The sequence below is a fragment of the Medicago truncatula genome, chromosome 6 (genome assembly GCF_003473485.1).
Source record: "Medicago truncatula cultivar Jemalong A17 chromosome 6, MtrunA17r5.0-ANR, whole genome shotgun sequence".
NCBI classification, from domain to species: domain Eukaryota; kingdom Viridiplantae; phylum Streptophyta; class Magnoliopsida; order Fabales; family Fabaceae; genus Medicago; species Medicago truncatula.
In genome coordinates this window covers 8436856-8575017 of record NC_053047.1, presented here as the reverse complement: position 1 = coordinate 8575017, position 138162 = coordinate 8436856, and the positions used below count along the sequence as shown (strand labels likewise).

The window sequence follows — 138162 nt, the reverse complement described above, 5'->3', positions numbered from 1 at the left end:
CTTTCATCCAAGTAATCAAATTATCTTGATTCGAAGAAGTGACTAACTCGTGGAGACAAAAGGACCACACGTCCTTGGCACGCGTGCAGGAAAACAAAGCATGTAACATATCTTGACTACGTTGATTACAAATAGGACATAAGTTAGAAGATATAAGATTACAAAACAATAAAATAGATCTGAAATGAACATAGTCGCGTCACAATTGTCATAAGAAGAGCTTAATATTTGAAGGAGCACAAAGACGTGAAATCCAATTTCAACTTTCTTTCCCGAGGAACGAAGTGTGGACTCCCATTAACCACCAATAGCCTTTTGAAACAATCAGATGTGCAGTTGATCCAGACCCACACATCGTGAATGTCATTTTATCCTAACTAATCAAATAAATACCTTCGTTCTCTCATCCCTTCCACACAAATCTACATGCAACTTTATCAAAATAAACATTAAGCACAAATAGATTGAGTGTACCACTAAATTTACATCATATAAGAATATATATAGTTAGTAATAATAGTAGCAAGAATAACTTTTATTTAGGATACATAATTTATTGAATGAGGTAGTACTAATAATGTTTTTTTCTCAAAAGGAAGTAGTACTAATATATATTTTTTTTTTGAGAGGGAAGTAGTACTAATATTGAAAACTATGAACATTTTAATGACATGTGACAGGTGTAAGCACATACACGGTCCTATATGCGACAACTTGGTTGGATATTCTTTCCCAATTTCTCTTCGACAACTCATTTCTAGTTACCTAAAATAGAAAAAAAACACGTAGAAAATTCTTTAATAGAAATTTGACACGTAATTTTGCACGTTCGTTTTTGGTTGGACATCCTTTTGCACATTAAATCCAAGTCTATCCAAAATCAGTATTCATACTTAAATGATCCAACCAACAATAATAAATTATTTGATATATCTTTTTAATAAAATTTACTAACAATTAAGTGTTTTTTTGTTTATACATAAGGAGTACATTTTATTTTTGTTTACTAGTATGCACATACTACATTTAAATCATATATTGCAATTATGATTTTTGTTCCAATAAAAAATAAGATTTATAATTTGAAGATGTGATTGTTTAATTACACTTCCGTGATCAAACGGAAGTTTTGATTGAAGAACCTAACCCTATCTACAATGATCAAGGAGTCTTATTCTAGACCACACGTCACCTATTGAATCCAGTGCACCCCATTAATATAAAAGGCTAGCATGGTTCCACTTTTTATACATAACAAAAATGGCAGAATCTTCACACACTAAAAGCAGTCTTAGGTTAGCAAGCAAAATAGCCATTGTCACCGGAGGTGCCAGTGGCATCGGCAAAGAGACGGCGCATGTCTTTGCCGAACAAGGTGCACGTATGGTAGTAATCGCCGACATCCAAGATGAGTTGGGCAATGAAGTGGCTGCATCTATTGGCAGCCACAGGTGCACCTATGTTCATTGTGATGTAACGAACGAAGATCAAGTCAAAAATCTCGTTCAATCAACAGTCAATACTTATGGACAAGTAAATATTGGTTAAATATGTTTTTTTTTGCACAACATGTATTTTGAAATTTTCTTTTTCATCTTTATAAAAAATATTGTTTTTTAATTCTTCGAAATATCTTTGTTTAAGCAAACGATTCATGATATTTGTTTATAAAATTTTCAATGATTTTGTTATAGTTCATCTATAGGTATATAATATATTCTCTCAAACAAAAAAAAGGTATATAATATATTTTGTGATTTTTTATTTAAAAGCAATTTTTTTTTTCCACAACAGGTAGATATCATGTTTAGCAATGCTGGGATTGCAAGTCCATCTGATCAAACTGTGTTGGAATTTGATATTTCTCAAGCTGATCATTTGTTCTCAGTTAACGTTCGAGGAATGGCATTGTGCGTGAAACATGCGGCACGTGCGATGGTGGACGGGTGCGTGAGGGGTAGCATTGTGTGCACTGCTAGCGTTGCCGGTAGCAACGGTAGCATGAAGTTAACAGATTACGTAATGTCGAAGCACGCAATAATAGGGTTGATGCGTTCGGCTAGTAAGCAACTTGCAAAGCATGGAATAAGGGTGAATTGTGTCTCACCAAATGGATTAGCAACACCATTGACTATGAAATTGCTAGATGCGGGTGAAGAGACAGTTGATTTGATTTTTGGAGAATACAAGAGGTTGGAAGGAGTGGTTCTCAACACTAAACATGTGGCAGATGCTGTTTTGTTCTTGGTATCCAATGAATCTGACTTTGTAACTGGTCTTGATCTTCGTGTGGATGGTAGCTATCTTGATGGCAAATCTGAACTAGTATTTTAATTAAGAGTATTAAAAAGAGAGTATCCCTAACATTTCTCTTTAATTAAAATTTATATTTCTTTAATAAATAATTTATTGCTGCTGATTTTATTTGAAGGGTGAAAAATTCCTAACACTTCTTAGAGGTGTAAGTAGTGAGGTACATGAAATAAATGTAATAAATAAATGGAATCGGTGCTTTCCATGGAGAGTCATGTTTAATTATTTTAAATATAAGAGTTCAGATTTGAGTTCATTATGGATATTAAATGTAATTTTTTATATGTTACTAGCTATCAATAACCAATATTTGCAAAAGAAAAAATTTGCTATTGCCCTCAGGACAATGGTTAAGGAAGGTAAAAATAACATGTTTATATTGGTTTCAACAACATTTTAATTTTTAAAAAGTTAAATTTATCATTTTTCACAATTTCTCAATGCTATGTTTCTATTTTTATCTTCTTATTCAATGCCCCAAGAATAATGGTTAGCATTTTCCAATGCTATATTTCTATTGGTTAGCATTAACCAATAGTAAATTGAAATAAAAGTAAATTGTTTTTTCTAGTGCAGGTCAATTAAAACACAACCTATAAGCAAATCATTGGCAGCCATATATTATTACATGACCTCTTTATCATAATTGTATTTTTCTTTAGAGATTCCAAAAGTAGAGGCTCTAAATCTGGAATTCTGAAATCAAAAAATAGCTTACATAGATTGAGAACTCTAATTTCGGAGGCTCCAAATTAATGGATTATATCATACATATGGAACGGGTTAAGATGAACATAAACTTCGTGGAACTGTTTTGATAGACTTTGATTTCATGGTAGAATTGTATTGAAGTGAGAAGTATTAAGACAACTCAGCAAAAGACTTGAATAAAAAAAATCAAAAAATCAATTAGAGATTTATCTTAAAATTTTACCCAATTAGGTTTAGTAACTCATGATAATTAAAAACAAATTACAAAAGAAATAAAATAAACTTAAAAGAGAAGAAGGTCGAGGAGAGACTCTTCCCTTCATGCTTCTAACGATTGCCTTCCTCTTGAACCACTTTGTTCGGAATGAATATTTGTAAATGAGAAAGTTGTATTTATAGGGAATTTCGAATGGGTTTGGGCGGAAAAGTTAGGCATTTCTCCCATACCCACAACTGAAAACATAAAACATTTGTTTCCCACACTTAGGTTCGCATGCACACTACTGCGCTTGGAGGCACGCGCCTTGCTCATCAATGCAAAAACAATGTTTTTCATCACTATTTTGCACACTACAATCATGCGTGGAAGCTCCTTCCAATGCCTTTTTTGCCTTTTTTTTCCGTCTTTTTTTAGTGTTTTTGTTCCTTAAAACTTGTCTTGGGACTTGAAATAGAATTTCTCCACTTTCTAATGTCTTGAGAGGCCTCTCGAATCTTCATCCATTGATTTTCCAATTTTTCATGAGGTGATTTGGTTTGTCAGATCATATGATTTTATAGTGAATTACTTCAATAACACCTAAGAATTGCTTGGTTTTGGGGAACCTATAATTACATGACTCAATATGAAAACATTACAAAATATCTCATAAACCATAGACAATTGTTCTAGAACTCCTCTAATTTTGGTCACATATAACTAAAATGACTGAAAAGTATGTTGAAAATGTACGAGGACCTGTCATCACAACCCAACACTTAAATCGTTGCTTGTCCTCAAGTAAGAAAAGAAAGCAAATTTTAAATTTACATATTTTTTAGAGAAAAACTACCTTTCCAAAGAGGTTGCTTAGATCATCGCTTCGTCTCATTTCCAGACTTGACTAAACATGCTTAGAGAAGATAGTTCATGCTTTGAGCCACACTCTTTTCCAAGATACACGTATGCACCTCCTAAAGTCAGTTGGGCTGGTCACGACATTTTCTCATTCCAGTCGTCACGTGAATGTACCTTGCTATGAATTTGAAACAATTCTAAACGGACATTCAAAATCACAATCTTTACACATTATTGAGGTCTTTCAGGGTTATAACGTGACTAAAGTTAAGATAAGTTTTTTCTTTTTTTTTTGAGAAAGTAGGCTATAGATTTATTTGGAGTTAGATGCAGACCTTTATATTCCAACTAAACATTGAAGTATTACCAACCTTCCTTCCTTAAACCAAAACAAAAGGAATACTAGTAGAACTGTTTATTTATTTTTTTCTACTTATTTTTGAAGTGACCAATTTTTGTGGTTCTTGATTTTTTTTTTTTGTCCCCACCCATATTCTTTAGTTCACCTATTTTTTTTCAATAAACAAGTTCTACTGACACCTCGCCCCAAACTTGGAATGTTACTAATTCCAAAGAGTAACCCTAAACTTAGTTTCATATCATACTAAGTTATTAAAAAAATTCTATCTAGCTCTAAGAGAAATTAAATAGATGACATTAAAGTTCAAAACTTATGACATAATTCGTCACTTATCAACAACAAAAGAAATTATTGCATGGATGCTCAAAGGGGGTTATAAAGAGATATTAATAATAATAATAAGGGTGACTTGAAAAGGCTCAAGGTACCAACAAAAATAAATTGCCTCATCTGTAATATAATATGACTGATAGTATATAATGAACGACTGCAAATTCGAGAAACATAGCATTCACATGGAACACTCTAAATAGAAATAGTTATAGTAGAAGAGTGGAATATATTTGACTCAAAGTATCACCAGTTATGCTATATAGAAAGAGGTGGTGATTATGATGAGTATCTTCCACAAGCATCAATAGTTATCGTGCTCTTGAACTTCGAGGGTAAACTAACCTCTACCGTAGATGTTCTGAAACAATTTTTTGAGACAAACAATTTGAAATTTTGAATGAAAATGTTATATAGATTATGTAAAATTTAAAACTGAAAATAATAACGAGGAGTAGCAGCAATTAAAACAAGTAATTGGCAATTTTTGAAGAAGTAAAGCAAGTAATTGTTATTGAGAGTAACTCTTAAACTTATTGAAAAGGGAAATTGCAGAGAAAATAGACTAATGGGTTTCTTCCTATTCAGCACGTGTTTTACATCTCGAGCTTGAGGGACATGTCTATATTGTTTGTGGGAGCCTCAAACCTTCAAGCTCTTTGTCTTTATTCTACATAACGTGATCATAATCTTCAACTGTAAGGTTTTCTATTGCTTCAGCATGATCACTGATGTACATGCTCTGCTTCGAAACCTTGTAGACTAAAAATTCTTCCTTTGATCTAATGGCAATTTTTACTTGCTCCACATCTAGGCATGGCAATGGGGTGGGGCGGGGACTGGTTTTACCTTCTCCGTCTCCATACCCTACTCCCATGTACTTACCCGTTATCCTGCCCATACACAGCGGACATGAGAAATTGCATCTCATCCGTCCCCGACGGGTTCGGGTATCCCATCCCCGCATTGGATAATTTTTTTAAATAAAAATATAAGCATTTTTCAGCCCAGAGTGTAATGTTGTAATGCATTATCCAGTAAAGAGATGATGGGGATCGATAGCTATAATGATGAAGAAGAGGGAGGTCAAGAGTGTGAGATATGGACGAAGAAAATAGATAACTATGATAAGTGAATGTCGTCTGAAAGACCGAGACTCTGACTGTGTAAGTGAAATGATTTAGGGTTTAAGTTTCTATTTACGTAAATGGAGTAATAAGTTGATTTTTTGCATTCAGAACGGGTCTGGGTATGGGTTCGGGGTCGATATCTATATCCCTGTTACCTGTTCCGTACCCGTGTTTTGAAATTGGGGAAAACCCAAACCTAGTCAAAGCGGGGAAAATCCGTCAAATTAAGATTGGTTTGGGTGTGTACCGCGGGTATGAGTTTGGTTGCCATGCCTATCCACATCTATGATTGCTCTAGTTGTTGCGAGAAAAGTGCTTCCTAGAATCAATAGGAATTTTTCCATGCCTTCCATCTTCATAACTATTACTTCGATAGGAAACATGAATCCATCCACCTTGATCATCACATTTTCCACCACTCCTTAGGCAATTTTGCTTGTACCGTCTGCTAGGTTGACCTAACACAGGTTTGGCTTCAATCCATCGATCTTCTTAAAAAGTGAAAGTGACATCATATTTGTGTTGTCTCTTAGATCACATATCACTTCTCCTAAATAAAAATCCTATACGGCGACAGGGATGTTGACACAACTAGGGTCTTATATCTTCTTCAAAGAATTTTCCTTAAAAACAACACATTAATTCCTTGTAACTGCGACCAACTTTAGTCGCCTTCGTGCACTGAGTGATCATCACTTTTAGGCTCAGTACCCTTGATTATTGCTATTGTGGAGGTTAGCTAGCGTTGTTGCATTTGTAGGAGAAATTTGGATGATCTGCTCAACCATGGTTATTGTTAGTTTGTTTTAATTCAAGTTTAGTTTAGTGATAATCACAATCAGTGGTTAATCACATTCTGTTTTAGTTTGTTATGAAGTTTGTTACAAGTTTGTTAGAGGTTAGTAGATAAGATCTAGAGTTTGTTACATTGCTTGTGCTTCAAGAAACTTAGCTAGATATTGTATATAAGCTACCTCCTTTGTACATTTCTTATGTAGAATCAATAAAGATCAATTTCATTTTCATCATAACTTCTCTCTTCTCTCAATTCTCTCTCTAATTCACATAAACCTTAGAATAAGAAACTGCTTCTGAACTGCTTCTGAAGAGTGCTTCTGAACTAGCTTCTGAAGAGTGCTTCTGAACTGCTTCTGAACAAGCTTCCGCTTCTGATTTTCTGCGCTATCAAATTGGCATCAAGAGCCTTTGGTTTCGTTCTAAGGGGTAATCAAGATCTTCAATCACGCAATTTGTAGGAAGAAACGCTGAAGGAAACACCATGAATGGTAGCAGCAGTTTCAACACACATCTTCCAATTCTTGAAGCACGCAATTGGGAAAGATGGAGTGCAGTGATGAAGAATCTGTTTGGAGCACAAGATTTGCTTGAAATTGTGCAGAATGGTGTAGGTGAATTAGCTGCGAATGCCACTGAAGTGTAAAGGAACGCACACAAGGAATTGAAGAAGAAAGATTGCAAGGCTCTGTTCTTGATTCAACAAAGTCTTGATGAAGGAAACTTTGAAAGAATCTCAAAATCACTGAGTTCAAAGGAAGCATGGGACATTCTTTCAAAGTATCATGAAGGTGATGATAAAGTGAAATTGATTAAGCTTCAATCACTGAGAAGGAAATTTGAATTGATGCAAATGGAAGATGATTAGAAGATTTCTGAATACATCTCTAAACTCATTAATCTTGTGAATCAGATGAAGGCTTGTAGTGAAGCAATCACTGATCAACAGATAGTTGAAAAGATTATGAGGACCCTATCTTCAAGATTTGATTTCATTGTGGTGGCAATTCAGGAATCAAAAGATGTTAAGACATTGAAGATTGAGGAGCTGCAGAGTTCATTAGAAGCTCATGAATTGATGGTTTCAGAAAGAAGCAATGAAAGATCAATTCAACAAGCCCTGCAAGTTCAAACTATCAAGAAGGATGATTATGATAGGAAGAACTTCAAGAAAGGGAAGAAAAACTCTAAGGGAGGAAACTGGTCTAAAGGCAAGAACAATGGATCTGATAAAGGTGAATCTTCAAAGGAAGGAAATTCTAATCAAAAGAAGAAAGTTGATAAGAAGAAGATTCAGTGTTTCAAATGTGAGAAATTTGGACACTATGCCTCTGAATGTTGGTCTGGTAAAGGAAAGCAATCAAAAAATGATGAAGAGGAAGCCAAAATTGCACAAGATGATTCAGATTCTGAGTCATTATTCATGATGGTTACAACAACTAGTAATGAGAGCTGCAATTCAGAAAGTTGGTTCTTAGATACTGGTTGTTCTAATCACATGACAGGAAACAAGACATGGTTAAGAGAAGTGGATCCTGGAAGAAATACAAAGGTGAAGCTTGCAGATCATAGAGTCTTGGTTGTAGAAGGAATGGGGAATATTGCTATTGAAGGAAAGAATGGGAAAATGACAATAATTGAAGAAGTTCTCTATGTTCCTGGAATGCAGTGCAATTTGTTGAGTGTAGGTCAATTCATTCAGAAAGGATACTCAGTTACTATGAAGGACAACACCTTTAAGTTGTTTGATAATCATCAAAGGTTAGTTTTGAAAACTCCTCTTGCAAAGAATAGAACTTTTCAGACCAATATGAAAGCTGTAGAATTGAACTGTTTATCTGCTATGGTAAAAGATGAAGATAGCTGGTTATGGCACTATAGATTTGGTCATCTCAATTTTAGAGGTCTTAATCAATTGGTTGATAAAGAAATGATTCTGGGAGTGCCTAAAATTGAGATACCTAACACAGTTTGTGATACTTGCTTGTTGGGAAAGCAACCTAGAAGTGCATTCAGTTCAAGTTCAGCAAATAGATCAAAGGACCTGCTTAATGTTGTATATTCAGATGTGTGTGGTCCTTTAGAGGTTCCTTCATTAGGGGGAAACAAATATTTCATCAGTTTTGTTGATGAGTTTAGCAGAAAACTCTGGTTATATTTGATTAAGGCCAAAAGTGAAGCATTTGATGTGTTCCAGAAGTTTAAAATCTTAGTTGAAAAACAAAGTGGTAAATCCATTAAGATTTTAAGAACTGATGGTGGTGGTGAGTATACCTCAAAGGTGTTTGAGAAGTTTTGTGAAGACAATGGCATTGTGCATGAAGTCACTGCTCCTTATACTCCACAACACAATGGTTTGGCTGAAAGAAGGAATAGAAGCCTGATTGACATGACCAGAAGTATGCTAAAGATGAAGAAGATGCCTAATACATTTTGAGGAGAAGCAGTAAGAACTGCAGCAAACATCTTAAACAGATGCCCCACTAAGAAACTTAATCAAATTCCTGAAGAAATTTGGTTAGGATGCAAGCAGTCAGCAAAACACTTGAGAGTTTTTAGTTCATTGTCCTATATCATATCCCTGATGCAAAGAGAAGGAAGTTGGGGGACAAGAGTGAGCCTATGATACTGGTTGGCTATCATGAAACAGGTGCATACAGATTGTATCATCCTCTAAATCACTCTATAGTGATTAGTAGAGATGTAAAGATCTGTGAAAATGAAGCATGGGATTGGACTAAGAAAGAGAAGAGTTCCAGTCACACAATTCCCACAATAATTGAAGATGATGATCAAGTTGAACAAGTTCAACTTGATACTGAAGTTCAACCTGAAGTGCATGTTGAAGAGAATCAAGTCACTAGAACTTCAGTGAGACAAAGATTTACTTCAACTAGATTAGCTGGACATGAAGTCATTTCAGATAATATAGTTAATGAAGAAGGGGAATTTGTTCATTTTGCACTATTAGCAGATGCAGAACCAATCAATTATGAAGTAGCATTGAATGAAGATGTGTGGAAGAATGCTATGGTTGAGGAGTTGAACTCAATCAACAGAAACAACACATGGAAGTTGACTGAACTGCCTGCTAGTAAGAAACCAATAGATGTGAAGTGGGTTTTTAAATTGAAACTGAAGCCAAATGGTGAAGTAGCCAAGTACAAAGCAAGATTAGTGGCTAGGGGATTCATGCAGAAGGCTGGTATGGATTACTTTGAAGTATATGCTCCAGTTGCTAGATTGGAAACTGTGAGATTGATAGTTGCTATAGCTTGTGGAAGAAACTGGCCAATGCATCATTTGGATGTAAAATCAGCTTTTCTAAATGGTCCTTTAGATGAAGAAGTGTATGTGACACAACCACCAGGTTTCAAAATCAAAGGGAAAGAGGATATGGTGTACAGATTACACAAAGCTCTCTATGGACTGAAACAAGCACCAAGAGCTTGGAACAAGAGAATTGACAGCTTTCTTGTGAAGCAAGAATTTGTTAAATGCAAGTCTGAGTATGGTGTATATGTGAAGAAAGGAAGTGAAGGTAATCAACTACTCATCTATCTTTATGTTGATGATTTGATAGTGACTGGTAGTGATATGAATGAGATAGAAGCATTCAAATCACAGATGATGAGTGAGTTTGAAATGTCAGATTTAGGAAAATTGACATACTTTCTAGGCATGGAATTTACTGAAGTTGCAGAGGGATTGGTGATGCATCAAAAGAAGTATGCATCTGACATATTGAAGAGGTTCAATATGATGAGCTGCAATCCATCATCATCACCAGCTGAGACAAATGTAAAACTGGTGATGAATGAAGATGAAGAACCTGTGAATCCTACATTGTTCAAGCAAATTGTTGGTTCATTGAGGTATCTATGCAATAGTAGACCTGATATTGCATATGCAGTTGGCATAATCAGTAGATTCATGAGTGAACCAAGAGTATCTCACCTGCTAGCAGCCAAAAGAGTGATGAGATACATCAAAGGAACACTGCAGTATGGTATTCTATTTCCTAAATGTTTGAATGATAGTTCTATGGAACTGATGGCATATTCTGATGTTGATTGGTGTGGAGACAGACAAGATAGAAAGAGCACTTCAGGGTACCTATTCAAGTTTATGAATGCTCCAATTTCATGGTGTGCTAAGAAGTAACCAATTGTAGCATTGTCAACCTGTGAATCTGAGTATATTGCAGGGTGTATGGCAGCATGTCAGGCAATATGGCTTGAAAATATACTCAAGGAGATGGAGATAGAGGTTAGCAGACCTATAGAATTGCTCATAGACAACAAATCTGCTATAAGTTTAGCAAGAAATCCAGTTCTGCATGGAAGAAGCTAGCATATAGAAGCAAAGTTTCATTTTCTGAGGGAGCAAGTGAACAAGGGAGCACTACAGATTGTTCATTGTTCTACTGAGCTGCAGCTTGCAGACATATTCACTAAGGCATTGAAGGTTGACAGATTCATCAAGCTCAGAAGTTTGATTGGAATGAAGGAAGTGGAAACTTGAATTAAGGGAGGATGTTAGTTTGTTTTAATTCAAGTTTAGTTTAGTGATAATCACAATCAGTGGTTAATCACATTCTGTTTTAGTTTGTTATGAAGTTTGTTACAAGTTTGTTAGAGGTTAGTAGATAAGATCTAGAGTTTGTTACATTGCTTGTGCTTCAAGCAACTTAGCTAGATATTGTATATAAGCTACCTCCTTTGTACATTTCATATGTAGAATCAATAAAGATCAATTTCATTTTCATCATAACTTCTCTCTTCTCTCAATTCTCTCTCTAATTCACATAAACCTTAGAATAAGAAACTGCTTCTGAACTGCTTCTGAAGAGTGCTTATGAACTAGCTTCTGAAGAGTGCTTCTGAACTGCTTCTGAACAAGCTTCCGCTTCTGATTTTCTGCGCTATCAGTTATAAGTGTTGCTTGGTAAAGTTCCCATGTACTTTACTTGATTTTTGCCGAATTTTGAACCACCTCCTTTGCATCCAACCTTTTTACTAGAGTTTCTAGTTGAATGCTAAGAGTGTTTAACATGTTTTTAATCATTTGTAATGTTGTCTCATGTTAATGTGTTGTGTTCTCTATCGTTTGGTTTTCATTGTCAACATGTTTCTCGATGATTTAATCAAGTGGTTGGCTGTCCAAGTATGGTTTTAGTTAGTTATTTGTTCTTTTAAAGATGTTTAATTTAGGGTATGTTTGTTTCAAGTTATAATTCTAGATTCATGAGAATAAAATCATAAAAACATACATTCATATGTTTGTTACAAGTTTACTAAATTTTATTCCCGTATATAAAATGATTCCCGTATATAAAATGTTTCTGGCAATAGAAAATTTTTCCAAAAAAAAAATGATGAGAATAAAGTTTCCATGAAGATTGAGAATAAATTCAAATGTAATTACCTATTATAATCCCTATTTTTAAGGTTCCTTGAATTATTATAATGTTAACTAAACATTTTTTTTCTAAATATCTTAGAATAAAATTTACATGTGTATATTGCAAGTAATGTTAATTCTAGGAATAAATTTGATAAACTTAAAACAAACGTACCCTTAGTTTTGATTTTCTTTGCATTACTCATATTGGGGATTAAGCTTGTATTTCTTTTTCCAAAAGATTTCTAATTTTCTCTGAACATTTATTTTCTTTTATTAACAAATGAAAAGTAGAAAATTAAGTGTTTAAGACTGAATATATTGAATGCCGAGCATACAATATTTTTTTTTAATAAAAGAAAAATCTTAGGGTTGTATGTGTAAATTTCATGAACTGATTATCACTAAATATTGGCACCATTAAGAAACAACGTCAAAGAATACATGAATCTACTACAAAGAGAAGAAGAAAAGCAAATGATACGTAATTGGCCATTTCTAGTAATAATACCAAAACAAGAAAAAAAAAATCTTTGACATATATTTGCCACGTAATTTTGCACGTTTGTTTTTTACTTTTTGACATGAAATCGGTGCACCCACGTAATGATTCAACCGACAATGATTAATGTTATCTTTGGTTTGGCTGTGGTCCTGTCTGGATGTGTCAGGCCGACATCTCAATGAGTAATAGCGGTGAAAAAAGAGAAGTTCGAAAACCTAAGACTTCTACGCTATTAAGTGAAATGAAATATTAAACGTATATTAAGTGAAATGAGAAGTGAAAATTGATTGTACAGAAAAAAAGAGAAGTAAAAATTGATTTTAGCAATACTGAATTGATAATGTTTCTCTGAAATAGAATTGATTTTATCCTTTAAATTAATTCTATTTATATAAAATTATAGTTACACTCGAATTTATATAAAATTTTACAATAATATCATAATTGTCCTCTTCATGTAAATTTGTAAAAACCTTTATTTCATTATCATTCCGAACCCTCACCCCCTTTCATCAATAAATCACCATATATGTGTAACCAAAATCAAAGATTGAATCAACATCTTTTTCATTGATCTGTACTATATTCATAAAAGTCAGTGAATTTCATAAATTTCATTTTCTAAGAGTTTCTATTTGTTTATTATTTATTTTGGTATGAGATATGCCTCTGTTAACCGTAATTTGATTTTACGTAGTGAGAGGTTAATGTAAATTCAGTTTACGTGTGTATATAAGAGGTTTACGTAAAATGAGTTTACGTATGTATATGAGAGGTTAGTGTAAATTCAATTTACGTGTGTATATAAGAGGTTTACGTAAAATGAGTTTACGAATGTGTATGAGAGGTTAGTGTAAATTCAGTTTACGTATGTATATAAGAGGTTAATGTAAACTCAGTTACGAGAGGTTAATGTAAATTTAGTTTACGTATATATATAAGAGGTTAGTGTAAACTCAGTTTACGTAGTTAATGTAAATTAAGTTTACGTATGTAGATAAGATGTTAGTGTAAATTCAGTTTACGTAGTTAATGTAAATTTAGTTTACGTAGGTAGTTAAAGGATATATTAATTATTCGGAGGTGTAATTTAGATTTTTTGGAGTGTGAGCAGCATCGGTCTTAATACTCTGATTTTTCTAAAGTAACTTTTAATTTTAGAATCAATTTTTCACATTTAAAATTATTGTTAATTCACGTTTACATAGTGTATTCGAAGTTTAAACTTAAATAATTATACCTTCAATTCAATATTTGTTACAATCAATTTTTTCCACCGCAGAATCAAACATATTTGACATATTTGATAATTTTGTCATAAAAAAAAATATATTCTAGAATTTCTATTGATAAGTTTATAATAATAAAATTTCTAATTTTCTGGGTGTGTACATACATTTTATTTTTGTTTACAATTGTGTACCTACATTTAAATCATATATTGCGATTATGATTTTTGTTTCATCAAAAATAAGATTTTTTTAAAAGAATTTTTTATTTTTTTTAAATTCGATATCTAACCCAATAACTTGCGAGACCCATTAGTAAAATTTATAACATAAACATGTGATATTTACTTACATTTCCGTGTTCAAACGGAAGTTTTAATTAATGAATGTAATCCTACAATGATCAAGGAGTCTTATTTTAGACCACACATCACCTGTTAAATCTAGTGCACCCCATTAATATAAAAGACCAGCATAGTTCCACTTTTTATACATAACAAAAATGGCAGAATCTTCATTCACTAACAGCAATCTTAGGTTAGCAGGCAAAATAGCCATCGTCACCGGAGGTGCCAGCAGCATCGGCAAAGAGACGGCGCATGTCTTTGTGGAACAAGGTGCATGCATGGTGGTGATTGCCGACATCCAAGACGAGTTGTGTGATATTTTATTTAAACCCAATAACTTCATATTTCTTTTCCGCATATTATGTTTAGCAATGTTGGGATTGCAAGTCCATCTGACCAGACTATTTTGGAACTCGACATTTCTCAAGCTGACCATTTATTCTCAATTAATATCCGAGGAATGGCATTGTGCGTGAAACATGCAGCACGTTCGATGGTGGAGGGGTAGCATTGTATGCACGGCTAGTGTCGCTGGTAGCCACGGTGGAGTGAAGTTAACCGATTACGTAAAGTCGAAGCACGCAATATTATAGGCTTGATGCGTTCAGCTAGTGTGCAACTTGCAAAGCATGGAATAAGGGTGAATTTTGTATCACCAAATGGATTAGCAACACCATTGACATGTAAATTGCTAGATGCAGGTGCAGAGACAGAGACAAGTTGATCTAATTTATGGAGAATACAAGAGGTTGGTAGGAGTGGTTCTCACAACCAAACAAGTAGCAGATGCTGTGTTTGTCACTGGCCTTGATCTTCGTGTGGATGCATGGTAGCTATGTTTCTGGCAAATCTGAACTAGCATTTTAATTAAAATTTGTATTGCTTCCATCAATAATGTATTGCTATTGAATTATTTGTAGGATGAAAAATTCCTAAACTTCTAGTTGAAGGTATTAGAGATGTAAGGAGTGATGTACATGAAATAAATGTAATAAATAAATAGAAATAAATACAATATGTGCTTTTTATAGGGAGTCATTCATGTTTGATTATTTTTTCTTAATTATATTTTAAAAATAATAATATATTGCAATAATTTATTCCTAACATTTATTTTTTCAGAAATTAGTTTACTGGTCCAGTGCTTTGCTGTGATTTTTTTTTTTTTTTTATGATGGTTGGGATTTGAACCCCGAACCTTACATATATTATGTGCATAATCCATACCAACTGAGCTAAGCTCACGAGAACGCTTTGCTGTGATTTTAACATACATAAATTGAGTTCGAACATAAATCTTGTGTTTATTCCGTTAGTTTTATTCGGAGCTTTTGGAGCCCTTCTCATTTCAAAAAGTTATAAAATGATGATACTCATGAGGATTACTCTTTAGATAAAAACATTCATGAACGACAGTTAATTACTGTTTAACATCAAACGACATTTAATTGTCATTTGACATGTTTTATGGTATGTGTGCAACCGATAGATGTCTTAAGATCAATATTTGATACTCTTTATTTGACCATTTAAAGATTGATGTTTACCTCGTCAAAACTCAATTGTTTTTCATCCATTTTAAAAAGGATTTGTTAGAGTAATACACTTTTTTTTTTTTGTTACAAGAGTAATACACATTTTAAACATACGTATTTATTTATTTTTGACATTGATTTGAAATGAAATACCATATAATAAGGCTTCATAAGTATTGATTTATCTCACTTCTCGATGTTTGTTCTAGATCTCTTCTCAAGTTCCATACCCACACTCAATGAGGGAAAATATTTACATGAACACAATTTTTTCTACATATGATTTAAAAACATAAAATTATATCATTTAATTATCTAATATTTAATTCTTTTTTTCTTTTTATCTTTATTCTTATTTGAAAATACAAAAATCTCGTGTTTAAAAGTTGTTTTCACACATGAACTACTCCTCATTGAGAGACAATAAGGACGAATAATCATTTTAGTCTTTGGGTGTATAAATCGCTTTAGATTAGTCCATGGCTGAAGAAAACACAAAAAAAATCCCAACTTCAAAATTCGTTAATCATTGTAGATCCTAACATTAGTTTTGAACGTTAGGTCTACGGAAAAGCCGAGCTAACTTTTCTTTAATTGTTAAACCTACACAAATTAAATTCCAAACCCGATTAAGCATACACAAAATTACCAACTCAGTTTTTTTGTAAACTTAACGCCCAAAACTCACGTCAGAAACTACAACGACAACTAAATTTTGAAGTCAAAGTTTTTTTCTTCTTTTTCTTCCAAGACAAGGAACAGTCTCACAGCGAGGTAAGCATCCATGATCAAAATAGTTGTTTTCCCCTATAAGATATTGTGACATTATATGGACCTTAGCATTTTTATTTTGAATTCATTCATCCAAATGTAATGAACTTTGACAACACGGCGTGCTATATTAGACAAATTCTATGGTATATTTAATATATTTGAGTGTACCGATACACTCATTCTTTAAATTAATAGTTAAATGAGTTGTTTTTGAAGAAAAATATTGTTTTTTTATCACTTATAATTATAATAACTAAATCTTACTCATCAAAAGTGTCAGCGAAATAAAATTTATATTTTTTGAATTTTTATCACTCATGATTAAGAACATTGATTATTTTTTACGATAATATGTAAAAAAAATTACTATGATTCTTATAAACAATGAAATGATGTTTTTTCTTACGAAATGATATTCTATAAAATATAAATATTGAAAAATAGTTATTTCTTACATGAAAAATGATCGTTAATTTATAAAACCATGAAGTGAGAGTACCGGTACATCTCATTTTATGAGTGTACAACTGTAGAAGTTCCCGCTATATTATATTCCACGCGTAGCACATGCATGCACATGGAGAGCAAGAAAGCAACAAGAGATGTAATGTCCAAACACAAATTTCCAATATTTTTATGGCCCACTTTCCACTAACATCATTCATCACCTATAGATACAACTTTTATTTTTTCAATAGGTATAAATTTTATAAATAGCACAAGCTTAAAATCCATAGTACACTCTCTTTCCACCTTCTAATAATATTTAGTTTCAACTATATTTGCATCCAAACATGGCAGAAGCTCCATCTACAAACACCACTCTAAGATTATCTGGCAAAGTAGCCATAGTAACAGGAGGTGCTAGTGGCATAGGTGAAGCCACGGCGCGTGTCTTCGCGAACGAAGGCACGCGTGTGGTTGTGATTGCTGACATCCAAGATGAGCTTGGAAATCAAGTAGCTGCGTCCATAGGCAACCAAAGGTGCACCTACATCCATTGTGACGTGACAGATGAAGATCAAGTTAAAAATCTCGTTCAATCAACGGTCAATACTTATGGGCAGGTTCGTAGTATTTCCAATCCTATTTATCGGAATCTTTTTTTTTTGTTTTTTTTGTCAGGGAGCTAGTGGCTAGAATTCACCTTTTTTCAAGGTGAATAGGTGGGGTGTCCGGGGTTCGAAACTTGGCCCATGCATATAACAATGCATGTCCCTGCCAACTGAGCTATGCTCATGGGGATAAATATGAGAATCTCTACCAAATGAGAATATTAATCAAATGAAATTTTTAAAATGTTAATATTAAATTATCTACTGTAGTTAGTTGTGATCTCTATCAAACATGATGGTCTTATTTTGTTTCTATTTGAGTATGTAAGTGACAAAATAGAAATGAAATTTTGTTATTCTCACAACAGCTGGATATCATGTTCAGCAATGCTGGAATCATTAGTTCCACAGCTCAAACAATAATGGAACTTGATATGTCCCAACTTGACCGTTTATTTGCCGTCAATGTCCGTGGAATGTCGTTGTGTGTGAAACACGCGGCGCGTGCAATGGTAGAGGGTCACGTAAGGGGGAGCATAGTGTGTACAGGGAGTGTTGGCGGTAGCCGGGGAGGCTCGAGGTCAACGGATTACACGATGTCAAAGCATGCAGTATTGGGGCTAATGCGTGCGGCCAGCGTACAACTAGCCGCACACGGGATAAGAGTGAACTCTGTCTCGCCGAATGGGTTGGCAACACCTTTGACTTGTAAGTTGTTGGGAATGAGCAATGAGGAAGCACAAGAGAATTATAAAAATTATGCAAGGCTTGAGGGAGTGGTGCTCACACCTAAACATGTGGCAGATGCTGTATTGTTTTTAGTTTCTAATCAGGCTGAGTTTGTAACTGGTCTTGATCTTATTGTCGATGGTGGATTTGCCAAGGTATAAATAAATGTCTAAATAAATAAATTAAAAACAATAACAACATTAAAAGAGAATCCAATAGTTGTTGGTTTTATTTTAAGTATTAGGATTGTTTTCTATTTTGCACACACACAAAAAATAGATTATTCTTTAAATATTGTGAGGGTACTATGAAACAAATTGACTAAACTATGGGTACCATGAATCAAATAATTTATCCCAGAGCAATATTCATTTAAACACTAGTAGTATTAATTTTAAAACAAAATTTTGACATTTCTTGTATAAAAACTTGATATCCTACTACCAACTCAAAGATTAGTCATATAAATTACTTTAACAACTTAAACTGGTTGTCTGATATATTAGAGTCAATTTTAGTCTCATTTCTTTCCACAAAAGTTCACATGTGTATATATGTTTCTAGGGTTTTGCTAACCAATGTCCTAAAGACGATGATTAAGGATGTTAAAAATAGAAAATTTTCATTTAAAACAACAACTTTGACTTTTATAAAATCAAACATTCCACTTTTCATCAATTTCCAATGCATAATTTCTATATTAATCTCCTTAACCATTTTCCTTAGGACACTAAATAACATTTCTCATGTTTCTGTTAACTTTTTTTTGCTGACATGTCATTGATTAGATTCTTGATTAGTTTATAAATTTACCTATTTAACTTTAATCATTAATTTATCAATAACTTCAAATTAAACATTAAAATGTTAAGTTAAATATTTTTTTTAGGGATGTTAAGTTAAATATTAAATAGTTAAGTTATTAATTTTTTGGTCATAACATTATATACTTGTCATAAAAAATTTCTTTTTTTGATCTAAATCAAACATAATTTTTCTTAAACAAAAACCTTTTTCTTAAAATTTCTATTTAGCAAATCAAATCCACCTTAGTTTCATTTTCTCTATAAATAATTTTTCTTAAACAAAAACCTTAATGAAATTAAATCATGTTCATAAACATAAACATACTCAAGCCTTTTCCACTTCCTGTAAAGTCTATCAATTAAATTAGCATACATTCAAGTTATTTAGAAGTTCATGACCTTAAACCTTTTTAGCCAATTAAATTTCATCATAAAAATCGAATTCAATTAAGAGACATTCTAAAAACATCATCCAAAATGTAAGTCTATCAATTAACTTGTCCAGACGCCACATGTACACTAATTAGATATTAATAATGTTTTAATCTAATTTATTTTTTTAGTCTAATTACAGTTTTAGCCCCCCTATTTTATCTTATTTGCAATATTAGTCTCCCTATTTTCAAAGTCACTCATTTTCGGTCCATTTCTATGATTTATGTACAACAAATTGATGATTTGTCATTTTTTTAAATTATGTGGCACACCATAATTAATAACAAATTAATTACGCTAAGTATAAGGCAAAACCTTCTCTTCTTCTCGCCGCCAACCACCACCACGCTCCCACCAGGTTAGTTTCTATTTTAGATATTTTTTTTTGGTTGTAAAAGGGGTTTGTGGCATCTGGTTGTAAAAGTTTAGCCAAATCCAATTTTTTGTTGGTTCTTTGAACACTACAATTGTTGTCATTTTAGAATACATAAGCTAGCAAAACAGCTGTGGATTAGAGGAGAATAAATGAAATATATATATTTTTTTAAAAACATTTTTTGATGGCAGCCTAGTTGTAGTTTTTTATGATAGTTTAGGGACTATTTTGTTGTTTTTAATGATAATTAAGAGACTAAATTGAAGTATTTCAAAAACTGCCACAATGTACCGTTTCAAGTGGCGGTTATTGGAAGCCGCCGTAATAAAACCGTCCTAATTCACCTGTTATTTTGTAGTGCGTGAAGACATGTAAGGAACATATTTTTATCAACATTCATGAATTTTACACCAAATATGGCAAGACTTTGTTTATTTTGTTCTGATCAAATAGACTACCTGCATAGATTTTGGTTTCTTCTATTCATTTATTGAGTTTTAGTTCTTGATATAATGCCTCCACATTGATTGATCTATATACTCATTTCCACCAATTTCTACGATGCTTGGTTGTGGCTGTTTAATTGAAGTAAAGAATTTGCAAGGACATTTGTGTTCTGGACCGGTCAAAAGGACATTTGGCCCATATACTTAGGCCCAATACGATCTAAAGCCCAAACATCACGTTTGACAAAGTTACTTGCAACATCCCCCTTTCAGACAAGGAGGTGCACAGAGCGAAAGAGACTGGTTCAAACGAGTCACAACGTCTCTCTGTAGGTTCCCGCAATAAACTCTCTGGCGGTTACACTTTCCATGATTTCATAACTGCTAGAGTCAGGTGTGCCATTACAACGGCTCTGCAACCCTCCACCTCTATAAATAGGGGACTCACAGCAGTCCCCAAGGTAGAATCTCTTCCTCTAAACCCTCACTCTCTCTGATCTCTACTTACTTGAGCGTCGGAGTGCCTGCAGGTACACACCCCCCATCCGCTCAAAGAAGCATTTTGTTGCATTTCACCACCACTAAGACCACCACATTCAAAGCACCGACAGTCACCTTCTGATCAGGTACGATCAATTTGTATACTTTTTTTGAGGTATCTTATTGACCAAGAAGTAGTTGATTATGCTTCATTATCACATTGGAGAAATTGACAAAGCAATCAAATAGGAAACTTAGGAAATTTTGCACCAAGTTGAATTAGTAGTCTCATTAAATTTTTTTGTCATTAGAAGCACTACATATTGGTCATATGGTGTAGCTTTAGCTTAAAGAGTCATTAGAAGCACTAGATATTGATCATATGGTGTAGTTTTAGCTTAAATCTCTAAATCTTAGTGCATGTTTATTTTTCAGTTTGTCTAAACTTTAACTTGCAGCTTTCTTCTATGAACTTTAATGTGTGTCAATGATTTGAGATTTCAACATGTGGTTATCAATGCATGCTAAGAAAGTGTTTATCAGTTATTTCATGCTCTAAAGTTTTGTATTTTGTGCTTAGGTGTGTGTTGAATATTTTGTAGCTTCATGGAAAGGTCAAGGCACAGAGAAGCTTTGAAGCAGAAGGTTGATGAGAACATAAAAGTAATTTGACATTCACATGTTGATCTTGTTTTTTTAGTATACGTCGATATCGAAATTATACATTGAAGTTTCTATTAGAGATTTTTTTTTGTTTGTTAGTTTCTGCATAAAGTTAGTTAGTTTCCTATCAAGTTGTGAAGTGGTTACACTTAATTGCTATCAAGTTATTTTGCATTCTTTCAATATAGATGAAAACTGTTATATATAAGGTCTACAAACACCCTTGTACTGTCATAAATACATGGAGATTTTTAATAATACTAATAATTATCGGGGACACATTGAACCATATGGTTGTTTTTGCAAATCAATTCAAATAAGAGGTTTGTTAGTCTTTAACTTAGATTCTAGTGTTACTCGTTTTAGTTTTCATGTTTAACATCATCATAACGGGTATGCAGGTTTGTTTTGGTAACAATCAATTTAAAAATGTGTTCTTTGATATGTTCCACTATAAGTTCAATTTTTGTTAATCGCATCTTTGATATTTTAATTTTAAATGAAAATAGTTTCTGCAATGCAAACTTTTCATATAGTAGATTTTCGGTGATTAGATCTTAATTTCTTGTGCGGTGTACTTTGGGTCACTTAGGGAAAAAAAAGTTTCATTTTTCAATATTCTTGAATCTTGATTGAAATTTGTTGTTCACACATATCATAAGGCTGAAACACATGTAAAACATGAAAATGCCTGTTGGTTTGAACCAAATGTCGGTTTGATTTAATTATGGACAATTGTAAAAGATAATGTATTTTTCTTGTTTATGACTGAGTGCAAATGTTGTATGAGGTATATTGGCTTTGGAAATGCTCTGGTTTAATTACATGTAAAAACTGGCCGAAATTGACTTGGTTGAATTATTCATAACCCACAGTCTGCATAATTGATTTCCTCGGCAGTTAACTGCCGCTAGAACCAGCTGCAGTAAACTGCCGAGGAAAAAAGAAACCGGCGGTAGTTAACTACAGAGGGGCATTTTAGTCTTTTATATGTGTGTTACAGCCTTATGATATGTGTAAACAACAATACGAAGCAAGGATGTTGATTTCAGCCTTTATGATCAATACGTAGGTTTTTTTTATTTTTTATATAGATGAATGTTGATTTCAAAACCAAGGATTTTATGACACCATTACATGGTTATCAACCACAATTTTGTTATCGTGTCTGGCGGGTGAAGCAGATGTTTTGTCTTCATATGTGTCACTGAGAAGCAAAATGGACCTGTTTTGAAAGATAGGTTTGAAAGTGCACCGTAACCACTAAGTGACTATTTTAATATCAATCAGATGATTTTAATTAATCTAAAGGCTGAAAATTCATTCTCACATTCTCATATAAAATACCATTCTCACTAGATATATCCTATATATGTGTGTGTGTGTGTGTGTGTGTGTGTGTGTGTGTATCACTAATTTCAATACCAACCAATTAAGCATGGAGATCTCTGGATCTTAGTGCATGTTTATTTTCTATTTGATGAATCTTGAATGTGTGTCAAGGTCTAAACTTTAATTTGTAGCTTCCTTATATGAACTTTAATGTTGGAATCTACAAATTAAAGTTCACATAAGAGACATCTATGCTTTAAAAGAGTAAGTTATACAACAAATGTATAGAATAATAGGCTACCTCAACATGGTTACTATTGACAATGTTTTAAATGTTTTAGCATATCATATTAAAACATGCTTGTACGAATTTAAATAGAGTATTTATATTTCAAATAAGAGACTTCCCTATCCACCTTAATGTTTACCAATCTCAAAACATAAATAGGTCCTCTCAATTCAAAATTGCAACATAACACTTGCCGGTGAGAAGGAAAAAACCTAGAAAATTGTTTCTTTGCTTGATAAAGATGATAAGAGAAAAAGTTAGATATCAATTTTATTTAATTTTGTCACCTTCTTTTTGAAGGTAATGTACCTATAAAATAGTTTTGGGAAACATAACATTGACATCTTACGTTTCTACAATGAGATTTTTCATCGTAATTAAATTATTGTGTCCCTATTCAAAATTCTCATGAACAAAATTTGAGTTCATTTTTTAAAATGAAAATAAAAAAGTAGAGACAAGGGGGAAATAATGTAAACTCCTAATGAAATGATCAATTCAAATTGCAATCTTGAATTGAGAGAACCTATTTATTTTTTGGGATTGGTAAACATCAACGTGGACAGAATAGAAAAATTTCTGATTTGAAAAAATACTCCACCTAGATTCTTATGAGCATGATTTTATCTTGAATTGAAAAAACATTGTCTAACCATGTGGAGGTAGCCTATTATTCCAAGCATTTTATGTATAACTTTCCTTTTCAAAGAAAGAATGTCTCTTATGTGAACTTTAATGTATAGATTCCAACATCAAAGTTCATAGAAGGAAGCTACAAATTAAAGTTTAGATCTTGACACACATTCAAGATTTCCATGCTTAACTAATAAGTTAATCCTACACTCTATGACCAATACATAGGGCTTCTAATGATTCAAAAAAAAAAAAAAAAAACTAGAGTTCAACTGGTGCACAATTTCAATTTATCCAATGATATAATGAAGCATAATCAACTACTTCTAGGTTAATAAGATAACTGAAAAGTGGTTACTAATGTCCTTTCAAATTCTTCACTTCAATTAAACAACCATAAGCAAGCATCGTCCAACTTGGTAGAAATGAATATATAGATCAATCAAGCTTAATTTGGACGGATCTTAATTTGACCCTCCTTTGATAATTATACATTCATATTATTGTTAAAGGAAAAAATTCAGCTATGTGAAGAAGAAAAAAAAAAGATATTCGATTAATAATAGTTTCAAGCTTGCACTAAATGGTTGACAAACAAAAAAAAAAGTTACCTCTGGAAAAAGTTACAGCTAACTTATAGTCACACTCCACATGAAACCAAAGTCCACAAACTCTAGTTAAGATGACGAAATGGATGATTGTCCAAATTAGTGAATATCCTTAACTTGTTATAGATTGTTATTCTGAAATAAGGTTTGAACCGTTGTCTATGTCACTAATTTCAACACCAACAAAGATTCAAGAATATTAAAATATGAAGCTATTTTTCCCCAAGTGACCCAAATTACACCTTGTAAGAAATTAAAATCTAATCATCGGAAATCTAAATTAAGATCTAATTACCGAAAATCTACTATGAAAAGTTAGCATTGTAGAAACTATTTTCATTTGAAATTAAAACAACAAAGATGTAATTAACAAAAACCAAGCTGAAAGTGGACCATATCAAAGAGCACATTTTTAAATTGATAGTATACCAAATTAAACCTACATACCCGTTGTGATGATGTTAAACATGAAAATTAAAATGAGTAACACTAGAATCTAAGTTAAAGACAAACAAACATCTTATTTGAATGTATTTTCAAAAACTACAATATGGTTCAATGTGTCCCCGATAATTATTAAATCTTAGTATTAAAAATGTCCAACAAGAATGAGAATTAACCGATAAAAATGATGAAGGTCACAAATACAACATTGAATTTAATTGATACAGCAGTGTCTAACAATCTACCATAACTTGCAAGAGTACAACTAACTTATGAGAAACTTCAAATACCACTTCCACACAATAATAACTAACTTATTATCACACTCCACACTAAAACAATGTCGAGTAACTCTAATTAGTTACTACATATGATTAACTTGTTATATTTTTTTCCAAATCAAGAGTTCTGATCACTCACATTGTTTTAGAGTACCAAACGTAGATTTGTTTTTTTATTCATTTATTGAGTTTTAGTACTTGATATAGTTCACTCACATTGATTGATCTATATACTCATTTCCACCAAGTTGGATGATATTTTGTTGAGGCTTTTTAATTGAAGTAAAGAATTTGCAAGGACATGTGTATACTTGTTTTCAAATATCTTTTTGACCAAGAAACGGTTGATTATGTTTTATTATCACATTGGAGAAATTGACAATGCAGTCGAAAAAGAACTTAGGAAATTGTGGACCGGTGGAATTAGTAGTTTCTCAAATTAATTTTTCGTATCATTAGAAGCACTAGACATTGGTTATATGATGTAGTATTAACCTATTAGTTAAGCATGAAAATCTTTGGATCTTAGTGCATGTTTATTTTCCATTGGATGAATCTCGAACGTGTGTGAAAGTCTAAACTTTAATTTGTAGGCATCCTTCCGTGAACTTTAATGTGTGTCCAAGATTTGACATTTCAACATATATATGGTAATCAATACATGCAAACAAAGTGTCGATCAATTAGTGTATGCTCTAAATTATTGTATGTTGAGTTAAGCTTCATGAAAGGTCAAGACACAGATAAGCTTTTAAGCAAGAGGCTGATGAGATCATAAATGTAATTTGACATGCACATGTTGATCTTGTATTTTAATATATGTCGATATTGAAATTATACATTGAAGTTTCTAATAGAGATTTCTTTTTTGTTAGTTTCTGCCATGAAGTTAGTTAGTTTGCAATCAGGTTGTCAAGCAAAAATTCATGGCTCAACCTAACAAACAAAAGATATCTAATAGAAACTTCAATGTATAATTTCGATATTGACATATACTAAAAAAACAATATCAACATTTACATTTTTAAATTACCTTTAGGATCTCATCAACCTCTTGTTTCAAAGCATCGATGTGTCTTAGACCTTTAATGATGCTACAAAACTTTCAACACACATATAAACCCAAAATACAAAACTTTCAAGCATACACTAATTAATCAACATTTTCTTTACATGTATTGATAAGAACATATTGAAATCTCAAATAATTGACACAAATTAAAGTTTACAGAAGGTTGAAAGTTTAGAACATGACATACGTTCAAGATTCATCCAATGTATAATAAACATGCACTAAGATCCAGTGAATTCCATGCTTAATTAATAGGTTGATACTACACCATATAACCATGTTTAGTTCTTCTAATTATACAAAATAAAAACTAAAAGACTAGAAATTTTACTGGGTGCACAATTTCCTAAGTTTCTTCTTCGATTGCATTGCCAATTTCTAGAATGTGATCACCAAACATAATTAACCGATTCTCGATCAATAAAATACTTGAAAACAAGAATAGAAATGTCCTTTCAAATTCTTTAATTCAATTAAACAACCACAATCAAGCATCATCCAACTTGGTGGGAATTATGAGTATATATCAATCAATGTCAGCAAACTATATCAAGAACTAAAACTGTAGTAAATAAATAAAAGAAAGCAAGATCTATGTAGATACTCTATTTGATCAAAATTGACAAATTTTAATGCAATCTAAAATAATTCTAAGGTCATACTTAACCAGAGTTTTGTCTAGAACACCTAAGGAAACAAACAAAAAGTAAATTGGGTGAAAAGAAAGACAAACAAAAAAACTTGCAAGACAACTTTCAAGTCTCAATAATAGTGCATAGGCAATCAAGGATTGATAAGAAATGGTGTGACACGCATTTCACAATGGAGAAAAAATACTTTTAAATAGTCATTTCACGGTAAAGAAAAAGAATTATAAATAATTAACTATAAAAAATAAGACCAATCTTCTCTTTAAAAAATAAATCATTATATACATTAGAACTAAAATATACTCTAACAATCCATTTTCAACTTTCAAGTGTCACTATCACAGTGGACTTCTACCACCTTAAACCTCAAGACTCAACAACATGTATTTAGTGCGATTTCACAAACGCGGATTAAGGCAGACAAATACAAACAAAGAAAGGGTGAGTTTTGAAAACATGCAATCACAGTAAAATGATTGAGAGGAAAACACAAAGTTATCAAGTAAGCCCCATATTTTATCAAATCATATTTACAAAAAAAAAAAAAAAAAAAACTATTCTAACCATCAAAGTTTAAACTTCACCATATAATTCACCAAGTAGGAGATCCATAGTACTAACCCCCTAAATTCAGCCAGATCAATCTATCACAATTCAAACAATAACATGCATGCTCTATGTCGAGACTAGACTCTTTAACTTTATTTGATATCATTCTACTGTGAAGTATTTGATTAGGAGATCCATAGTACTATGCCACCGCATGGATGAAATGACAATTCAACATAACATGTTGGTCTTATCATCTCTGATAAGCCGGAGAGGGAAAATATATCAATTTAAAAATCAAATATCATACATTTCAACATATACTAAATGAAAATCAAGAACTTAACAAGAACGAGAACTAACCGGTAAAAATGATAGCTCTCGTATAGAAGAAGAAAAATGTGTGATCGATTTATCAATCTGATGACATTAGCTCTTCAAATCAAATCAAGTGTGAGAGACGATCACACACACACACACAAAATGGTGCTGCACAATTTTAAGATCTGGTAGGGCTCTCTCTATGACTGAATGGTATTTATATATACAAATGGGCTATGGGCTAATTAGGTTAAATGTTGACTAAATGCTAATATTAAGTTAATAATAAGAATTAATAATTTGGATTTATATAAAGATCAGTTGTTACAACATGAATTCGTTACAAAACAACAACTTTGAATTCATACTTATTGCAAACGGTTTTTCATAATTTAAAAAGAAAAAATCAAGTTCAATTGTTTATTGCATATCCTAGTTTCAGCAAGTTTGGTTTTGGTATTATATTAATGGACAATACTACACATTAATATGGTGACATAATTGGGGAACATAACGTTTTTTTTAAGAGAACTGCTATATGGTGCGACACATAGCAGCGACGAAACGCACGACGTCACCTCCCTCATGTGCACTCTCCATTTCTATTGCTCATTTATTTTTTTTTATTAAATTCAGTTATTTAAAATAAACAATTAAAAAGTGAAATATCAGTGCAAAAGAGAAAATAACACATTTGCTCTCATGATCACATATTCTGTATGAACTTTCTAGATTCTAATCGACATCTTGCAACTCATCTCTGCCGTTACTTCCACTGATCTTGCTGTATTCCTTGTTTTCATTGCTGCAATTGTTTGTCTTCCACTGATCACATTTTCCTTTTTTTAATTCAATTTTGTTTAATGTAATCTGATACATTAAACTGAGGGTTGCTTTTTTTTTTCTCATAGGAAAAAAAAATCAAATTGAATGGTATTAAAGGATGTAGTGGAAGACATGTATAAAGTATGATACAAGCCGGCCCTAGTTTTTTAGTAAGAAAAACTCCAACTTCTCTCTTAGTATCGGTAATGAAAAGGCTAGTTGTATTTTATTTCTTTAAAATTTATTTTAAGACAAAAACTACACAAGCAAAGGACAAGTTGTAATTTGACCAGCTCCTAGGACTGTTCCACAAGGGAGCCGGCCAGGTGAAATTTTTGATCGTAGCTCTTGATTACTTTACTAAGTGGATCGCTTATTTCCTTAGGAGTCTGAAGAAAGGAAGGGCGTGTTGGGCGGATCTGGAGATGAATCTGCTAAGTGCTATTAGCATTCCTTTTAACTTCATGATCCGCTCTTTGGTAGAGGGAGTCTCCTAAATCCAACAGAAATAGGAACGCGGAAAAGGAACAAGAAAACAACCGTTTTTAGGAACCAAGATCAAACATACCTCTTTACACTGGGAAAAAAGTTACAATAATGACCGTCAATTAACAGTGTTAGGCAAAGGGGGTCTCACACGTGATTTTTTTTTTTGTTTTGGTCAAGTGGCCTAGTGGTTAGAGCTCACACAATTTAATTGTGGAGAAGTGGGGTGTCCGGGGTTCGAACCCCGGCCCCTGCATATAACATGCAACATCCCTACCAATTGAGCTAAGCTCACGGGGATTCATCAAATAAATAAGGGAGGTTTGTGCATAGTGAAAAAATAGAGGGGATGTATCTTACTTTTGCATAAAGTTTAGGGGAGTTTGGTGTAATTTTCCCTTTTATTATTACTATTATTATTATTATTATTATTATTATTATTATTCCACTCATTGTCGTTTGCGTCAATCAACTCTCTAACCATCATGCCCTCCGTCCCCATCGGTATGTTGCTTGTCGCATATGCACTCCCTTCATTACTAATCCAAGGACCACGCCATGCTTATGATTTTTGAACCGTCTCCCAATCTCCATCTAAGGCCTCCTCTGACTATTACATGTGAAACATGGATACTACCCCATACAGAACTCGGGTTGTGACCCCATGTTAAAATATATATATTATTTCCTTTATTGTTATTCTATTTTAATAGTTGTTTATTTTTCATTATGTCACTCGAGAGATTAAAAAGTTGATTAGTTGTATTCTCAGTTATAGAGTAATTTCTACACCCCAGTTTTGAATCCACAAAATTCCCTCTTAAAAAATATCTAGTTTTGAAAACTCTTGCAAGTATAGTATCATGGTTGGTTTCTAACCTCCAACCTTGCTTCCCAAGCATTGTCAAATTGAACCCATACCTCTATATTTTATCCTCAACGTTAGCTTCTCCCACCTTAACAGTTGATACCTTTCGCGTTTTGTCTATTTGATCCCCACCAAAACAAATTCAACAACATTTGCATCTCCTCCCCTAAAGTTGTCGGAAGTAGAAAGAAACTCATAAAATAAGTTGGAATCAATTGAGAAACTGATTTAATTAGTACCTCTCTTCCTGCAATGGATAAATGTTTTCATGACCAATTTTGTATTCTCTCTTCCAAATGCGGTCTCGATGGTAAACCCAAATATTTTCCTGAGCCTATACTCTCTGAAACTTGTAAAATTCTCTTCACCATCTCCCTAGTCGTGTGATTCGTGTTCTTGGTAAAAAATATTTCTGATCATTTATGTAAATTTATTGTCTTCCCTGAGGCCCCTTCATATTTTATAAGAGCTTCTAATATAGTTTGTGCTTCTTTTTCATTTTCCCCACAAAATAGGAAACAGTTGTCAGCATATTATAAGTGTGTAAGGAGTGTCACTCTTCTCAGTTTTATTGTATCATTTCATTCTATAGTTATGTTATGTTCACTTATGGTCTATGTGTTTTGGGCATTGGAGAACCAAGTTCTACATAGATTAAAATAAGGTCTAACTAAAATTTATAAAGAGTGACACTCTTAATCACCAGCGGCCAATAAGTCCCTGTATTCACGAAGTCGAATTTTTTCTTTCGAAAAAACTATAAAACTGAGATTTGAAATATGCATGGTCCAATGTCGATCAAATGATCACCGATATAACCTATTGTGTGAATGTTGGGACTTTGTGATCGAATGGAATCCATTCTCAAGTTCAAAGGGGCTTTTCTCTTTTATCTTTCTCTCTATCACATCAGCAACATATCACATCTATCAAACTCTATATCTCTCCCTCAATGTGCAAATGGGTTTTGGGTGTCTACCAATTTTAGCAGTCCAAAGACAGACTAAATGAATAAATGTCAATATACATCAAAGTCACGATATAATTTTTAACTTTTACATTACATTAAGTTCATATGACCGAATATTAGATAGTGTTTTTTCCTTCTAGAAAGAATAACATACGCAAGAGCTTACATCACTTGTCACAAAGTTCTTAAAATAATAGTACATTATAGTGCAGCTCAATTGTTTTCCATAAAATATTCATGAAAGGCATTGCAATGCTATGCTTTTAAACATTCTTTGTCTTGTATAATTATTACGCTCCAATAGTTAATGAGAATCAATTAAAAACAAATTGTTTGGAAGTATCCGAATTTGAATTCTTTTTGAAATAATTTTTAATCAGATTTCACTTATCTTTCAATCGAATTCTAAATCACCAGAGTCTCTTTCCCTACAAATAGAAGAGTTAAAAACAAAACAAAAATGTTATAAAAGCATCTTTAGGAGATATCCATCTTACAAAAATACTTTGTTTTTCATCATCCATGTCAAATTCAATTACATGCATGGAGAAAAAGACATGCATTGCTATGGTTCCTTCACCTGGATTGAGCCATTTGATTCCACTAGTTGAGTTTGCTAAACTATTACTCCAAAATCACAATGAATACCATATCACATTCCTCATTCCCACACTTGGTCCACTAACTCCTTCCATGCAATCCATCTTGAACACTCTTCCACCAAACATGAACTTCATTGTTCTTCCCCAAGTCAACATTGAAGACCTTCCACATAATCTTGATCCTGCAACACAGATGAAACTCATAGTGAAACACTCTATTCCATTTCTTTATGAAGAAGTAAAATCACTCCTTTCAAAAACTCGCCTAGTTGCTTTAGTTTTCAGCATGTTTTCAACCGATGCACATGATGTTGCGAAACATTTCAACCTTTTATCATACCTTTTCTTTTCCTCAGGAGCTGTTTTATTCTCTTTATTTCTCACTATTCCAAACCTTGATGAAGCTGCATCAACTCAGTTCTTAGGATCAAGTTATGAAACAGTAAATATTCCTGGTTTTTCTATTCCTCTCCATATCAAAGAGCTTCCCGACCCGTTTATCTGTGAAAGATCAAGTGATGCCTACAAATCAATTCTTGATGTGTGTCAAAAATTATCATTGTTTGATGGTGTTATTATGAATACTTTCACTGATTTGGAACCGGAAGTCATAAGGGTTCTTCAAGATAGAGAGAAACCTAGTGTTTATCCGGTTGGACCTATGATTAGGAATGAGTCAAATAATGAAGCAAACATGTCAATGTGTTTAAGGTGGTTGGAAAATCAACAACCAAGTTCTGTTCTTTTTGTCTCTTTTGGAAGTGGTGGAACACTCTCTCAAGATCAACTCAACGAGTTAGCTTTTGGTCTAGAATTGAGTGGTCACAAATTCTTGTGGGTTGTGAGAGCTCCAAGTAAAAATTCTAGTTCTGCCTATTTTAGTGGACAAAACAATGATCCATTAGAGTATTTACCAAATGGTTTTTTGGAAAGAACAAAAGAAAATGGACTAGTAGTTGCATCATGGGCACCACAAGTTGAGATTCTTGGTCATGGATCAATTGGTGGGTTTTTAAGTCATTGTGGTTGGAGTTCAACTTTGGAGAGTGTGGTTAACGGCGTGCCGTTGATTGCATGGCCATTGTTTGCAGAGCAAAGGATGAATGCAAAATTACTCACTGATGTACTCAAAGTGGCAGTGAGGCCAAAGGTTGATGATGAAACTGGGATTATAAAACAAGAGGAAGTTGCCAAAGCTATAAAAAGAATCATGAAAGGAGATGAAAGCTTTGAAATTAGAAAGAAAATCAAAGAATTGAGTGTTGGTGCTGCTACTGTGCTAAGTGAGCATGGTTCTTCTAGGAAAGCACTTTCTTCTCTAGCCTTAAAGTGGCAACAATATACATGTTGAGTAGCTTTAAGAAATTATTAATAATGTACTCATCTAAATTACATTTTTCTTATTGTTTCTTTTATCATTTAAATATATTATTTAAGGTATTAAAGCTATGTAATAATTTCTTACTTATGTGAATTTGATGTCAAACATTTTCATTATTTTTTACTATTTTTATTTTTTCCTTGCAGCAAACCGTATCTATTTTTACTTAGTTATTTCGTCGTAGTTGGTGCAGTAAAAACGCGAGGGCATTGAAAAAATAACCAAAATTATCTTGCTTTTGATGAAAATAGTAGAAGGGATGCACAAAAACAAAACTCTCAAGCAACATGATGATAGAAGTGGAGTAATTCACTTGATTTTTTTTATTTTTTTATTTTTATGTTTTATACCTCATTTTTCTAAAATTGCCGTATTACACACCGGTACCCGTACCTATGCATCATAGATAGCTTATTACGCATATAAGAGATTTGGGGTCTGATCATAGTTAGGGAACAAACTATTTTGACTCAAATTCAAAATCTAGTTCATTGGATAATGGCTGCCTCACTTATAACCATTATATTGATCATCTCACCGATCAATGTGAGATTTCCATCAAACCCCCACACATAATATTGGACATTTACGAAAGACTCTTATACCATCTTAAAATTTGAACTTGATTTGACATAATATATTCAAGCTAAAAAGCTTATTTTTTAGGAGGATTCTCCCTACTTATAACCACCGGACCATTTGACTAGTCACCTCACATATTTCAAGAGTAAATGAAGATGGAATAAAGCAAAAGAATCAAACTTTACCATATTTAAAGGGGAGTAAAGAGAAATAAACAAAGTGAAAAAAGACGATTTGGTACTCTTGCAATATTATTGTATTGAGGAGACAATCCAAAGTATTTATAAATTACCTAACCTTGCAAAGCAGAGAGAAGCAGAATTTGCAACTAGACTTTTCCCATTGATTTATATACATGGATCACCTTCATTGAATTCATGTATAACAAATTTTTCTTTGCACATATGTACGTAACCAATTAATTCTTGTTTGTGAAATTTTCGGTTATTATGAATAAAAAAAAACAACGGCTGAATTGCATGTTCTTGTATTTACAGTTTCTAGTACACATATACAGAAGATTATTTCCCATGTAAATACATATATGTTTGCACATGCATTAGTACCTTTAATTTTTATGCCAATAATCTTGTTAAAAAAAACTATGCCTATAATTTTTTATATTGATGTTTGCCAACTTCCTAGGATCTCCATAGTTTATGATTTTATAATATACAAATTAATATTTTCTGTTTTAAGCCTTCTATTTGTAACATATTATAACTTATAAAATATTTGATATAGACGTGTGAGTATGGCATATATTGGGAGAAATATTTCTACATAGTGATTGAGTTTGAATAGCATATGTTAACAACTTTCATATGATGATTCACTCATCATTTGAAGTAGTTATTTTAATTTGTTATGTTATCATCTAAAGAGTAAATCTAATAAGAAGATAAACCAACAGTGAAACCAACATATGATGAACACAAAATAGATGGTGTGCATTAGGCTATTCTTCTGAACTCTAACTTTTTAGGGAAACTTGTTATTGCTTGATTGCCAAAATGCTCTGTGAGTAGCCCCATTTGTAGTTATTATGTGTTCCTTTAGTGGAGTTTCTTCAGAATTCCATAAATTTCTACATATGCACTGCTCACACATTACACTTCTAATTGTTCAACATCCACAACAAGAAAATATGTGATTTGCTACGACAATTTTCGTAGCTAATTTGTAGCTACTTAGTAGCTAATTTTGTAGCTAATATCTTTTATCACAACCTCCCCACTCATCACCTCACCCCTCATTCCTCAAAAATTAAACCATGAGATTGTCTCATCTTATTTCTTACGACCATTCTCAAAGCTCTACTCTGATCTATCTCACTCTCCCTCCATGGTCCTCTTCAAACCACCACCTCCGTTTTTCAAACTCATCCTGCTTCAACGTCCACTAGTCTAATGGGAGACACAAATAGAAACGTGATACCGGAGACAACCCAAAACACAAGATTCATTTACGACACTAGAGAATAGAGACGAATGAAGAAAAGGTCGACCAAATTTATTGAAATGCCTAAAATAAATTTTAGTGAGACCCTTTAAAATGTTTAAAATAAAGGAGCACAAGTAAAGCTACACTCAGTCTTGTACATAAAATAGTTTATAACATTATTGTGTGTTGCAACTTGAATAGATTCTCAATATACTAGTATAGTACATATAGAAGATTTATAATTGCATATTATGACAAAAGCATAGACTAAAATTATTAAGATAGCTTAAATTTAAAAGATCTGCTTAGAGTTAGCTGCCTCCTCTAAAGAAAAGTTTCTTCACAACTAAATTACCATTATGATTTCCTATAGTCACACCTTGATTTGAAAAACTATTTCATCCGATTTGCTTAGACCGTTCCATTTCTTCACCATTATTCTTAGACTCAAATTATATGCCTTCCCCTCTCCTGAAACTGCGTGTTCAAGTTTGATGCTTGCATTCATTCCCACGCTCTTCTCTAGAGCTGGAAATGAGTCGAGCTGAGTCAAACTTGCTTCAGCTCGGCTCGACTCGATAAAATTTAGTTCGGCTCGAAACTCAACTCAAATTCGTTACGAAATAATTTTTCAGTTCGAACTCGACTCGATTAAAGCTCACGAATAGCTCGGTTCAGCTCAATAGGTTCAGTTAAAAAAATCAATTGAACCCAAAAAAATAAATACTATATTAGCAAGGTGTTTGCTAAAACAAAAGACCCTTGTATTGGAAAAACAAAATGACACAACTTTCTTGGTTGTTATTAAACATACTTCTCTCTGGTTTGCAAGGTTAGATTTATAAGGGAAAATTTTAATTAGAGTATAAAATATTTTCACTGTCTCCTAAAAAATCTCCTAAAAAATATGTTTGCAAGCAAGTGTGATTCTTATGTATGTTGTCTTTTTCTTTAGCTTCCTCTTCATGTCTAATGTTTCTTGCTCTTTTAACTAAAATATGGCATCTTTATTATTTAAAATTTAAAACTAATTACTTCCGGGTTAATTTAATAAATTTCATTATAAAATATTTGTTTTTTGGACAAGATAAAATATTTGTTAATTTGTAAACTTAGACCCACTTTTATTATGAACATATATATTTATGTCACAATTACAAACATTAAACAACCCAAAAAAAAGGACAAAACGGTTTTGACAACCTTAAAAAAAAAAAAAAAAAAAAAAAAAAAAACAAGACAGTTTTGACAAAAAATCAGTTACAATTTTTTTAAATTACATAATTACCCTTCATTTAATAATGATTTATAATAGTAGTAGGTGGATACTTTTGTCCATATGCGCTAACTTGAACCTTCATGTTTTTTTTTTTTCTTCAAGGAACCTTCATATTTTTTTGTTGATCTAAGTTAGCAAACTATATATATATATATAATTACCCTTCATAATTACACTATATATATGACATGTCGTATATATGCTATACGATACCATAGTACATGGAAAGAATCAAAGCCACACTTAGGTCCAAACAAAAGTCTCCTAAGTTTTCAATCAAAGTTAATAAACAAACAATAAGGGACCACTATCCAATATCTTCAACAACCCACCAAAAAAACATGATATAACAAATCAAATATAAGAAGACAAATTTTGCTTGTACCTTGCTACTTTATTTCATTTTTATATTATATAAGATAAGATATATCCCAAAATAATAAGTTGGGCAGCTGAACTATATTTGGAGCCAAACATGGCAGAAGCTATGTCCAGAAACTCCTCTAATCTCAGGTTATCAGGCAAAATAGCCATCATCACAGGAGGTGCCAGTGGCATCGGTGAAGCCACGGCGCATGTCTTTGCTAACGAAGGCGCCAGCCATGTTGTGATTGCTGATATCCAAGATGAACTTGGCAATCAAGTAGCTACGTCCATCGGCAACCAAAGGTGCACCTACATCCACTGCGATGTAGCAGACGAAGATCAAGTCAAAAATCTCATTCAATCAACGGTTAATACTTATGGACAGGTTCAAATATTTCCTATCCTATATCTTTGAAGCGTGTCTAACTTTTTCTATTTTCAAAATTTTTCGCATTATTATGAGAAAATAAATATTATAAGAGAAATGAAATTATGTTATTCTCACACCAGGTAGATATAATGTTCACCAATGCCGGAATCTTTAGTCCAACCGATCAAACTGTGTTGAAACTCGACATGTCCCAACTAGACCGTTTATTCACAATCAATGTTCGAGGAATGGCATTGTGTGTGAAACATGCCGCACATGCTATGGTGGAGGGGCGCATTAGGGGGAGTATTGTGTGCACGGGGAGTGTTCACAGTAGTCATGGATTCCTGAGGTCAACGGATTACACGATGTCAAAGCACGCAGTATTAGGGCTAATGCGTGCAGCCAGTGTGCAACTGGCTGCACACGGAATAAGAGTGAACTGTGTCTCACCGAATGGACTAGCGACACCTTTGACTTGTAAATTATTAGGGGTGAGTAAGGAAAAGGCACAAGAGACTTATAAGGGATATGCAAGACTTGAAGGAGTGGTGCTCACACCTAAGCATGTGGCAGATGTTGTATTGTTTTTAGCTTCGAATGATGCTGAGTTTGTCACCGGCCTTGATCTTAGTGTCGACGGTGGATTTGCTTATGGAAAATAGTGTTTTATACAACAAAAAAATAATCAAGGGAATTATGCAACTTTATTTGATATGTTCATTTTTCTTGTGCCACACAAGCATGGACTAATATGAGCGAAAGTGAAAAAAAGATTCGATGATGAATTTGATTGAGATGCAGAAAATCATTCGCTTGTTGATGGTCGTTATACAACAATTAACTCTTCCCCAAATCTATAAATTGAAACTCTAATTTTTCAATCTCTAAATCTACAGTCCAAAATTTCAAAATTTCTTCCATTAACTATCAACCATTTCTTCCCTTCTTTTGTGTAGCTCGTTCCGTTGAATATAGTTTGAAGAAGCTTCCTTTACTCCTTCAACAGTATCTTTCTGACACTTGTTTTATAAATATTTTTCTTCTTCTGAAATAGTTATTTTCTATATTTATTTCTAATTTTTGACCTTCCATAAACCTTCTACCTTTTTCATGTTGTTACACAACGGCACAAGGGTTATAGTGAGAATCCTCACTTTTTAAAAGTTGGAAATAAACAAAACTGTATCCCTAAATCTTTATCTCAAAACCAACTGATACACATTAAAAAGATGAATAACATATGGATGAATGGTTTTGAGTAAGAATCAAGATAATCTTTTTTTCATAGATCAAAAAGAGGTATGCTGAAATCTCAAGAAAAGAATCAATGAAATTTTTCTTAAGAAAATAACGGAATAATTATGAGAGAATTGGAAAATCAATGAGTACATAGAACAGCGAAATGGAAAATAATATTGAGTATGAAAGAATTGTTACATCAATTAAATGAGTACATTAAGGCTTATATAGCCAATTAGACCAACTAACTCCTAACTAATGTAACTAGTTTTTACAACTCTAAAATACTTTCTTTCTCTTCTAAATTCCCATTGCAATTCTTTCTCTTCTAAATTTTCATGGTAAAAACTCTTTCTGTTACACCGTGAAACCGTCTCGTCTCGGGAGCCATTGCCCGCATCTAGAATTGTTGTCACCAGCTCCAAAACTTGGTGATTTTGTGAGGAGACCAAGCCAAACCAAAGTTTGTTTGACATGGATTTTGGTGAGTGATTGTGTTTGTTTTGAACCAAAAGCTTTGACTGTCATAATTTGAACATATTTTGCGAGTGTATAATTTTGATCGTCTTTTGAGCTTTAGACTATCTTTTGCTGATCTTCCAAATTTTGTGAGTCTACCGTTTTGAACCAATAAAAGGTTTTTAGGACTAAACAGCGATCCAAGTGGTGGAGTTGCTGCATTGGCCCTTACTTGTTCAATGGGTAAACGATCAAACCCCAAAATCGAAGCAAAAGAGTAAATGCATACATGACACAAAAAACCTCACATATTTGCATTCGCCCTGTCGCAAGTAATGGATCCTGAAATGAAAAAACAACATGTAGAAATGGTGCTTTGTGTGTTCCTAGAAACAAAGATAACAACATAAACTAAAAGAAAATTACAGACAAATTAAAGATGGTTTCCGGAAACTCCAGAAAAGCGTACCTCCTCGATGTTTTACCGAATCCACCCATGCCTAAGGATGTCGATCCACATAGTTGTGACTGATCTTCGACTGTCATTGCACGCATATGAGAGCCAAATAAACAAAAGTCCCTAAATGTCTTGAATCAGAGTTATGCAATCTTGTGTTCACATGGGAAATGTATAAATATAAGAGAATGAAGAAATTGGTTACAGCTCACTAAAGGACTAAGGAATCTTTCTTTGCATGTGTGGTCCTGGTGGGTTGCTTTCATGCATGTCTAGTGCCAGTCTTTTTCCATTAAGACAGCATAAATACAAGAATTTTTCTTTGAAGGAGATGTGGAAATGTAACACTAATTATCTTTGAGTGAAGTGTGAAAACTTTGAGAGAAAACTTACCATATAAACTAGGCTTAATTAATGATTTGGTCCCTTAAGTTATTTGTTGGTTACATTTTAGTCCTTTAACTATTCAACGTTACATTTTGGTCCCTTAAGTTATCTTCCGTCAACCAAATAAATCTCCATCGTCAAAACTGTTAACCCTTGTTTAATATTAACCATTTGATTTTTTTTAGAAATTACAACCATTAGATGATGAGTGTCTACTAATTCTAACGGTGCACCATCAACACCTATCTTTTTTTCACCTTTCTTCATCTTCATCCCATCTTCACCATCAACACCTATCGTTTGGGTCGGATTTTTTTAATTTTTTATTAATTTATTTTTCTGGTTTTTTTTTTTTCTAGGTATGTTTAAAATTTTATATGAATGTATGAAGATAAGGGTGAAGATGAAGAAGAGGAAGAGGGAAGAAGATGAAGAAAGTTGAAAAAACTTAGGTGTTGGTGGTGCACCATAAGATTTATTAGACATGCATTAACTAATGGTTGTAATTTCAAGAAAAAAATCAAACCGTTAATATTAATCAAATTAATGAGGTCTTTGGTGCACCACTTGCAATGTGTATCCACCTTAGACATTTTGTTAACGGTTCTAACGGTGGGGATTTATTTGGTTGACAGAAGATAACTTAAGGAACTAAAATGTAACGTTAATTACTTAAGGGACCAAAATGTAACCAACAAATAACTTAAGGGACTAAATCATTAATTAAGCCTATAAACTAATAAAGAGTAAGGATTATATATATAATATAGGCTTAATTACTTTTTTGGGCCCTTAACTTATTTTTTGGTTTCGTTTTGGTCCCTTAACTATTAAAAGTTTCGTTTTGGTCCCTTAACTTATTTTTGGTTTCGTTTTGGTCCCTTAACTATTAAAAGTTTCGTTTTGGTCCCTTAACTTATTTTTTGGTTTCATTTTGGTCCCTTAACTTATTTTTTGATTTCGTTTTGGTCCTTAACTCTAATACATTCATCCTAACATAAAAGACCAAAGTGGTTGACGGAGGAAGAGTTAAGGGACCAAAATGAAACCAAAAAATAAGTTAATGGACCAAAACGAAACTTTTAATAGTTAAGGGACCAAAACGAAACCAAAAATAAGTTAAGGGACCAAAACGAAACTTTTAATAGTTAAGGGACCAAAACGAAACCAAAAAATAAGTTAAGAGACCAAAAGAGTAATTAAGCCTATAATATATCTACTCTTGCTTATGTTATACCGTCGGATCTACAATTTAAACATAAGTTCTATTAAAACATTAAAACCAAACATACTGATACATCATCTAAGGGTCTGAAATTCAAATTCAACATGTTCATGTTTGTTATAGACGTTAACTTGAGTTCTGTTTTGCATCTAAGGAACATGATTTAAAGACTCTTGCATCATTTTTACTGATTAAAAAACCATAACAAACAATACTCAAAAGTCAGAAGCCAATATATCAGTGGAAGTTCATATGTAGTGTTAAAAAAGAATGTCACTACGGAGTCATGCAATTTTAATTTATAAGCTTTCAAATGAAAAGTTCACATCTCTTATAATATACAATATAGATCACAAATATGAATCCGTCTTGTTATAGTTAAAGGACTATGAGCCACTATTCTATGCTTTTAGCATACACTAAAGAGAAGCAAACTTTGGTAGCTACAAAAATCGCGACTTAAGTCCTAAAATCCAGGATTTTGCGACTTGATCTAGCTTCAACGACTCAAATCCACAGCAAAATCCCAAAACGTGGTAAAATCGCACAGAAGCGTGAAATCCGTTCAAAATCGGAGGATTTTAAAGGATTTTGACTATTTTTTTATACATGTCAACTTTTTACCCGGTTCGTCAAATGGTCCGATTTGTACTCATGACCCGGTTCTATAAATAACAAAAGGCCAAGTTTTTTCATTCTTTCACTTCACACCACACTTCGTCCTCACGGTTCATGTAGTTTGATTACTTGGCATCCAGACTCTGAGCTAATTTTATATGTATTTTGTGGACTTTGAATTTTGAGTCATTTATGATTATATGTGTCGCGTCATTTTTCGGAGATCAAGGCTATTTGATTAGCTTTTGACTCACTAATTATTTCACGACTGAACATTTAATTTTATTAAGAAAAGGGGAAAAAAGTTCAAACTACCCCTATTTGAAAAGATTTAGGGTTCGGGGGTTAGTTACATAAAGGGAAGGTATTAGCACCCTCTATGTCCGTAGTACTCTACAAGAACCTCTTGATTTTTATTTAATTAATGTGCTATAACTTGCTTGCTTTTTTTTGAAAAGAAGGAATTAAAGTAAAAAAAATAAATACCTAAATATCTACATTTTTTATTGATTTGGAAGGACATGGTCCTCTGCCTACGTACCCGTGAGGGATCAAAACCTCGTAGTTCGGGGTAAAAATTGACGTTTGATTGGTTGTGTGTTTTTTATTAGTTTTGAAAAAGGTTTTAAATTGAAAAAGCCAAGTGGCAAATAAGGATTGGTTTGTGTTTTTTATTAAAAGAAAGATGACTCAAAGTATAGTTAAATTGATTGATATTTGACTAAGAAAATAAAATAAAAAGGACGATCACTTGATTTAGGATCAAGGTTTATTATAAAAATATTTTTGTGATTTTTTGGTTATTTGCATGTTTTTGCGATTTTTGAATAAATATATAAACTAACGGAGCATAAAGAAAAAAAGCGCGGCTACCCTAATATAAAATCTATGACTATTACATAAAAAGCCTATTTACATTCTAAGGTCTGCAATAAAATTAAAATGCTAAAAAAATAAATAAATACGAAAAAGAATAAAAAAGGGTCCAAACACATGGTGGGGGTGCAGTAGTAAACAGGGGTATTGCAGGAAGCAGGAAAAAAGGAAACTGGGCCTAAGGGAACAAGGCTGGATTGGGCTTAAACCGGTTCGGTTCAAGCCTGGTTCGGCTCAGGAGAACCGAACCGGTTCAGGATCCTATATATATGTAGTGTTCCGGTTTTTCTTTCATTTTTACATCTCTTTCTCTCTCTTCCCTATTTCCTCTCAAAAACACTCTCTTCTCTCTCTTCCTACTCTTCTTCTCCGGCGGGAGGCTTGGGGGGCCGGTGGGATTCCGGCGCGGTGGCCGGCGAGCCATCGCGGCTGCGCCGCCGCGCCGGAGCTAAAAACTCCTTTTTTTTATTTTTTTTCTCTACACCTACTCTATTCTTCCTTCTGGTTCCGATTTTGTGTATGAAATTTTCAAAATAGGCACGGTTCAACCTAGATCTAAAAAGGGAAGAAATTTTTATACCTTTGGTTTTGATTCGATTTGGTTTCTTCCTGGCTGGTTCTGATTTTGTGTATGTGTGTGTGCTGTCGTGTGCGTGCCTATGGCTTCCTTTTCTGTGCCGTCGTGTTGTTTTCGGCGCGTGTGCGTGTGTGTTGTGCTGCGTTCTGCTGTGTGTAGCCGTGCCGGTTCTGTGCGATGTGTTTGTTGTGTTGTCGTGTTGCGGTTGCGCGCTTCTGTGGGTGTGCGCGTGTGTGTTGCCGTGCCGGTCTCTGCTTTTCTGTTGTTCTTTGTTTTTTCTTCGTGTTTTTCTTTGTTGTGCAGGTCTCTATTTATAGAGTGAGTTTGAGGCTAGGATTTGTTACTGATGAGCAACAAATCAGTAGCTTGTGGAGGAGAAAAAAGGAAATGCGTCTGTTTTTTACTGGATTTGTTTCGGATGAGGCATGAACTGGATTTGGATTGGGATGGAAAAGGAACAGAACGTGTATAAGGATTGAGATGAATTTGGACTATTTTGTTGGACTTATTTTGGACAATTTTGGGATTTTAATTAAAAAGAAAAAATTAAAAATAATAAAAGGATAATGTCTATATTTTTGGTTTTAAAAAGGATAAAAAGGAAAATTTAAAATGGGAATAAAAGAAATTTAATCTAAATTGGACTAAAATTAAAATTAGAGTTCTAAATTAAAAGATGGAAATAAATAATTAAAGACTGAGAGAAGAGGGCCCGATTCGGAACTTTATGAGGTATTTCAAAATACCTCCCTGCCGAATTTTTCACTGAAATGCGAGTCTGGTCCGAGTTCGGAGACGTGTGTCAGTGGGACCTTAGGTCAAAATTTGGGGTATGACAGATGCCCCTATTTAAGTTTCTTCGCTCAGAGATTCGAAGGTAAAATCTTTGACTCGACGAGCCGAAGAGACTTAAATACAAAAGTGCACCAATTTTGACCTAAGAGGTTTATGAATGCTCATGATTTAATTATGAATGCATGATGACAATGACGGCTCGACTGGAATGAAAAGACACTAGGATACCCAAATTCTTTGAAGAAAGGGATCCGACTTTACTGGGGAATCTGGTTTCACTGGGGAAAATGGTTGTTCCTCATTGTTTCGACATCTCGAAACAAAGTGCAATGGTTCAGACCTCAATGTCCATTTGTGGACTTGGTTTTGAAAATGGAAAAAAAGAAAGATACAAGCTTTTTGTTGGTTGAAATTGGCCACTTGTCACAGGTTGTTCGTTGGTTGGAACTGGTTGCTGAGCATAAAGATAAAAGATTGGCATGAGTTGTTCGTTTGTTGGAACTAGTTGCTCGGAAGGTAAAAGACATTGGCATAGGCTATTCGTTTGTTGGAATCGGTCGCTGGGTATAAAGATAAAAGATTGACATGAGTTGTTCGTTTGTTGGAACTAGTTGTTCGAAAGGAAAAAAAACTGGCATAGGCTATTCGTTTGTTGGAATCGGTCGCTTGAAAAGTTTGGATTGGTGACATCTCTAGAACAGCTACGCTGGGGATGATACCTGGAGTTTGAAGTTTGACATCGAGATCAACTAGTGTCATGACTAGTACGGCCTTCTGCCGGGGATGTTACTTCGAAACTAAATTTGAAATTGACATTGATTAGTGACATAACTAGCACGGCTTTACGCCGGGGATGAGACTTTTGAATTTTGAAATTGAAATTGACATTGATTAGTGGCATGACTTAGCACGGTTTTTCGCCGGGCATGACACCTTTGAAATTTGAAATTGACATTGATTAGTGACATAACTAGCACGGCTTTACGCCGGGGATGACACTTTTGAATTTGAAATTGAAATTGACATTGATTAGTGACATAACTAGCACGGCTTTACGCCGGGGATGACACTTTTGAATTTGAAATTTAAATTGACATTGATTAGTGACATAACTAGCACGGCTTTACGCCGGGGATGACACTTTTGAATTTGAAATTGAAATTGACGTTGATTTGTAGAAACTTGCGGCTTGACACAATGGTAAGCTTTGACTGATGCAATTATGTGTGAATTGATGTTATGCATATGTCGTGTACGCATAAACGTATGATTATGTGAAAATATTGGTGAATGCATGATTGTATGAATGTATGGATATATGAATGTACATGACACGTGAGTCGATGAACCGAGACAAGACAGGTAAGATGGGAGTTGGACCGACATTGCATTACAAACACTCGGCAACCTTCCTTGGAGATGATATTATTGTGAGCAAATCGAGCCGTTGATGGTGTAAGAACCTGGCACTAGGTAGCCACTGGTGCCTCCTGGGGGGTGAGCCCATTGTCGATGAAAGAAGTCTGGAAGAAGTCGCCATTTGTAAACCGGCACAGAGTGTCCTTCCATTGGTATGTTTCAGCAGTCATGCCTTTTGTTTTATTGAAAAATCCCTAATTTTGCCTGGACCGCCCTTTCGGGTTTTCAGTCCACCGGGAATATTTTTTTGTTTTGCCCCTAATTTTTGCCTGGACCGCCCTTTCGGGTTTTCAGTCCACCGGGAATATTTTTTTGTTTTGCCCCTAATTTTTGCCTGGACCGCCCTTTCGGGTTTTCAGTCCACCGGGACGCTCTCTGTTGCCTAAGTCACCTTTTCAGGTTTTCAACTTAGCGAGCTTCTTTGTATTATTATTTTTTTTGTATTTGTTTGTTCAGAGACTTTCCTTAGTGTCGAGCCACGCTTTTAGCAGGATCTAACCTCTCTTGAGTTGATATATGCCTCTTTTACTCCCGAGTGCCGAGCTGTATCTATTTGTTTATGCTTTTTATTATATAATGTTTTAGAAATCTGTTTCAAAATATTATCATCAATAAAAGAGGAAAAATTCGTGAAACAAAACAAATGGGAATCAAAAGAGGGGTAAAGGCTCAAAGTTTATTGATCGAATGACGCTATGCCAATGGCATGACTTCATGGAGTTCTTTACAAAGTTTGAAAAGTAATGGTAATTTAAAAGGGAAAGGTACGTTGAGTTTCATAACCCTATCGTTCTCTAGCAACTTTGAAATCCGTTATCTTGTGGCTCGAATGCTTTTGATATTAGGTATGCCCCAAGTGTATCTGTGTTCGACTGGATGCAGTTACTTTGTCTTCTTTTTTTTTTTTTTTTTTTTTTTTTTTTTTTTAAATCCTTAATTTTTGCATAGACTGCCCTTTCGGGTTTTCACTCTATCAGGATAATGATCTCTGTTTATTGTCTCTAATTTTTGCCTGGACCGCCCTTTCCGGGTTTTCAGTCCACCGAGACGCTCATTTTTGCCTAAGTCGCCCTTTTCGGGTTTTCGACTTACCGAGCTGTTCTTTTAAAATTTTTAGACAAAGTATTTCTTGACTGCATCTGTGTTCACAGGTCGTGGAAGTTCTTCACCGTCCATGGTTTGTAGAGTCATGGCACCACCTGAGAAGGCTCTTTTAACAACATATGGACCTTCATAATTAGGAGCCCACTTGCCTCGGGAGTCTGGTTGGAAAGAGAAAATCTTTTTGAGCACGAGATCACCTTCTTTAAGCTCACGGGGACGAACTTTCTTGTCAAAGGCCTGCTTCATCCTTTTTTGATATAATTGTCCGTGACATAGGGCTGTCATGCGCTTTTCTTCAATTAGATTCAACTGGTCGTATCTATTCTGAACCCATTCAGCTTCCGATAAGTCAGCCTCCAATAAGACTCTCAATGATGGAATTTCGACTTCTACAGGGAGTACTGCCTCCATGCCATATACCAGGGAAAAAGGAATTGCCCCTGTTGATGTGCGTACAGAAGTACGATATCCATGTAATGCAAAGGGAAGCATTTCATGCCAATCTTTATAAGTCACCACCATCTTCTGGACAATCCTCTTTATATTCTTGTTCGCAGCTTCGACAGCACCATTCATTTGAGGTCTGTAAGGTGAAGAGTTATGGTGCTCGATCTTGAAATCATCACACAATTCTTTCATCATCTTGTTGTTTAGATTTGTTCCGTTGTCGGTGATGATCCGGTTGGGGATGCCATAACGACAAATGATATGATTCTTGATAAATTTGACCACCACTTGTTTGGTCACATTAGCATACGATGCGGCCTCAACCCACTTAGTGAAGTAGTCAATAGCCACTAAGATAAAACGGTGTCCATTTGAAGCTTTGGGCTCAATCCTTCCGATCATGTCAATGCCCCACATAGAGAAAGGCCACGGAGAAGAAAGTAAATTGAGCGTAGTTGGCGGCACATGAATCTTGTCGGCGTATATCTGACACTTGTGACACTTTCTGGTATGCTTGTAGCAATCTGATTCCATTGTCATCCAGTAGTAGCCTGCTCGCAATATCTTTTTAGCCATTGTGTGCCCATTAGGATGAATTCCGAAGGATCCTTCGTGTATTTCATGTATCAATAAATCAGCTTCATATTTGTCTACACATCTGAGCAAGACCGTGTCAAAGTTTCTTTTGTACAAGATATCCCCATTCAGGAAGAAATTACTAGATAATCTTCTGAGAGTCTTCTTATCTTTGTTGGATGCTCCAGGAGGATACTCTCGAGTTTGGAGAAACACCTTAATATCATGGAACCAAGGTTTATCGTCGAAAACTGCTTCAGCGGCAAACACATAAGCGGGTCTATCAAGGAATTTGACACTGATTAGTGGCACGTCATTGTGATGATTCACCTTGATCATTGAAGACAAAGTAGCCAAGGCATCCGCCATCTGATTCTCATCCCGAGGAATATGATGTAATTCCACTTTGTTGAAGAAGGTCAATAAACGTCTTGCATAGTCTCGATAAGGTATTAATCCTGCGTGAAGAGTTTCCCATTTTCCTTTGATCTGGTTGATTACAAGAGCTGAATCTCCATATATTTCGATGTTCTTGATTCTCAGATCAATGGCTTCTTCAATACCCATGATGCAGGCTTCATATTCAGCGATGTTGTTCGTGCAGTCAAACCGGAGTCTTGCTGTGAAAGGGATGTGAGCACCTTTAGGAGTAAGGAGTACTGCCCCTATGCCGTTGCCGTATACATTGACAGCCCCATCAAATATCAAACCCCATACTGAATCTGGATCAGGACCTTCTCCGAATAGTGGCTCGTCACAATCTTTCATCTTTAGATACATAATTTCTTCATCAGGGAAGTCAAACTTGATAGGTCGGTAGTCTTCAAGTGGTTGGTGAGCCAAGTGATCAGCAAGAATACTGCCTTTAATTGCCTTCTGGGAACGGTACTCGATATCATATTCGGACAGTAGCATCTGCCACCGTGCAATCCTCCCTGTCAAAGCGGGCTTCTCAAATATGTACTTGATTGGATCCATTTTAGATACCAGCCAAGTAGTGTGATTGATCATATAATGACGGAGGCGTTTGGCAGCCCAGGCTAGAGCACAACATGTCTTCTCGAGCATGGAGTAGCGAGATTCACATTCAGTAAACTTCTTGCTTAAATAATAAATGGCGTGCTCTTTTCTTCCGGTTTCATCTTGTTGTCCGAGCACACAACCCATGGAATTTTCTAACACTGTTAGGTACATGATCAAAGATCTTCCTTCAACTGGAGGGATGAGAATCGGTGGTTCTAGCAAGTACTTCTTTATGCTGTCAAAAGCCTTCTGGCAATCTTCGGTCCACACAATACCTTGTTCTTTGCGGAGTAGTTTGAATATCGGCCCACAAGTTGCAGTCATATGGGAAATGAACCGGGAGATGTAATTTAGTCGTCCAAGAAAACCCCTTACTTCTTTTTCTGTTCTCGGAGCAGGCATCTCTCTGATGGCTTTAACTTTGTCAGGATCTACCTCGATGCCTTTCTGGCTGACGATGAAGCCTAGAAGCTTTCCGGATCTGACACCAAAAGTGCATTTGTTGGGATTTAGACGAAGTTTGTACTTCCTCAGGCGCTGGAACATCTTCTGTAGATACTTGACATGGTCTTCTTCAGTAATCGACTTGACTATCATATCATCCACATAGACCTCAATCTCTTTATGTATCATATCGTGGAAAAGAGTAGTCATACCCCTCTGATAAGTAGCTCCTGCATTGATTAAACCGAATGGCATTACTTTGTAACAGAAAGTGCCCCAAGGTGTAATAAATGATGTTTTCTCTCTATCTTCGGGTGCCATCTTGATTTGATTATAACCGGAGAATCCATCCATGAATGAGAAGACTTTAGACTTTGCAGTACTGTCAACCAACACGTCAATATGAGGTAAAGGAAAGTCGTCTTTCGGGCTAGCTTTGTTTAAATCACGGTAGTCAACACACATTCTGACCTTACCATCTTTCTCTGGAACAGGCACTATGTTAGCTAACCACTGGGGGTAATTTGATGTGATGAGGAAACCAGCGTCGATCTGCTTCTGTACCTCTTCTTTGATTTTGAGAGCCATGTCAGGACGTGTTCTTCTCAATTTTTGTTTGACTGGCGGACATTCAGGTTTCAAAGGTAGGTGATGTACCACAATATCAGTGTCTAGACCCGGCATATCTTGGTAGGACCAGGCAAACACATCAACATATTCTTTGAGGAGCTCTATCACTTGCTTTTTAACACTTGTTTCGAGCGATGCCCCAACCTTGATTTCTTTCTTGTCTTCTTTGGTGCCCAAATTAATCACTTCTAGTTCGTCCCCATAAGGCTGAATGGTCTTCTTCTCTTGTTCGAGTAGTCGAGAGATTTCGTCAGGGATCTCTTCATTCTCTTCTTCCTCCGCCTCATACACAGGGAACTCAAAGTTGGGAGAGATCATAGGGTTATGTTGTTCAACGGGTTCGTCGATTTCTAATCTGCACATGTGATGGATGATTTTTTTAGAAAAAAGATACATGCAGATTTTTTGAAAATTCATGTTGGGTTTTTTGTATTACCACTTTTCAGAAAAGCATAAAAGAAAATGAGGCAAAACATCGGGAAAAAAACGACATTTTTATTTTATTGATGATAATTTCTTGAAATAAAAAGCCCTAGATAAGTTCACTTTCGCTTGGGGCGGGGCGAAAGGATTTTTTTTGTTCGTTTTTTTTTTTGAAAAGAAAAGCATAAACTAGACAAATGCATTACTTGGACAAGTGAGCAACAAAAGGAACATCTACGGCAACCCAATTGTGGCTGGATACTCCTGGCGTTATAAAACCTCGTGGCACACTTTCAGGATCATCTTCAATGATTGCGTGGATAAAGCCCGAACTGTGGAAAGTGCCCTTCTTTGCTGTGGACAGACTAGTAGATGGGAAGAAACCCAAACCTTCTCGGTGCTTGTTTTCTGGAAGCTCTATTAGCTTTCCCCAGCTTGTGGACCCTCCTGCTTGTATGACCTTCTGAGCATCTTTCAGAGACGAGATAGAGGCTTCATTCTTCTTGGTATTCTTATCTTCTATAGTAAACCCTTGAAAAGGTGTCCCTTCGACATCGTCCGCCCCAATGAAAGAGAAAGATGACAAATGACTTACCAATAAAGCCTCTTCACCGTTTACAGTTACTAGCTTCCCATTCTTCACAAACTTCAGCTTTTGATGCAGCGTGGATGTGACAGCCCCTGCCTCGTGAATCCAGGGTCGACCCAGTAGGCAACTATACGAAGCTTGAATGTCCATGACTTGAAAATTAACTTGGAAAACTTGTGGCCCAACTGTGATGGGTAGAACCACCTCTCCAAGGACATCCTTCCTCGAGCCATCAAAAGCTTTCACCATTACCCCACTTCGTCTCAAAGGTGCGCCTTGGTAAGCGAGCTGGGTATAAGTTGTTTTGGACAACACATTCAAAGATGATCCAGTATCCACCAGCACATTTGACAAAGCATCAGTTTTACAGTTCACAGATATATGCAGCGCCCGATTATGGTTTCTTCCTTCTGCTGGGAGCTCTTCATCACTGAAACTCAAGTTGTTGCATGCAGTGATGTTCCCTACTATTCCGCCAAACTGACCCACCGTTACGTCATAATCCACAAAAGCTTGTTCTAAGACCTTCATTAATGCATCTTTATGGGCCTCAGAATTTAGTAATAAAGACATTATGGATATTTTGGATGGAGTCTGCATTAGTTGGTCAACAACCCTGTACTCGCTCTTCTTTATTAACTTGAGAATCTCATCGAACTCTGCACTTGTACCAGCCTCTTTGGGTTGATCCACTTCTTTGGCGACATCAGCATCTTTAGTCCGAACCTCCTTGTTTACTGTAGCATCAATCCTCCTTGGGAACACTATGGGGACAACGCGCCCATTTCTCAAAACTCTGCTGTCTTCAACAATATTATCCACACTGGACAGAGGCGGTATTGGAACCTCGCGACCCTCTTCAATCATGGTGGCATTGTATTTGTATGGAACGGCTTTTTCAGAAACATATGGCAGTGGACCTGGTAAGCAGATTACCAGAGGGGTGATGGTTGACTTTCGACTGTCATAAAATACCTCTAAAGGCCCTTCGGGAGTTATTACACACACATCATCACACTTCCTTTCGACCACAAGCTCTCCTCGGTCTAGAAGCCCTTGAATATCATTTCTTACTTTCTGACACCCTCCGGAATTCACAAGGCATATTTCACAGAGATCATGATTATGCTCAAAAAGGTCAATTTTGCATAACTTGGCATGTAACGGGACCAAGGGTGTCCTAATATGTTGAACATTCAGAATGGGACGAGTCTTTTGACAATCTTCGATCATGTTGACCGTTGCGGCACCATGATTTGGCAATGGGTTTGTTTGAATATTTGGCGCCGAGTCTGTGAAAGTTATTTTTCCGTCATTGATCAACCTCTGCACTGTGCTTTTAAAGGCATAACAAGTTTCAATGTTATGGCCACGGCCCCCTTCATGGAAGTCACAAGTTTGGTCAAGTCTATACCAAGAGGGTAGTTTTTCTGGGATAGGAGGAGCTGTTCTAGTTTGGACAAGGTTTTTCTTGAGTAAGCCGGGAAGTAATTCTGCATAGGTGACTGGTATTGGGTTAATCGGCATTCTTGGTGGTCGCGGTTGTTGTGGGCGTTGTTGATAAGGTTGTTGTTGGAAATTTTGTTGAGGGTATTGTTGGTATGGGAATTGTTGGTATGGTTGTTGTTGGTATGGTTGTTGTTGGAAATTTTGTTGTTGAGTATTTTGGGGTGAAGGATTTTGTGGGAGTTGAGGATATTGTGGTATTTGAGGATAGTTATTTGTTTGTTGAAAAGGGTGAGAGGTGGGTGTGATGGCAGCAATGTGTTGATAGGCTGGATAAGTTTGTTGAGGCCCTCCATGAGTCACCATACCGACTTCTTGTTCTTTCTTCCTCGGAAAATGGTTCCCGGTCTTCTTGGTCCCACTGGCAGGAGGTGTATTCTTTACTAAGCGTCCTTCTCGGACTCCTTCTTCTAACTGTACTCCCATACCAACCATCTCCGCGAAGCTCTTTGGTGTACTCCCAACCATCTTTTTGTAATAAAAATGATTTAGAGTTTTTAGGAAGAGCTTGGTCATCTCTTTCTCCTCAATTCGTGGGCTGACTTGGGCAGCGGTGTCTCTCCACCGTTGGGCGTACTCTTTGAACGTTTCTTTATCCCCCTGAGTCATGGCTTGGAGGTCACTTCGGTCCGGAGTCATGTCTACATTGTAACTGTACTGTTCCACAAAAGCTTCGCAAAGGTCACGGAAAGTTTGAACTCTTGTTTTGTCTAGGTTTGTGTACCACTTTGAAGCAGGGCCGGTCAAGCTTTCTTGGAAGTAGTAAATAAGAATCTGATCATCTTGGGCGTATGCAGGCATCCTTCTCACATACATTTTTAGATGTTCCTCAGGACAAGAACTCCCTTTGTATTTCTCGAAATCTGGAATCTTGAATTTTGTGAGGTACCTGCACACTTGGTACCAAACAGAGATCGTACGCAGTCTTCCCGAATTTCCCTTTTTCATGGAGAGCTTTCATGTCTCGGCGTAGTTCATCATACTTCTCTCGTAGGTCGCTTACCTCCCCGTAAGCCTCTGCATTCCCTGAATGAAAGATAGGCTCTTCAGCTTGCGGAATTGTATGCATCACAGGTACTGAGTAGGTCATGGTGGCGGGAGTGGCCCTCATGGCAGGTAGGGGTACTTGAGCCGTGTACTGGTGAGTGGGCATCTGAGCTTCACAAGTGATAGGACGAAATATCTCCCCAGCAGTGAAAGGTGGAAACCAAGGCGTGGAACGTTGCGGAGCGGACTGCGTTGGAGTGTCAGCACATAGTGTCCAAGAAGAAGATGCCTCGGCCTGAGTTCTGACAGGAGGAGGAGGTGGAGGTGCTTGTGATCGGGCCCGCGCCTCTGTTGGGGCCTGAGCTTGAGTTTGAGCTTGTGCCAATGCTTGCGCTTGTGCTTGAATCTGTGCTTGAGCTTGAGTCTGAGCTTCCGCCATTGTTTTTATTAATTCAGCCATCTCGTCCATCCTAGTCTGCATGGCTGTCATTTCTTCACGAAGTACCCGATTTTCCTGCTCAAGATAATCCATCTTCTTTTTTACGTTTGCCCGAGTGTAGTGAGTACGGGTTGACTTGTAGACGATACGTGGGGCCACCTTATGAAACGAGTTGACTCTTTTTCTGGAAAAGGAAATTTGTGTGAGACTTTGATTTGAGACTATGAAATGCAAGATGATGCATGATGTTTATGCAAAAATATAGACGTATTTTTTTATCGAAGGATTTATGGAAAGTATTTTTGTAAATATCATAGTTGAGAGTTCCATTTGAACAATTTACATACTACGAGATAATTCCCTTTCTAAACAACGAAGCCAAGGGATAAACTCTGTAAAAATAAAATAAGACAAATATCTAATCTTAAAGCTAAATAAAAATGAAAGAAAAAAAAACTGGGAACTCTCAGGCTCTTTGAAGTAGACTATTCATCAGAATCGGAATGTGCGTCTTTGAAGAACTCCCAACGCTCCCCTGCGCTGATAAATTGTGATAGCCTTGTGCTCTGAGCTCGAATCTGAACATTCTTTTTTACTATTTGTCGTCTCAACTTGTGAACCTCATGCTCTCGTTGTTCTATCTCACCACTCATAGTTTCCATCTTGAGCATAGCTTCATCATACTTCCTCTTCCAAGTAGCACCCACACATTCCGATTGGGCCAACTTCTCTTGACATTCCTCCACAGTTGCGGGGGCCAAGGGTAAAGCCGGCGCTGGGGTTGTTGAAGATAGGTACCTCGGCAAATGATATGGTAAGACCAGATCGGAAGCTCTATTGATGACCCATTGAGTGTAAGACCCCTGTAAAGAGTCTGATCTCCTCGCCAATTGGCTTCTATTGAGTGTGCGAATGGCATGCCATGCTTGGACAAATCTCCCTCTTTTGTTTGAGGGATCTTCATGGTTGAAGTAGAATTCACCCTGTAAGTAGATGTTGTCTGGCTTAGCTTCCATTGGGCATCCGAACTGACGTTTGGCAAGGATAGGATTATAGCTGATTCCTCCTTGCGTACCGAGAAGGGGTACATTTGAGTATTCTCCACAACTGACAACGATGTTCGTGAAGTTACAAGTGGCACGGTACCAAGTTATGTCGGATGGGGTAAGGGACATGATTCTTTTGGGCCAGGAGAGATTTTCTGGGTTGGCTTGAAAGGAGTGGGTCTGAGGTAAGTGAGAGGTAAACCATTTGTATAGTAAAGGTGCGCAACCAAGGATAGCTCCACGACCTACTTGGGTTCGATCGTGAATGGAATGATATATATCAGCTAACAATGTGGGGACTGGGTTCTTTGTGAGGAAAATTTGGATGGCATGGATGTCAACATAGTTGTCAATATTTGGGAACAATACTAGGCCATAGATGAGTAAAGCTAGGATAGAGTAAAAGGCCTCAACATTGTTTGTTTTGGAAAACTCGGAGGCTTGTTGGTAAAGAAATTTAGTAGGTAAGCTTGGGAGGTTCCCTTTTAGGGTAAGTTTTTCTTTTATGAGGGAGGTTTTGAGATGGAGGGCATTTGCAATAGTGGCGGCTTTGGGAAAAGGTTCTAAACCAGTAAAAGGTACCTTATCAAGTATGGGTAGGCCAATTAAGTGAGAATATTCTTCGAGGGTAGGCATAAGCTGGTAGTCGGGAAAAGTGAAACAGTGGTAAGCAGGGTCATAGAACTGGACCAAGGTCTCCAAGCACCCCTTCTCGATATTTGTCCAGAGGACACCAAGCAACTTCCCATGACGATCACAAAAGTTCTCCAAGTTAGTTACTTCAAATGCAAGCTTCCTTAAGTTCTCTAGATCCAATTTCCTGAATGTAAACTTCCTAGTATTTCTTCTTTCCATGCCTATGATATTTACAAAAACAAGTATAAGCCCTTCGATATTTTTTGATGAAAAAAGATAAAATTATGAATGAATGCATGTATGCATGATTATGCGTAGGTTAAGCTCATCATGTTGGAGTTTAAAGGTAATAACCCCCATTTGGTAAGGACTATGGTTTCATTTGTACCTGTATTACGGGTTCTACCAAGTTCCCAAAGTCATTAACCACTTCCGAATGTTATCAAGTTACAAGACTACTCTTGATCCAATAATATCCGTAGGAAAGTTTCATTTGAGTGTAGTATCGCGTATCAACTAATTCAAGATTACTCTTGATTAGCCACCGCACTACGTCCTAAAAAGGCTAAGATGGGTTAAGGGTAACTAAAGGTCCTCAACTTCGACGGTCACTTGAAAATATAATGCCAACACGACTATTCATGCCAACATAGTTACTTTCAAGATTCCTCCATTGAGTGGGGTTGTACCACATGAACCTAAACACGAGACTTGACTCTCGGAAAGGCACTTTGGTTATACCACCGTCCTATCTTATGTTTCTCTCAAGCCCGGGTGTAGGGCTTTATCTCACCACTCATATTTAAAAAGAAAGGAAGAAAGAGAGAAGGTAAAAGATATATACAATTATTTCCATCTTTATTTTTGTTTTTGTTTTAAGCAAGTTATAGCACAAAGAATTAAATAAAGCCAAGTTAGGCTCAACCCTCTTAGGGGGGGGTCCCCAGTGAAGTCGCCATTTCTGTCGCGTCATTTTTCGGAGATCAAGGCTATTTGATTAGCTTTTGACTCACTAATTATTTCACGACTGAACATTTAATTTTATTAAGAAAAGGGGAAAAAAGTTCAAACTACCCCTATTTGAAAAGATTTAGGGTTCGGGGGTTAGTTACATAAAGGGAAGGTATTAGCACCCTCTATGTCCGTAGTACTCTACAGGAACCTCTTGATTTTTATTTAATTAATGTGCTATAACTTGCTTGCTTTTTTTTGAAAAGAAGGAATTAAAGTAAAAAAAATAAATACCTAAATATCTACATTTTTTATTGATTTGGAAGGACATGGTCCTCTGCCTACGTACCCGTAAGGGATCAAAACCTCGTAGTTCGGGGTAAAAATTGACGTTTGATTGGTTGTGTGTTTTTTATTAGTTTTGAAAAAGGTTTTAAATTGAAAAAGCCAAGTGGCAAATAAGGATTGGTTTGTGTTTTTTATTAAAAGAAAGATGACTCAAAGTATAGTTAAATTGATTGATATTTGACTAAGAAAATAAAATAAAAAGGACGATCACTTGATTTAGGATCAAGGTTTATTATAAAAATATTTTTGTGATTTTTTGGTTATTTGCATGTTTTTGCGATTTTTGAATAAATATATAAACTAACGGAGCATAAAGAAAAAAAGCGCGGCTACCCTAATATAAAATCTATGACTATTACATAAAAAACCTATTTACATTCTAAGGTCTGCAATAAAATTAAAATGCTAAAAAAATAAATAAATACGAAAAAGAATAAAAAAGGGTCCAAACACATGGTGGGGGTGCAGTAGTAAACAGGGGTATTGCAGGAAGCAGGAAAAAAGGAAACTGGGCCTAAGGGAACAAGGCTGGATTGGGCTTAAACCGGTTCAGTTCAAGCCTGGTTCGGCTCAGGAGAACCGAACCGGTTCAGGATCCTATATATATGTAGTGTTCCGGTTTTTCTTTCATTTTTACATCTCTTTCTCTCTCTTCCCTATTTCCTCTCAAAAACACTCTCTTCTCTCTCTTCCTACTCTTCTTCTCCGGCGGGAGGCTTGGGGGGCCGGTGGGATTCCGGCGCGGTGGCCGGCGAGCCATCGCGGCTGCGCCGCCGCGCCGGAGCTAAAAACTCCTTTTTTTTATTTTTTTCTCTACACCTACTCTATTCTTCCTTCTGGTTCCAATTTTGTGTATGAAATTTTCAAAATAGGCACGGTTCAACCTAGATCTAAAAAGGGAAGAAATTTTTATACCTTTGGTTTTGATTCGATTTGGTTTCTTCCTGGCTGGTTCTGATTTTGTGTATGTGTGTGTGCTGTCGTGTGCGTGCCTATGGCTTCCTTTTCTGTGCCGTCGTGTTGTTTTCGGCGCGTGTGCGTGTGTGTTGTGCTGCGTTCTGCTGTGTGTAGCCGTGCCGGTTCTGTGCGATGTGTTTGTTGTGTTGTCGTGTTGCGGTTGCGCGCTTCTGTGGGTGTGCGCGTGTGTGTTGCCGTGCCGGTCTCTGCTTTTCTGTTGTTCTTTGTTTTTTCTTCGTGTTTTTCTTTGTTGTGCAGGTCTCTATTTATAGAGTGAGTTTGAGGCTAGGATTTGTTACTGATGAGCAACAAATCAGTAGCTTGTGGAGGAGAAAAAAGGAAATGCGTCTGTTTTTTACTGGATTTGTTTCGGATGAGGCATGAACTGGATTTGGATTGGGATGGAAAAGGAACAGAACGTGTATAAGGATTGAGATGAATTTGGACTATTTTGTTGGACTTATTTTGGACAATTTTGGGATTTTAATTAAAAAGAAAAAATTAAAAATAATAAAAGGATAATGTCTATATTTTTGGTTTTAAAAAGGATAAAAAGGAAAATTTAAAATGGGAATAAAAGAAATTTAATCTAAATTGGACTAAAATTAAAATTAGAGTTCTAAATTAAAAGATGGAAATAAATAATTAAAGACTGAGAGAAGAGGGCCCGATTCGGAACTTTATGAGGTATTTCAAAATACCTCCCTGCCGAATTTTTCACTGAAATGCGAGTCTGGTCCGAGTTCGGAGACGTGTGTCAGTGGGACCTTAGGTCAAAATTTGGGGTATGACAATATGCAATTTATAACATATATTAGTATTATTTTTGTTTGGGTATTATCCTTGATTTTGATTGCGATTTTGTGATTTATGATTTTGATGATTTTACAAAAGTCCTTGAGTAAAATCCTTCGATTTTAATTGCGATTTTGCTATTCCCTTTCAACCAGAAGCAAAATTCCGATTTTGACAGCCTTGGTAGCTAGCTTCATTACAAAAAGAAGGAAAGTGACATGCATTCCATCAATTTTGACTCGACATGCTACTTTTTGCATTATAGAGATCCGAAGTTGAGACCTACTTTTGATGACATCATAGCGTCGTTGAAACAGAAGTCAAGAAGTTGTTCTCAAGCGCATAAAGCAAGTGCTCATGCTCATGCTCAATCATCACGACCTGGTGTAGCATATATGTCTAATGTAATAAGTGAAAACTGACATTTACCAAGTGAAAACAGAAGAACAAAATGTGTAGAAATGTACCTCCTCGATGCTTTACCAGCATTATGATTATTGATATTGTTACACATACATCAATGTGCTTCATATAGACTTTGTATGCTAACTTGTTGGTGTTAGGAAACTAGGCACAATTTCCCCATAGTCAGATTAAGTGGAAGTGAAATAAATGCGGAATAATAAGACACAAAATTGTTAACGAAGTTCGGCCAATAATGCCTACTCTCCGGACTGCTGCAGATCTCTTTAATAAAAAGGGAAATATATGTGTTTACAAACACTCACAAACTTTCACTACCCACAACCCAATTACACCCAAGAATTTTCTCTAAAATTCTCACACTGAGTTTTTCTCTTACTCTCTATTGATGTAATTCACTCACTTGTGTTGTTGTTGTGTTTTTGCTTCTGATGCTTCTTCCTTCAAATGCACCTCTATTTATAGATGTAGTGAACCGTGAAAGTTGCAAAGCTATGCAATCCTTTCACACCAAAGTCATCTAACAAAAGTGTGAAACCTGTGTATGAATGTCATGCTTTCAAACTTAGCAAGCTATGCTTCTGCACCGAGCTATACCATAGGCTTACTATTTGAAAGAAAAATGCAACCTATAATAAATGCATGAGACTTTGTGTGACAATTTGCTTCAGCAAATTGCTTTGGCTGGTTATCCCACGTGCATGTGGGTCCTTACACAATGTTCACCAACAATCTCCCACTTGAAGATTGATTTCAATCGGTCTTCGCACCTGATCATGCAGCAGCCTTCTCCGGCCTCTTACTCTAGCAAACCAACTAAAGTTGAGCACAACTTCAGTTTGTCAATAGTCACCACCTTTGTTAACATATCTGCGGGATTCTTACTTCCTTGAATTTTAATCAATGTTAGAACCTCGTCCTCAAGTAGAGATCTAATGAAGTGATAACAAAGACCTATGTGCTTTGTTCTCGAATGAAATGCTGAATTCTTTGCCAGATGTATCGCACTCTGACTATCACTGTACAAAGCACTTTTCTCCTGCATGAATCCTAACTCTGTTAACAATCCTTGAAGCCATATCAATTCTTTGCTGGCTTCTGTTACTGCCACATACTCAGCCTCTGTAGTGGATAAAGCAACAATCTTTTGTATTCGCGACATCCAACTAACTGCTCCAGTACCAATAGTAAATATATATCCAGTTGTACTTCTTCGGTGATCAACCTCACCAGCAAAGTCTGCATCTACATAGCCTTCTACTTTTATCTCTCCTTTGCCAAAGTACAAACATTTCTCTGTGGTGCCTCTTAGATACCTCAAAATCCATTTAACCGCTTCCCAATGAGCTTTACCTGGATTTGACATAAACCTGCTAACAACTCCCACTGCATGGCCAATGTCTGGCCTTGTACAAACCATTGCATACATCAAACTTCCAATTGCTGAAGCATATGGAATCTTGGCCATGAGTTCTTTTTCTTCCTCCGTCTGAGGTGTGCTAACCAGTTTGGCATCGCCCATGTTGAATCTTTGCAAAACACGGTTGATGTACTCCGCTTGAGATAACTGCAAAACACCTTTTTGCTTATCTCTCGTGATTTGCATACCAAGGATTTTCTTTGCTGGACCTAAATCCTTCATATCAAATTATTTTGACAATTGAATCTTCAAGTTTTTGATCTCATCAATGTTTGAGCCTGCTACTAACATATCATCAACATAAAGTAGCAAAATGATATAACTAGACTTATATCTCTTGAAGAAGCAACAATGGTCGGCGTTACATTTCTGGAAACCTTCCTTGTGCATGAAGCTTTCAAACTTCATATACCATTGTCTTGGAGCTTGTTTTAGGCCATACAAGCTCTTCTTTAGCCTGCACACCATATTCTCTTTCCCTTCTTCTAAGAATCCTTCGGGTTGGTGCATGTATATTTCCTCCACTAAGTCTCCATGAAGAAATGCAGTCTTCACATCTAACTGCTCAAGATAGAGATTTTCACTGGCAACAATACTTAAGACAGACCTGATAGTATTGAGCTTCACCACTGGAGCAAAAATCTCAGTGTAGTCAATTCCTTCCTTTTGCTGGAATCCTTTGACCACTAGTCGGGCTTTGTATCTCTTTGAGCCATTATGGTCCTCCTTTACTCGATACACCCATTTGTTGTGAAGTGCCTTCTTTCCTATGGGTAACTTAGCTAGCTCCCATGTTTGATTGGAGATCAAAGACTTCATTTCCTCTTTCATCGCAAGCTCCCACTTACCAGCATCCGTGGTCTGACATGCTTCATCATAATCTTCAGGCTCTCCTCCATCAGTTAACAACATGTAGTCTATGTATCTCCTGTTTGGAGCATGAGGTCTAGAAGACCTTCTTAATACAGGAACTGGAGTAGGATGCACTAGTGTGTCAGACGGTTGTCTGATGCTTGATTCTGCCAATTCCCCTGATTGGGGACTCTTATCTGTGGGACTTCCTGGGACATCGTCCATCTCTACATAAACAGGCTCGCTCAATCCTGAGTCGTTGGTGGTTGTGTTATGTCTGTCTTTGTACATCACTCTTTCATTGAAGATCACATCTTTACTGCGGACCATCTTTTTGTTTTCATCATCCCAGAGGCGGTAGCCAAACTCATCCTCACCATAACTGATGAAAGTGCATTTCTTGGATTTGGGATCAAGTTTATTTCTACCTTGATCACTAATATGCACATATGCTACACAACCGAAAACTCTAAGATGTGAGAGTTTTACCTCTTTTCCACTCCATACCTCTTCTGGTATTTTATGCTCCAATGGCACCGATGGACCTCGGTTGATTAAGTAAGCTGATGTGTTGACTGCTTTTGCCCAGAAGTTCTTTGGTAAGCCTGACTGCACACGCAAGCTTCTGGCTCTCTCAGTCAATGTTCTATTCATACGCTCAACTACACCATTGTGTTGGGGAGTACCTGGCACAGTTCTTTCCATTCTGATCCCGTGCTCGTAGCAAAACTTCTTGAATTTGGTGTCTTCATATTCACCACCATTGTCGGTTCTGAGCTTTTTTATCTTCAAATCTGTCTCATTTTCCACCATGGCTTTCCATCTCTTGAAAGCTTCAAATACTTCAGACTTATGCTTCATAAAGTATACCCATACCTTTCTAGAGTGATCATCGATAAAAGTCACGAAGTAATGCTTCCCACCAATGGATGGGACAGTTGTTGGACCCCAAACATCAGAGTGAACAAGCTCGAGTTTCTCTTTCTTTGGGGTCCTTCCACTTGTCTGAAAGCTGACTCTCTTCTGCTTTCCAAGTATACAGTCTTTACATATGTCAATTTCGATTGAACGAAGACTTGGTAGTTTTCCTTTTGAGTGCATAACCTTCATCCCCTTTTCACTCATATGGCCTAGTCTCTTGTGCCATAGATTAGGATTTTCATTTGTTGCAACTGCAATCAAATGGCATGCTCCAGCTGTCTTGTAAAGAGTACCACTCTTTCTACCACGAGCTATTGTCATTGCACCTTTTGAAATCTTCCAATCATCACCGTGGAAGACTGTTGTGTAGCCTTCGTCAGCCAACTGGCCTACGGAGATTAAGTTTTTTGTGAGGTCGGGAATATGTCTGACATTTTTCAATTCCCATACAGACCCATTCAACTTAATCTTAACTTCACCTTTGCCCACAACCTTACAAGATTGTTCATTTCCAAGGTAAACTTTACCAAGGTTACCGGGGACATAATTCTTGAAGAATTCTTTCTGAGAACTAGCATGAAAAGACGCTCCAGAGTCTAACACCCAAGACTCTTCCTTGCTCTCCAAAGAGCATATCAACGCGTCACCTCCTCCTGAGGTGGAAGCAACATTTGCCTCATCTTTCTCCTCTTGATTCTTTGTTGGGAGCCTACACTGATTTTTGAAGTGTCCCGTCTTTCCACAATTCCAACACTCGATAGATTTCGAGTTGTGAGAACTACGATGATTTCTGGATTTGGATCGTCTGGCCTTTGATTTACCACGTCCATTTCCTCTGGTTGAATTTCTTCCTCTTGACTCTGTATGCAATACTGAAGAGGATGAAGATTCACCCAACTCTCTCCGTCGGATCTCTTCACTGAGAACTAGATCACGAACATCATCAAATTTCATCTTTTTGCTTCCCGATGAGCTACTCACAGCCGTGACAGTAGCGCTCCAACTATCTGGTAGGGAAGACAAAAGTATCAACGCTCGTACCTCATCGTCAAATTCGATACCAACTGAACTTAATTGGGTTGTGACAATATTAAGTTCATTGATATGTTGCGCCACTGACGCGCCTTCTGCCATCCGAAGCGTAAACAACCGCCTCATCAAATGAACTTTATTTGATGCTGAAGGCTTTTCGTACATGCTAGAAAGAGCCTTCATAAGACCAGCAGTGGTTTTCTCTTTTGCTATGTTAAAAGCAACAATTCGAGATAACAACAATCGCACAACACCAAGTGCTTGTCTATCGAGAAGGCTCCACTTGTCATCCTTCATCGAATCTGGTTTCTTTTCTGTGAGAGGTTGATGTAGCTTTTTCTGATACAAATAATCTTCGATCTGCATCTTCCAAAAGCCAAAGTCCGCACCATCGAACTTTTCAATTTTCACCTTTCCTTCGTCTGCAGCCATGACTTCCACTTGAATCTAACTTCCTTTGGATCTTCTTTGACAATTTTTGTGAACTAATGTGCTTTAGAACACCTCTGTGAACAAATTGGTAACGCTGACCAATATTTCACTATTCACGAAAATTACTATTCACGTGAATAGTACTTTTGCCAAAAATTAACAAGGATACCGAACCAGGTGCTCTGATACCAGTTGTTAGGAAACTAGGCACAATTTCCCCATAGTCAGATTAAGTGGAAGTGAAATAAATGCAGAATAATAAGACACAAAATTGTTAACGAAGTTCGGCCAATAATGCCTACTCTCCGGACTGCTGCAGATCTCTTTAATAAAAGGGAAATATATGTGTTTACAAACACTCACAAACTCTCACTACCCACAACCCAATTACACCCAAGAATTTTCTCTAAAATTCTCACACTGAGTTTTTCTCTTACTCTCTATTGATGTAATTCACTCACTTGTGTTGTTGTTGTGTTTTTGCTTCTGATGCTTCTTCCTTCAAATGCACCTCTATTTATAGATGTAGTGAACCGTGAAAGTTGCAAAGCTATGCAATCCTTTCACACCAAAGTCATCTAACAAAAGTGTGAAACCTGTGTATGAATGTCATGCTTTCAAACTTAGCAAGCTATGCTTCTGCACCGAGCTATACCATAGGCTTACTATTTGAAAGAAAAATGCAACCTATAATAAATGCATGAGACTTTGTGTGACAATTTGCTTCAGCAAATTGCTTTGGCTGGTTATCCCACGTGCATGTGGGTCCTTACACAATGTTCACCAACAGTTGGTTACCAGCATCGCCTTCTTGACATTCCAGATAATGCTCACTGTTTTACCGAATCCGCCCATCCCCAAGGATGTTGTTCCACATAGTTGTGGCCGATCTTCAACCGTCATTGCATGCATTTGGGAGCCAAAGTCAATAACAGTTCCTAAATGTCTTGAATCCCACATGATCTATATTAAAATAGAAGGAAGTCAAGGATTTGAACATATGGGAAATCAAGAAATAAACAAGAAATCAAAATAGTGTTTTGTTTGTGAGGAAGTGATTTTGACTAGAGCATAATTAGTGATGGTGAATTGGTGATGATGCAGATGAATGGGGAGGGAAGGGATCAGATTCTGGAAAGAAAAAAAAGAGATTGCAGAACAATTGAATTTTACGGTTACTAGCTTTGTAAACTAGAATTAGATTTGAGAAGAAAAAAAATTCCGTGTCCTTGTGTGTTTTCCTTCTAGTTGGTAGCGGTTCTTATCTTCTCACTAAGTATTTATGACTTACCCCTTCATCTTACATTTTTTTTTCCAGATTTACAAGTCAGTGAGTGTAAGTTTCTAGAATATTAAAGATCCAGCAATGTCACTCTTGGGTAGACTTCCGCTCCTTGATGAACTACTCTTTTGTATATGTATATCTTGAGTCATTGATGTATCTACAGCTACTTGTGTTTCTGAATACTTTGAAGTTCGGATGAATAACCTTAGATATGTAGTCTATCATAATAAATTACAGTTTCTTAGTGTACTGGCATTCTAAAGATATTTGCTTATGTTTTTGTCATGTATGGTTTGTTAGGCTGGCCAGGCTCTACTACAATTCATAGTTGAATATTTTATTCAAATTGAATTGTTAATTCCACATTGTTAAACTCTATTTTTTAAGAAGTTAAATTAACTCATCCAAATTCACACTAGATAGAATCGAACATGTGACTTTGAGGAGGAGCACACTCCCAAATCTCAAGGCAACACCATCAGACCAACCCAAATGGATTACATTGAATAACTCTTATCATTAGTACTTTGTGCACGACATCAAATAGTCATACTTTTTTTCACCCCCCCCCCCCCCCCGGTTACAATCATATTGGCAAAAAACCATGGAATAATGGTTTTATTAGTGCATACATGTTATGTGTTATGGATTTGGTTTATACGACCAATTTGAAGTGTCTGGGGTTCTCTTCAGACTTGTGGCGGTTAAATGTTTCTTCCATGGTGAAGAACCTTATTTTGCGAATGTGAAGAAGTTGTAATTCTATTTATGAAGATCTTGCTCATATTATTTTTGGGTACCCTTTTGCAATGTGAGTGTCGCAAATGGTAGTCATTTAGAGTGAGGTAAACTATGTTTTTCTTGTCACTAACTCAGCCATAGATACTATTTTTTATTTGTTACAAAATCTATCTCAGAAACATGTTCAATGTTTGGCAGCCATTTGTTGGAGTTTATGGAAGGAAAATAACCTTAAACTATGGAAGAACGAGAATGAACTTTGTGCCAACGTAGTTGCCAGAGCGTTTCACCGCATTGAAGACTTGTAGGGTGCTAATATCATTCACGGTGCGAGTGGCAATCATTAAACCACTCCGTATTTGCATACAAGGCTTTATGTGTCATCAAGCTCCTTGTCAACTGCAAGTCATGATGTACATTGGCAAAGTTGGCCCCTAGTCGTCTAAAGTGCAATATTGATGCTTCCTTTTCGCAGTTTATGAATCATACATGCATTGATATATGTATGCGTAACCATGAGAGTTTTTGTTCTAGCCAAAACCATGCGCGTCTCTCCTTTATGTTTTGTTCCCGTTGGTGAAGCTTTAGGTTTGTTTAATGTTATTATAGAGTGGTTACGTGACATGCAGATGGACATTGTCGAATTTGTGATGGATTCTAAAACAACCAATGCTTTTTCATTTGCAGTTCACAAACTCTCGGATGGAGTTCAAAAAGCGACAAACAAATACGGTAGCTCATGCTTTAGCTTCTTAAAAAACAAAATATAATTTCTGACAAAAATTCACCACGTAATTTCTCACATTTGTTTAAGTTTTTTTTTTCTTTAGATATAAGAGGGTCAATCTTCGGAAGAGAGAAACTAACGATAAACTAAGCGTGAAGAATAAACTCAACAGCATCAGCTAAATAAATAAAACTAACTTGAACAAGACATTACTCAATTAAAATTATAGTAAAACCATTATCACATGGCAAAATCGCCAAATGATATACACAAACTTATAAACACATATTCATGCTATCTTTTGTCCGATGTAGAACTCTTTAACACAATTCAAGATCCAATTTGTTCTCTAAAATTTGTACAATGACATGTTTGAATTCATGCACCTGAAGTCAGAATATGTCCAAGCCTCACAAACAATGTCCATATAATGTAAGATTTAGATTAAAAGGATATATTTTTCTCTTACGTAAAAAAACCGTATAGCCAATATCTATACATGGCGCTTTGTAATTAAGAAGTTGGCTTGAATTTAAAAAGTTGGCTCAAATTTTAATTGCATTAAAATTGAAAACTAACGTATACCAAACGTACGTCCCTGTAACTTAGTGTTTTGGGCTAATATTTAAGATCATTATGTCAAAAAAGATGGATTAATAGGTAATTGAAACTAAATAAATTAAAGATGGTAATATAGGCAAATGCATATGTGTGTTTTATGAATTTTATTTTGAACAAAAAACAAAATGAGATTCTTTCGATCAAATTGATAGAGTACATCATTCAACTTCGCTAAAAACATAAAGTTCAATCTACGAACAAATTAAACTCAACATTTAAATTAATAACATATAACGGTAAAATTCACACAAATAATATGATAAAATTAAAGTGATTGGAATACCCTTGCCTCCGGGTCTACAATGTTGACGCCCAAATCATTGATTGAATAGTTGATATAAAATGAACACCTCAATAAGACGACAAATCAAACAACGCCGCACAAGACAACGAATAACACAGCAACGCACCCAGACGACAAAATCACAAAGAAGAAAAAACATAAATTTATGAAGAAAAAAAATCACTTATTTAGATTGAAGTAGAGAGAAAAAGATGAAGACAAGTGATTTAAGATAAAAAAAAATAGTGAACAAAAGCCACCCCTCAATGAAGATAATGGAAGAGAAATTAAAGAGAAAAAACTAAACCTACTTGTTTAGATGGAGGAGTATGAGATGTTATTTAAACATCCAAAAATCAATAATATATTTGACATCGTATAAAAAATGATATTTAGTCCACAAATTCTAACTCTTAAAAAAAAAACAGTTTGAGTTAGAATTGCTAAAATTGTTAAATTAGACTATATGACCGAGGTTCGAACCCCGATTCCTCCACTTCGTCCATCTAAAATAACATGTAATCCGTATATTTATACGGTGTCGGACAACCTTTTAGTTGTTAACTTATCATTACTCTTTTATTTTTGCATAATTAATAAAAGTGTTGAAATAGTGTTGAAATAACATGTAATCCGTATATTTAAAAGGTTACTCCGTGTATTCATCGTGTTGAAATAGTGTTTGCATAATTAATACTAAAAAATTCTCAATTCCCATCTTGTAAAACAAGGTTTACACTTTACACTGCACAAATACACCACTTTGAATCAAATCTTTTACTCTCTTTTTATGATTTCTTTTAAAAGGTTAATTTACTTTGCCATTGTAATATATTCCCCATGTGTTAGTTATTCATATTTTTTATTGATATGATAAAGTTTATGCGAGTTGTGTTTGGGTTCATCACTGTTGAGCATGCGTCAAGTTTTAAGAACGTTTATATAAAAATATATAGATCCTCCATTAGAAAAGTTCATATGGCGACATCCAAAAACTTAATTTATGCAAGAGCGAGATATGTGTTCAACTATTTATCATCTGAATCAACTTTTATTCACATTAGTTATTTTATTTATTTATTGACCTTAGTTATTCATATTTTGTTTTATGTGCACCATGCTAAATATTTTATGTGATTTTTATTACTAAAGCACCCTGGACCAGCTAATAATGGGAGTTTTAATTATTGTAAGATTTGGTGTCTTGTTTAACAATTGGATGGTTGGTATTTCCTTGGGGCAAATCACATCTACATAAGGAAGATAATGAAATTGTTGAAATGATAGAATTAAAATCAAATTTTTCCAAGGAATAATTCAAGTTATCATATTCTTCCACCTGTTATTATTATCTGGATGATTGGTATAAGACAATAGACGTAAATAATTGAAACGTGCCTAAACAAAAGAGAGATCACATCGGTATTATTTATTTTGTTATTCAACTTTTATATAAGATTTTTGATTTGATATTTAATGGTCCTCTAGTTTCATAATCGATATGGTATTTGATTTGATATTTAACGGTCCTCTAGTTTCATAATCGATCATACCGATTGTGAAGTAGGTATTGAGCATTCCATGCTTTATTGATACACAAGGATTGAAAAAGATGAAGACAAGTGATTTAAGGTAAAAAAAAATACTCCTCCGTTCCTTATTATAAGAAAAAGTTGATTTTTTAAGTTCATTGTGTAAGTGATGTATCTAGTCTATATTTATAACAAGATACATTAATTATTCTATGAACTAAAAAAATCAATTGTTTTTTATAATAAAGACCGGATGGAGTAGTGAACAAAAGCACCCCTCAATGAAGATAATGGAAGAGAGAAATTAAAAAGAGAAAACTAAACCTACTTGTTTAGATGGAGGAGTATGAGATGTTATTTAAACATCCAAAAATCAATAATATATTTGACATCGTATATAAAATGATATTTAGTCGCCTGTTATGGCGAGGTGTGTGGGAGGTTGGAGGATGGGGGCCGGAGTTGTTCTTCTTGGTGGCGGGAGGTGGGGAGGATTAGGGATGGGGATGGTGGTGTTGGGGGGGATTGGTTTAAGGAATGTGTTAGTAAGAAGGTGGGGAATGGTATTGATACTCTTTTTTGGTTTGATACTTGGTTGGGGTCAATACCTTTGTGTGTTCGTTTTCGTAGGTTGTTTGAGCTTTTTGAAAATAAATATGTTACAGTGTCAGATATGTTTTCTCTTGGTGTTGAGGAGGGAGGTGAGGCGTGGCAGTGGAGGCGGAGTTGTTAGTGGAGTGTAGGGCTCTTCTGCTTGATGTTTCTTTGCTTGTTAATGTTTCAGATCAATGGTTGTGGCTCCCGGAACCCTCACAGGGTTACTCTGTTCGGGGGGCTTATTCTGTGTTGACTTCTAAAGATTTACCGATGGTGGACTCGGCAGCGGAGATGATTTGGCACTGACAGGTTCCTTTGAAGGTATCAGTCTTTGCTTGGCGCTTCTTCGTGATCGGTTGCCTACCAAATCGAATCTGATCTATAGAGGTGTAATTCCATCAGAAGCTGGTTTGTGTGTCTCCGGGTGCGGTGTTTTGGAATCAGCGCAACATTTGTTTCTCTCTTGTTCGTACTTTGCTTTACTTTGGTCGTTGGTTCGTGATTGGATTGGTTTTGTTGGAGTGGACACTAATGTTTTGTCTGATCATTTTGTTCAGTTTGTTCACTCAATAGGTGGAAGTAAGGCTTCTCAGTCTTTTCTCCAACTTATTTGGCTTCTCTATGCCTGGATCTTATGGACTGAACGTAACAATATGTGTTTCAATGATTCTATTACTCCTTTATCCAGGTTGCTTGATAAAGTAAAATATTTGTCTTTAGGTTGGTTGAAAGCTAGAAAAGCTTCTTTATTGTTTGGTACTTTTAGTTGGTGGTCAAACCCGTTACAATGTTTGGGTATTGGCTAACTTGGTTTTGCTGTTGTACAGAATATTGAAGTAGTCTTTGTGGCACGTCTTGTGCTATTGAGACTCTTGTTGTTAATATAATCCCATTTTTTATTGTTCAAAAAAAAATGATATTTAGTCCACAAATTCTAACTCAAACTTAAAAAAAAAAATAACAGTTTGAGTTAGAATTGCTAAAATTGTTAAATCAGACTAGATGATCGAGGTTCGAACCCCGATTTCTCCACTTATATGTGTGAGATTTCAATAATTATTATCACTTCGTCCATCTAAAATAACATGTAATTTGTATATTTATACGGTGTCGGACAACCTTTTAGTTGTTAACTTATCATTACTCTTTTATTTTTTGACAAATTTTACAATTTTATTTTGAAAAACTAATTTTGAATCTACACATTTTTTTGGTGTGGCAAATTATTTCAATCTACAACTTAAAGCTACAATGAAATGTTTCTTTTTATGTACTTGTAATCTATAATGAACATAATTTATCATCTAATTAAACTTCCGTGATTCAAACGAATGGTTGATTCATGAACGTGCACCCTATCTTCCTATTAAAAGGAACAAAACGTACACCCTATCAAAAATGTTAAAGAGGCCTTATTCTAAACCATCACGTCTCGTAGAAAATCTAATGCATCCCATGATTATAAAAGGCTAGGTATGGTTCCATTTTTTATACATTAAGAAAATGGCAGAAGCATCATCCACTAACAGCGGTCTTAGGTTAGCCGGCAAAGTAGCCATCGTCACCGGAGGTGCCAGCGGCATTGGCAAAGAGACGGCACATCTCTTTGCCGAACAAGGTGCACGCATGGTGGTGATTGCCGACATCCAAGACGAGTTGGGCAATCAAGTGGCTGCATCCATTGGCAGTCGCAAGTGCACCTACATTCATTGTGATATAGCAAATGAAGATCAAGTTAAAAATCTCGTTCAATCAACTGTCAATGCTTATGGACAGGTAAAAATTAACTAGGGCTAAATATATGGTTTGTTCCTATGTGTATTTTGAGATTTTATTTTTCGTCTCTATAAAAAAAATAGCACTTTTAAATTTTATGAAATTTATATTATACAAATGAATTATGTTATTAGGTTAATATTGTTTCAACGTTTGAATTTTTCATTCCTCAAAAAAACTTCAAATGTTTCAATGATTTTCTTACAGCTATGTATATTTAGCACATTATAAAGAGTTCATCCACAAAAATTTGAATTTTTTAACATGAGATGAATCAAATATAAATTATTTCAACTTCAAAAGTTCAAGATAAAAAATAATCATGATTTCTTTATTATAATGTGCTAAACACGCATACAAATAATCACTCAAAAATTTGTATAGACTTAACAACGAAAACTAAAATTACTGATAGTATAATTTTGTAGGGATTAAAAGTCGAAGAAGAAAAAAGAGAAAAAATAAAATAAAATTTATATAGACTTAACAGCATAAACTAAAATTACTTATAGTATAATTTTGTAGGGATATATTAAAGGTTGAAGACAAAAATAGAGAAAATAAAAAATAAAATTTTATAGGGACTAAAAACACATTTAACCATATTTACTATATAAGACTTTATTTATATTTTGTCAAAAAAAAAGACTTTATTTATAGTTTACACTATCAAAGAGTTTTTTAATGTAAAAACAATAAAAAGATAAATATGATTAAAATCATTAACTTTTTCTTTCTTTCCACAACAGATAGATATTATGTTTAGCAATGCTGGGATTGCAAGTCCATCTGATCAGACTATTTTGGAACTCGACATTTCTCAAGCCGACCATGTGTTTGCAGTTAACATTCGAGGAACGACATTGTGTGTGAAATACGCGGCACGTGCGATGGTGGAGGGGCGCGTGAGGGGTAGCATTGTGTGCACAGCGAGCGTATTGGGTAGCCAAGGTGTCTTGAGGTTAACCGATTACACAATATCGAAGCATGCAATAATAGGGTTGATGCGCTCAGCGAGTGTGCAACTTGCAAAATACGGGATAAGAGTGAATTGTGTCTCGCCAAATGGATTAGCAACACCATTGACTATGAAATTGTTAGGGGCAAGTGCTAAGACAGTCGAGTTGATTTATGAACAAAACAAGAGGTTGGAAGGAGTGGTTCTCAACACTAAACATGTTGCAGATGCTGTGTTGTTCTTGGTATCTAATGAATCTGACTTTGTCACTGGCCTTGATCTTCGTGTGGATGGCAGCTATGTTTATGGCAAATATGAACTATTATAAATAAGAAAAAAAATGTTTGTATTTCTATCGAATTTGTTTGAAGGATAAAAAAATTCCTCACACTTCTAGGCGGAGTGTTAGAGGTGTATGGAGTGATGTATATGAAATAAATGTAATAAATAAATAGCATAAATAAAAAATAAACTATATCATGGGCTTTGGACCCATTTATTTAATATAATCACCTATATTTTTTACTATATAATGAAGGTGCTTATATTACTTGACACTAAATAGAAGAAACAACCATCATTGTAGATAGTTTTAAGACTTAATTAAAATTAAAATGTGTCGTGCATGTTGCCTTTGGTTCAGTATAGGTATAAATTGATTTAAAATAAAGTAATTTATCTAAAATTGAATTGAATTTAAAGTTATTTATGTGATTTATGTATGACATTTAAATTCACCCAATTTGAGCTGAAAAGTTTATTTGTTAATTAAAAAAGTGAGATAAGTCTTGCATTATGGAAGAGGTTGTTTATACTATTTGATCAATAAATATAACCATTAAATTAAAAATAAAATCAATTCTATGATGCACAAGCGAGACAAATATTATATCATGCACAAACTAATTTGAATCAATAAATCTCAACATTAAATTAAATGATATATGATGTGACATATTGATCTAACCGTAAACAAGACACTTATATTTAGACTTGTCATTTTGTTTTTGCACGTTAGACAAAGTCTTAAATATTTTTTTTTTTTTTTGACCGAAGACAAAGTCTTAAATTAAATAGGAAGACAGTCATTGATTGAATGGTGAAAATTAAATATATGCATGTTGCAAAACTAATTTACTTATACACATTAGACAAAAAGTTTCTCTCTGCAACGAAACATTCTTCCACCAAAGGGAAAGATCGCAATATTCTGTTGGTAAAGATGATTGTTAGGTGGTCTTGGTTGTGAAGTGAGAACTGCGATTGAGCATCTTGAAATCAATTCATATGAAAATCATGTGATTTATTAACTTTGTCATCTCAGGAAAATAATCATTGTGACTTATTTGGGGTTGGCTTAGTGGTTGAGTTTGAATCTTAGAGTTTGCCCCTTTTAAGGTCTCAGCTTCGATTCCTTCTAGTATCAATTTCGATAGGTATATACATTTTTTTTTTAGAGATTCAATTCTTGAATCGGATATCGAGTTTAAAAAAAAAACAACCATTGTGATTATTTTTCAGGCTGCAGTTTCTGTTTCTATATACTAACAGCAAAGACCAGTCATATTCGAAATGTACCACGTGGAGAGAAACAAAGCAAAACGAGACAATAATTTGAAAACAAATATCCAAAGTTTTCAAATTAAAATATGCCCCACTTTCCACTATCATCACATCACCTACCATATATAAATCTTGGTCAACTTACAAAAGATACTAAGACAATTAGCAAAGAAATTCGATATAAGAAGACAAATTTTGCTACATATTACATCTTTATAAACTAATCACATTTTAATAGGTTGTACATTTAGATTCAACCATATTTGCACCAGAAAATGGCAGAAGCTCCATCCTCAAACACCAATCTAAGATTATCTGGCAAAGTAGCCATAGTGACAGGAGGTGCTAGTGGAATCGGCGAAGCCACGGCACGTGTCTTTGCTAACGAAGGCGTGCGCGTGGTTGTGATCGCGGACATCCAAGATGAGCTTGGAAATCAAGTAGCTGCATCCATTGGCATCCAAAGGTGCACTTACATCCATTGTGATGTGGCAGATGAAGATCAAGTCAAAAATCTCGTTCGATCAACGGTAGATACTTATGGACAGGTTCATAATATTTGTAATCCTATTTATTACTCTCTCTTTTTTTCTCTAATTATTTATTACTCTCTCTTGACTTGACTTCAAAATAATCAATTGAACACTAAATTAATAATTTTTTGATAAGAAATGTTAGTTTATGTTATATATGTTGGTATTTTTTCTTCATCAAAGTTTAAATCTAGATCTTAATTTAACTCCTTCAACTTTGTTAATCGTTAGCTCAAACCAATTGTTATCTAATGTCGGTTAATTTTGTTATCCTATACAACAGGTAGATATAATGTTCAGCAATGCTGGAATCGTTAGTCCCACAGATCAAACAGTAATGGAACTTGATATGTCCCAACTTGACCGTTTATTTGGCGTCAATGTTCGTGGGATGGCATTGTGTGTGAAACACGCGGCGCGTGCAATGGTGGAGGGTAGCGTGAGGGGGAGCATTGTGTGCACAGGAAGTGTTAGCGGTAGCGTAGGAAGCTCGAGGTCAACGGATTACACAATGTCAAAGCATGCAGTGTTGGGGCTAATGCGTGCGGCCAGTGTGCAACTGGCCACACACGGGATAAGAGTCAACTGTGTTTCGCCAAATGGACTAGCAACACCATTGACTTGTAAGTTGTCGGGGATGAGCGAAGAGAAAGCACAAGCGACTTACCAAAAATATGCAAGGCTTGAGGGAGTGGTGCTCACACCCAAACATGTGGCAGATGCTGTATTGTTTTTAGTTTCTGATCAGGCTGAGTTTATCACAGACCTTGATCTTAGGGTTGATGGTGGATTTGCATATGGAAAATAGTGATTTGTGCATGAAGATATAAAAAACCAAATAACATTTCATTTCAAATATATCAAAACAACAACAGTAAAGGGAATCAAATTTGTTATTGTATTGATATTGAGAACTTAAATTCTGCAAGTGTGAGAAGTATAAATAAAAAGAGATATAAAAGTATAGGTGTTCCAACCGGGTTGAGTTTAGTAGAAGACGTTAGACTCTCACAGTGACGAATCAATGTTTGGGAATCTGTACTTATTGTCTGATACGTCTTGAATATGATTGTTTTCATTTTTTACTGAGCCAATTGAAACATAGTTTGAAACTCAACTTAACAATTAATTCGTTGAATTTTGTTTCATGAACCAAGTGAGTTGAGTTTCAGTTATATATAGTTCGAACATTTTTCTTTCGAAAAGAAAAATCAAACATTTTTAATAATTTAACGTTATGATCGATTAACGGTGTAATAATCGGATCGGACAAAACCATCATATGTTGTATAAGCATGGAATAGCAGTGTAATAATAGGACTCACCCATGAAGGGAAAGAGTAGAGGAGCAAACAATAGGTACAGGCTGTTATGCTTGCTCAGTTTCTGGCTGGGGGGTGTGAAGCATATGTGAGTGAGGAACCACGGGTGATGTGCAAGGAAATAATTGATACAAAAATCTCAATTATCACAACTTGATGCTATGTCTCTATCATTCTAATCATTATAATTCTAATCACAACTGTATAAAAATATTAAGCAATTAAAGCAATAATAAATCATGACAATACTGTGAGTGAGGTCTCTCTTACTCATTATAATTTCAGTATAGAAAATTGACACCTCCTAAAAAAAAGCATAAAAAGAGAAATGCCAGAAATGCTTACCACCATTGACACTATAGAAATCATCAAATTAAGTATGGACCAACAAATTAATCAGAATTAAGGTCTATCAGATCAATTAAGTAGGAAGTTACATTTCAATCACTTTCATTTTTAATGTCAACAGTAATATATGAACTATAATAATTGAATAGACCCTGCATCTGGATATAAATCAATCTTCATTTTCATTTTCATGTATACAATAGAAGAAAACAAAAAAAGTTGAATACAACATAAATTAAATTATACTGTATAAATAAAAACCAAAAAAAATATACTAAGACAATTGGTACTACATCAACCTCAAAAACTTGTACGATTTATAAAGAAATTCGATATTTGTCACATAGTACATCTTTATAAACTAATCACATTTTAATAGGTTGTACATTTAGATTAAAGTATATTATTTGCACCAAAAAATGGCAGAAGCTCCATCCTCAAACACCAATCTAAGATTATCCGGCAAAATAGCCATCGTGACAGGAGGTGCTAGTGGCATCGGTGAAGCCACGGCACGTGTCTTTGCTAATGAAGGCGTGCGCGTGGTTGTGATCGCCGACATCCAAGATGAGCTTGGAAATCAAGTAGCTGCATCCATTGGCAGCCAAAGGTGCACTTACATCCACTGCGATGTCACAGATGAAGATCAAGTCAAAAACCTAGTTCAATCAACGGTTGATACTTATGGACAGGTTGATAATATTCGTAATCTTATTTATTACTCTCTCTTTTTTTTTTACTCTAATTATTTATTATTCTCTCTTGACTTCAAAATAATCAATTGAACACTAATTTATGTCGGTATTTTTCCTTCATCAGAGTTTGAATCTAGATCTTAATTTAACTCCTTTAACTTTGTTAATCGTTAGCTCAAACCAATTGTTTTGTAATGTTGGTTAATTCTGTTATCCTATGCAACAGGTAGATATAATGTTCAGCAATGCTGGAATCGCTAGTCCCACTGATCAAACAATCATGGAACTTGACATGTCCCAATTTGACCGTTTATTTGCGGTCAATGTTCAAGGAATGGCGTTGTGTGTGAAACATGCAGCACGTGCAATGGTGGAGGGTCGCATAAGGGGGAGTATCGTATGCACAGGGAGTGTTAGCTGTCGTCAAGGAGGCCCCAGGTCAACGGACTACACAATGTCAAAGCATGCAGTGTTGGGACTAATGCGTGCGGCTAGTGTGCAACTGGCCGCACATGGAATACGAGTCAACTGTGTTTCGCCGAGTGGACTGGCGACACCTTTGACTTGTAAGCTTTTGGGGATGAGCGAGGAGAAAACTCAAGAGACTTACCAAAAATATGCAAGGCTTGAGGGAGTGGTGCTCACACCCAAACATGTGGCAGATGCTGTATTGTTTTTAGTTTCTGATCAGGCTGAGTTTATTACAGGCCTTGATCTTAGGGTTGATGGTGGATTTGCATATGGAAAATAGTGATTTGTGCACTAAGCTATAATAAACCAAATAATAAATAACATTTCATTTCAAATATATCAAAACAGTATCAACAACAACAATAAAGGGAATCAAATTTGTTGTTGGATTGATTTTGAGAATTAATTGTTTTTCATATTTATCAACTGATAATGTAAGTTCTGCAAGTGTGAGAAGTATAAATAAAAAGATATTGAAAGCATAGGTGTTCCATCCAGGCTGATTTTAGCAGAAGACGTTAGACTCTTACATTATGACGAATCAATGTCTGAATTGTGTTTGGAAATCTAGATTTATTGTCTGATATGTCACGAATAGGATTGTTTTCATTTTTTGTTGTCGATTAACTTAGCCAAGTGGAACATATTTTGAAATTCTACTTGGTAATTAATTCGTTGAATTTTGTTTCATAAACCAAGTGAGTTGAGTTTCAGTTATATATAGTTCGTACATTTTTCTTTCCAAAAGAAAAATTAGACATTTTTAATAATATGACGTTATGATCGATTAACAGTGTAATAATCAATCAGACAAATCCATCATATGTTGCAGAACCATTGAAAAACTGGAAAATATTGATCAAATCCAAAGGTTGAGCATGTGTGAGTGAGGAACTAAGGATGATATGCAAGGAAATAATTGATACAGAAATCTCAATTATCACAACTTCATAGGTGAGCACTACCACATTAATTTAACACCTTAACTAAACTCCCCTATCATTCAAATCACAACTGTATAAGAATATTAAGCAATAATAAGCCACAAACATCAATTTCTCTTAGGAGACTTCCAAGTTCCATGAATGCCTACGCAACATGTCACATGGACACTTCAAATTAAAAAACATGTCATGTGTTTATGTGTTTGACACATGCCAGTATCTAACACCAACACGAATCAACATGAGCTACATTCAATCTCCTAATTTTGTATTTGAATTATTACCAATATCTTTGTGTCATTATGAGTGTCTTGTTCGTGTCTATATTAGTGTTTCATAACACAATAACAACTAATGTGAAAATAAAAAACAAAATGCATTAGATATTATAAGCCATAAGCTATGTAGCATATACACTTCAAATTAAAAGTGCCTTGTCGAACAAGTGTCTATGTGCTGGTATTGTGTCCGGTGTTTGTGTCTGTATCATTGCTTCATAGATGATAACACTACCTGCCTAAATACAACCAATTATCAAGAAGCACTTATCCTTGAAATTGAACTGCTGACAGAAAAAAATCTCACAACATTTATCATATTGATGATATAAAACATCTCTTCCGTTTATGTTTACATACTTTTCAAATTCATATAGCTTATGGTTCTTTACATAGGGATATTGATGTACACTATCATATTCATTTCAACCACTTTCGAGTCTTTGACTTTAAAGGAAAAAACCAAACAAACATTGCTTCAACACATTGCAGTAGAACTCAATGTTTTCCATCTACTGCAATTGCAGGACTTGTCTTCCTCCTCCTCTCTCTAAAGCTACGGCATGAAGTCAAACTCGGAATGCAAAACAGCGACGATTTAGGCTCTCTAACAGATGCACGATCCTCACTCGTGATTCTTTCACTACTGCAAGCAGAGTTAGCGCCCGAGCGATAAGGAGTTGAGTTTGAGGATTTAGGTAAAACATCTTGGATGGTTGGTTTCGCTTGTTTCTTTTCTTTAACATCATCATCTTGGTTGTCTTTTACACTGTCTTTGAAAAGCTCCAACAGTTTCTTTTTCTTATCTGGTGATGATTCGGATGGAGAAGGTGAAGTTCTGTTCCGAGAAGAGGCTTTGTTCACACCAGGTGTACCAAAAGCGTGGTGAATTGGAGTGTTACCGCGAGATGGTGTAAAGTCTGCAATACAAGAAATAAACAATATGATTAGAGTTTAATGCACAGTCTCATGCACTGTCGATGTATATCAGTTTTACAGTGCGATATTCAATAAGAGCCCGTCATTTTTTTCATATCATAACATCGATTTTAAAATTACAAAAGAGATGTGATGTGGCAAAACAGTAGATTTTCAATCAATGTCAGTGTGTTTATGCTGATTGTGTATATCCTAAATAAGCATACACCTACGTTGTAAATTAGTTTTACACTAATATTCAATAGGAGTCTTCCATTTTTCTGTCATAATATTGATTTTAGAAGACAGTTACACAGGATATGTGATTCAGCTAAAGAAAAGATTTTCATTGGAAGTCAGTGTAAACATACTTTATACTGTCAAGTTATATCCTTTAAAAATAAAATAAAATAATTATAAACACATCGTGTCAAGTTTTGCACATGCACCCAATTATGTTTCGGACGTAGGGTGTTTGTGCAGGTGTTTTACGAAACAATGTTATAATGTGAAAAGAAAGTAAAATATGATTTAATATCTGTAAAATATTTTACACTATCAAATTGTATAGTTATTAAACTCAAAAAAATATTTCTAATTTTTTCGAAAATGGGTGATGCCTTCCTCGTAAATTGACATTATGAAGAGGCTTGAGAATGATACAATGTCGGTACAGAAAACGGACAATATTATGTTTCATATACCGATGTTTTTCTTCAAATATTATCATCTATAAATTCTCTCTTACTCATTATAATTTCAGCATAGAAAATGGACAGTTGAACAAATTAGAATCCTCTGTTAAAAAAAAAGCATAAAGAGAGAAATGCTTACCACCATTGACACTATAGAAATCATCTTCACAATCTGAGTCTATCCAAGCTTTGGAATCAAAAAATGCTTCCTCTTTGCTACCTATACAGAGAAAAAAAATTCATTAGGGAAAAAATTACTAATCAAAATCAAAATTCAAAACAAACAAAAGGACAAAATTATCTCAATTATTTGTTTACGATACAAGTACAGTCCAACTAATTAATCAGAAATAAAGCTATAAGTACAGTACAACAAATTAATCAAAAGTAAAGCTGTCAGTACTCAGTATGGACCAACAAATTAATCAGAATTAAGGCCTATTAGTTCAGTCTCCGTGCTCAGTTGGCATGGACATGCATTGTTATATGCAGGGGCTGGGGTTCGAACCCAGACACCCCACTTATTCACCTTGAAAAACAGTTCAATTAAGTAGGAAGTTACATTTCAATCACTTTCATTTTAATGTCAACAGTAACATATGAACTGTAATAATTGAATAGACCCTGCATCTGGATATAATTCAATCTTCATTTTCATATTCATATATTCAATAAAAGAAAAGAAAAAAGGTAAATACAACATAAATTCAATTAAATAAATAAAGAAAAACCAATCTTCATATTCACATGTGCAATTAATAATTGCAAATTATTAAGAACATGAAACTGGTGAACCAACTACATCATATCAGCAAAGACATGTTCATTCCACATGATAAATTTCTACTTGCTTGGTATTATTGCCTTTTTTTGACAAAGTATTATAACCTAATCATAGGTGAATTAATATAACATAAATTAAATAAATCAACCATTTCAATACTAAAGAAAAGATGATCAACATAATAAAATATTCCTCACATAAAAGCAGAAACGGTACAATTTAATTGCATGTTCGGATTGAAAGTGAGTTTGACAGAATCACGATGAGTTTAGCCAAAACTAAACTTCATAGCTTCAACAAAATTATGGTGTTAGTGTAATTTCATCAAATTCATCGTCAATTCAAACATGCACATATAATAATATAAAACATCAATTTTCAAAAATAAATTAAAAATAAAAATACTCAGAGAAAGAATAAACTTCTTCAATTTTTATCAAGAGATTAATTAATAATTCCACATATTAAAAGACCCCACAAGAACAACTTAGATCAAAATTCAAATGAATTCTCCCAAAAACAATTATTTATTAAAAAAAACATTCTTTTATATAAAAAAACACCAATCAGAAAAAGTAACACTCAAACTTAGATCCCAGAAAAGGAAAAAAAACAACCTATGAAAGTGTTGCAACAAAAAAAACACAAAAACCTTAAAAGAACAAAACAACAACAAACAAAAGAACCATACCAAAATCATTGAAGTTGGTCGTTGACCTTGAAGGTGAAAATTTCAAGTCACCATTTTTAGGTTGTTCCTTAATGGGTGATGGTGGAATCACAAGTTTCTGAGTTTTGGAACCAAAAAATGCAACTTTTAGCTTCATGTTATTGTTTTCTTTGTTGTTGGTTTTTCTTTGAACTGAAGAACAAGAACCCATTAATCAAAAAGATGATAACTTTATGATCATCACAGTCACTTTGCTCTGTTTTTTCTCTTACTTCAAAGAGAGAGAAAGTGAAAGTAGAGAGAGAAAATTAAAGAATTGAGAAAAAGGGTGTGTGAGTTTTTGGAGTTATGCAAAAGAGTGTGTGAGAAAATTGAGGAATTGGAGAGAGAAAGAAGGAAAGTTTAAAGAGGATTGGTCTTGAAAAGGAAGCTATGTTATGTCAACAATGTTGTTTGTGATGAGGTGGTGACTATTGGATGCTACATATATACTCTTATTGGGTATGGATTTTAACTTCTGTGTGACGAGTGTTAAGGGACAATGAGTAGTTTGTTGGCATTATAGTTAAGGAGTGAGAGGGGTCATAAAATTTTCACCCAAAAAAGTAACAAATTGATGGTTTGATTTTATAATGCTTTCTGATTCAATAATCGACTAATTCGATGAACAATAATATCATTTATTAGTGAAGGTCCAATTGATGTATGGATTTATCCTTCACATGAGTTGTTGGTAGTTAAAAATTCGGACTTGATATCTACCGTGAAGAATACACATAGGTCTCAATCGTTCATCATCAGGCAAAGATTTAGGGGTTTGTAGTTGCATGTAGTTCTTTACATTAAGTGAGAAAAAAATAAGATCATAGTGTAGTATTGACTTTGATTGTTGATTTGAGATCGAACGATCAAATAACATAGTTACATGAGCTGAAACAATTTCAAATCAACCGTTGATCAAGTTCGAACAATGCGAATTGTGATGCAATTATAGTAGGATAGAAAATCCTATTCCAAAAATTTAAGTCATTTGATCTATCATAATATTGGTGGTAGAAAATTTAAGTTTGATATGTCAAAGAAATTGAAATTTGGAATAATACTTTTAAAAAGATAATTAAGTTGTCAATTTTGTGATCAATTACACTTTTTCTTTGTTGACTAATTGAAAATTTCTTTACTAATTTGGGCATATATGTCCTTTTATGTGTTTACTATATCATTTCAATTTTGTTTGTTGTGGAACTTTAATCCTTTTATATAACACAAAGAGAAGGGGGGGCCATAGGTGCGTGTAATGTGAATCATTTGGTTGAGAAAGTCTTGTATAGGCACAAGCATTTAGACACAAAATTTAGGCACACACATAAATCAAAAAAATTAAAAGATAAATAAAATAGTCACATCAATCAATATTATTTTAATCATTTTCTTTTTAAATTTTTTAAATTCTTGTGTGTATGTCTAAATATAAGGTGTTGGTCTTGTGACCAAGTAAAAGTTTCTTCATTTGGTTAGCACTTAGCATACTTTGCGTCCTTAATAATCTTGAATTATAAAAACATTAACGAAAGCTTCACCACTTTTTATTAATAAAAATTTGAATCACTTTTTATTCAAAAATCTTTTTTTAATAAAATTATTTGTTAAATGATAATATCTTTAGTAAATTTATAATAACTTATACCCAATTACGAAAAGTTATTTAAGGTAAAAAAAATCATGTAATAATTGATTGAAACCTCGAATGGTCAAAGTGTCCTTTGCAAATAAGAGTAAGTGAGTAATAAAAAGGCAAATTTGTCAAATAAATCAAGCTTAATCGTAATCAAAATTTGTCACCTAACTTTTGCTAGGGTCAGCCATTGCACTATTTTGACCAAATGACCCTAAGTTAAAAAAAACAAAAAAACAAAAACTTTAGGTTACTCCGTGTATTCATCGTGTAGAAATAGTGTTTGCATAATTAATACTAAAAAATTCTCAATTCCCATCTTGTAAAACAAGGTTTACACTTTACACTGCACAAATACACCACTTTGAATCAAATTTTTACTCTCTTTTTATGATTCCTTTTTAAAAGGTTAATTTACTTTGCCAGTGTAATATATTCCCCATGTGTTAGTTATTCATATTTTTTATTAATATGATAAAGTTTATGTGAGTTGGGTTTGAGTTCATCACGGTTGAACATGCGTCAAGTTTTAAGAACGTTTATATAAAAATATATGGATCCTCTATTAGAAAAGTTCACACGGCGACAACCAAAAACTTAATTTATGCAAGAGCGAGATATGTGTTCACTATTTATCATCTGAATCAACTTTTATTCACATTAGTTATTTTATTTATTTATTGACATTAGTTATTCATATTTTGTTTTATGTGCACTATGCTAAATATTTTATGTGATTTTTATTACTAAAGCACCCTGGACCAGCTAATAATTGGAGTTTAATTATTGTAATATTTGGTGTCTTGTTTAACAATTGGATGGTTGGTATTTCCATGGGGAAAATCACATCCACATAAGGAAAATAATGAAATTGTTGAAATGATAGAATTAAAATCAAAATTTTCCAAGGAATAATTCAAGCAATCATATTCTTCCACCTGTTATTAATATCTGGATGATTGGTATAAGACAATAGAGGTAAATAATTGAAACGTGCCTAAACAAAAGAGAGATCACATCGGTATTATTTATTTTGTTATTCAACTTTTATATAAGATTTTTGATTTGATATTTAATGGTCCTCTAGTTTCATAATCGATATGGCATTTGATTTGATATTTAATGGTCCTCTAGTTTCATAATCGATCATACCGATTGTGAAGTAGATATTGAGCATTCCATGCTTTATTGATACACAAGGGTGAAATTAGCCAAAATTTTAGAAGGGGTCAAATATATAGAAAAATTAAAAAAATAGTATAGGAGTAGTTAAACATAAATATTATTTTAATAATTTTTGTTATTGACAAAGTTTTTTTGTGTATTTACTATAAAGACTAAGTGACAAAATAAGATAAGTAAATTTATCTATCAAATAATAATGTGTTGTGAAAATACTAGAAGAAAAATTAATGTCAATGGAACTTCGTAATAATAAGAATATGAATCATTTGATGGGGAGTCACATGATGGGGAGGTGAAGGGGGGCTAGGAGGATGGATTTTTAGAAGAAGATGACATCAGTCTTAGGATGCATCAATCAACAGACCTAGGGATTGAAAAGGGTTGTCCTAGGCAAAAGTCAATGGATGGGACAGATGGACAAAAGGAAGGATCAGATGTGACCTTTTTAGGATCTCAACATAAAGGTATGGAGTGAGAGAAAGTTTTTTTGAATCAACAAGTGATTGAGAGACAAGTGGCAAAGCTAGATGGAGATCAGGTATTGAGGTTAAGGGGTGACGATAGGTGTATGCCTGACAGAGTTGTTAGAATGGGGGGAGAGGGGACTCACGCGCCTGTTAAGGAGATGGGTGAGATGCCAGTTGGATAGGGAGAAAATGTTAAATTAGGTATGTTGGAAGATGGACCGGGTGTAGGGGAAGCCCATTAGTCGGGTCAAAGGTCTGCCATCCAAATATTTCTTTGAACCAAGATTTAGAGGTTTTCGGTACGGGTGGCTTTATTCATAGAGTTCCCGTGTCTAATCTAATACATGAAGGTGGGGGTTTGGAGGACGTGCAGAGAGCTAACAGTCACATTCGTTTTGTGTCTGATGAGTCTGATTTTCATATTTTTGTGATTTTATAGAAGATTTTGATGATGATGAGAAGCTCATTAATCTTAAACAACAGTAACGAGCGAAGGTAAGTTATTGGAGGTGTTAGCGGAAGGCGAGTTATTGGAGGTGTTAGCAGCATATAAAGTTTATGCGATTCAGAAGAAAGCAGGGTTCTCTTTTACTATGGAGAATAGGTCAGTTTCAAATAAACTTGTGGTTTTGGAACATGTGGATGTGAAGAATAGAGTAACAAGGGAGAGAGTTAATGATGATCAATGATTGTATCGACTTTCAATGCTAGAGGTTTGGGCGGGAGAGTGAAGAAAAATAAAATCCGGAATTTGATTAGGCAAAATAAGGTGGAGTTTTTGGTAATTCAAGACACCAAGCTAGAGGTTATAACACCGCCCCTTTGTTATAATCTTTAGGGGAGTGAAGATTGTGTGTGGGCTTTTTGTCCGTCGATGGGAAATAGTAGGGGAGTTCTTCCCTTATGGAGTAAGTTGAGTGCTAATACTCTCTTTACTTTCCAAGGGGGAGGCTTTGTGGGTGTTTGTGTAGAGTGGGGAGTCTTGAAGAATATATGTATTTTGATAAATGTTTATGCTAAATGTGATTTGGCGGCCAAGAGGAGAGTGTGGGATAATATTGTGGAGGAATGAAGGATGAGAGGTGGAGGTGCTTGGTGTGTCTTAGGGGATTTTAATTTGGTTTTAAGAAGGGATGAAAGAAGAGGTGTTAATGAGGAGGTGTCTTTAACTCGTGTTTTAGAAATTCTCCTTTTTAATAATATTTTGGGGGAGACGGAGTTGGAAGATTCTAATGTTCTTGGCCGAAGGTGTACTTGGTATCATCCTAATGGGCGATCGGTGAGTCGTATAGATCGAGTCCTTCTATTGGAGTGGTCCCAATTGTGGGGAGAGACATCTCGTTGGTTCTTTCTAAAGATGTTCCAGATCATGTCCTTTATTGTTAAACGTGGGAGGTAGGAATTGGGGTCCAAAACCGCTCTATTTCATTAATTTTTGGCTTGAAAATTGGGAGTTTAAAGGGGTGGTGGAAGAGGCTTGGATAGGGAATAATGTGAGTGGTTGGATGAATTTTTTGTTGAAAGAAAAATTAAAAGGGCTCAAGATTAAGATGAAAGATTGGAATAAGGAGGTTTACAGGGGGATTGAAGAGAGGGTGGAGAAGTTGATGGAGGATATTAAGGGGCTTGATGTAAAGGGGGGGAAAGTGGGTTGAGTGACATGGAAATTCGAGGTCGTAAAGATAAGTTTTGTGAACTATGGAGGCTTCTTAAGGCTAAAGATGTGAAGGTGGTAAAATGGTCACGATCTAAATGGCTTAGGAAAGGGGATGCACATTCAAAAAAAAAATCCATAATTGTGTTAAATCAAGAGCTTTAAGAAACTCTTTAAAGGCTCGAAGGGTGAATGATGGGTGGCTTACATCACTGTTTGATGTCTGGAAGACGGTTGTGGAATTTTTTACTAATCACGTGGAAGCTAATACATGGGAGAGGCCTAAGTTGGATGAGGTTCCGTTTGATAGGTTTTCCAATGAGGAAAATGATGCCTTGATTGCACCTTTTTCTATGTTGGAAATTAAGGTTGTGGTTAGGGATAGTGATAGGAACAAAAGTTCGGAGCCGGATGGTTTTAATTTTTCTTTTGTGGAGTTTTGGTATTTATTAAGGATGAGGTGATGATTTTGTTCGATCAATTTCATGCTAATGAGATTATATCAAAAGGAATGTTGGTGTATTTTGTTGCATTGATATCGAAAGTTTCATCTCCAATGGCTATGAAGGATTACCGCTCTATTTCATTGCTAGGTAGTTTATACAAATTACTCGCCAAAGTTTTAACAAGGCGTTTGGCGGGAATTATGAATTCTATTATTTCACCAACTTAATTTGCGTTTCTTAAAGGAAGGAATTTAGTAGATGGAGTGTTAGTGGTGACTGTGTTGGTGGATTATGCAGAAAAAATGCAATGTTTAATTTTTAAGGTAGATTTCAAGAAAGCGTACGATTCAGTGAATTGGAGCTTCTTGGAGTATATGATGGGTAGAGTGGGGTTGTGTCCAAAATGCGTAGCTTGGATGAAAGCGCGTGTGTGTGTGGGGAAGTATGTCGATCCTTGCTAATGGAAGCCCAACGGAGGAGATTAATATTCAAAGAGGCCTTAAACAAGGAGATTCAAGAAACACCTTTCTTATTTTTGCTAGTTGGTGACAAGTCACCTTATGTTATTCTTAGCATTTTTTCAGTCATTTTTAGTAGGTTTTACCATAAAAACATAGGAGTATTAGATCAATTGTCTATGATTTTGGGACATTTTTATTGTTTTCTATATTTGAGTCTGTAATTATATTCTTCCCGAAACATAGCAATTTTAGGGTTCACAAAGAAATCAAGCAAATCAGTTAAAGCAAGACATTCGAAGATTTATGTGGTCCTTGGGAAGATGAAGAATGAAGATTCAAGAGGCCTCGGAAGACTTTACAGAGGGACAAATTATGTTCCCAAGTTCCAAGACATTTCACATTGAAAAAAACACCTCAAAAGGCAAAAACACAAGCATTTCAACATCAAAAAAGCACTAAAGAGCCCAGGCGCACCAGAAGGGGCGCTAGGCGCCCAGAAGTGAAGCAAAAGCGTACAGGTGCATACAGTGAAGACATGCAAGGCATATGCGCCTGGCGTATGGTCTGGGGCGCTAGGCGTCCAATGAGTTGTGAAAAAGTCACGTTTTGTGACTTTTTTGCCTTTAGAAGCCCATGTTTTTAGCCCAAGTCAGGTGGAAACTTTCCCTATGAATACCACATTCCCCATTCATCGTTCAGAACTATAACAATTCAAGTGGAAGGCGATTCTAAAATCTTCAGGAGGGGTTATATCTTCTCCTTATCTTTTCTAAGGTATGTTTTTATCTTTTTGTATTTTGTCTTAGTTATCATGTGTAGCAAGATATTTATAGGCTAGGGTTCGAAGATGAACATATATTTGTTTTGTTGGATAATTGTTTAATTTAATGTCATTTATTTTAGTATATTTTATGTTCGCTAGTAATTTTTATTAGGATTGGTTTATCCCGATGAAGTACAACCCTAGATTAGGTACTTTTGTGACAAGGCCTAATACTGATGCTTATATCTTGATATTTATATCTACATGTTGAGGAAGTAAGTAGTTAATAACTAGACAAAAGATGCTGAAAGCGAGTTGACCCTAGTAGTAAATACTTAGGAGGTGACCTTACTAATATTGAGTAAAATCTGCTAAACCTAGGATGTAACTAGTTTTTAATTAGGGAAACAAGTACCAAGGGAAGTGAATCTATCATAGCATCACCATTATCCTCGACCTCTTGGTAAGGTAGACACTGATAGGGTTGCTAGTTTGTAGAAATATCAAGGGGAGAAGGAGAGTGTGCTAAGAGTGTTCTAAGATTCATGGATGGGAAGACCTTCAGAAACATTGGTCTTCATTGCCTTCAGAAACCTAGGAACACCAATTTAAGTCTATGTTTCAATTACTTTTGAATAAGCAAGACCCCGCACGTAAGTGTAACGCCCTCTCTAATTATTTGATTATTTTAAATGAGTTTAGAATATACTTATATGATTTGTGTGATTTATATGATTTATATTGATGAGTGATATTTTGTTATGATATATGTTATATATTTATTAATATAATATATATGTTATTTGATTTAGAAATATATATATATGCTATTTGATTTAAAAATATAATATATGTTATTTGATTTAGGAATGTATATATGTCATTTGTTATAGAAATATATACACGATTTGTTGCAGAAATAAATGTGATTTGTTATAGAAATAAATGTTATTTATTGTAGAAATATGTATGATTTGTTGTAGAAATATATATATATATATATATGTTATAGAGATATAATTGTTATTTTATTATTGTTATAGAAATATTATATATATATATATATATATATATATATATATATATATGTATATATTAGAATAGAATATTAATATTTGGATTTAAGAGAAAAATAAGTAGGTTAAAGATTTATATAAATAGGAGAGACCTAGTTTAGAAAAACATAACGTACGTACGACTGCTTTTGGAGAAAAGGGAGAAAAAGTCAAGAGAAGAGGGAGAGACCTAGAGGGGCTGCGATTTCTGCAAATTAAGGTAAGGGTGAGACTAACTTTGCAATTCTATTAAGTATGTGAATCAATGGTTAGGTTTAACATGATGTAGGATGAGTTTTTGAGGAATTGAAAAGTAGGTTAAAATTGTAGAATTAATGAATGAACGGTGGAAACTTGTTAAAAAGATGTAGAAATTGTCCTTAGACCTTAGATAATGATTTAGATGAATTCTGGAATTGAAATTAAGCTTAGAACCTTGTTAGATGATGATTTTCGTGTAGAAAGTGCATCATGTCCGAGCCTCGATTCATCGCTCGCCACGGCGAGCTATGATCCTCGCCTCGCGAGTGATGATCTTCATCGCTCGCCACGCGAGCCCTTTCCCTTCGCCTCGCGAGTTCTTTTGGTATTGCTCGCCATTGCGAGCAACCTTACTCGCCATAGCGAGCTAAGGCAGAGAGCATGTTGGATTTTGTGTTTCGACCTTTTGAGTTGAACCTTAGATGCCTTTGAGTACCTTTAGGTGCCTACTATTGATTAGAGAATGATTTAGAACGAGATTGAACCTAGAACAACCTTAGTTGGAAAGTTGGCTTGTACTCGCCACGGCGAGCAGATGCTCTCGCCTCGCGAGCACTTCCAGAATTGAGTGTTTTTAGCGCATTGTGAGACTTGAGTTGCTTGGATTGGTTAGAAATGAACTTTAGGTACATAGTGGACCTATTAAAGATAATGATTGTGAATTGTGGAGCTATATTGAAATGCTAAGTGTTTATAATGTGATTTATTGATTGATTGCATTACTTGAATTATTATTGAATGATCAGGAAGTTGTTGAAAATGAATTGGTATTAAGCTGTTGATATAATCTGATTATGCTGCTATTGTTATTTAACTAAGTTACATGAGTTGTTGTTGATTATCATTTGATATTGTTATATCCTGAGATGTTTATGTGTCACCTATGTTGCTGTTGTTGGTTATGTGAAATATTTATATGCCTTATGTGGAAGATGTTTGATGTTTAAGTTGTTGATGCTTCACATTAATATTGTTATGTTGTGAATTGCAATTGATATATTGATATCTCTCTATTGTTGTGTGATTTGACTGTGCTACTGCTGTTATTTAACTAAGTGCATGATGTCTATATATATATATATATATATATATATATATATATATTATGAAATGATGACGTTTAGCTCCAAATTATTGGATGCATGATGATATGTTGATTACGATGATTACGGTGTTTTGTTGTTAAGAGTCCATGCATAGCATTTCATTGAGCTTTGTCCTCACCACGATTAGGAGCTTTGTCCTCCGCACGTTTTAGGAGCTTTGTCCTCCGCACGATAAAAGTATATTAATACTTATGATGACGATTGGTACCACATGCATATAAGTGTCTAAGTTGCATTGTCGCATATGTCGAGTCAAGGTCGTTGTTGATGAATTATCATCCATGAGTTGTTAAGTTGTCGATGAATTATCATCCATGAGTTTGTCGAGTTGTGTTCTACCCATGTGTTGTTAAAGAAGTACCTACGAAGATTATACGATGTGAATTATATGATGTTGACTAAAATATTGCTATGTTGTTTAACATGTTGATTATGATATTGTTACGTTGCTACGTTGTTAAGATATTGATTATGATATTGTTATGTTGCTATGTTGTTTAACATGTTGATTATGATACTGTTATGTTGCTATGTTGTTTAAGATAATGATTATGATATTGTTAAGTTGTTATGATGTTGTGTATAATTGTTACTATTAAGTGATGAATATGTTGTTCTATATATGATTAATATTATTAAATGAATATTATGTTATGTTATTGATGATGATCGAATGTTGTGATTACTTGCTAATTGTTTATCAAATATGCTATGATGTTTAAGATGATATTGTTTAAGATGTTTATGTTGAAGATTTATGATGTTGATTTTGGTGTTAGTATGTGTTGATTATATTTTCATAAGATGATGAATACGTTGTTGTTATATTAATACAAGAAGATGAATATGTTGTTGTTATATTATTATATTATGAAGAGATTGATGTATATATAATTATTATTATTATTAAGTGAATATCATGTTATGTTGTTGTTATATTATTATATTATGACGAGATGATGTATATATAATTATTATTATTATTAAGTGAATATCATGTTACGTTGTTGTTATATTATTATAAGAAGATGTTTATGTTATGATGTAGATAATTATTACTATTAATAAGAGATGATTATATTGTGTTGTTTTAAAGTTATTAGTGATGATGATTACATGATGATATCTATGAGTTGTTAAGTGTACTTGATGATGTTTATGTTAAATTGATAAGTTGTCTTTTATTAATGAATTGATAATGAGATGTTTGATGAATAATTATTATTATGAATTAATGATGTTGTTATGTTGTATATGAATTAGGATTAAGATGTTGTTATGCTATATATGAACTATGACTATGATATGATGATCTATGTTTGTTACGATTTGGTTAATATGTGTTAAATGATAATTAGAAGTTGGTTGAGTTATTAAGAATTATTACATGAAGAATTATTATTACTAATAGATGAAGTTATTTGTGTTGTTAAATATAATTATTGAATTATATGCTTGATATTATTGTTTTGTGAAATCTCACCCCTTCTGCTTGAAAATGTTGCTCTTCGTATGAGTAACTTGCAGGTATTAATGATTAGTAGGAGTGGTGGCTAAAGTGTCTTTAGGTGCTCTGATACGTAACGGGATGGGAATTTGTTATTGCTTTCAATTCCTTACGTATTGTTTCTGAAGAGTTATGACTATGTTTTTAGAATGGATTTTTATGACATAATTGTAAAGAGGCTTTAGTGCCAAAGACTGTTTTTAGTTATTAAAGAAATTCCGCTGCGAAGTATTAAAGATTTTGTTATTGAATTTTAAAGGATAAATAGTTATTTATTCAGTTTATGATTTTAAGAAAAGAAGTGTGGCATTCCGTTTTTGTTAATTACTCTGATTAAATAAATGAAATTTTCACGTTGGGAAAACGGGGTGTTACAGTAAGGATCACCGGCGATCAAAGGGTGCAGTTAGCCATTGGAGGGATATACCTAGATCAACCGAGATAGTATAGACCTTGCACGTAAGGATCACTAGCGATCAGCAGGTGAAGCTTGAAAACTGAATAGGTTAGAACATCGCAACGCCCTCATCACTTGTATTGTCTACTTAAGATAAATAAACGCGACATGAATGTTATTTAATTCCAACAAAATAAATAGGGGGATTCAAAAAGTCTAACTGCTGCTTACTTTTCTACAACCAAACAGGTAACTTGCTATGTTGCAAACAGATAAAAATTGCAATCTCTAACTCTTAACTCTTTTATTTTATATCGTGAAACTAAAATAAGTAATGTGAATTGTTTGGACAAAACGCAACCTTGTGGATACGATACTCTACTTATCACTTTCTTACTTCGTAAACGATTTGGTACACTTGCCTAATCCGACTATCAAGTTTTTTGCGTCGTTGTCGGGGATTGTTGATATTTCCAACTAAGCGATTCAAATCGCTTATTTGTCATTTCTTTTTACTGTCGTTATGAGCGGGGAATTCATCTATGCAACTCCAAGATGGGACGAACCCGATCCCTTCTATGAGTACGAGAAAGAAAGAATCACCTGGATGGCTGAAGCCTTTCAAGAAATTTTATCTGAGACTCAGTGGCACCTTGACCAATACGCTGAAACTGTCAGGAAAACAGGAGAGGAACAACTTTTTTGGATAAATGCTATTTCTAAGAAACTTGGTGAGGCTTAAGTGATTATTGACAGGAAAACTGAGGTTTTACAATGTGAAATTTCACAGGAAACAAACTCTAGCAATTCTTATCCATATTTTCTAGAGGCTTATAACACTATGACTAGGGAAAAAGAGCTCATCGGTGAAAGAGAAGGAGATTTATCCCAATGAGGATGAAACTCCTAAACTTGAAGAGATAGAGCAGGTAGTAATTGTCAAACTAGTCTTTGTTATGACAATTAATACCAGTCAACCTTCTAACCCTACTAATAATGGATATAGCATCAACACAACTAAGTTGAATGCAAAGGAAGCTAATAGCAACAATCTAGTAGGCAAGAGTACCGAGAAATACTATGATACCTATTTTTTCTTCAATATTAATAATCCAAATAGAAAAATTAAATTAGGTAAATTAGCACCAGGAAATCATAGGAAGAAAATTTAGCTTAAGTAGGGTCAAGCTAGTGACCTAAATCGAGCCCCTAAAGAAGAGAATTTTTCTCCAAAAAAAAAAAATCAAATCTGGCGTGTGGGCAAAATGTGCCGCGCGTGAATCCACGCGCCAAGCCCTTAGTGATGACTGGGAGGGAGAGTGTGGCTTCGGCCACACCACTTTTTAACCCTATTTTCTCCAATTTTAGCCCTTTGTTGAAAAGAGATCATTCTCTCTTGAGAAAAATCTCATTGAGGGAATTAAGGAAGCACTTGAGAAGAGGAATTGGTTGAAATTAAATGGGTTAGCAAAGGAGCGAAATTGTTCACTTGCCATTGAATTTTATTCGAATGCATACCAAAAGAGAAAGAAAAAAGATATGTTCAAGTCATATGTTCGTGGGAAAGATATTTGGTTCGATGAGAATACGATTAATGAGTTACTTGACACTCCAGCACCTCTTGCATACGGGGTAGAGACTAGAAGCTATATATGAAAATGTCAAGGATGTGGAAGATATGGGAATTTTGGAAGAGATCAAAGAGGAGCTTTGTGGAGATGGTGTTCCTTGGCTTAAGCAAATCAAAGGGTTGGTGCAAAGAAAGTTTAGTATGAAAGATATGAAGTTGATGGATAGAGCATGGGGTAGCTTTGTGGTACACACCATTGAAAGTTGTGGAAACTCTTCGGATTTCCGGTTTGTGAGAGCGGTCATAGTGAAAGCAATCATAAAGGATGATGAAATTAATATAGGAAGAATCATCACGGATGACATGAAAAGAATTGTGAATATTGGATTTGTTGAAAAGGGTCAAGTTTGATATGACATTATTTCCTGTTTCCACTTCGGGGAGTGGTTGAGTATGATATTATTGTCAAGCTAAGGACATAAAATAAGCGCTTGGTGGGAGGCCACCCACTTTTACTGCATTTATGTGATCGTCGTGACAGAGACGTTAAACATGCATTGGATGGAAGGCAACCTATCATTTTATTTTTCTGCAGATTTCTTTTATTTTTTCCTAAGATGAGGTGACCTCTCGGAGTGGTCTCAAATCTTAAAATGTATTGATCCTCAAGCATTATGAGAAACTTTGTTTCTTTGCATTAACATTTACAACTTTAATTTTTATGCTCAAATTTTGTTTTAGTCTTAGGAAGTCGATTCAAAGCATTTATAGTTGAGGCTAGTTTAAAGAGTATAAGGATATTTAAAAAAAAAAATGTTTTATAAAAGGGACAAAAAGTTGCATGCATAAAAAAATTTAGGGCCTAAAATAACAATAAAAATAAAGTAATAACTAAATTTAAAATATCACCATTCCGCTTCTTTGAAAAATAAAGTAACCATTTTGTAGGGATGAAAAAACCTATTAAAGCATATGATTTGATTTGCATACAATGTCATTATTAAACTTTTTTAGCATCCATCTTTTCAATTTTTAGCATATAAATATATTTGTGAAGATACCTTAGAAACTAATGTAACAAAGTGACATTATAGTATCTGTACATTGGACCCATGTTTAAAAATAATAACTTTACACTATGAATGCATAACAAGTCTCAAAATTCCCTCAAAAAGAAGTCTCAAAATATAAACACAACAATTGTGTGTCCTATTTATATAAAGGTTTATTTTAGCAACCAACATTTTTTCAATTGGACACAAAAACCCTTATTTTTGTTTTTTGAGCAAATTAAAATTAAAGGGCACAAATGTAATTTTAATTTAAAAGTTAGTTTTTTTTATTATACGAGAATTATGTCTCGCTCATTCTCTTTCTTCCTTCCCCGTCGTTATACCTCTTCTCTCACCACTTTCATTGAGTTTTGTTTCCGGCGTCTAATTAGAAGGGTGATTGTCTTTCTTCTCCTCTGCCATCCATTAGAAAAGCAAATATAGCTTGATTATTTCTATCTTTCTTTTGGTATTAGCACTCTGTTGCAATCAGCTAGTTAGAAAACATCACTCTTCTATACTCATCTGTTGTGGTCAACGCTCTTTTATACTTGAATTTTTACCAAAATTTCTGGTTTGAATTCATAAGTAAAACCACAGATTGTCACAGATGCTAAATTTGATTGGATTGTATGGATATATAGAAGAAAAATGAAAGGGCTCATTCATCTATTAACCGTGGTTATATTTGTTATTTCATTTATGTTGACATTGGACAGTTTTTTCTGGTTGTATCGATTGTATTGGATTTGGATTCAATTGAATTGGAATTGACAATCATGTGTCATGGAAGGAGGACAAAGAAGAGAAGGAAGAAAGAGAATGAGGGACCTTTGGATTTCACGGGAAGAAGAAAAAAGAAAAATTAAATGTCAAATTAAAATTACATTTGTGCCCTTTAGTTTTAATTTGCTCAAAAAACAAAAATAAAGGTTTTTGGGTCCAATTGAAAAGGTGTTGGTTGATAGAATAGACTTTCATAAAAATGAGTGAGTCTATTGTAGCAAACCCCATATATATACATCGGGTTAATAGTGTTAATAGGGTTAATAGTGTTTTACCCCCTGTAATATAGGTCATTTCCGGTTTTCCACCCTGTAAAATATTTTTTTGGGATTCCGTCCGTGTAATTTTACGAATTTTTGGTTTTAGACCTTCATGAAAATTTTTGCCCCCTGTAATTTGAGGAAATTTTGGTTTAACCCCCCCCCCCCCCCCCCCCCCCCTCCCGAAATTTGAGCAAATTTGGGTTTACCCCCGGTTAACTTGAGAAAATTTGGGTTTACCCCCCTGCCATATCATCGATTTTGTACAGTCAAAATTCATGAAGGACCAAAACCAAAAAACTTCAAATTACAAGGACGGAATCCAAAAAGGAAATTTTACAGGGGAAAAACCGAAAATGACCTATATTACAGGGGGGTAAAGCATTATTAACCCTATATATATATATATATATATATATATATATATTTATATTGATAAGCAAGGAGAAAAGACAAGTATCAAGAGGAAACATTGATATCCCAACAAGGTTGGCACCCTGAAAAAATCTTCATCCTATGCCGCCAAACTCTAAAAGATTTATTAAAAAAAGAGAAAAGTATATGCAAAAAGATGGGTGACTAGACCGAAATCCTCAGAAGACGAAGATAAAGAAAATAAAAAAAGGAACCACAGACTAAGAGAATATGTAATAAGGACCACATCGATCACAAAAGAAATCAAAGTGAAGATCCGGAGGTAACCTAGTCAACCAATAGAAAACCTATCAGCGTGCTCGAACACTCCAATAGAAAATATTCACTCATTGAGCATTTGGAGAGGAGTTACCCCTTGAGAGGGTTCAACATGGTGGATTAGAACACATAATCTTTGGTAAAACTTAAAAAGAACCTTTACCATCTCATTTAAGTGTTATTTGATCTTTGTCACGTAATTTATTGTTGACTTTTTGGTTTAAGTTTAAACATTTGTAATTAATAAAATAATTAAATAATATATTTTAAAAAGTATATAGATAAAATATAAACATAATTTTATACTAATTAAAGATATAAAAAAAATGTAAGCTTTGACCATATTAAAATTCCTACCAATTAAAAGATATGACCAAAAAATTTAAGATATGATCACATTCATAGCATAGAGGATAATAAAATAAATAAAAATATAATATTTGATGACAAGATTCATGATAACATTTATCTTTGTTAATTAATTTATTTTATATTTATGTACAATATTGATTGAAATTTTTATTTATTTAAAATTAGTAATTTTAAATTATCTTTTTGACTGAAATTATAAACTTTATTATTTTACTTTATTATATGTAATACACAAATTCTTATCTATTGAGACACCTCATCAACACGTGTCCTTTTCTCTATCAGAAAAAGATAACTTTAAACTCGTTATAAATATATAAGTTCATTCTCATCTTTGACACCATTTATAATGATAAATCCAATTTCTTCAAACCTTTAATTAATTATCTATTTGCACAAATTTTATCTTGCAACGAATTGTGAGATTGTTGCTTCACTAATTCCTTGTCATTTGTCTATGTCTTTAGGTAGATATAAAGCTTCTTTATTATCTATTATTCATAATTTCAATTTTTTTTTGTTTTTATTTATTCTCTTAATCATCAAAGCATTGCCATTTTGTCTCCCTGGATACCATGGGAGAAAAACTCCTGAATTTTAGCATCATTTTTATAAGGATGATACAATGGAAGTCATTAATGATGTCATATTTGTTCGTCTTCTTTGTTTTATTGGGTCGATTGTTCATTATGACAAAGATTAACAAGAATCTCAATACGAGTGTGATTTCTTTGATTAAATATGGATTGGTAAAGTTACTTATGACGGGGCATCGATGAATCAAGCATTGATAATAACTTTCGGTATATTGGAGAAGAAATGCTATCAATTTCAAATCATTGGTACTTCTTGAAGAAATGCTCTTGGTTAGTTGTGAAAGCATTGGAACTTTGCAACTTATTTAGAGCACAAAAAGAAAGAAAGATAACCAAAATCATCTTGAAAGGATCCACAATGTACCACTTCATAACAAAAGCAAAAATGCACCTTGGATGTTCATTCCATTTAACTATTTTCTTCTTGTATTTGTAACATCTTGATAAATAATTCAAATCTCATATATTATACTTCATCCGTTTCATAATACTTGTCTATTTTAGAGAATAATTTTGTTTCACAATACTTGTCACTTTCAAGTTTCAATGCAATATTAATTATTGTCTTATCAATAATACCCTTACATATTTATTGTAGAGAGATAAAAAAAATAGAATGAAATAATAAATGATTAAGGGTATTATAGAAAACACACACATAATATCATAAAAAATAACAAATTTTATTTCGTTTCTTGGTTACTGCAATTTCTTCAAAATGTACATGTATTTTAAAATAGAGGGAGTAGTTGTAAATTGAGCATTATTGTTGCTTTTATTGGTTAAATATGTTTGTATACCCTACAAATTATAGACCTTTAAGTATGTTATGTATTTTTCTTTAAAAAAAAGTATATTTTGTATTTCATTTTAACTGTTTAGTCACAAAAAAATTCATGCACATAGTTTGAGTCCCTCATTTATTGTAAAAATGTATTAATTAATTATTAAACTCCATTGATGTTTTGAACATTATTAAAAAAAAATCTACACAAAAAACAAGCTTAAAATTTGATTTCTATGTTCTGATTTTGTTTACTTTTATCTTGAACTTTTGATGTTTAAAAAATTCATGTTTAATTCATGTCATATTAAGAGATTATAAATATTAGTAAATGAAATTTTTATAATCTTCTAAACATTTTTACGAAAATTCATTCAAAAATTAAAGAGTGTAAGGTTAATTAAACAAATTTGACTTTAGAAGGAACATAAACCGCGTGCATAAAATTATTTTAGGACCTAGACGAAGAATAAAAATAAATTAGTAACTAAACGTTCGTGTAGGAAAACATTGGGTGGAAAAGATCTCCCTTAAAAAATTTAGCACCGAATTCGAACACAAGATCTTTGATAAAGCTTGAAAAGAACTCTTACAATCTCATTCTATGATCTTGGATTTATTTTTGGTCATGTAATTCATTGTTTACTTTTTTGCTTAAGTTTTTATATTTGTAATTAATAAAAAAAAACATAATTTTCGTAGGGGATAGACATGCATCAGTGTGGTGGAATATGATTTGTAGAGTGCGTGAAGGAGTAGGTGAGGGAGTTGGGAGGTGGTTTGACGAGAATGTTTATAGGGTGGTTGGCAACGGGAGGAATACCTTATTCTGGTATGACACTTGGATAGGGGATACTCCCTTGCGGTTACAGTTCCCTAGATTATTTGAGTTGGCAGTGGAGAAGGAGAGTAAGGTTGAGGAGATGAGGCGGTTGGGGTGGGACGGTAACGGAAGGGTGTGGGTATGGAGACGTCGTTTGTATGCTTGGGAGGAGGAGAGTGTGAGGGAGTGTGTTGCTCTTTTATGTAACATTATTTTGCAGGACACTGTTCATGACTCTTGGAGGTGGACGTTAGACCCGGTTCAAGGGTATTATGTGAAAGCAGCATACCGTTTTAACACAAGTGCCATAGCTGAAAGGTCTCAGGTTGATGATGTTTGGTCAAAGCATATTCCGTCAAAGGTGTCTTGATTGGGGTGGCGTCTCCTTCGCAATTGGCTTCCTACTAAAGATAATATGGTTCAACGGGGTATTCTTATTGCAACAGATGGCATGTGTGTGGCTGGTTGTAATGTCTCAGAAACGGCTACTCGTCTTTTTTTGCATTGTAATATTTTTGGTGCTTTGTGGTTTAATGTGCGGACTTGGTTGGGAATTTATTTGGTCTCTCCTGGTGAGCTTCGACATCACTTTATTCAGTTTACCAGGATGTCAGGTTTGCCAAGAACTTCTTATCTATTCTTAACAGTTATTTGATTTGCTGCTATTTGGGTGACTTGGAAGGAGTGGAATAATCGTGTGTTCCAAAACACGACAGCTACTTCATCTACCCTTCTTGAAAAAGTTAAGCAGCATTCATTTTTATGGTTGAAATCTAAACAGGCGTCATTAGCTTATTCTTATTATGACTGGTGGAAACATCCACTTTCTTGTATGCGTGTGTTCTTGTAATTTTGTTTCTTGGTTGGCCCTTCAAAGGGCAATCTGACACTGTAATTTTATAACTTTGGTGGTGTTTCTTTTTTGCGCATCTTGTGCGATTGAAAACACTTTTGAGAGTATATATATGATTTTGATTTGTTCAAAACAAATAAAAAAAAACATAATTAATATATTTTAAATTGATATATAGAATAAAATATATTACATAAATTTCAGCTTTAACCATATTAAAATTTCTACCAACTAAAAACATGACCTAAAACTTTATGATTTGATCACATACATAGCATAGAAGATAAAATAAATATATTATAATCGTTGATAACAATATTAATGAGAATATGTATTTATTGTTTATTAATTTTATTTTATATTTTTTACAATATTAATTGAAATAGTTTTTGTTAAAATTACTCATTTTAAATTCTCTTTTTGACTGAAATTTAAAACTTATTTATTTTACTTTATTATACACTACGTGCACGTCTTTCCGCTCTTTTTATTGCGTTAATGTTTAAAAATTATAAAAGGTAGTCCAAGACTTGTCCATATGTTGTAGGACTGTTCGAACAAGTTGACTCTCTATCTATGCATCTAAACTATCGGCAGGAACAAAATGTGCCTTCTCTACTGACTCCTCAAGCTGAGTGCTATGTACCTCGACGCTCTCTTGTTGAATGGCGGCAATCTGAAGATCCTTTTATGCGTGTTTTTTTTTTTGTCAGGTGGTCTATTGGCTAGAATTCACATTATAAGGTGAATAAGTAAGGTGTTCGGAGTTCGAACCCTGACCTCTGTATATAATAATGTATTGTCCTACCAACTGAGCTATGCTCACGGGACTTTTATACGTGTTACTCATGTTGTTTTTGGGGAGTCGCAACTTTAAACACCTTATATGATCTATGCCTTCTGGATTATCCCATGGCTTCCAAATAATCGGTGCATCATTAATCGCCTATCATTTATGTATGTTTTTATATACATATAATGCTTCTTTATTACCTGTTATCCCCAATTTCGAACAACGTTTTGTTTTTGTTTATTCTCTTAATTTTTTAAACCTTTGCCATTATGTCTCCCTGGATCCATTTCCATGAGAGAAAAACTGCAGAAAAATTGCATCATTGTTAAAGGGATGTTACTATGAAAGTCATTGATGATGTCATATTTTTTTCGATGTTATATTTGATCTATTGTTCGCTATGACAAAGGTTAAGAAAAATCTCAATGCAACTATGAAATATATAGTTGTGTTATTCTGGTCACCTCTTCCAACGGCATGTCATTATCGTGTTGTTCCTCTCTCTTAGTTGTGATATTTGTTGAATTTTGATGGGGCATTGATGACTCAAGCATCGATAATAACTTCTGGTAAATTGGAGAGGAAATGTAATCGATTACTCCCTCCGTTTTAGTTTAATTGATTCATTTATAAAAAAATATTGTCTCAAGAATCTTGATCCATTTCACTTTTCAATACAACATTAATTACTTTTTTCCAATTATAATTCTAATTAATAGTACTTTCACAAGTCTCAATTCAATATATTTACTTTACATTTATGATAAAGAAGAATGCACCAATACTTAAAAAAAAATACTCTACTATTTTTTTCTTCTCTTTCCTTTATACACTTTTTATAATCTGTGTAAAATGAAAAACTGGCTTTGTTAACCTGGGATGGAAGGAATAGTTTAAATCATTATTGAATTTGTGTATCCATGAATGCTTAATTAAAAGATAATCAAAATCATCTTGAAAAGGATCCACAATATATCACTTCATAACAAAATCAAACATGTACCTTAGATTTGCATTTCTTGTAATCATTATCTTCCTGTATTTGTAACCTCTAGGTAAATAGTTCATATGTCATAAAGGACTGTTGCAAATTGACCATTATTGTCACTTTTATTAATAATTTTTTTTAGTTAATTATGTTTTTAAACGCTACAAAATATAGCCCTTTTAAGTATATTCTTTATGTAATTCTTATTGCTTTTTTAGTCCAAAAAAATTTCCTACACATAGTTTTATTCCTCCTTTTATTTAAAAATGTATTCCTGAATTATTTCACTTCAATCATGTTTAGAACATTATAAAATACTTCACTTAAATAGGTATTCCTGATATCTTCTTGAATTTGTTTACTTTTTTTAAGCTAAAATTATGGGGAGCACAGGGGTCTTCTACTGCATCATCCAAATTATATGAATAGAAAGATAAACGTATAAAATAAGAGGAGGACATAAACCAAAACCCTTCAAAATGTAGAAAAAAGAAAGGCCATAATAGATAAAAAAAAAAAAAACGAACTAAAAGCAAGAGGGATCGTTGTCCCCTTAAAATTAGTGAGGCGAGCGGTTGGAAGCACCAATCTTAAATCATTTGCTAGCCTTAGTTAGTTCCTTTGACTTCTTCTTTTTTCTTGGAACCACCAACTAAAATTAATGATCAGCCAAATCATCGATCTCTTCATTCTAAGACATATTAGTTCAAGAATCACTCAAGAGATTTGCTTAATTTACTCTTATCTTAAACTTCATATGTTTAAAAAATTCATGGTTAATACATGCCATGTTAAAAGATTATAAATTTTATTAAATAAATTTTTTATAATCTTGTAAACTTTTTCACAAAATTTGATTAAAAAATTGAAGAGTGTAAGGATATTTTAAAGGGTTAAGCATAAATTAACTATTAAAATTTGAACTGAGCAGAGACTAATACCGAGTCCATATTATTTTTGTAAGGACTAAAACAACTATTAAAATAAAGTAAGGACTAAACTTAAAATGCCTCAATTTTATAGGGACTAAAAACATATTTAACCAAACAAAAAAAAGTCAGATGTGGCATCCATGTGTGCTTCATCATTTGCTCAATCAACAACAATTAACAGTGAAGACCTATTTTGCTAACAGGAAAAAAAACGTTGGGGATCAAAAATTTAATAAAATTTAAGTAGGAAAAAATGTTCAAAACGCGCCTATTTATAAGGACTAATAGTATATACAAATAGCTTTGTAGTATGAGTGTATAACAACTAGTCTCAAAATATAAACACAACAATTTTATTTCTTAATTATATTAAGATTGTAAATTTAATCCATACTTTGAATAAATGGATATAATTTTTTTTTATTTCAAATATAAATATTTTGTTTCAAAGAAATAAATGTTTTCTTTCAACTTTGTCTTCTAATTTTTTGGTGTGACCCAATATCTTCTTTGAGCAACGGAAAAAAAACTAATCGTTCGAGTGAGGTAGGAATGCATTGGGTGCCAACTATCTCCCTCAAGAGATTTGACAATATTGCATTCTGAACAATGGATTTAAACACATGATCTTTAATAAAACTTAAAAAAAACCTTTACTGTAACACCCCGTTTTCCCAACTTAAAAATTTCATAACAAATATCAGAGTATTCAACACATAACGGAATGCTACACTTCTTAAAAATCATAAATGAGATAATTAACTAATTATCTTTCCAAAAATCATAAACGTATTAATTCAAACTTAGCAGCGGATTTAATTCATTAACATAAGTAAGTCTTTGGCACACAGGCCTTATTAAAACATAAGCAATACGTAAAGGAATAGAAAATAGCCACAAAAGATCTCATCCCGTTACGTATCAGAGCATCCTAAGACTCAGTGAGGAATAAGTCACTCACGACAGCAACACCAGCAACCTACTAACGATCACCTGCAAGTTACTCATACGAAGAGTGTAACGCCCACTTTCGTTTAATCGTTATTTAATCGAGTTTAGGTGATTATATTATATTTATATAATATATGTATGATTTTGATATGTTTTGATAAATTGTGGTGATTTTGGTGATTTGATTGATGACGTGTTAGGTTCTGAGTTTTGGAGGAATTGATAAGATTAGAGAATTTATTTTATTGTTAAATAAAATAAAGATTTGAAAAATATTTAGTTGAGGGCTGTTTTGATATTTTAGATAGTTTTGGGGGAGAAAGTGAGATAAGATAAGTTATTAGAAAGAGGTATAAATAGGAGAAGACCTAATATTTTAGAAACTCATTGTACGTGAAAACTTTTGGAAAAGGGAGAAAAAGCTTAGAAGGGAGAAGAGCATAGAGAGAGCTGCGATTTCTTCATAACCAGGTAAGGGTGAGACTAGTAATTCAATAGCATTGATTGTTGTAATTCTGATGATTAGTTGACCAAGTTAGGATTGATTTAGAGAAGTTTTGGAATTAGGTCAAAGCCCTAAAAATTGATGATCAAACGGTAAAACTTGTTTAGATTGATGTAAGAACCGTCCTATAACCTTAGAACATGTTTAGGATGAATTCTGGAATCAAAATTAGGCTTTGAACCATGTTGTGTGAGGGATTTTTGAGAAAAACCCTAGTCTGCCCGTGCTTCTGTTCATCGCTCGCCACGGCGAGTGATGATCCTCGCCTCGCGAGTGATGAACTTCATCGCTCGCCACGCGAGCCCCTTTCCTTCGCCTCGCGAGTTGTTTGGTTCAACTCGCCATGGCGAGCAACCTTCCTCGCCTCGCGAGCTTAGGCAGAGTGCATGTCATATTTCGTGTTTCGACCTTTTTAGTTGAATCTTGTATGCCTTTGAGTACCTGAACTTACCTAGTATTGATTAGGAATGAATGTAGGATCAGAGGGAACCCAGAACAAGCTTAGTTTGTGAGTTGAGTGGTTCTCGCCATGGCGAGTAAGTACTCTCGCCTCGCGAGTACAACCAGGATGAACTTGATTATGTGTTTGTGCGATCTGTGTCGCACTTTTTGGTCCAGAGTGAACCCCTAATTGGTAATGAAACCTTATGATAACGTTTAATGCAGTCTGTAAAGCTATTGAGTTAAGTTGATATTATTTGAGCATGATTAAGGTATTATGCAATATGTAAGATATAATTGAAATGATTATGATTCTAGTAAATTGTTGTTGATATATTGATATCTCCTTGCTGTTATGTGACTTGACTATGCTGCTGCTGTTATTTAACTGAGTATGCAATGTTTATATATGAATATAATGAAAATGATGACGTTCTGCATCAAGTTATTGAATGCACATGATTACGATGATTATGATGTTTTGTTCATATGTGTCCATGCATAGCATATCATTGAGCTTAGTCCTCACCACGAAAATTAGGAGCTTTGTCCTCCGCACGTTTTATAGGAGCTTTGTCCTCCGCACGATTAAAGTATATTAATACTTATGATGACGATTGGTACCACATGCATATAAGGAGTCTAGGAGCATTGTCACATTGTCATGATTAAGATGCCTTGTTGATAATGAATGAATATGTGATTATGTGATAAGTGTTATTTGATTATGTTTCGTTGTTCATAATGAATTGGATATATGATTACGTGATAACTGTTTAGCATTTATGCAAAGTTAATAATGGAATGATTGATGTTAATTTATGATTCGCAATTACATTGATTAATGTTATTTTATTATGAAATCTCACCCCTTCTGCTTGAAAATGTTGCCCTTCGTATGGGTAACTTGCAGGTGATCGTGCTTAGTGTGCAGTTGCTTCGTGAGTTGGCCTTGCCTTCACTGTGTCGTCTAGGTCGCTCTGATACGTAACGGGATGGGGTTATATGCTATAACATGCTTCATTCTCTTACGTGGATAATATGTTATTTTTATTATGTTATGGAATATGAACTATTTTGATGGGGCCTACGTGCCAAACTGATTTATGATTTTTGAATTAAATATTCCGCTGCTATGTTAAAGATATTGTGAAGGTTAAATTATTATTTAACTGTTTTTGGATTACGTTTCTATGTGATATCCCGTTTATGGTTTTTACTCTGATAATTGTTTAAGAAATTTGTATATTGGGAAAACGGGGTGTTACAAAGAGCAACATTTCCAAGCAGAAGGGGTGAGATTTCACAAAACAATAATATTAAGCATATAATTCAGCAATTATATTAAATCAACATCAAATCATCTTAATATTCATTATAAATAGTAATATATCATTTAGCACTTCAATCATAGTTTGTATAAACAATTACAACTTCACAACTTATCAACATAAACATCCTTGACTCGACGATGCGACTCCAACTCGACTATGCAACTTAGACCTCTTATATGCATGTGGTACCAATACGGAGCATCAAGCCCCTATCGCTATTTGAGTATTATTATACTTCCGGAGCATCAAGCCCCAATCGCTATTTGCTAATGCATGGACTCGACTTCTTAAACGTCTTAATTCGACAACCTCTTATAATAGTCCAATAATTTGGAACATCAACATCTTCAACAACTTGGACCGACTCATGCAGCTTAGTTAGTTAATGATCAGCAACGTAGGCAGTATGCAAAACATCATGATATAATAATATCGCACGTAAGTAAACAACATCTCAAATAATCACATATAATTCAAGTAATGCATATACAATTATATCACATTATAAACAACATCAAATCATCATAAATCAGCTTCACAGATCATCATTAATATTATAATTAATATTCATAACTACCCTAAGGTTCAACTCTCAACAACTCATTAGACCCTTTATACAAGGTTATTTCTTTCCTAAAAAACATCTCTAGATGGTTAGGATAAAGTCCCTACACTTAGGAAGAAGTTTGGAAGCATTTGGAGTGAAGAAAATTGCATTTTTAGGGTTTCTTGGATGACAAAATCGTGGCACGTTGGTCTCCCATCGTGGCACGATTTTTCCAGATTCGACAGACGACTTCAGATTTTCAACCTTCACGTTTTCGCTCATAAAAACCAAACCGTTAACCCGTTTTCGATGCCGTTTTCGCCTAAACGCTCCTGACACTTAGCCCTATCATAATCTATAGAAAAATTCAAGTTTAAACCACCCAAAAATCGGTTTCCAAAACCTCACATAATCACTTATTTGCAAAACGTTTAGACACCGAATCTTCAAGCGAAAATTCCAGTTTTCATCAACCCAAACCCAAAACTGGTTCTAATCATTGTACTATGAACAATCTAAGGTATGAACACTATTTCTTCATTAATTCAACGGGTCTCCAACATCTAATCAACGAATTACAACCTCTAACCCTAATTTCCCAAATTCCCAAAACTACATGTTAAATCCAATTTCAGAATCATAGGCTTAAGAAGATTGAATGTTAGTCCCACCCTTACCTTATAGATGAAAATCGCAGCACTCCTAGGTCTTCTCCCTCCTCTCGGCTTTTTCTCCCTTTTCTCCAAAATTGATCGTACGTTATGTTTTTTCTAAATTAGGTTTCTCCTATTTATAACCCTTTTTTTTCTATTTTATCTTATTTCTCTTCCTCCCCCAAAACTCTCTAAAATCTCATAACAAACTCTCAACTCAATCTTATTTCTATTTTCAAATCTTAATCTATTAAATAACAACATAAGTCACTTAATAAATCACATAATCAAATAAATATATTTTAAACTCTTCTTAATAAATTTTAGACTCAATTAAATAATTAAATAAATCAAAACAGGCGTTACATTTACCATCTCATTCAAGTGTTATTTGGTCTTTGTCAAGTAATTAATAAAACAATTAAATAATATATTTTAATAAGCATATAGATAAAATATAAACATAATTTTATACTAATTAAAGATGTACCAAAAAGTTTATGCTTTGACCATATTAAAATTTATACCACTAAAAGATATGACCAAAAAATTTAAGATATGATCACATTCTTAGTATAGAGGATAAAATAAATAAAAATATAATATTAATGTACAATATTAATTGAAACTTTCTATTTATTTAAAATTAGTCATTTAAAATTATCTTTTAGACTGAAATTACAAACTTTATTATACATAATACACAAATTCTTATCTATTGAGACACCTCACCAACACGTATTCTTTTCTCTATCAAAAAAAAGATAACTTTAAACTCGTTATAAATATATGAGTTTATTCTCATCTTTGACATCACTTATAATGACAAATCCAATTTCTTCAAACCTTTAAAAATTGTGAGATTGTTGCTTCACTAATTCCGTGTCATTTGTCTATGTACATATAAAGCTTCTTTATTATCTATCATTCCTAATTTCAAACAATTTTTTTTGTTTTTGTTTCTTAATCATCTAAAGCATTGCCATTTTGTCTCGCGCTGGATCCATTGCCATGGGAGAAAAACTCCTGAATTTTTGCATCATTTTTACAGGGATGATACAATGGAAGTCATTAATGATGTCATATTTGTTCATCTTCTTTATTTTATTGGGTCTATTGTTCATTATGACAAAGATTAACAAAAATCTTAATACAAGTGTAATTTCTTTGATTAAATATAGGTTGTTAAAACTACTTATTATAAAATATGTGCTTGTAGTACTTGGGTCACCTTTTCCAACGACATCTCATTATTGTGTTGTTCCTCTCACTTTTGTGATATTTCTGCATATATGATAGGACATTGGTGAATCAAGCATTGGATCATCTTAGAGAGGAAATACCATCAATGAATGCTTATTTAGAGCACAAAACAAGAGCTCAAAAAGAAAGAAAGATAACCAAAATCATCTTGAAAGGATCCACAACGTACCTCTTCATAACAAAAGCAAAAATGTATCTTGGATGTTCATTCCGTTTAACTATTTTCTTCTTGTATTTGTAACATCTTGGTAAATAGTTCAAATCTCATATATTATAGTTGTAAATTGAGAATTAGTTTTCTTTTATTGATAATTTTATTGGTTAAATATGTTTTTATAACCTACAACATATAGCCCATTAAGTATGTTATGTATTTTTCTTAAAAAAAAAAAAAGTATATTATGTATTTTATTTTTATTCTTTTTAGTCACCAAAAAAATTCCTGCACGTAGTATAAATCCCTCAGTTATCGTAAAAATGTATTAATTAATTATTTAACTACATATATGTTTAGAACATTATAAAAAAAAATCTACACAAAAAACAAGCTTAAAATTTGATTTCTAATTGCTGATTTTGTATACTTTTATCTTAAACTTTTGAGATTTAAAAAATTCATGTTTAATTCATGTCATATTAAGAGATTACAATATTAGTAAATGAAATTTTATGATCTTCTAAACATTTTTACGAAAATTAATTAAAAAATTGAAGAGTGTAAGGTTAATTAAATAAATTTGACTTTAGAAGGAACATAAACCGCATGCATGAAAGTATTTTAGGACCTACAAGAAGAATAAAATAAAAATTAGTAACTAAACATTCGAGCCGGGTAGGAATGCATTAGGTAGAAACAATCTCCTTTAAAAATTTTAACAGCAAATTCAAACACATAATCTCTGATAAAGCTTAAAAAGAACTCTCACAATCTCATTCTATGCTCTTGGATTTTTTTTTTTCATGCAATTTATTATTTTTTACTTCTTGTATTAAGTTTTTTATTTGTAATTAATATATTTTCAATTGATATATAGAATAAAATATAGGCTTAATACATGCTTTGGTCCCTTAACTTAATTTTGAATTTCATTTTGGTCCCTTAACTTTAAACCGTCTCAATTTGGTCCCATAACTTTAGCTCCGTTTACCTAAGTGGTCCCTTCTTCCAAAATCATCTTTAACAAGAGCTCTAATTTTTATCCATTTGCACAAATTTGAGCTTGCAATAAATTGTAAAGTTGGTCCTTCATCGGTTCTCTATCATTTGTGTATGTCTATATGTACACGTAAAGCTTTGTTATCCTATGTTATTCAAACATTTTAAACAAAAATAAAGCTTTATGTACACATAAAATTTCAAACATTTTTGTATTCTCTTAACTTTGTGAACGATTATTTGTCAAAAAAAAAAAAATCTGAACGATTGCAATTTTGTCTCATTGGATCCATCGTAAAAAAAAGGCTTAATAGCAGTTTTGACCTATTAACTTTTCTAAAGTTGCGATTTTGATCCCCTAAAAAAAACTACAAAACCGTCCCCTAAGTTTTGCACCTCTGACAGTTTTGGCTCGGTCTACGCTGACGTGGCATCCTAATTGAGGTGCCACGTGTTTTTTTTTTTTTTTTGCCTTAGGGGGCCAAAACTGCAATAGTTGCATAATTTAAGAGACGGTTTTGTAATTTTTTCTTAGTGGATGAAAATCGCAACTTCGTGAAAGTTAGGAGACAAAAATTGTTATTAAGAAAAAAAGAAAAAAAAAAATTCTTAAATTTTTGCATCATTTTCAAATGGCTGATACTATAGAGGTCATTGATGATGTCATTTTTTTTCGGATTCTTTATTATATTTGGTCTATTGTTTTTTATGACGAAAATAAATCCCAAAGTGACTGTGATTTCTTATTCTACTAATACGGGTTGATAAAATTACTTGCTCAAAATAATTTAGTCATATATTATGAGGAACGCCTCTTCCAACGGGGTGTCATTAACATGTTGTAACTCTCTCATAATAATGATATTCGTTGAATTTTTACAAGGCATCGATGACTCGAACATCGATAATAATTATTACTACCTCCGTCCCTAATTATATGATAATTTTAAAAAAATGCTATCAATTAGTTTAAATCATTCTTAAATTCGTGTATTTGTGAAAACTTAATTAGAGCACAAAGAGAAAGACATGTCAGAAAAATTATCTTGAAAGGATCAATAATGTATCACTTCATAACAAAAACAAACACATAAATTGGATTTGCATCCTGTTTAACCATTTTTCTACATGTACTTGTAACCTCTAGGAAAAGAGTTCAAATCTTATAGAGGACAATTGTATATTAATAATTACTTGGGTTAAAATGTTTTTAGATCTACAAAATAGGGTCTTTTTAAGTCTATTATGTATTTAATTTTTATTGTTGTTTTAGTCTTTGAAAAATTTCTTGCACATAGTCTTAGTGACTCTTATTGGTAAAAATGTTTTCTTGAAGACACGTTTAGAACTTTATAAAAATTTCTATACAAAAAAACAAGCCTAAATATTTTGTTTACTTTTACCTTGAACTTCTTTGATGTTCACATTGATGGTTAAGTTCAGCCACTTGTGTATCTAACGAACCTCATCTTAGACCAAGTGCAATGGATAGTTGAATGGAAGCTTCAACATGTTGGAACCATTGTACGTGGGTATTGAAAGTGAGTGGAAAGATGATGTGGATGAATCCATTAAACTAGTTGAAGACTCTCTGATCAGGCCACGTGGCGCAAAGCGGTTGGGCGAAAATGGCGCGTGAGATGCACGCGCCCTGGGAACTGTGCACGCGGAGAGAGAAAGAGAAATGGATAAAGATAGGACATGTGGCGTGTTTCGATTGGCTGCTTGAATTTTTATCATCTTAATATTTTGGACTCAATTATTTCATTGAAAATATTGTTATTTTTTTTACCAAAATTCGTGATTTTTTTTTCTCTATAAATAGATACTTGGATCATTTGATTTGGACACAGAAAAAAAAAACCAAGTTTTTCACTCTCTTAATCTTATTATTAACTTTCTATTAGCTTTTCTTTTGAAGTTTTAGAAATTATTTAGTGAAATGGATCCCAATAACAATCAATTCAACGCCCAAAATTCTTCTGATTATCCATTTAGCTACCAAAATCCCAACAATTATCAACACCCAAATCAATTTCCCAGCCAACATCCTCAAAATCCAAATCAATTCCCCAACCAACATCCTCAAAACATGCCTAATTTTGGTTTTGCCTCAAATTTCAATCACCCATATTATAGATCTATGATGGGATATCCATCTCAAACACCCCCATTTAATGGTTATATGCCAATGGTGAATGGAAATTTTCAGAGTGTTGGTGAATATCCTGAATTCTCATCACAAATAAATCGTGGTGGAATGATAAGAGCTAATGAAGTCACTCCAATTTCAAAGGATACAACTCCTAAGAGCAAGAAAAACCAGCAACCATTATGGAACACTGAACAAAATTTGGTGCTAATTAGTGGGTGGATAAAATATGGAACATGCAGTGTTATCAGGAGAAACCAGACAAGTGAAGCATATTGGGGTAAAATTGCTGAGTATTGTAATGAGAATTGCTCATTCGATTCTCCGCGCGATGTAGTTGCATGCCGCAACCGTTTTAATTATATGAGCAAATTAATAAATAAATGGGTTGGTGCTTATGATGGCGCTAAGCATTTTCAAGGAAGCGGTTGGTCGGAAGATGATGTTTTGGCAAAAGCCCAGGAATTATATGCATGTGGGAAGAATGTTCAATTTACTTTAAAGAAAAAATGACACGCTCTCCGTGATCAACAACGTTATGGTAGTCAAGTAGGAGGAAATGTTGGCTCAGGAAATAGTGGATTTAAGAGATCTCACGAGGACTCTGTAGGATCTAGTGCTCGTCCAATGGGTAGGGAGGCAGCTAAAAAAGAAGGTAAAAAGAAAAGCAAGACCTTGGAGAAGGTGGAAAAGGAGTGGGTTCAATTCAAAGAATTAAAGGAGCAAGAGATTGAACAATTGAAAAAGTTAACCTTGGTGAAACAAAAGAAAAATAAGTTGATGCAAGAAAAGACTAAAGCTAAGAAAATGAAAATGTATCTAAAGTTAAGTTCCGAAGAGCATCTCGATGACCGGAAGAAAGAGCTGTTGGGAAAGTTGGAGCGTGAGCTGTTTGAAAATTAATTTTAATCAAATATTTGTTTGTATTCAGTCAAAATTATCAGTGTTGTCTAGTCCCAAGTGTCTAGTCCCAAGTGTTTACTTTAATAATTATCAGTGTTGTCTAATCCCCAGTGTTTGCTTTAATAATTGTCAGTGTTGTTTAGTCCCTAGTGTTTGCTTTACCAATTATCCGTGACTTTTATTTCAAACACTATTTGAAGGTCTTCCTCCATTCGTTGGAATGTGTGCCCACTGTTTAATAAAATCATATTATCCGTGACTTTAATAATTATCCTCACAGTTTGCTTTAATAATTATCAGTGTTCTCTAGTCCCCAGTGTTTGCTTTAATAATTATCAGTGTTGTCTAGTCCCCAGTGTTTGCTTTAGTAATTGTCAGTGTTGTCTAGTCCCCAGTGTTTGCTTTAATAATTGTCAGTGTTGTCTAGTCCCTAGTGTTTGCTTTACCAATTATCCGTGACTTTTATTTCACATACTATTTGAAGGTCTTCCTCCATTCAATGGAATGTGTGCCCAATTTTTAATAAAATTATATTATTCGTGACTTTAATAATTATCCCCACTGTTTACTTTAATACAATACAATAACTTATTTCGAATCCGTCTGGGTCCACCACACAAATCTCATTCATATATACTTCCAATATCACAAATCTCATTCATATCTACTTCCAATATCACAATGGATACTTTTGATATCGAAGCCTACAAACAAAAATGTGATATTGAAGACACTTATATCGTCAACCGATTTATTCAGCGTCGAAAAAAAATAGAGGAAGGTAGTGGATCTCATAGTAGAAAATATTTAAATAGAGATCATGCAGCGGCAAACCAAAGACTCATTGACGACTACTTTGCCAATGAGCCTACATATGACGATGCAATGTTTCGTCGTCGGTACCGGATGCAAAAGTACGTTTTCCTTCGAATCGTTGGAGACCTTTCAAGTAGTGATAACTACTTCACCCAGCGAGTTGATGCCGCCAACAAAGAAGGTATATCACCCTTAGCAAAATGTACCAAAGCAATGCGAATGTTAGCATATGGTTTAGCAGCAGATGCGGTCCATGAATACATCAAAATATGAGGTACTACAGCATTGGAGTGCTTACGTAGATTCTGTAAAGGAATCATACGATTGTATGAGCGAGTGTACCTGAGAGCACCAACCCAAGATTACCTTCAAAGAATACTACATGTTAGTGAAATGCGGGGGTTCCTAAGGATGATCGGGAGTATTGATTGCATGCATTGGGAGTGGAAAAATTGTCCTAAAACATGGGAAGGTCAATTTACCAGAGGGGGATAAGGGAACCACCTCAGTTATTCTTGAAGCAGTTGCATCTCATGATCTATGGATCTGACATGCTTTTTTTGGATGTCCAGGAACGTTGAACGATATCAATGTTCTAGACCGGTCACCGGTGTTTGATGATGTGGAACAGGGAAATGCTCCAAGGGTGAATTTCTTTGTGAATCAACGTCCCTATAGTATGGCATACTATCTAGCTGAGGGTATCTACCCTTCTTATCCAACTTTCGTCAAATCGATTAGACTTCCTCAAAGTGAACCTGGTAAGTTATTTGCAAAACATCAGGAGGCATGTCGGAAGGACATCGAACGTGCTTTTGGAGTGCTTCGAGCTCGATTTAAAATCATCAGTGAACCAGCTTGCTTGTGGGACATAGCCGATTTGGGTATCATCATGAGGTCATGCATCATATTACATAATATGATTGTTGAGGATGAACGAAATACATATGCTCAACGTTGGAAAGATTTTGAGCAATTTGAGGGAAGTGGATCTAGTACACCGCAGCCATACTCGACCGAGGTGTTACCCACTTTTGCAAATCATGTGCGTGCTAGATCCGAGTTGCGTGATCCAAATGTTCATCACGAATTGCAAGCAGATATTGTGAAGCGCATATGGACAAAGTTTGGAATGTTTCGTGATTGAAGATGATTTGTATCGTACTAAATAAATTACTTGTGTGTTGTGTGCTTGTTTGTTGTCTTACATTTTAAGCTATTTGTGTGTCGAGTGCTTAGTTTGTTGTATTGCATTTTAAGTTAAGAAAATAAAAATAAATTATTTAAATAAATTTTGTTTTTACAAAAAAAAAAAAATTGTTAAGTGTTTCTTTATTTTAATTTAATTATAATCGACAATTGTAATTTTATGTAATTATAAAAACAAAATTATAAAATTAAATAGGAATAAGAAATAAAAGGTGGTGGGGTAGAGTGTTGAATGAAAAAACCATTGGAGAGGTAAAAGTTGAATGGGTGTTGAATTAAGAGAGAGAAAATAATGTGGAGTGTTGAGAAAATGATACGGAGTGTTGAGAATTGATGTGGAGTTATGGAGGGAAACAACCGTTTCAGAAAATAACAATTCACATCTATTGCCAACGCAACATTCTGCCATGTAGGCACGTGCCAACTCATATGATAATTAGAGGTGGTTATAAGCTTTTACCGATAGTTAGATAATTAGGGCTAGCGTCCTCGTGAGCATAGCTCAACTGGTATAGACAATGCATAAAATATGCAAGGTTTGGAATTTGATCTATGGACATCACAAAAAATTAATAATGATTAGGACTAGCAAAAATATAGTCTACCTTTCGTTCTTAGATAAACATATGTGGTCTACTCGTGAACACAAACACATCAGACATGATATGGAGATCGATACATCGAAATCAATAATTTATAAAAGCAATATAAATTAGTGTAATCATAAGTGTTGGTGTTGTGTCAGTGTTGTACATCAACGTGTGTCCGACACCGCGATAAACCTAATCAAATTAGTGTATGTATTTCGTAGCTTTGTGATATCCCTTTGGTTTATGAAGAAAATGATTCTTGATAACCTAAAATTGTTAATGCAGAAATCAAATTTTTGATAATTTAGTGATGGATAATGTTTTAATATAACTTACTTGGATTAATAAAATGAATTAAATCTTGAATTCTCTCTCAACCTTTTTCTCAATAATAAATGCATTAAGCAGACCACTTTAATGTACCTAAGTAACTTCAAATCATAAAGTTTACACCGGTGACTAGTACACTTAATTTAGCATTCAAGTTCACTAAAGAAAGGTTGAGTATATGTGTCTCTTTCGCCGTTAATAACAATTTATTCCATCTTTCACCTTTCTTTGTCAACCCTTTAAATATTTCTTGCTTCATTATCTGTTCTATTATATTTTTTAATTTTAAATCATCATCTCACCCCTGTTAGATTTTTCTAATATTCAGAGATCGATGCATGGAAAATGGAGACACGTTTGTGGTTACAATATTTTTAGTTTTAGTGTGTCATGGAATAATTTCTAACTACAAAATGTCCTTATTTTAAATAAAAATGAAATTAGCATTAAAATTAACTAATGATTTGACTTTGATGACAATAATAATTGAGACGTCTAAAGAATTAAATATCATAATAACTAATTGATGGACAATGGTCGGCAAGTTTGTCCCAGTTGTGATATTTTTTGTGAGATTTTTTAGTCTCACATCACATGCAACATACCCTAATTATAAGATCCTTTTGAAAAAATAATTTGTCCATTTTTATAAGACTCTTTTGGTATTTTCAAGTACATTAATTATTTCTTTACCAACATATCCTTATTTATTTTGCATTTTTTTCTTCAATCAACAATAAATATTATATTGAAAATATAAATTAACTCTCTCTTAAGGATAAAATTGTAAAAACAATAGTAATTATATACAAATTTAATACTACAACCAACTTTCTTAATCTCCGCAATTTTGGCAAAAGGTTCATATATTTAGGGACGGAGGTAGTACTCTTTTTTTTAGTTGGGATTTGAACCTCGAACCTTGCATATATTATGTATTGTGTCTACCAGCTGAGCTAAGCTCACGAGGACACATACTCTATTGTAGTAGTATAATTAATTTCTTTCAAAAAGTATATAGATTCATTAGTACGTATAAGATGTATATAATTTCAATTTTATTCCTATTTAGATAACTTTATTTTCTAATAGTTTTTAGAACAATTTCAATGTCTATAGTGTAATTTTTTAATTTCTAGGGATTTATTTCATTTCTATTAAATAATTTTTCGTAAAGGGTATTTTAAATTATATATTTTCTATTATTTAATATAATTTTGTCTGATTCTTAATACAAGTTTGAAAAGACCATATCTTAATAAATTTATTTGTGCATGTTTTGGATGTTAAACTTTTGCACATACATCTAAGTACATCTCATACTATCTATATTGGTGGAGAGATTTAAGCATAAATGTTTTGCATTCATCAATTTATAAGATAATTTATAAACTTTATGGAGTGGGTGCTTGCAGTTCCACCTTGAAGACATAAAGTAAAACAAGGCATGGTGGGTGAATCATGAACACATGGGCTGAAGTTGGAGAGGGAACCTTGCCCATGAAATAGATGGAGTCTTGAGTGAATCGAACTCACCTCAAATATCTAGGTAATAGAATTTCGATTGCCAAATACTCACTAAATCTTCCAAATATACGCAAGCGCGCTTCAATGACTGTTGGATCGAAATCAGATTCTTCATATTTTGAAACAAAATTTTTTTCAACCGAAGTCTTGGCACAAGTTTAGTGTTGTGAGTTGTTTCTGGGTTTTTTTTTCTCCAATTTTACTCGAATCTTGTAACGCCGAATCCCTTACTATACTTGTTCTTCGCACGCCGGGCTCATCTTGCGCTTGATGTTTGTCATATTAGTTCAATTTTTGCCTAGTGTATATGAAAAATATTTTTTGAAAGATGTCAATCATTTCAATGAATCCTAAAAATATCTCGATTCATTGGTCTCCTTAATTGTGTTCATAAAATAACTTGATCTAATATTTTGTTTTACTAAAAACATAAATAAAGAATCAAAGAAAAAAATATCAAGTTGCTTGTATAAATAAGAAAATAAAAGCTAGATTTGTCCAAAAAAAGTATTACAGGGATTGTGAATAACTTGGTGTGTAGGCCACGATTTGTGTTGTTACCTAACCTTCCAACTTGTATGAAAGTTTGTTCAATTAAATTTGTGATGGTTCTCTTTAGGTTTGATGTCTCCTATTTGCAAGATAATTGTTCATCGGATTGTGTTGTTGAGCATGTGGAAGTGGGACATTTGAAGTTTCACTTCAAGTATATGGGACCAACTTAGGTATAAACAAAAAATGTGGGACAGTTCAGTATGGGTCCGTTTGTATTGTTGGCTCATTTGCGATATTTTAGATATTTTGAAAGTATGATTAATTTTGAAAAAAAGAGATGAGAATAGTTAAAGAGATTTTAGTCAACTTAGGGTTATCGAAATAGCCTCTCCAAAGTGAGAAAAAAGTTGATGTATTTGATGATTCGTTTAATCAAAGACAATAATTTTTGTTGATCCAAACATTATTGTATTTAGTATATGTTTCGGACTAGACAGAAGCCTATTTTGTTGGTCTAATATTAGTACTCCGTTAACCGAGAATCTATGTAGAGCATAACTCCAAAACGGACCTCAATGTATGTCTCACTGCATAGGAGCGTTCTTCATCACATTGTGGCCATTCAACTCATCTCTAACCGCTTCCCGCATTTTGTGTAAGGTTTCTAAAGGACGATTGCAACGTCTCCGACTATAAAAATGTGACTCTAGTTCAAGGTACGAAAATAATTTCACTACTTTTTCACACTTTCTTCCTCAATTAGGTTGAGAACAATCAACAAACAACTCACCTTGACATTTTTCATGACAAAAGGAAACAATATTTTTTGTCGGCTCAATTAGGTTAGAATTCAAATGAAGTTGAACTAACCAACAAACTTGTTGATTTACATTTCAACTTTGAAATGTCTAGTTTTATTCAACTTTTAAAACATTTATTTAACACCTTGTGCCCTATTAAGTTCAACGACGAATAACTTTTCATTAAAAATAACTTTATACTCCCTTTATTTTAAAATATAAGGAAAAATGGGTCAATATAAGTTAGTTAATGTATTTGATACAAATTTCAGACCAAATACATTAACATTTGTTGATCAATTTTTATTAATATTTTGAGACGGGTGAAGTACTTCCTTTGTTATTTGTCCAAATATTTTTAGGCTTTACAGTTTAAAGAAATTAATAATGTACTTAATGCAAGTAGGTAACTAATAAAAAAACGCATGAATAATTCACAAGTCATGTATAGTTGTCATAACTAAATTATAAGTAGTTAGAATGGCTTTTCCTCCTATTAAAGCTACAAAATACTTTGTTAAGTACAATAGCTTATATATTTATATTTGCCTTGCAAATGAAAAATATTTTGTAATGTTTTTAAAATGTAATTTTAGTTTTCTCGAAACATAGCAGGCAAAGATGTAACAAAAATTTTACTAATATATTTTATAAGTATATAGATAAAATATACACATAATTTTATACTAATTAAAGATGTAACAAAAAATTTAAGCTTTGACCATGTTAAATTTCTACCAATTAAAAAATATGACCAAAAACTTTGAGATATGATCACATTCTTAGTATAGAGGATAAAATAAAATAAAGATATAATGTTTGATGACAAGATCTATGAGAACATGCATTCATTTTTTATTAATTTATTTTATTTTTACGTACAATATTAATTGAAACTTTTTATTTATTTAAAATTAGTCATTTTAAATTATCTTTTTGACTGAAATTACAAACTTTATTATATATAATACACAAATTCTTATCTATTGAGACACCTCACCAATATGTATTATTTTCTCTATCAGAAAAAAGATAACTTTGAACTCGTTATAAATATATGAGTTTATTCTCATCTTTGACATCACTTATAATGACAAATCCAATTTCTTCAAACCTTTAAAAATTGTGAGAATGTTGCTTCACTAATTTCAAACAATTTTTTTTGTTTTTGTTTCTTAATCATCTAAAGCATTGCCATTTTGTCTCCCTGGATCCATTGCCATGGGAGAAAAACTCCTGAATTTTTGCATCATTTTTCCAGGGATGATACAATGGAAGTCATTAATGATGTCATGTTTGTTCGTCTTCTTTGTTTTATTGGGTCTATTGTTCATTATGATAAAGATTAACAAAAATTTTAATATGAGTGTAATTTCTTTGATTAAATATAGATTGTTAAAACTACTTATTATAAAATATGTGCTTGTAGTCCTTGGGTCACCTTTTCCAACGGCATCTCATTATTGTGTTGTTCCTCTCACTTTTGTGATATTTCCGCATATATGATAGGACATTGGTGAATCAAGCATTGGATCATCTTGGAGAGGAAATATCATCAATGAATGCTTATTTAGAGCACAAAACAAGAGCTCAAAGAGAAAGAAAGATAACCAAAATCATCTTGAAAGGATCCACAATGTCCCACTTCATAACAAAAGCAAAAATGTACCTTGGATATTCATTCTGTTTAACTATTTTCTTCTTGTATTTGTAACATCTTGGTAAATAGTTCAAATCTCATATATTATAGTTGTAAATTGAGCACTAGTGTTGCTTTTATTGATGATTTTCTTGATTAAATATGTTTTTACCCTACAAAATATAGCCAGTTAAGTATGTTATGTATTTTTCTTCAAAAAATAGTACATTATGTATTTTATTTTTATTCTATTTTGTCACTAAAAAAATTCCTGCACATAGTTTAAGTCCTTCATTTATTGTAAAAATGTATTAAATAATTATTTAACTCCATTAATGGTTAGAACATTATAAAAAAAAAGTATACACAAAAAACAAGTTTAAAATTTGGTTTCAATGTTCTGATTTTGTTTACTTTTATCTTGAACTTTTGATATTTAGAAAATTCATGTTTAATCCATATTATATTAAGAGATTAGAAATATTAGTAAATGAAATTTTATAATCTTCTAGACATTTTTACTAAAATTCATTCAATAATTGAAGAGTGTAAGGTTTGTTAAACAAATTTGACTTTAGAAGGGACATAACCGCGCTACATGAAAGTATTTTAGGACCTACAAGAAGAATAAAAATAAATTAATAACTAAACATTCGAGCCGGGTAGAAATGCATTGGGTAGAAACGATCTCCTTTAAAAAATTTAACACCAAATTTGAACACAAGATTTTTTTTTTTTTTTATAATGAACCCAAGATCTCTGATAAAGCTTAAAAAGAACTCTTAAAATCTCATTCTAAGCTCTTGGATATTTTTTGTCATGTAAGTTATAGTTTACTTTTTGGTTTAAGTTTTTATATTTGTAATTAATAAAAAAAAACATAACTAATATATTTTCAATTAATATATAGAATAAAATATATTTAAGCTTTAACCATATTAAAATTTCTACCAACTAAAGACATGACCTAAAACTTTATGATTTGTCACATGCATAGCATAGAGGATAAAATAAATAAATTATAATCGTTGATAACAATATTAATGAGAACATGTATTTATTGTTTATTAATTTTATTTTATATTTATGTACATTATTAAGATGAAAGTTTTTACTTTCATCTTAGATATGGAGCATGCGGCTCAACACGGATGGCGGAATGTCTGGATGGAAAGTGATTCAACTAGTGTCTTGTTGATTTTTTCGAATCCCTCCTTAGTTCCTTTTATGCTTCGGAACAAATGGCATAACGCTCATAGCCTTGGTATTCATATTATTTCGTCCCATATATTTTGCGAAGGTAATTGTTGTGCTGACAGGTTAGCGAATATGGGTCATGCTATTGCTATCCAGGGTTCAGTTTGGTTAGATACGCCCCGACGGAGTTACATCTGGATTTCTTTCGTGATAAAGTTGGCTTGCCTAACTACATGTTCCCTTAGTTCATTGCAGTCTGCTGTAATTTTCTTTTTCTATTTATTTTCTTACGAGGGTTTTGGCCTAGTCCCCCCTCTTTTTGTATATATTTTTCCCTTTTTTTAATAAAATTTTAGAGTTTAGCGGCATAGGATGGAGGTTTCGCGGGGTGCCAACCTAATTGAAATGTCGCTGTTTCATGTTGATGTCTGTTCTCTCTCCTTGCCTAAAAAAATGAAATAGTTTTCATTAAAATTACTCATTTTAAATTCTCTTTTTGACATAATACACAAAGTCTTATCTATTAAATCATCTCATCTACACTGTCTTCCCCCTATCAAACAAATATTATTACTCTTGACATCATTTCAAATAAAAATCCAAACTTCTTGAAACCTCTAAATTTTTATCTATTTGCACAAATTTGAGTTTGCAAATTGTAAGATTCGTCCTTAATCGTTTCTCTTATCTATTTTTATCTAGTTTTAATTGATATTTAAAACATTGGTTTAACGCCTTGTGTCCTATTAAGTTTAGTGACAAATAACTTTTCATTAAAAATATCTTTATACTATCCGTTCAAAAATATAAGTAAAAATAGATCAACATAAATTAATGTATTTAGTACAAATTTCGGACCAAATATATTAAATTTTATTGATCAATTTTTGTATTTATTTGAGACGGATGAAGTACTTCCTTGTTATTTGTCCAAAGATTTTTATGCTTAACGATTTGAAGAGATTTTTTTAATCAAAACTTGAAGTCTTAAAGAAATTAATAATGTACTCAATGCAAGTAGTTGTCCTCGTGAGCATAGCTCAGTTGGTATGGATAATGCATAATATATACAAAGTTCGGGGTTCAAATCCAGGCAAAAAATAAAAATAAAAAAATTATGAGTAGTTAGAATGGCTTTTGCCTCCTATTAAACCAACAAAATATTTTGTTAAATACAATAGCATATAATTTCTCTCTTCCTGACATGATATAAAAGTGTTTGCACCTTATGCTTTACTTTTTTTTTTCACGTCCTTATGCTTTACTTTCTTCCTTGAATAACTTATTAAATCTTTTATTCATAGTGGCATTTTATATGAATAAAAGAAACATATATTCATGATTAGCCACAAGTTGCACCCAATGTTTTGAAATGGATAAGAACAAATTTAACTTAAAGAAGCTTTTATCCACTACTTGAAGACATAAGTGCATCCCTAATCTTTATCTTTTTTTTTTTGTGTTTTACCCCCTTTAAAGATTATGCCACCAACATTTGGTTGTGTAACGTGACTCAATTTTTCTAATTTCTTTTCATTCTTAAAAAAAATAATAAAAATACCTTATAATATATACATTGGATAATGATATTTTTAGGATGATATTCTCTTTTTGAGATATATTTAATTGATTAAGCAATGATATTATTTTTTTTGGATATATGTAATTGTCTAATTGACTAATTGTCATTTTTTTTTTATAATCAAGATTATTTATTTTTTATGACGGGAATATTACTTATATTTATTTATTGTGCATTTAGATATTTATTTCAAATTTTATTCTTTTATCAAAGTATCTCGACCGCATCGTATCTTTGAATTTTATAATTTTCCTCTATTAACGTCATATTGTATCAGTATCGTATCAAAGTTTATATGTTTCATAGTTTTTTTTTTTTGTTACATCTATGTTTCATAATTTTTTTTAAGGAATCTATGTTTCATAGTTGTTAACCCTCTTATCCCTAAAAAAAAAAACGTTGTTATACCCTCTTATAAAAATAAATATATTTGACTTAAAATAATAAAAGTGGTGAAGCCATATGCATATCTGGGTCATCATTCATTTCATTTCATCGAAATATATTTAGTTTTTTCATTTTTAAGAGATATTTGGGGTTTTTTTAGATTGAATTAAGTTTCATCGTATAATTGCCACAAACAAATACACAATAGGAGTCCTTTCAACAAAAAAAAAAAAAAAAAACGACCTAAGAGTCGAACACAACTTTGTCCAATGTTGGAGCTGCTGGCCAAAGCATTTTTTTAAGCAAAAGAAAAAATTATATTAATTAAAAAGGAAGTGATACATTGACCCAAAAAAGAAAAAAAGAAAGTGATACAAAAATTGGGGACACATTAAACCTGACACAAAAACAATCCAAACGAAAATACATCATGATAAAACATATCAAGTGGATCAACTTTAATCTATTCGAACACAAATTCACTAATCACAGGTGCAACCTAGCGAACCCGTGTACATGCGCCAAATCAAGTTACAAAAAATATGAAGACTGGAGATGTGTAAGAAACAATAAGGGTTTAAAAATGTGAATGGATTGACCACCAACACAGTATCAGAATCCAAGTGCCAACTACTCCTTCTTCAACTAGATCGAACTTCACGCGTAAGAACTCAGATCGAGGGATGAGTCCAATAAGTTAGTAACCAGAACCTTCCGGGTTAGAAGAACCAGACCCTTGTGGGTTTTTAAATCACACAGAACCATACTCTTTCGGGTTTTTGAATCACTCAGATCGTGGATTCACAACCCGTCCGAGACCCACAAATACAAAAGCCCGCCGGCGGCAAACAAATAGCAACCGACGAAACGAAACACAATGACAAGAAAAAACACAAAACCACCGTGAAGAGTCTGCCACCAAACTAGCAGTATCCTAGAATAGACAACCCACAACCACTCCACGAACCACCCTCATCCACCCACCATGAACCTTGCGACGGCCAGGCAAATAGAGCCCGATGAAGGAGGATTAATCACAGTGCAAGGAGAGGTTACAACAACCCAAAAGGAAACCCGCAACAAGGAATTACTGTCGGTAGAATTGGATCTACAAACACCGCAAACGACGACACCATTGACGACGCCTCCTCCTAGCGCCACCGCTCCGAATCAGAAAACGACAGTTGGCCAAATCAATCAAGGCAATAAGACTTGTAAAATCTTAAATATGTTTTTGGTTTTTACAATATCACAAATTTTTAATGAAAATTTTATCCAATAAAATATTTTACTTTAATTATAAGTTTTAATCGAATTATTTTTGTTGGTATTGACTCGACCCAAGACTCAACCCCTAAAATAAGGGATTTGTTCTTCGAAAAACTAGCTCACTAAAAACAACCTCGCCAAAAATGTTTTTTATTTACATTATTGAAAAAAAAAATACTTAACTTATGGACTTTTTTGTTGTTGGTGTTAACCATATTCAAAGAAGAATGACCTTTGTTATTCAGATGAAGAATTATTTCATTTAAAGTTAATATCAGGTTCTCCCAAATAATTTGTTATATGATTATATTTTAACAAAGGAATCTACAAACTGATATTTTAATGTAAGCCACTTGTAAGCCTTTTTGTTTTCATTACATTCAAACAGGATAAAGACTAAAATATGTGAGCCATACCATAATTTTATTTATATTTTTTAACTTAATTCATTTTTGGTGTCATTTATTTTTTTTCTTTCAATAAATCATGTTTTTTAGTTTTAAATTGAGTGTCTTTAATTATACTATTAGTTTTTCCTATTCAAAATCTTTAATTCTTTTTTTCTTTAATTTAAACCTATTTGAGAATTTATGCTTCACTTAAAGTTCGCTTTAGGGCACAAAAGTAGTTGTGCTGCCCTTGTAAGTAAATGATAATGGTACGCTCCTCTTGAACCTTGACAAAAAACACAAGGTTGTAGGACTTTTCAAATAGGAAATAGATATAATCTTCAACATTACCACGTATAAAATTCATAATTATTACAAAAACAATTTATGTAAAATCAAGAAGGTGTAGTCTTTGCCTAAAAAAAAGGTGTAGTCTTTCAAGTTTAATTTTTGGAGGGTTACTTTTTAGGCCCCCCTTATATCTCTACAGGTCCCACAAAATTACGATATTGACCTTTTTTATGCGAACTATATATAAATACCGAACAGTTCAGTGGGTACATACTGGAGGATCATTTTCTACGTTTACAAACCAAACACTTCTTTTATTTTAAGGTAAAGGTGAGCATCTTGTCGTCTCTTTCTCTTACGAGGTCGTTCTTCGACATTTTTGCTTCGTGTGTTGCAGTCTCAAAGATAGGTCAGCATCAATCACACTTCTTACAGATTCATTCACGTTCTTCTTTCTCTTCTTTCATCTGAACTCTAACTACCGGATGTGATGAATGTGCAATTTGTAAACATGCATCCGGTATGTACATTCAGGAGTTGTGAAATATGGAAAGGCAAAAATAAACTACCGGATTCTATGTACCGGACGTCTTATAAAAGAGTAATTTTGGATTTTTAGGGAGCCTAAAGAGAAACTGGGGGGCCTAAAAAGCAATCTTCTAATTTTTGTGGGTCGTACATGTACCTAGCAGATTATGGGCTTGCTAGATTAGCTCTTTGGAAACCCAATTTTGTTTGGTTTGATAATTTTTATTCTGCTATCTGCACACTCTATTCTTTAAATGTGGGTTTTGTTGGTGGTTAATAACGAACCTTCTTTTTCCTAATACAAATGGTAGCATAGTCTAAGTGACTAGTAGCTCTATTAGAAAGAGAGAGAAAAACTAGTAGTTTGAGATCTTTAATTTGATCATATGTTCAAGGTTTGAATTTTGATGAAGAAAATAAAGCTGAATTTGTTTGGAGATAATCTACAACTTTAAGGGATTAGTTCTTATGCCAATTGACTTTCAAGATGCTTGAAATTCAAAATTAACGAAATTAAAGTTCTTTTTATTTTGGCAGAAAGAGTTTTAGCAATACAATTTGAAATGTAATTTAAAGTAAGTATGACATCTAGGCATAGGTACAACGGCCTTTGCTACCTTTTTTTTTTGAGAGAAACGGTCTTTGCTACCTAAAATACGAGAAATCATATTGACTTGACTTATAATAAGCTTAACAAAAGATTTTTTTTAATGGCATACGCGCACGCATATATATATATTAGAAACATCAAAGATGACCAAAAGATCTATCAAAAGAAAAGTAAAAGAAATGGCAACACATCGATAAAGCTAAAACAACAACAACGCCAAAAAGAAACAAAAAACCTCCCTCCCCCGAAGACAACAAAAAACAAACCCAAAAACCTCCCTCCCTTCTCGAGACCAAAACCAAAGAAAGGGTGGACCAAACCTACTCCGCCGAAGAGATTATACACATATGATTATAAAGCAGACTAAAAGTTCTATTCAAAGACACTCAAACAAGCTCCCTACACAAAGAGACTACCGGCTCCATCTAAAGAGTTCGAAACACTTTCGAATAACGGAACCAAACTCGAAATCATCTAACTTCTAAAATCAAATTTTATATATTCCACCACCAGTTTGGAAACAATTTCAAAGATAACTTTGGTCCAAGAGATCATAGAAACACTCTAGTATATATGGTTGTGAGTAGGCTCCATGCTTCTCCTTCCACCCTTTTATAGCTCTCATATTAATATTTTCATTAATATACAAATTTAGAAATTTTACTTATAATCCAAATAAAGGGAAGTACAAATTTTGAAAACGAAACAATTTCGAAATTCTTAGTTAAATAATTTTTTTGTGGTTGTTTAGTTCGAAACCAAGTCTTCCTTTTGTGTATACGAGTTTTTAGGTGAAGTTTAGGTCAATCAATCGAAACCAAATCTCAACATAAAAAAAAAAAACAAAAAAAAATCGAAACCAAATCTTTCTTTTATGTATACGAGTTTTCAAATGAAGTTTAGGCCAATGATCAAAAAATTATGAAAGCATGATAAAGTTAAGTTATTTAAAAGTAAATTCTTTTTTGTTAAATAAAGGATGGACCAGAAACCCAATTTAGAATGAATCTTTGTTCAACGCACACCAAGTCTTTATTTTATATATTTTTTTTTGGTAAATATCTTTATTTTATATCTTTTTACTCATAAGCACATCATCAAGTCTTTAAAAATGGAAAATTGTTTAGCCACCGGATATTTTAACAGGCTAACAAAATTATTAAAAGGCTATAGCAACATTATAACATTATTTTATTTCTTTTACTAAGATATACAATTTTTATTATTCCACGTGAAACACATGACCAACATGTTATATTAATCTGTAGTAATTGCGACAAAAAAATTGTAGTTGGGTGTTTGTTTTCCCACGTGAGTGAAAAACTATATTTTTTTTTGAAGGATTGAGACAAATGTTAGTTACACGTTCTATACCTATTTATATCTATATCAACACTTATATATTTTATATAAAATGAACAAACTTGGTAATTTGAAACCACTTTATTTTTTCTTGACATAACTAATGTGACAAAAAAAACTACACACCCAAATGTGGTTTTTTTATTTTTTATTTTTATGATTACTATTATTATTATTATTATTTATTTTTTAAGTTATGTCAACTGGACTTTATGGTCTACTTATTTTGTAATTTTCTATAGAAACTTCGACCAAAGTGGGTTAATATTTTTTTCATCGATTTAAAGAATTTTTTGTGGTCAACTATGATTCCTATATTTTTCATCATTGTTCTCACTTAGAAATTTGAATATGGACTCGTATGTGTGGTACAATATTCTTTGACTGTTTCAAAAATGGCTCATGCATGACGAAATATATATAAAAATACAAATTAAATGAAGAAGTCTTTAGTATATTTGCATGTTTCTCACACCCGGTCGTGCAAGTTATTATTGGGTCAACCCACCACAAACCATATATAAATGCTACCATTATATATTTACCTATTCATCTCTTCATACTTACATATTTCAACTTCTTCTTCATCTATATTCTTGTACAATTTAATTTGGAAGCTATAAAGTTTTAATATTTCAACTTCTTCTTCATCTATATTCTTGTACAATTTAATTTGGAAGCTATATAGAGTTATATTGATACACACACAAATTATATAGATATGGTCATGGACAAGGTGACTCAATACATACGTGTGTTCAACCACTTTGATGAAAATGGAGATGGAAAAATATCATCATCGGAGCTGCGGCAATGTGTTGAGGCAATCGGGGCAAAGATGTCAAACGAGGAGGCGGAAATGGCGGTTGAGCTTCTCGACTCGGACGGGGATGGGTTGATTGGGTTGGATGATTTTGTGAAGTTTGTAGAGGGAGGGAAAGAGGAAGAGAAAGTAAATGACCTAAGAGAGGCTTTTAAGATGTATGAAATGGAAGGATGTGGTTGCATCACACCAAAGAGTCTAAAGAGAATGCTTGGAAGATTGGGTGAGTGTAGAAGTGTAGATGAATGTCAAGCTATGATTTCTCAATTTGATATTGATGGAGATGGGGTCCTTAGTTTTGATGAATTTAGGACAATGATGCTTTAACATAGAAATACTTCAAATTTCAAGTCCTTCCTTTACTATAGTTTTGAAGAAACAAAATTAGAGATCAGAGAAGGATTTCATGTTTTTCCTCTCTAAATTTTGTCAGTGATTTACGGTTTTTTAGTTGGTTATGTTTATCCATGTGTTAAGTGTAACATGTAATGTGAAAAGCTCCAGTCACATGAGCAGGAGATTGACCTCATTAAACATAGCCAATTTTAGCTTATAAATTGATTTTGACTTTTGAGGAATTCAATTTTGCAAAAACATAATAATTATCTTTGTTTCATTTATTGGATGATGAATATGTGTGGTAGATATAAGTTAGATGAAATACATTTTATCTATATGCATATATTGATTTTGCAAGACCTATGGTAAAGTACAATTTAAAAATGTGTCATATTTAGAGACAATTTTTTAAGGTGTTTATTTAAGTAACCATCTATCGTGAAATAAGTAACGCCAGAATGATTTTTTTTTTATAGTGACACAATGAGTCATAGATTTTTGTTATTTTTAGTTCATGCAAGTTAATGTGAAAAGTACATAACGAATGACAATATATAACAGAAAATTAGAACGTGTAACTAACATTAGTGGATACACGTTAGTGGGAATACAAACATTCAACTACAAAATTTTGTCGCAATTTTTGTCAAAAAAGAAAAAAAATTAAAAAATGTAATGAAATTAATTACGACAAAATTTTGTAATTAGATGTTTGTATTCCCACCAACGTGTATCCACTAATTTCATTACTTATTCCTATCTTTTTTAAGTAATCTATGGATAGAGTTCGCACACGTGGAGAAATTGAGTGTTCGAGGTTCGAATCCTAATTCCTAAATATAAGATGCAATGTCCCTATCAACTGAACTAAGTTCTATAGAACTAATTTCTCCTATCTATTACAGATTAATTTAAATAATTTTATTTTACAAAATTAATTTAAACATGTTTTTTTTTTTGGAAGGAATGTTGTTTTTCTGTTTCACGTGGAATGGAACAATCAACATTATCTATCTAATTAACGAAATAAAATAGTGTTATCGTTAATTTCTTTTTTAAAGGAGTTACTGCTACTGTGGTCTTTTAATAGTTACGTTAACTTGTCAAAAAGATATATTTGTCTAATGATTTTCCATGTTTAAAAGACTTGGGGTACGTTGACAAAAGGTTGCTTGTAAATAATCTTTATAATAATGCCAGCCATTTACGAATTGAGATAATATTATAGAAATAAACACACTCTATATTGATCAATGTTTGATTTGATAAAGTGGATCGTGTCAAAATAAATTAGTTCAAAACAATTAACATCGTATACAAATAAAATAATAAAAGTCTTCTAGTTGGTGTAAATGTAAATGAGTCGTCGTTAGCAGAGGCCTCTCTTGTGTTGAATTGTGTAAGTCTAGAAGTGCCGTTTGTATATTTGGGTTTTTTCGTTGACGCTGATGCACGACGTTTGATTTTTTAGGATCCGTTGATTAGTTGTATTAAAGCTCGTTTGTTTGGTTGGAAGAGTAGATATTTATCTCTGATTGGTCGGTTAGTCCTCTTGAAATCTGTCATTTCCACGTTTCTGGTCTACTTTCTTTCACTCTTGAAAGCTCCCTCACATATCATTTCCTCTATTAAATCAATTTTGAATGTTTTTTTTTTTGGATTTTAGAAAAATTTCTTGGGTTGGAGAATAAAAGAATTTAATATTGCTCTGTTGGGGAAATGGTGTTGGAGGATGCTAATTGATAATGGATGGTTATGGTTTAGGGTGATGAAGGCAAGGTATGGTGTGGAAGGCGGTCGTGTGAAAGAGGGTCGCAGTTATGGGTCAGCTTGGTGGAGGGAGATGGTTATGATACGTAATGGGGTGAGTTTAGCTGTTGGGAGCAAGTTTGATGATAATTTACGGCAGAAGGTTAGAGATGGGGCATATTCGTTTTTTTTTGTTGGGCCCATGGTTGGGGGAGACCCCTTTGTGCGTAAGGTTCCGAGGTTGTTTGAATTATCATAGAATAAATGGGAGACGGTAGCTAGTACGTTCTCTTTGGGTGGAGGGAGGGAGGTGAGGCTTGGAAGTGGCGGAGAAGGTTGTGGGCATGTGGAGGAGGAGTTGTTAGCATAGTGTAGCGGTTTACTTAATGATATTACTTTAACGGTTAATGTTGGTGACAAATGGTTGTGGCATTCATATCCAGTTATAAGTTATGCTTTTCGTGGTGCGTATCAATTTTTGTGTTCGTCATATCAACAGTCTAATAATTATGCTTCATAATTACTTTCGGAAAATGAGGCCCCTGTGAAGGTTTCTTTGTTAGCTTGACGCCTTTTTCGTAATAGGCTTCCTACATATGATTATATTTTTAGAAGGGGCATTATTACTTAAGATTCTCAAAATTGTGTAGGAGGATGCGGTGAAATAGAATCCTCAAATCATTTTTCTTTTATCAAAATGTAATTTGTTTAATCAGGTTTGGCAATTGGTGCATAATTGGACTGCCTTGTCATCAGTTGAGTCATTTAGTATGTTGGATCATTTTGTTTAATTTAGTCACTTAGCAGGTAGATCCAGATTGTGTTGATCTATCATGCAGATTATTTGTTTTTCGTGCATGGATTATTTATAAGGAAATGAACAACATAATTTTCAGAAATCAAGAAGTGTGTATTCAATGACTTTGGTAAGTTGTTATCTTTTTTGTGGCTGAAAGCAAAATATCCCAATATTGTTTTTGGTTACCGTATTTGGTGCTTTTGTCTGTTTTCTTGTTTAGGAATTGGTTATGAGTTCCTTGAGGTTTTGTGGTTAAAAGTGTCTTCTTAACATTGTATTTGAATCGAATCAAACTTGGTTGTTCTTTTCTGGTATGTCTTGTGCTAGAAAGAACATGTTTTTGTTAATATATCTCATTTTGGCCTTATTTAAAAAAATATAAATAATATAATTATGTAAAAGTAAATAACAAGACAAATTTTCTCGCACCTCCCCTCTGCTTTCTTCTGGTGCGTTGTGCTAGGGTTTCACGCTGTACTTTTGTGGTTTATATTTGTTTTCACATGTTTTCTTGTCATTTTTTCGAATGTTCCATCCGTTTTCTACTTATGTGTTACAACATCTTCCTCCTTTCTCTTCTTTCCTCTCCTTCCCTATTGTGTATCAAATCGCTAACCACCAGCCCTCATCATTACAAGACCGTCTTAAGTTGATTGTCTCTCACTTCATCCACTCTCTATAAATCTTACTCCTATGATTGGACATTACTTGCGGAATCAATCTATAAGCCCTACACCAAAATTTAGCTTTTAACGGCAATAAACTAATTGCTAGAGTTTCCATCTTTATTTTAGTGTTTTTGCAACTATTACATACTCCTCCCGTCCCAAATTGTATGACGTTTTGGACATTTTACACATATTAAGAAATATAATTAATATTGTGTGGGAAAGAGATATTATGAGTTGTTTTACAAAATTGTCCTCAATAAATGATATGAGAAAGATAAATGAAGGAATTGAAAGAAGAGAAAGTAATAAATTGTTAAGGATATAATAAGAAAAGTAACATTAATTTTTCATTGGTATTGTAAAGCGACATATAATTTGAGACAAATATTTTTTCTAAAGTGACATACAATTTGGGACGGAGGGAGTATTAGCTAGCCATTAAGTTTATCTAGGATGGTAAAATTACTCGCCAATAAAAAATTTAGAATAAAATCTTTTACAATTTTTTCACGCTTTAACTATGGGTCAATTTGGATTCGCTTATTTAAACTTATCTACTATCATAAATTTTATGAAGCTATATGGCAATTTTCAAAATCTTTATTAAATTTATTTTCATAAGTTCTCCAACATAACTTATAAAAACAACTTATAGGATACACAAAAACAATTTAATGTTAATTTATCTTTGACAATAAAAATAACATATGCAAGCTTATATATAACTGCTTATTGTAATAAGTGTTTATCATAATAAGTGTTTGTGCCATAACTGTAAATTAACCGTTTTTTCAAACATGCTCTAAGTCTCTCACAAAAAAATATACTAAATTATTCATCAATATAAATTAGTTTTAATTTTGACTCATTACAATGGAGATGAATTTGTTAATGTATGGAAATGTCAAGGTTAAATTGAAGTATTTTTCTTTTTATTCCATAAATTAAGTCGAGTCAAAAAAAAAATAAAAAAATAATTCTCATATTAGGTATTTAGTTAAAATTTAAGACTAATTGCTTATTAGATGAGAATAGGCTGGATCGAGTTAGACTTTGTTAGATCCAAGTCTCCCTTCTCAATAAATTTAAGGCCCACATCTATCATTTATCTCATCTAGGGCTGACAATGAACCAAACCAACTCGATTATAGTTCGACATTCGACTCGATATTTAATCCGTTGAACTTGATTCATGAACCTAACGAGCTGAAAATTAAGTTCGTTAATTAAATGAGTTGAACTTGAGCTACATATAGTTCGACTCGTTAGGTTCATGAGATGGCTCGATTATCGATTATATATATAAATCAATTTGAGTTAGTTTATAAAAAAAATTAATTCAAATGTGGCAAATGTGGTTGAATACAATTTTGTCTTGAAGGGAAGAGCAGTTGGAGTTTAAAAGTAAAAGAATATTATGAATTTTGTTCACAGCTAATTGAACTTTGTTGGATTTTTTTCTCTCTGTTACTTGTATCAGATATTTTTCTTCGTGTTTATGCAACCTTTAACTTTATATAATTTATGTCTATTATATGCATGCTTGTGAGAACTTTTATTTTAATTCAAATATTTAATTTTAAAATATATATATTATCAAAGATCTATAATTTAACTTTTTTTTATAATTTTTTTTTGGACGAGTTAAACAACCGAACTGAACCTAAGAAGCTGAACCGAACAGTTCGTGAACTTTAGACTTGTATATGATCTTTCATAAACCTCCTATGTTAGCCTATTTATAAACATACATTTTATAAATAAGTAATATGATCGGTTATTAAATAGACTATCAAAATATTAGATCAATGAAAAACTCCTAATAATCCTATTTTCACTTGAGTTACACTTACACTTTTACACGTGCGAGATCACTCTTCTTCTTCCTCCATTTTTTGAAAAACAAAAGCTTCACTTCTTTGCTGCAACATTCTCCCACTCCAAAGCGCTGATCTCTTCTTTCCAGTTGTGCTGGTCTTTCTATTGACCGAATCAGAGGTCGAAACCACATTCTGGATAGGTCATTCATTCTTCATCTCCGATTGATTCTCGTAAGTTCTCTCTTTTTCGATTCTTCATTTCTCGTTGTTAATTTCTTATTCTGTTCATCAATTAGAAGCTAATGTGCGTTAAACATTTACTCATTTTCATTTTTGTAAACCCTAGATTATTCAATTTCTCAATAATTAGTTACTGTAATGCTTCATTTTCGAATTCGTTGTGACAGTTTTTAATGGGTATGGGGAAAATTTGATTTTCAATCAACAGTTTTTAATGTTAGTGTTTATCTCTTTGTCAGAATTTCATAGCTTTTTAATAATGGTCTGTATTGAGGGGTTGTTGAGTCAATAATGATGTAGATTCTGTTGAAATAGGTACTGTGTAGTTGGTTAGTTTGCCACCTTCATTTGTTGAATTTGCTCTTTCCAAGCCAAAATGGCAAGGGGTAGACCCAAAAAAACTGTTAAAGCAGCCGAATCTGTGCCTGAACCCAAGGAGCCTCAAATTCAGACGCAGGAACCTAACTTCATGGACCTTGAAATCAAAGGTATTACAACGTTTCAGATTCTTATTGAATTCCTTTTCACAAAGTCCAATATATCACAGAATGTGCGAGAGTGTGAACTGAATTTTAACTATTTGTGCAGCATTGGAGCGACAAATCGGTGCAATTAGGGCAGTTCAGGAGGTGAAAATCGATCACTTGGTGACGGATTTGCGATTGCTTCGCTCGTGTTTCAGCGAGGAACAGCTCCAGAAACCCGTGTTAGAGATTTTTAAAGAAACTCTTCCAAATTTGTCCATTGTGAATGATAAAGGGAGTAACAATTTTGAAGTGATATTGAAAGATAAAGATCCTATGAATATGAACATAAACCATGGTGATGTACATGCTTCATTGCTGCAAAAGTTGTCCATGGCTTACCCTCACTGCTCCTCTTCAATGCCTCCTTTTGCTGGTACCTTCGAACATTCTTGCAATGCAGAAGGTGAGCACTTCAAAATTCCTCTTAAGTATATTTTTTCATGTAGAATATTTTAAATTAGTCTCTATTAAAATTGTTTTCATTTAGTCTCAACATTTAAAATTAATGTGTTTTATTTTTCATTATGAATTTGGGTTTCTTGCAACAAAAAGAGCAGCGAAACAAAAAAATAGACTGTCACATTTTGATTTTGTGGTTGTTGAGCTCGAAATGTAATTAACCTGAACTGTTCTATCATGCATGCGCATTATTTTTTGACCGAGCAAGGAGTTTGCATTTTCAGTTCGATTTACTTGCCTGTAAATGTGAACAAGTTGATATGTCCAACAACTCTCATTCACTTACTGCAGTTGCAATTTTTACTCTGTAGAACTTGGGACAGTGTTTTTACTTATAAATGTGTTTTTAGTTCATACAAAGATGTGCATATAATTCTGATGAGTATGTGTATCTAACTGTGTTATTGAATATAGATAGGTACTAAAAGCTCGGGGACTGATTTCAAAAAATAGAAGTAAAAATGTATTTAAGTTTCTATATTGTTATATTTTTTATATCTGACTACAGTTTTTCCATCTTGACAGGGAGAACTAGCTTTATTGGTGCTGATAATCTGTGTTTCAAGGAATTTGTATGTTCTTTTTTCTTCATTTTGCTGCTTCACTCACATACCTTTGGATCACTTGTTAATATATGATAGAAGCATATTTACGCACCACATGGCTGAAGTATTACATATAATACTAATATGTATGATTATAATGTAAAATAAAAATTCTAACTTAAAGAGCTCAATTTTTCATTAGTTTGCATTGATAATTGTAGAGTTAGTTACTTTGTGACAAAAATAGGTTGTGAAACATGAGGGTACTACTGACATTACTCTTGCTCATCCGTTCGTTTCTGTAACATGATCTAGATTATGCATGAATTTAAAAGGAAATGTTTTGCTTCTTTTAGTGATTTAATGTCTATTGTATAGGCTTTGGAGGAGCCTTCTGAAACTCAGACTTTAGCGATGCAAGAAGGTCTTCTGACTCCCGGGGTAAGTATCTCGCCTTTGTGCATTTTTATTTAAATGATTCTGGTGTTTGTTGTTGCTGGTAGAAAGATGTTCGAAATGGCCTTAAACTGAAAAGTTAACAGCTAAATATATGCATTATACAGGTGAGTAGTCAGAGGTTGTCTGTTGGGATGACGCCCAAAACACTTCGTGTTCCCAAGCCTGGCGAGATGCTTCTCTCTGTTCATGGATCACCCCTAGGTGTTTACAAGGACAATAACATGGAAGCCATAAATGGTATGATTAAGAAAAATGCTTAGGATGAAAGTTGAAACTGTTTCATTCTTTATCATGTTAATGAACAAGGAATAGTTCTTGTTTACCGTAATGCTTTGCTTTTGATATGCTTGTCTGTTCTTCCACATTACTTGAAACACTACAAGATTATCTAGTTCTAATATGGTTTCTATTCTGACATGCAGAATCAGAGGAGGGTTGAATTCTGGTGAAATCTCCTGAAGGATTGTATAAACTATTAGACATTGTACTTTTGGGATCATACTTGTAGTCCTAGACAGTAGATGTTATTGACTTGTTGTCATTATCAAAGTAAGGTTTAATGTCCTACTTGTGATTAGTAGTAATGTTGAAAGATTAGTTCCTTTAAGTATATGATGTCACAATTGAATTGCAAGAATTTATTAGATAGCTAGACATAGCTTGAGGGTTTCATGATCCAGGTGTAATGTGTTACAAAACTGTGAGTGTTTTCTTCTTGTGCAGTTTTCTTTGTAATCCAAGTGTCAAGGTTTAGCTCATAATTTCACTTGGTAGATTATTGCTTTTGTGTGCTTTCATTTGGTACCTTAATTTGGTACTTTAAGTATTGCATTTACCGATTAATTTCAAGCAGAATTCCACATACTTAAGTACCTTGTCTAACTTATCCTATTTTCACTTTTTATTTGACCAATCGAGGTTGCTTAATCAAAGTGCAGAATAGACTCTAAGCTTCTTAGATATTTTGGAAATTGATTTATAAACGAATATTCTGGAAATTGTTAATGCACAAGTATAAATAAATGTAGCAAGTCATGATCCAGTAATAAATATAGTGCATTAGGTTAATCATCAAATGATCTAGTTGGGAAGACTTATTTATCATTACAAACATTTGTTATCTCATAGAATGTAGTAGTATGTGTAAAACAATCTTTCCCTCTCTCCAACAAGCCGGCCTTAGTTTCTCTCTCTCTAGATTTTCTGGTACAGTTTCTTCATTGAGGGTGGTTTTGGATCAGTTCTTGACCTAAAATCACCCGTATTCATCTTTTTCTCTCTATTTCAATCTAAATAAGTGATTTTCACATAGATCTAGGTTTTTTTCTTTGTGATTTCATCATATAAGTGTGGTGGTTTGTTGTTCGTCGTCTTGTGCGGCGTTGTTTGATTTCCCGTCTTTGTGCGGTGTTCATTTGATTCTTACAGAAAGATCGATTATTCAATCAACGATTTGGGCGTCAACGTTGTAGATCCGGAGGCCATGTATATTCCGGTCACTTTAATTTTATCGCATATTTTTGTAGGCATTATGTCGTTATATGCTATTAACTTGGATGCTGTGAGTGTGTTCGCAAATTCATCCTTTACATTTTTAGCGGTGTTGAATGATGTAATCTCTCGATTTGAATGAATGAATATTATCTCATTGGTACAACAACTCTCATGTGAATTAATATTGGGTGGCAAACTAATTGTGTTGCTCATAATTTAGCGAGGGCATCATGTTTGTATTACTAATATTCTAGTCCCCACGTTGTATTTCGGCCATCATTATAAATGAAATGAATTAGTTGTTCTCGTGTAAAAAATAAAATCATGAAATTCGGTGAATAGGATGACTTTGTGCACAATTAACATGTTTACTCCACTCCCTGAAAAAACTGTTTACTTTTTTTTGTATAAGTTTTCATGTCATTTTTTATAGAACTTTTTAATATTTTTAACTAAATTAATTATTTTATATAAAAAAATTCATATGGGTGTGATTGGTTGTGAAGATAAGATGAGAAGAGAGAAATACATAAAAGAATGTATGACAAGGGAAGTGATATGTAAAAAAAAATTGGGTGTAATTTTTTTTTTTATTTAAAAAAATTAATGTGAAAATTTGAGTCCTTGTTTGTTATAAGAAAAAGAGAAATGATATAAAAAGTAGAGAAATATTGATTATGTTTAAGCAATTAGGGGCATGAATTGAAACTTAATTATTGATTAAAGAATTTGTCTCATTTTATATCTCGTCTTATAATACTATTGAATTGTTAATGTTTTTATTTTTCTAATATAACCTTCACTATTTATTATCTTTTTTTTTTTCTTTTTCAATTTTTGTAATTTAATCTCTATTACCTAGAGATTCTTGGAATTGGCTGTGGAAACTAAAAATCCCAGCCAACGTTCAATTCTTTCTTTCGCAAGTGGTGCATCTTGCGATCCCCACACGAACTATCATGAATCATAGAGGTATTGCATTAGATTCCATATGTCATATTTGTGATAATGAACCCGAGACCTTGATTCATTGTTTGTTTAAATGTAATCGGGCAAAAGCTATATGGAACTTGATTGTGGGTCCTCGCTTCAGTTTACCTGAGGAGGATAACTCAATATTCATGTGGTCCCACGACAATTTGACAAACTTGGCATTGTGATACCTATTACCATGTGGAGTATTTGGTGTGCTAGAAATGTAAAGATCTTTGACGATATAAATAC

At 33.7% G+C, this 138162-nt stretch overlaps 15 protein-coding genes, 1 long non-coding RNA gene and 1 pseudogene across 17 annotated transcripts; 13 read left to right on the top strand and 4 right to left on the bottom strand.

Moving 5' to 3' along the window:
* The first annotated feature begins 1232 nt into the window (after window positions 1-1232).
* LOC11407700 ((-)-isopiperitenol/(-)-carveol dehydrogenase, mitochondrial) lies at window positions 1233-2550 on the top strand. The gene is made up of 2 exons (XM_003618804.4): window positions 1233-1533; window positions 1795-2550. The coding sequence occupies exons 1-2, from the start codon at window positions 1261-1263 to the stop codon at window positions 2332-2334; spliced, it is 813 nt and encodes a 270-aa protein (XP_003618852.1). The 5' UTR covers window positions 1233-1260; the 3' UTR covers window positions 2335-2550.
* Window positions 2551-10268: 7718 nt separating this feature from the next.
* On the top strand, window positions 10269-10861 carry LOC120575966 (secreted RxLR effector protein 161-like). The gene has a single exon (XM_039826894.1). It carries the CDS (start codon window positions 10295-10297, stop codon window positions 10859-10861), a length of 567 nt encoding a protein of 188 aa, XP_039682828.1. The 5' UTR covers window positions 10269-10294.
* Window positions 10862-14280: 3419 nt separating this feature from the next.
* Window positions 14281-15075, top strand: LOC11414492 ((-)-isopiperitenol/(-)-carveol dehydrogenase, mitochondrial-like; annotated as a pseudogene).
* A 2119-nt stretch (window positions 15076-17194) lies between these two features.
* On the top strand, window positions 17195-18490 carry LOC11412528 ((+)-cis,trans-nepetalactol synthase NEPS2). Its single transcript, XM_003618808.4, has 2 exons — window positions 17195-17557; window positions 17914-18490. The coding sequence occupies exons 1-2, from the start codon at window positions 17285-17287 to the stop codon at window positions 18433-18435; spliced, it is 795 nt and encodes a 264-aa protein (XP_003618856.1). The 5' UTR covers window positions 17195-17284; the 3' UTR covers window positions 18436-18490.
* Window positions 18491-31094: 12604 nt separating this feature from the next.
* Window positions 31095-32907, top strand: LOC25495719 (hydroquinone glucosyltransferase). The gene has a single exon (XM_013595948.3). The coding sequence runs from the start codon at window positions 31331-31333 to the stop codon at window positions 32759-32761; it is 1431 nt and encodes a 476-aa protein (XP_013451402.1). The 5' UTR covers window positions 31095-31330; the 3' UTR covers window positions 32762-32907.
* A 3590-nt stretch (window positions 32908-36497) lies between these two features.
* LOC11413011 ((+)-cis,trans-nepetalactol synthase NEPS2) lies at window positions 36498-37776 on the top strand. Its single transcript, XM_003618811.4, has 2 exons — window positions 36498-36846; window positions 36972-37776. Exons 1-2 carry the CDS (start codon window positions 36571-36573, stop codon window positions 37494-37496), a joined length of 801 nt encoding a protein of 266 aa, XP_003618859.1. The 5' UTR covers window positions 36498-36570; the 3' UTR covers window positions 37497-37776.
* A 440-nt stretch (window positions 37777-38216) lies between these two features.
* On the bottom strand, window positions 38217-39312 carry LOC11417506 (uncharacterized). The gene is made up of 2 exons (XR_003012797.2): window positions 39002-39312; window positions 38217-38874 (listed from the first exon to the last, which is right to left on the bottom strand). It is a non-coding gene; the product is annotated as an uncharacterized lncRNA (long non-coding RNA).
* A 6638-nt stretch (window positions 39313-45950) lies between these two features.
* On the bottom strand, window positions 45951-52096 carry LOC120575965 (uncharacterized). Its single transcript, XM_039826893.1, has 3 exons — window positions 51937-52096; window positions 49746-51615; window positions 45951-49465 (listed from the first exon to the last, which is right to left on the bottom strand). The coding sequence occupies exons 1-3, from the start codon at window positions 52094-52096 to the stop codon at window positions 46000-46002; spliced, it is 5496 nt and encodes a 1831-aa protein (XP_039682827.1). The 3' UTR covers window positions 45951-45999.
* Window positions 52097-52126: 30 nt separating this feature from the next.
* Window positions 52127-52616, bottom strand: LOC120575964 (uncharacterized; the record flags this gene model as incomplete). The annotated part of the gene is made up of 1 exon (XM_039826892.1): window positions 52127-52616. A coding segment is annotated over exon 1 (450 nt), but the record flags the coding sequence as incomplete, so codon positions are not given.
* Window positions 52617-70087: 17471 nt separating this feature from the next.
* Window positions 70088-71896, top strand: LOC11418955 ((-)-isopiperitenol/(-)-carveol dehydrogenase, mitochondrial). Its single transcript, XM_003618785.4, has 2 exons — window positions 70088-70429; window positions 71179-71896. Exons 1-2 carry the CDS (start codon window positions 70157-70159, stop codon window positions 71713-71715), a joined length of 810 nt encoding a protein of 269 aa, XP_003618833.1. The 5' UTR covers window positions 70088-70156; the 3' UTR covers window positions 71716-71896.
* Window positions 71897-73106: 1210 nt separating this feature from the next.
* On the top strand, window positions 73107-74635 carry LOC11422089 ((+)-cis,trans-nepetalactol synthase NEPS2). Of its 2 annotated transcripts, none has more exons than XM_013595947.3 (2): window positions 73107-73480; window positions 73767-74635. In XM_013595947.3, the coding sequence occupies exons 1-2, from the start codon at window positions 73226-73228 to the stop codon at window positions 74289-74291; spliced, it is 780 nt and encodes a 259-aa protein (XP_013451401.1). In that variant the 5' UTR covers window positions 73107-73225; the 3' UTR covers window positions 74292-74635. The 2 variants fall into 2 exon arrangements, with proteins under 2 accessions (XP_013451401.1, XP_003618832.1); XM_003618784.4 differs by having other exon boundaries at window positions 73111-73498; window positions 73767-74577.
* An 821-nt stretch (window positions 74636-75456) lies between these two features.
* LOC11416012 ((-)-isopiperitenol/(-)-carveol dehydrogenase, mitochondrial) lies at window positions 75457-76801 on the top strand. Its single transcript, XM_003618783.4, has 2 exons — window positions 75457-75845; window positions 76075-76801. The coding sequence occupies exons 1-2, from the start codon at window positions 75573-75575 to the stop codon at window positions 76597-76599; spliced, it is 798 nt and encodes a 265-aa protein (XP_003618831.1). The 5' UTR covers window positions 75457-75572; the 3' UTR covers window positions 76600-76801.
* A 1013-nt stretch (window positions 76802-77814) lies between these two features.
* LOC11422088 (uncharacterized protein At3g27210) lies at window positions 77815-81136 on the bottom strand. The gene is made up of 3 exons (XM_003618782.4): window positions 80630-81136; window positions 79294-79374; window positions 77815-78461 (listed from the first exon to the last, which is right to left on the bottom strand). Exons 1-3 carry the CDS (start codon window positions 80817-80819, stop codon window positions 78040-78042), a joined length of 693 nt encoding a protein of 230 aa, XP_003618830.1. The 5' UTR covers window positions 80820-81136; the 3' UTR covers window positions 77815-78039.
* Window positions 81137-111083: 29947 nt separating this feature from the next.
* LOC112422737 (glutathione S-transferase T3-like) lies at window positions 111084-111602 on the top strand. The gene has a single exon (XM_024786355.1). The coding sequence runs from the start codon at window positions 111084-111086 to the stop codon at window positions 111600-111602; it is 519 nt and encodes a 172-aa protein (XP_024642123.1).
* A 1071-nt stretch (window positions 111603-112673) lies between these two features.
* Window positions 112674-117189, top strand: LOC112422736 (uncharacterized). The gene is made up of 3 exons (XM_024786354.1): window positions 112674-112989; window positions 113381-113705; window positions 117084-117189. Exons 1-3 carry the CDS (start codon window positions 112674-112676, stop codon window positions 117187-117189), a joined length of 747 nt encoding a protein of 248 aa, XP_024642122.1.
* Window positions 117190-127582: 10393 nt separating this feature from the next.
* Window positions 127583-128414, top strand: LOC11422542 (putative calcium-binding protein CML23). Its single transcript, XM_003618775.4, has one exon. The coding sequence runs from the start codon at window positions 127735-127737 to the stop codon at window positions 128161-128163; it is 429 nt and encodes a 142-aa protein (XP_003618823.1). The 5' UTR covers window positions 127583-127734; the 3' UTR covers window positions 128164-128414.
* Window positions 128415-133214: 4800 nt separating this feature from the next.
* LOC112422493 (uncharacterized) lies at window positions 133215-136230 on the top strand. Its single transcript, XM_024785444.2, has 7 exons — window positions 133215-133445; window positions 133770-133942; window positions 134043-134384; window positions 134966-135012; window positions 135364-135426; window positions 135549-135681; window positions 135867-136230. Exons 2-7 carry the CDS (start codon window positions 133831-133833, stop codon window positions 135881-135883), a joined length of 714 nt encoding a protein of 237 aa, XP_024641212.1. The 5' UTR covers window positions 133215-133445; window positions 133770-133830; the 3' UTR covers window positions 135884-136230.
* Window positions 136231-138162: the final 1932 nt, after the last annotated feature.

Coding starts and splice junctions, on each gene's coding strand:
- LOC11407700 (XM_003618804.4), top strand. CDS start 1,261: ATGGCAGAATCTTCACACACTAAAAGCAGTCTTAGGTTAGCAAGCAAA. Junction 1,534..1,794: donor CAGTCAATACTTATGGACAA/GTAAATATTGGT, acceptor TTTCCACAACAG/GTAGATATCATGTTTAGCAA.
- LOC120575966 (XM_039826894.1), top strand. CDS start 10,295: ATGAATGAGATAGAAGCATTCAAATCACAGATGATGAGTGAGTTTGAA.
- LOC11412528 (XM_003618808.4), top strand. CDS start 17,285: ATGGCAGAAGCTCCATCTACAAACACCACTCTAAGATTATCTGGCAAA. Junction 17,558..17,913: donor CGGTCAATACTTATGGGCAG/GTTCGTAGTATT, acceptor TTCTCACAACAG/CTGGATATCATGTTCAGCAA.
- LOC25495719 (XM_013595948.3), top strand. CDS start 31,331: ATGTCAAATTCAATTACATGCATGGAGAAAAAGACATGCATTGCTATG.
- LOC11413011 (XM_003618811.4), top strand. CDS start 36,571: ATGGCAGAAGCTATGTCCAGAAACTCCTCTAATCTCAGGTTATCAGGC. Junction 36,847..36,971: donor CGGTTAATACTTATGGACAG/GTTCAAATATTT, acceptor TTCTCACACCAG/GTAGATATAATGTTCACCAA.
- LOC120575965 (XM_039826893.1), bottom strand. CDS start 52,096: ATGGTTGGGAGTACACCAAAGAGCTTCGCGGAGATGGTTGGTATGGGA. Junction 51,616..51,936: donor GAAGAAAGAACAAGAAGTCG/GTATGGTGACTC, acceptor TCACCTATGCAG/AATTACTTCCCGGCTTACTC. Junction 49,466..49,745: donor GTTCCTTTTGTTGCTCACTT/GTCCAAGTAATG, acceptor TCACATGTGCAG/ATTAGAAATCGACGAACCCG.
- LOC11418955 (XM_003618785.4), top strand. CDS start 70,157: ATGGCAGAAGCATCATCCACTAACAGCGGTCTTAGGTTAGCCGGCAAA. Junction 70,430..71,178: donor CTGTCAATGCTTATGGACAG/GTAAAAATTAAC, acceptor TTTCCACAACAG/ATAGATATTATGTTTAGCAA.
- LOC11422089 (XM_003618784.4), top strand. CDS start 73,226: ATGGCAGAAGCTCCATCCTCAAACACCAATCTAAGATTATCTGGCAAA. Junction 73,499..73,766: donor CGGTAGATACTTATGGACAG/GTTCATAATATT, acceptor CCTATACAACAG/GTAGATATAATGTTCAGCAA.
- LOC11416012 (XM_003618783.4), top strand. CDS start 75,573: ATGGCAGAAGCTCCATCCTCAAACACCAATCTAAGATTATCCGGCAAA. Junction 75,846..76,074: donor CGGTTGATACTTATGGACAG/GTTGATAATATT, acceptor CCTATGCAACAG/GTAGATATAATGTTCAGCAA.
- LOC11422088 (XM_003618782.4), bottom strand. CDS start 80,819: ATGGGTTCTTGTTCTTCAGTTCAAAGAAAAACCAACAACAAAGAAAAC. Junction 79,375..80,629: donor GACCAACTTCAATGATTTTG/GTATGGTTCTTT, acceptor TTCTCTGTATAG/GTAGCAAAGAGGAAGCATTT. Junction 78,462..79,293: donor TTTCTATAGTGTCAATGGTG/GTAAGCATTTCT, acceptor CTTGTATTGCAG/ACTTTACACCATCTCGCGGT.
- LOC112422737 (XM_024786355.1), top strand. CDS start 111,084: ATGGGATATCCATCTCAAACACCCCCATTTAATGGTTATATGCCAATG.
- LOC112422736 (XM_024786354.1), top strand. CDS start 112,674: ATGGATACTTTTGATATCGAAGCCTACAAACAAAAATGTGATATTGAA. Junction 112,990..113,380: donor TGATGCCGCCAACAAAGAAG/GTATATCACCCT, acceptor TTGGATGTCCAG/GAACGTTGAACGATATCAAT. Junction 113,706..117,083: donor GATTTGGGTATCATCATGAG/GTCATGCATCAT, acceptor GGTTCTCTTTAG/GTTTGATGTCTCCTATTTGC.
- LOC11422542 (XM_003618775.4), top strand. CDS start 127,735: ATGGTCATGGACAAGGTGACTCAATACATACGTGTGTTCAACCACTTT.
- LOC112422493 (XM_024785444.2), top strand. CDS start 133,831: ATGGCAAGGGGTAGACCCAAAAAAACTGTTAAAGCAGCCGAATCTGTG. Junction 135,013..135,363: donor ATCTGTGTTTCAAGGAATTT/GTATGTTCTTTT, acceptor TCTATTGTATAG/GCTTTGGAGGAGCCTTCTGA. Junction 135,427..135,548: donor AAGGTCTTCTGACTCCCGGG/GTAAGTATCTCG, acceptor TGCATTATACAG/GTGAGTAGTCAGAGGTTGTC.